Below are 136,367 nucleotides of genomic sequence, written 5' to 3' on the forward strand. Positions count from 1 at the left end.
ACAATTAAAAGTAGAACACCAATTTTCCATACAAAAAAGGTACATCACCAAATTTGCTAATTGTATGAAAATAGTGCATTTTCAATGTTCAGATTAGAAAATTGTCCCAACTGCCTTCTATCTTCTAATAATTTTTGTAATATGGATTGGATGCCTTATGAGTTATGATTCTTTACTGCTAAAACGGGTAACTATATTCGTGCCGACATGTGGAATTCTTAAATTCCTTTTATAAAGTCTTGTTTCTTGGTAAAATGACAAGTTTTATTTTATTTTTTGTAATGTTTTCAAATGACAAATAAATAAGTATGCTATGGATTTTTTTTTTGAACGAGCAGCAGAATATAACTGATTGGTTGAGACTTGAGAGTAGAGAAAAACTCAAAAAAGAGATAAAGAAACGGATACGTTTAGGGAAGTCTAGTACGCATGGTATAAACTATATTAGGTGTTTTCGTGCACTATGTACAGTGATAAATTTTTTAAAATTATATTATATTTAAAATAAAATTTATTAATATTATATATTTTATTATTATTGACTAATATTTAATATAAAGTTGATTATTTAAGCATAAAATTAAGAAATTTTTTGTTACATTTAATAATATATATGTAATATATTTAAAATTCGAATCTTAGATAAAATTTTTATCTATTTATTTTGGTTAAATGTAATAAATAAATTTGTATAAAATTACTAAAAAATCATATAAAAATTGTATAGCTATTAAAAATTATAACTAAATAATATTTATAAAATTTGTAGATATCTAAAAGAAACTAATGAAATTACGATTAACAATTTATTAATATTTTTTAAAAAATGTAAAAAATTGTGAAAATATTAGTAATAAAAATTGTATAATTATAAAAATACAATTAACTAATGTATTTCGAAATTTATAATGCATATTTTAATATATTTATTTTAGTGATGATTTATGAATTATTACCATATTTTAATAAGTTTACCAAAAATATAAATCAACATTAAATGTAATGTTTTAGTTATTGTCATATTCTATAAAGTTTACCAAAAATATATGTCAGTAATAAATGTGGTTGTCCATGTCATATTAATTATAAGTCATGTCATCAATCTTGTTAGTCGTGTCATCATTGTTTTTGTAAAAATGATTGTAAATAGAACATGTGGCAAAATCACTTCGCAAATATAGTATAAGAGATATGTTTCATATTAAGTGTCATTTTAACATTTTTTTGTTACAAAAAAGCGTCATTTAGAATTTTAATGCAATTTTCAACTTAAAATTAACATTGATTTTATAAATAATTTCATTTATCTCAAATACTATTGATTGAATATGTATAATGAATAAGTACTTTAATGCATTTCAGTAATTTTTTTAATCCGTGAAAAATATCAAACTGATATTCTTTATGAAAGGAAGTATAAACTAGTGCGCATTCGCAAATAAACAAGCGAATAAGACGAAGGCGTTGTATAAAAAAAAAGACGAAGGCGCATTAGGTCACCAGTTTAATTAATTGAAATATACTTCCAATGGTGAGTATAATTGAGAAATATCCCAAGAATCGAGAAGGCTTAAGGTATATTTTGCATCGGGGAAACTCAAATATTCTCTTTAACAATTTATAATATGTAGAGAATAAAATGCAAGTTTATTTTTATATTTGGGAGAACCTTACTTGGATAGATAAACATAAACCAAAGTTTTCACCCCATACAGTATGACAAACTGCAATTTTGTTTATTATATTTAGAGAAAATGGCTAGATTAATACAAAAAAGTGAGGTAATGACTAGACTAATACAAATCTTTTGAAAATGACTAGAGTGTTTTTAGAACCCTAGTAAATTACTGTTTAAGCCCTTTATTATTTTTTTTTAGTTGTGATTAATTTTAATTTGAAAATCCACATCAGAAGTAATTATACCACGTCACTTAACATGAAGGAAAATCAAACGACGATCATTAACTTCTCCGAGACTGTTCTCACACTAAACCCTAACTGTTTTCAAAATCGTGTTCACTACAACTCTTCTCGGCAAAACGGCTTCTCTGAAATAATCTCCGTAATATTCTTCTCTAGTCTCCGTTTCTCTGAAATCGTGTGTCCGTAAGCTTCTTCTTCAGATTGGTTGTCTCTTCAAATCTCCGTAATCGTATTCTCTGGTATATTTCGAGGTTTTGCTCTGAGTTTTTTCGAGTATTTGAGTAAGTATAATTAATGCTGTGAGTTAGATATATGTTTTGTCTGAGTTTGAGTTAGTATTCGTTACGGCTGATTTAGGATCCTTAACGTCTGATTTATAGAAGGTAATTGTGACTGATTTAGTATTCTTTGAGACTGATTTATTTATGTAATGATGGCTGAGTTATGTTTTGTGGCTTGTTTATTTTATGTCTTTCTTCTGATTTATCATTGATATGTTATATATGTCTTTTTTGATCAGATGGATGTTTCCGAAGATCTAGCAAGGGATTACCCTCCAAGACTTTACCATGAAGGGGCTTCTATTTTTGAAAACAAAAGCATTAATACGAATAGTCATTTTTCTGAGATCCCTCGACTTAGACAAGCAATTGGAATACATGTGTGGGATAATCTGAAGACGTATCCTGTTGGATTGATTGCTAAACTGGCTGAGAGCAAATTGGTGTGGTCTGGTAAGACCGTACATTATCTACTTGTAGACAGCTGCGAGTCTATAAGAAGGAGATTTGGTCTCTCGTTGTTGATCAACCTCTCAGGTTTAGCTTAATAGAATTTGGTGAGATCACGGGTTTAAACACAAATCCACTGCCAGAAGAAAGTTTTGAACCTGATCCAGAGAATTACAAAGCGTTGTGAGAGTTGTTGAAAGTGACGCTTGGGTGCGGACCCAAGTTTGATGAGCTTATAGAAGCTTTAACGGAGTGTCCATTCTGGAGTGCTGATCAGCGGAAATGGTATAGGCTGTTGTTTCTTATAGCCATTGGACTTTATGGCTTGCATCATAATTGTAGAATACCCTTTGAAAGTGCAAAAAGAGTATTCGATGATGACGCCCTGATGACTTATCCTTGGGGTCGGACTGCCTATGAATTTCTTGTTGATTCTATCAAGTTGTTGCATCCACAAGGAGGGTCGTACACCCTTAGCGGCTTCAAGGACGTGTTATTGGTTTGGGCGTATGAATCTGTCACAGTGTTCGGAGAGCTTTATGGCAGAAAAGTGAATCCAGACGAAATTCCGCTTTTGCAATGGGGTGGAAGTCGTACTCGTGCAAGTCTTGCTACTACAATAGCTAAGGAGATGAATGATCATGGAACGGTAAGGTTTAAATCAGACATATGAATCCTGTAATGTAATGTCTGAGTTATTGGATTATTTTATGGTTGAGTTGTTAATTTTAATGAGTGATTTATGTTTTTGTGTTGTAGGTGCGTGTGAGGAAAATGGTGATGAAGGAGGGTCTAGAAGAGCTGTTTCCTCAGTGGAAGGATGAAGCAGATGACCTACAACTTGATAACCTAATTAAAGATATACATGCAGATAGGTTTGTTAGAGATTTTTATGTGCAATCGAATGTGAAGAACAAAAAAAACGAAGGCTGGAGTTTCGTCAGAGGCTGAGCCACCCTCAAAGAAGCAGAAGAAAGGTAAGAAACAGAATGAGGTGAAAATCAATGAGGGTGAAACTGCTGTTGTAGAGGAGAAGGAGAGTGCAAAAGAGAAGGGTCGTAGCGAAGCGGTTCTGCTGAACATAGTTGCTCATCTCGAGAAGTTGGACCAAAAATTTGACTCGAGATTAACAGAATACGACACCAAGTTTGGAGATTTTTCCCAAGGTCTTTTGGATACCATTGGAGATACAGTGAAAACTACAGTTAAAGAGCGTCTGAGAGTTTTGGGGGTGTCCAATAGTAGTTAACCTGAAGGTCAACACGTGATGGTCTCAGAAGACAACCAACAGCCGGAGTCCAATAGTGGTCAACCTGATGGTCAAAACGTGATGGTCTCAGAAGACAACCGACAGCCGGACTCTAATAGTGGTCAACCTGCATCTAAGACCCCTATTGATAAACAGTTCGAAGACAACCAACCGCAAAAGACCCCTGATAAAGGCCAATCTGAGAAGAATCTGGCAGATGATATTGCTAAAGCTGATGCGAAAGGTATGGGAGCAAAGTTGAATTCGAAGGTTGTCAGGGATAAGGCTGCTGGGGTGAAAAAGAACTTGGATTCGGCGTTTGGTAATGCCGATGCAACAAATGCTGATTTGGTCTCTGATTCTCCTGGTAAGGAACCACCATTCAGACGCTATTGCAGGGGCTTAGGGAAAAGAAATAACTTAGCGGCTGATTTGGAGAGGAATGAAGCTGAGTTAAAGAAGAAGTAGAAGCAAGAAGAAGCTGAGTTGAAGAGGAAGAAGAAGCAAGAAGAGGCTGAGTTAAAGAAGAAGCAGAAGAAAGAAGAGGCTGAGTTAAAGAAGAAAAAGAAGCAAGAAGAGGCTGATTTAAAGAAGAAGAAGAAGCAAGAAGAGGCTGACTCAAAGAAAGATATTCCTGCTTCAAAAAGGACTCGCAGTGGTACAATAAGAATACCCATTCCGACTAAGCAAATTAAGAACACCAAGTATTCAGACGAACTGTGGCCGGAATCTGATGTGGAGGAAGATGAAAGGAAAAGGTGTGGAAGAATAAAGGAGTATCGGCTGAAAGCTGTTCAATTATCTCCAGATGGGTCTCAAATGAGTGCGGAATTTGGTCCTTCTGTACCATTTCCCCACATCGGAGACAATGTAATGACGTGCATGAGAAAAGGTTTTGAACCTTCACCTACAATATATGATTCCCTAGGACCTGTTGATCCGGTTAAAAAGGATAATCTTTTGCAACACCGAAAGCCACACGAGTAAAGACTTTTGCACCATTTCGTTGATTTTAGCTAATAAAAAGATTTTGCAGAGACTAAGTTGTGTTAAATTATCAGGAAAATTCCACATGGAAAAGCTCACGAGGATATTGAGTTCTACAGAATCCTCATCACTCCAAGACCTTGGCCCATCAAAGAATATGGATGGCTGGTTCAAAATGTAAGTATGCAGCTGAGTTATATTTACTTTACGGCTAAGTTATAAGTATGGTACAGCTGAGTTATATATTATCTGTGCAGCATATTGCTTCGTATATTATCTGTGCGATGAATGAAGATGAGTTTTGTATGACTTATGCCTAGATATTTTGTACTTGACTTAAAGTTATGATTTGTTTATCGTAACTCAGCCACCTTGTTTAAATTACGCAGCCGTTACGTTAGATATAGCTCAGCCAAACCTCAAACCATACCCTAAAATAGGGAAATATTTAATAAGTCAGCCGATTCGTCTTCATAAAACAGCCGTTTAGGTAGATATAGCTTAGCCAAACCTCAAACCATACCCTAAGATAGGAAAATATTTAATAAGTCAGCCGATTCGTCTTCATAAAGCAGCCGTTAAGGTAGATAAAAGTCAGCCATACCTCAAACCATACCCTGAATTAAAATAATTGATATGTTTATACTTAAAAAATGTTATAACATTCCCTAATAAGTGAATATATAATCAACCGAACGTCTCTTATTTATTGAATTAACGAGTTTAGAATCGATCATGATCTTGAGATATATGTTGTCTTGCAGTTACTTAAAACCTTACTTCTAATGGAATACCATGAAAATATTTCACTTCACCCTCAAAGATTACTTGAGTCATTGCGTGTGTATACACAACACGCTCATATCCAGCATCTGCTGCACGCTTCATGAGAGAAAGCCCTTCTTCATGAAGGTCCAAGGAGTAGAAAAACTGTACACCTTTTATATAAAGCGTGCTTGGATTTCCCTCATTGTAGCAAGCTTTCAACAACTCAGAAGGCATATTGAGTTCCCAGGGAACGGATAAAACATCGAGGAATTGGTAAACCCCACGCCGCTCTGCTAACGCCTTCATCGACCTCGACGATGCTTTGAGGCCAAAGAGATCTTGGATGGAGTTACGGGCCGCACGTTCAACCACTACCGCCTGAATTTCTTCAGGCAATTCAAGAAGAGGGAAAAATTTCATTTACTCTCTCAGGGGTGAAATTGATTTAGATAGACAGAGAAAATGTGTAAAAATAAAGAGTTGAAAGTCTTATTTATTGGCAGTGTGAAATCAGTCGTCTGACGACCTTTCCTTTTTTTGGCGGGAATTTTTAAAGAATAAACATGAAAATCAACAAATCCGCCGTAGTACAAAAACATTAAAACCATGAAAATTCCTACAACACTTGCTTACATCGGACAAGTTTTTGCATAATGATATAAGAAAAATAGGATCAAATCATCCTATTTCATACTACTAATTCAAAATAACTCAGCTGTTAAAAGGTAACTCAGCCTTAGTAAACAAAAACTCAGCCCATGTTAACACTAACCCAGCCGTTACGCATATCAGAGTCGTTGAGATGCTTTCCATAGGACATGAAAAATAACAGCCCGACCATAAGTATTAACTATTAAAATCAACAACCCAGATGTAAGAAAAACATGAAAATCAACAAATCAGCCGTAATACAAAAACATTGAAACCATAAACTAAGCCGTAATACAAAAACATGAAAATCCCTACAACAACCCAGACGTAATAAAAACATGAAAATCAACAAATCAGCCGTATTACAAAAACATTAAAACCATAAACTAAGCCGTAATACAAAAACATGAAAATCCCTACAACACTTGCTTACATCGGACAAGTTTTCGCATTATGACCACTATGTCTACATCGAGAACATGTGTGCTCTTTCCTAGGACGTTTGTTTGATAGTGCAACTTCTAAAGCAGATTTCATCTTATTTTTCTTCGGTCTGCCTGGTGGTTAACGTACAGTCGGGGGCAAGCAGCGTTGGTTAGCCACGAGTTCTGGAACAGGTTGCGCTGAATCAACCGGCATGACCGATTCAGCGTATGCGCTAACCAAATAATTGCTGGTATAGTAAGGACTGCATAGGGATATACGAGAAACATTCCTGTACTCCGCCGCTGCGATTGCGTGTACACATGGTAATTTCTCGAGTTCGAAACAGCGACATGTGCACTTTCGCTCTACCAAATTAACAACATGCAAAGACTCGCCGGAAGATCCATATTTAACTTCAGTGTGATGATCATCAATCCTCTGTACCGTCAAATCTCTGGCGGCAGTTACACGACCCTATTAAAAAATATATAATTAATGTGAAACGACTGACTTAGTACATCTTAAGGGCTGACTTAAGAGCTGTAAAGACTGACTTATGAATTTAAAGGCTGACTAATTTTTTTAAAGGCTTACTTACATGTAGTAGTTTCTCCACACCACGAGTAAGAGTGGTTCGCTGCGATCTGGCATCTTCTCTTCGTTCAGCAAACCATCTGGTCATCATAACCCGTATCGATTCTAATATCCGAACAATGTTAAGACCTCTAGCATTCGACAATGCTCTGTTCATTGATTCCGCTATGTTCGTAGTCATCAAATTGTACCTCTCGCCTGGGAAATGAACACGCGTCCACAGTCGGACATCAGCCCTTTGGAGGTAGCCGTGGAGTGCTGGATTAATCGCTTCAATCTCCTCGAAAATCTGAGTAAAGTCAGACATCCTAAAACATCTCGCCGCTTTCTTCACCAGACGAAATGCATCTTTTCCTTTGTACCGTCCCAGTATATTCTTATATAGATGGTACGTGCAAATTCCACGAGAAGCAAGCGGATACACATTTATAATTGCTTTCCCAATCGAGTTATGCCTATCCGAGATTATCGCAAGACCCTCGTCGTCAGGAATCAAAACTTTTAGTTGCGTAAAAAACCAATGCCAGGAATCATCATTTTCAGTGTCAACCACTGCGAAGGCTATTGGAAAAATCTGAAAGTTACCATCCTGAGCTAGTGCTGTGAGAAGCGTCCCTTTGTATCTACCATTAAGAAACGTACCGTCGATAACCACAACTTTGCGCATGAAAGGAAACCCATTTACGCTCGCACCAAACGCAAGAAACACATACATGAATTTTCCATTCTCATCGATTTGAAGACGCGCAACTGTACTCGGATTTTCCCTTATTATCATGTATAAGTAAGAAGCCAAGCGTTCAAACCCACTCTCAGGTGTTCCCTGAACGATTTCCCTTGCAAATTTCAGCGTCCGGTAAGATTTCCAATATTTCATCTGTTCACATGAAAAACGATACACATAACTCAGCCACATCATACAATTAAGTCAGTCACAACTTAAAACTAATTCAACACTATTTTAATATAACCCGGCCGCATTGTGTAAATATATCAGCCGCTACGAAACACATATTACTCAGCTGTTTCGTAAACATAACTCAGTTACACCAAAGTAATTACCTTTACACCAAACTGCTTAGTGATAGCTATTCCAACACTCGTAGGGCGAACGGCCGGACCAACGTCGCCGAGAAAGTTCTTGTACAACTCTTCTAAAATATCTGGTGTTGCATTTCGACATCGATTAGAACGCTCAGTTGTAGAACATGTATGATTCGATTCGTAAATACAAACATAGAACGCCGGGGATTCCCCTTTGGTAGAAGCACGAACCCTCCAGATACATCCATCAACCCAATACTTAACAATGAATAATGTTCGGGTTGATATGTCTACATCATAATCAAATCGATCCTTCACTATAAGAAGTTTCAGTCGTCTCTCCAAATCGGCTTTACTCTCGTATCGTTGCCCTACCGCAAGATTTAACGACGACATCTCCAACCTTGGAAGAACCTCCTCACTCTCTTTAGACCCGCTCATCGAGAAGTTCTGATATATCTTCTTGGGAGGTATCGTTGGTGACTCTTCGTCTTCTAAAGGAGACTCACCGTATGAGCTGAAGTTATCATCTTCAGATGACGCACCGTCCGAGTCGTCGAACATATCAAATCGGCTATCAAATTCATCGTCTTCTTCGTTTTCTCTGCCTGTTTCATCTTCTCCGCCTACGTTCTGATTTTCTCTTTCCACAATACTAGAGCAATCAATCTCATTGTTCTCTTCTTCCTTCTCCGAACTGCAACCATCGTAACTCCCACTGTAATTATCGTCTCTGGACTCAACTTCTGACGCTTCTACTTCTGACGCTTCTACTTCTGACGCTTCTACTTCTGAGCTAAAACTGAAGTTTGTTTTAGTCTTCTCTCTTGCTCTGTCGTCCTTGTTCTCCGTAATCTCAACACAAAGACGTAGTTGTTCGATTTTCTTTAGGGCTACAAAACCTTGCAACTGCCGAGTATTGGACACGTACACTGGTGGAGTGTCGTGCGCCATTGTTTTCAATGATTTATTCGAGAACATGTAGCTTAGCAGAATATGATCACTCATTTCATTCAATCCGTAATCATCGAGAACAGACTTTGCGAAAGCTTCATGTGTAGAGTTCTCATCTAAATGGAGAACTCTACACCCTCTACTATCAGCGTTGAATACATATTTGTTTTTCTTAATCCAGTTACCGGAAACAATAATAACCAGATCCATAACCAACTGAGATAGATGAAGAAGAGAAATAACGGGTATGAAAGGGGAGGAGAGGAATATGAACAGGCTGATTAAAACCTAGTTTTGAAATTCTTTCGTTATTGATGACATGGCAAATCCGAATTGATGACATGGCAGCTGACATGGAAATTCGGTTTTTCAGCCACCAAAATAATATATAACTCAGACACCCTAAGTCAGTCCACATGTAGTAAGTAAGTCTGCCGAAACGTGGATACTAGTTTAGTAATTAATCTTTTTCAATAACCCAGCTGTAATTATGATGAAATACAATAAGCCAACCATATCGTTTAACAATTCAGCCGTAAAACAATATTATTCTAGTAATTAATCTTTCGCTAATAACTCAACCACAATATAGCTGAGTTTCATGTTAAACCATCCAGTTTCGGCTGATTTAAGATAACCCAGCCGTCAAACATCCCATAACCCAGCCATTCGGTGTTCATTAACTCAGCCGTGGGTATATAACTGAGTCGTGTCTTTACTACGACTCAACCAAATTTTCCAGAAATCAATCCATCGATGATTAAGTCAGCCGTAACGTCAGTACGTAAGTCAGCCGTTGTCCAATAACTCAACTAGATTCATATAACTCAACCCTTACGCGTGGTTTACTTATTGTCTTAAATCAGCCTTTTTTACTAAGTCAACCATTTTATTATAAGTCAGCCAACACTTATACATATACCAGCCGTAACGAAAGACGTATTCTTATACGGCTGACTTAATGAAAACACGGAAGCGTATTCCTACGTGTCGCCAGATTTTTGCTTACGTGGCGTTAAAAAGTAATGGCATTCTCGTAAATACGTTTTTTCTCATAACGTGGATAAAAGACAAAAATGCCAGTAATAAAAAAATGATTTGTATGATTCTGGTCATAAGTCCTAAAATATATAATATCTGAGTCAACTTCTCTTATATTTATTTCCATTCAATTTAATCCCATCACGGAAATGACTCTGAACTTGTGATTGTGATAAACTGATCATAATAGAGGTGGAACTCCAAGTTAATTAGTACATAATTCAAAAATGCAGTATGCAAGAAACTAAAAAGAGTTACTTGCTTAGGCTTTTAGGGGTTCCGAGCCCCATTTAGAATTTTCTTTTGATGAAATATTTAATGTATTGTTCAACTTTGAAAAAAATATATGTACAAAGTGTGTTATTGGATTTTTAAATTACAGCCATATTGAGTATGGATTCAGCCAGGATAAATAATATAAAATTTGAGAGACTATTATAGAGTAATATCCTACAATAGCACAACTTGTTTTTTTTTTAAAGTAACAAATCAAGAAAAATTCACAAAATAGCATTAGTTAAAACTATTTTTTTTGTTTAGTGATTATGATTTAAGATTTAGTATTTATAAATTAAGATTAAGATAATTGTTTAATTTTTTTTGATGATCTGGTTCTCGATGCTTTCGAAAGAGACCCGACTAGCGCCTAAAGACTGTCTACCGGAGCTGAACCGGGGAGTCCATAAAAGTATTCAGCAGGAACCATCTTTTTCATCCCATTTTAGTCGACAGTGGCTGGAATTCAAACCTAGGTGGCAGAATTCACAGTCGTGAGCTCTTTACCACTAGACCACAAGCGGCCGGTTATGTTGTTTAAAGTTTAAAGTAATTCAGTTTTTTGACCTTTTAATTAAAGGTTAATTTGTGAAATGTACATATTGAGATAAGAAATGAAAAGAATAACCATGTAATAATCACACGGTGGAACATGATAATTATTTTTTTAAATGATATTTTGACCTTCTTCGCGAGTACCGTGATAAAGTTTGCACATACTTTTAAATAATTTCAGCATAGACTTTTTATATAGAAAACATATAGTATAAGATTTAAAATAATTTTGATTACATTCATATTTTTGAGAATATATATCCGTTTTAAAAAACAAGTTATAATATGTGAAAATGTATACATATCTTTAATAAAATTGTTTACTTACAAAAATTATGTTAAAGAGATTGAAGGTAAATAAATAGAGATAGGGTGAATTTTTATCTAATTAATTAAATCAGGAGTACAAAACTGAATTGACCCTAGCTTTTCCTAAATATTTACATTTTCTCATGCCACTGCAATATTAAATAAATAGAAAAGTTCTATAGGATAGCTTTTTTAAGTTTTTGTCACAAAATACTTCAGCAGCTTCGTTCTTTGCTACTCCCACTGTCAAAACTTCTTTTTCTGATTGGCATTCAAGTCTTGGTCATCCCATCACTCAAATTCTAGAATCTATCTTATCTAAGTTCTCTTTACCTATTTCAGACTCTGTTTCCCATAATTTTTCTTGTTTTGATTGCTTATCTAATAAAAGTCATAAGCTTTCTTTTGCTCAAACCTCTATCTCCTCCATTCGTCCACTAGAATACCTCTATACTGATCTATGGACTTCTCCAGTGGTCTCTGTTGACAAATACAAACATTATCTTCTAATTGTTGACCATTTTACTCGCTATTCATGGCTCTACCCTCTACAACTAAAATCCCATGTCAAAGAAACTTTTATTCGTTTTAAAGCCCTTACAGAAAACAAATTTCAAACCAAAATTGATACTCTCTTCTCTGATAATGGAGGAGAGTTTATTGCTTTACGCTCCTTTCTCTCTGAAACTGGTATCTCTCATCGCACCACACTTCCTCACACACCAGAACGTAACGGATTGTCTGAAAGACGACACCGTCATATTGTTGAAACTGGTCTTTTTCTTCTTCATAAAGCTAATCTTTCAAACACATTTTGGTCTTATGCTTTTTCTATTGCTGTGTATCTAACAAATCGCATGCCTACCCCAGTTCTATCTCTAAACTCTCCCTACTCTCTACTCTTTAAAGCTCAGCCTAATTACTTAAAGCTAAAGATTTTTGGTTGTCTTTGCTTTCCCTGGTTACGTCCCTATCAAAATCATAAACTTCAAAATCGTTCAACAAAATGTGTTTTTCTTGGCTATTCATTAACACAGAGTGCTTACCTATGCTATGACACGATCTCATCTCGCTTGTATGTCTCACGCCATGTACGGTTTGTTGAAGACACATTCCCCTTTCCGTCTCTCACCAAAAATTCTTCTCTTCCTACTGCTGAAGTAAATGACTGGACTTTTTCCGTCTCTGTCACTTCCACGACGTCGGTGCCGCCAGAGACAGCTCCTCCTCAACCGCCACCGAGTGCAGATCGATAACCGCTATCGCCATCTCCTCCCCCAATGCCATCCTCTCCAATAACTGAAAGTGATCCTCTCAACTCACCCGAGCCTGCCCAACCGACCCTAAATCCGAATGACAATACCCAAGCCCATTCAACACCAAACACCAAAGCCCACCTAAATCTCAATCTCCCTAACGAAGCCCAATCAGAAACCAGAAACCCCACCGCCCAACCACTTTTACCTGAGGCCCAACCAAATATCTCAAGCCCAGTAAACAATAATCTCTCATCCTCTTCCCAACCAAATCGCGTAAATCCTCCGCATCAACCCGTCGTTGAACCACCGCCAAATCAACACCCGATGACAACCCGTGCCAAGAAAGGCATCTCCAAACCCAATTCCAAATATGCCTATGCCACCAACCTCAGTCAATCCCAACCCTTCATCCCTACCACTATTGCTCAAGCCCTAGCAGATCAAAATTGGAGACAAGCCGTCATTGATAAGTTCAACTCGATTGTTGCGAATCACACTTTCTCTCTGGTCCTTCCGTCACCACATCAGAATCCGGTTAGCTGTCGACGGATCTTCACCATAAAATACAACCCCGATGGCTCTGTTTGCAGGTACAAGGCTCGCTTAGTCGCAAGGGGCTACACTCAGCTTCCTGGCATTGACTACACCGAGACGTTTAGTCCCGTGATAAAATCAACGATAATTCGTCTGGTCCTGAACATTGCGGTGAGTCCCTCCTGGCCAATCAAGCAACTAGACGTGAATAACGCTTTTCTTCAGGGCACGTTAACTGAAGAAGTCTATACAATTCAACCTCCCGGCTTTGTGGATGATGATCTTCTGAATCATGTTTGTCGATTGCACAAAGCTCTCTATGGTTTGAAACAGGCGCCGAGGGCTTGGTACAAAGATCTAAGCAACTTTCTTCTTCAGTCTGGTTTCGTCAACTCTGTCGCTGATACATCATTGTTCATCTTACGCCGAGGCTCCAGTCTTCTCTACATGTTGATATATGTCGACGACATTATTGTTACTGGTAATGACACATCTCTTCTCCAGACGTTCTTGGATTCTCTCGCAACTCGTTTCTCAGTGAAGGAACCAGAGGATCTTAATTACTTCCTTGGTATAGAAGCTATCAGAACTCCTTCGGGCTTACACCTAACACAGCGAAGGTATATTCTGGATCTTCTCTCTCGGTTTAAGCTCATGAATGCACATCCTGTGTCAACACCCATGGCCACGCATCCAAAGCTTACAATCAACATGGGCGCTCCTCTGTCGGATCCTAAATAATATCGCTCAGCCGTAGGAAGCCTTCAATATCTTGCGTTTACGCGGTCTGATATCTCTTACGCTGTCAACAAGTTATCTCAATACATGCATGCTCCGACTTTGAATCATTGGCAGGCGGTCAAACGAGTCATGCGTTACCTTGCTGGAACGGCTTCACATGGTCTTTTCTTCAGTCACAACAACATCTCCTCTCTTCATGCTTACTCGGATGTTGATTGGGCTGGTGATACTGATGATTTTGTTTCCACAAATGCCTACATTGTTTATCTTGGTAAGCATCCCATCTCTTGGTCATCAAAGAAACAGAATGGAATAGTTAGATCCTCCACTGAAGATGAATATCGATCAGTCGCAAATACTTCTGCGGAACTTCGTTGGGTCTGTTCACTCTTGGTTGAGCTTGGGATAAATATTAAGGGTCCTCCGGTTATCTACTGTGACAATGTTGGTGCCACACATCTATGTGCAAACCCTGTTTTTAATTCTAGGATGAAGCATCTAGCGCTTGATTACCACTTCATCAGAAATCAAGTAACTGCTGGAGCACTCCGTGTAGCACATGTCTCCTCCAAAGATCAGCTAGCTGATGCCTTGACAAAGCCACTCTCTCGTGCTCCTTTTATCTACTTCTCTTTCAAGATTGGTGTTGCTAAAGCACCTCCATCTTGAAGGGGCGTATTAAGGAAAGAAGATACTATCATAAACCATCGTATATTCTTTGTGATACTTGTGTATCAATCATCTTGATTTCCTCCTATAATCACTCTTGTACAATGTATAAATATGTGTATACTCTGATCAATAGAAAACATCCTTTACATCTTATAGTTTCTTGGAGAATAGAGGAGAAGAAGTCTCAAACAGAGATCTCTTTTCGCCGCAAACAATCACATACATGATATATGTTATTTGCTTCCCTTCTTCTTCCATTCAATGAATCAAAGAAGAGTGTCACTAGCTTAGCTACGCTTACGTTGCGCCAAGAAGGTGCAAACAAGAACGAATCAAGGTGAAATCATGTTAAATTGAGGGATTTAGAGTTTATGGGTTACGACTTACGGGGCTGGGAAGTGAACTTTTAAGAAAAAAAATTTTCTACTCCAAGTGTTTTAAATTAAATAAAAAATTTATTTAATTTTTTTTGTTTAATTCAGTTATTGGATTGGAGTATTTTAGACTTTTGCTGGTATTTTTTCTTTCTTCCTTTTTGTGTGTTATTCTAGTCATCATTACACAAGAAATGTAACGTTATTGTAGATAATTTCTCTTATAATATAAGTTGTTGTTTTTTTCATGCCTTCTGTATTTAGAATGAAAAAAAAAAACATGAGAGCTCAGTAACAAGGCCTATATCAACCGGTAATCAGAAGAATGCAGAGGACCCAACCTTTGCTTTGCACAAATCCTCATAGCTCTCAATGCACCAGCCGGGAATCGAACCCGGGTCTGTACCGTGGCAGGGTACTATTCTACCACTAGACCACTGGTGCTACTTGTAATCTTTTGATTCAATTCAGAATGTATTTGGAAATATATCCCAGCAACAGAAAAGGGTGGGTAATTCTTTTGAATCTCTCTCCTTTTATACAAAACAAGTATGGTTTTGTGATCTTGATTAAAATTACAGACTCGGGAGAGGACCGGGATTATCAGGTCTACAAGTCTGGTTATGTCGGTCTGAACATATCCCCCTATATATTAAAAGAGAAGTCACTTTAGTGATTTCTGGTGACGTGTCGTTCATAGGTGAAGTTTCAAGAAAATTGTTATAATTTGATTGGTAGATGATTTTAATTTTTATTTATTTAATTTTGATCTAAAATTTAAGGTAAGTCTAAAATCATTTAACATCACTTGCCATATAATCTACAGAATAACAATTTATGGAAACTGATTCTCGAAATTATAGAGAGATTAATAATGTTTTATTTATTACTTTTAATATTTATAAACTATAAAATATAATGAACGAAATTTTATATAAGATAATTATAATTGTTTTATACTCTACTTGATGAATTGTATTCGAATATAATTATATAATAATTATTTTAAATATTAAAAAATTCAAACATGTTTATTAATATTATTTATCGTTGTTTAAAGAATAAATTTATCATAATTTTAAAATAATTTACAGAATGTTATAAATTATTAATTAAATTAAATTTACTTTATATTGAATATTTGTTTATTGTTAAATATTTTTTAGAATTTCTTTTTGATTTATTTTTTCCATCGACACTACTAAAAAGGAAAGCCCTCTAAATACTTACCTTATTTTGTAATTTCGATATATCATTTAATTCATCGATCTCACTATAATAGGAAAGTACCATTGAATACTAATTGCAAGGGAAAACATAATTTAATGACCAATTAACATCACTTTCCAAATGACTTACATAATATTATTAATAACTATTTATGGTAACTAATTGTCGAAAGTATGGTATATAAATCCATTTTATTAATTCAAATAAATATTTTGGATTCCAAATGACTTACATTATATTATTAATAACTATTTATGGTAACTAATTGTCGAAAGTATGGTATATAAAGTCATTTTATCAATTCAAGTAAATATTTTGGTTTATTATTTTATGTAGTCTATAGATATATTAGAATATAAAGTCATTTTATCAAATCAAATAATTTATTTTAATTCATCGATCCCCTATAAAAGGAAAGTAACATTGAATACTGATTGAAAAGGAAAAAATAATTTAATCCCTCTATTAACATTAACTGCGCAACAATATTAGTTAATACATGTAATAATTAGTTTCCTTATTACAAATGGAAAGAATTCTCTTGATTTTGTTGATTGATTTTTTAGAATTTCTTTTTCGATTTATTTTAATCATCGACACTACTAAAAATGAAATCACTTTAATACTTAACTTTTGTGTTTTCTCGATTCAAAGAACATCTTTTTGCGATCATTTCTCTGTTTAATTCATTAAATACTCACTAAATATTTTAGATGTTAGAGAAACGAAATTAATTGACAAAATATTTTCTCTCATAAAATCATGCATTTAAAACTTAATATTTATGGTGAGACTTGTCAACCAAAATTCTGGTGCAATCTATTCACGAGATGTTCTTATTTAGCTTTATTAACAAGATATTCCAAAAATAATATTACCTTATAAGTATAAGATTTATTGAGAATTTATTAAAGAATATTCTACTTCTTAGCTTATCATGCAAGCTAAATCAATGAGAAACGTCTACCAATTTACTATAAATAAGACATTCACGGTAGAAGAAACGAAATAATTGAACTTTGTATTCTGAACTTTTAATGTTAATAATGTTCTGAACTTTTTTTTCTTCTTATTTTAGAACATTAAGCTTTTATATTTCATGAGAGCTGATTTTTCTTTTGGTTTATATGCAGATACCCTATTATGACGATTTCTCCACTGAAGCTATATATGATTTGATTGTACACCTCTTTGATATGTCATTTCGATAACATCTTTGTTCTTCAATCTGGTAAAAAATTTTTACTCAATTTGATAACATCTCTCAGCTAAATCATTTCAATAGCATCTTTTTGTGCTGCGAATATTTTTTTTTTTATTTGTAGATTTATATTATTGTTTAGAATTATAAGCTTATATATACACATATTTGTTTTTTGGTTTGCTGATTGTGATTTTGTTTTATATTTTTTCAGAGATGATTTGAGAGAAGTGGTCATATTTCAGACCTCTAAGAGTTCACCATTCCGATCATGCAAAAGATATGCACTTAGAATGGTATTTTCTTTACTGTACATCAAAATTGGATAATCAATTATATTTTTAAAATATCTATAGTAGGATGGTATTTTCTCTACTGAAATAATATCTTATTTCCTAATCTCATGCTTTAATATTTAAACTTTAAGGACAAGATTTGTTAATTAAATCATTAGTGTAAACTACTCCCGAGATATTCTGTTTTTTATATTTAAAATGTAATTTTAGTAACAATATATTCCATAAATAATCCTAACTTATAGGTAGATACATTTTTAAAATTAATTTGAGAACATTCTATTACATAGCTTATTGTGAAAGCTAAATATTTTGGTAAAGTCTAGCATTTTACTTATCTTTTGTGTTTTCTCGATTCAAATAACATCTTTTTGAGATCATTTCTCTGTTTAATTCATTAAATACTCACTAAATATTTTAGATGTCAGAGAAACGAAATTAATTGACAAGATATTTTCTCTCTTAAAATCATGCATTTAAAACTTAATATTTATGGTGAGACTTGTCAACCAAAATTCTGGTGCAATCTATTCACGAGATTTTCTCATTTAGCTTTATTAACAAGATATTCCAAAAATAATATTACCTTATAAGTATAAGATTTATTGAGAATTTATTAAAGAATATTCTACTTTTTAGCTTATCATGTTTTTATCAAAAAAAAAACGTCAGTAGATCAAATTAATTTTTACATGTTCTTTCAGGCTTGAGTTTATCAGAAGATCAAATTAAGACTTTATCTTTGGCGGAGATTGAATCAATCATGCGTTTGAACGGAAGCTCATTTACATTGTTTAAGTTTTGAAACGTGTTATCAATAGTATACTCTTCTATTGGTTAAGATGTGGCTTTTGTTAGATTTTCTATTAATTAATTTTTTTTGTTTTACTTTTGTGGAATTCGCGATATTGTAATGTTGTAAATCAATAATAAAGAAATTTTTCTCACTATTAATAGGTGAGAGAGAGAGGGAGGGAGAGAGAGGGAGAGGGAGGGAGAGGGAGGAGGGAGGAGGAGAGGGGAGAGAGAGTGGGAGAGAGGGAGAGAGAGGAGAGAGGGAGAGAGAGGGAGAGAGGGAGAGAGAGAGAGATTAGTGTTTACGGTATATCCAAAAGTTTTGAGTTTATTGTTTATGATTTATCCGGTAAAGCCAAAGGGTTAGAGTATACTTAAGGATTTAAGGTTTACCAAGAGTTTAGAGTTTAAAAATTAATGAATGTAATTTGTATATATTACAATAAAAAATAAAAACTAACAGCAAAGTAGATTTCATTATATCTTGAATTAAATAATGTTAAGAAGATTTATAGTTTTCAACCACAAATAATGAATCATAACTATGTGATTATTATACATATAATATATATTATGCATATACATGTCATTGTATGTAAAAATTAACTAACCATGTAAAATTAAACTAATCATAATATTAATATCTGCATATGCGATAAAATATCCGCATATGCGATACAATATCCGCAGTCACTCCATAGAGAGCTGGATATTTAATCGCCGAGTTAATAGTTTTGATAAGCTGACAGAGTCTGATTCGAAAATCACCGACTGCAATTCGTATCTTCTCTCTGCTCAATCCATTTCTAACATTATTTATTCCATATTTATTACATATTTTGAACTTTTTATTCCATATTTTGAATTTTTTATGTCCTTAATTACATTCTGAAATGGTAAAAGAGGGTTTCAATGGGAATGTAGTGATAATATAAAATATGTTACCTCTGAAACTATACACTATTTATTCCAGATTTTGAAAATAAAATATCTTCTTAAACATACAAATTATTTTGGAACGTTGCAATTATACGTACACACAATAAATACCCCTTGATACTGAAGTTACTTTGTTCCATCTCGTCCATGTAAAATATTGAGTACCAACATTTTTTTGTACCTGATGCTTTCTCCCAAGGACGGTGGTATTATGATATAAAATTCGTTACTTATAAAACTATGTACTACTTAGTTAATAATTTGAATATGTTTATGTCTGCACCCTGTGCAGGCCGGCCACCTAGTATCTAATTACACAAAGAATCAAGGTTATACGAAGGGATGACATCTAAGGAATCTAAAGAAGTAACTAAACGTATGTAGAAACAAAACAAGTGATATAGACTGAATAAATTATACACTGAGTCTGAGAGGCATCGATCCTTTGGAAGAGTAAAGTTAACATTATATTCTGCCTAACGAAACATAAATAAGCAAAATCCAAATTATAGATAGGTATGATGTATCAATGGCAAAGCCTACCACTACCATATGAAGTCGTAATACAATAATGTAGAATGTCCACATGAATACATTCCAGGTTAACAGAAGTACATTATTGTTTTTCACATTATTCAAACTTTTGTTTTCAATATAGCACACAACGAAATCAAATTTACAACACTCTTATTTAATACACTTGGGAATGATATCCCTTATATATTAATTGAGGAACATTTCAAAAGATATAACCTCAATTTTGTATTAATTAAAAGAGGCCCCAATGCATAGGTGGCACTCAATTAGGTAGTCAATTACATTCAATTGAAAAATAAGTAGGTCCACATTCGATTTTTATATGTTGTTAGATATATAAGTTGGTCAAACTATATGATATAAAGATATGATATGATATTTTCTTTCCTTAAATAAAACCTACGGAATTACCATAAATGACTAATATATATATGACAATTAATGAGTTTAATAATAAAGATTTGATAACAATGTATATCTCCTCCATCATTTTTTGTTTAATTTTATATTATTAAAATAAATTAAACAATCAAATTAGCTATAAAAATAAAATTTAGATTTTTTCGTATATGTTATATTTTGAATTTTTAAAAACGACAATAAATGACTAAAACTATTAAAATTATTATGTTAAAAATTAATGATCAATGGTTTAACATTTTTATTATAAGAAGATACACATGATTTTAAAACCATATGAGTAAAAAATATCATTTAATAATAAAATAAATAAATAAATATATATATATATATATTAAACACTATATACCATAAGATTACATAAATATTTTAATATTAAAACTTTCAATGAATTTTCAAGAACATTTATAAATTATAAACTTATTAAAGATTTCAGATTAAAAATTGAAAATTTTGTTATCGATGATTTAAATATTTTGTTATAAAACGATATGAACGATCATAGAACCGTATGATTATAAATTCTTATTTAATAAATAACTATACAAAATATACTATTCCTAGAAAATAGGTTGGTCTATCTTAACTTATATTACACTTTTTATTAAACTAACTATCGAATTGATAAATAACGTACCAAAAAATATTTTGCACTTTCCTTAAATAAAAGCTACGAAATTACCTAATATGATTAACATATATGTGAAAATTAATTATAATGAATAATAAATATTTGATAACAATTTTTGTATCTTAGTTCTTTTTTAATTTTATATTATTAAAATATATTTAAAAATCATATTAAATATATAATAAAAACATTTATAATTTTTCTTATATGTTATATTTTGAATTTTTCAAAACGTCTATAAATTATTAGAAATTTGAAGATCTCCACTCTGAAAATTTTGTGATCAATAGATTTTTTTTTTGTCATAATAAGTTACAAATGATCATAAAATTGTATTAATATGAACTTTTATTTAATATTATAAGAAGATACACATTATTTTAAAACCATATGAGTAAAAAATATCATTTAATAATAAAACATATATATTTATATATATATATATATAGATTATACTATATACCATAAGATTACATAAATATTTTAATATTAAAACTTTCAATGAATTTTTAAAAACATTTATAAATTATAAACTTATTAAAGATTTCACATTGAAAATTTTGTTATCGATGATTTAAATATTCAGTTATAAAATGATATGAATGATCATAGAACTGTATGATTATAAATTCTCATTTAATAAATGACTATATAAAATATACTATTCTTAGAAAAATAGGTTGGTCCATCTTGACTTACATTATATTTTTTATTAAACTAACTATCGAATTGATAAATAATCTACCAAAATTGTTTTTGCACTTTCCTTAATTAGAATCTACGAAATTACCTAATATGATTAAAGTATATATGAAAATTAATTATTATGAATAATAAGTATTTGATAACAATTTTGGTATCTTAGTTCTTTTTTTTTTAATTTTATATTATTGAAAGATATTAAAAAATCACATTAAATATATAATAAAAACATTTATATTTTTTCTTATATGTTATATTTGAATTTTTCAAAACGTCTATATATTATTAGAAATTTGAATATTCCACTATGAAAATTTTGTGATCAATAGATTATTTTTTTGTTATAATAAGTTACAAATGATCATAAAATATAACGCATATGAATTTTTATTTAATAAATATTCAAACTAAATAATATATATATATATATATATATAAACACTAATGATTTAAAGCAACAAGATTGGCTGATTAATTTAGTCGTCCAGTTGAAATCTTTTGTGAAGGACTAAAGTCAAAGTAAATATGAATTTAGTATAGTAGTTATATTTTACTAACCAAATACCGAAAAAACCGAACCGAACCAAAACCAACCCGATATCCGGATTGAACACCCGTAATCCAAATGATGCCAAACTATTGTTTCATTCTCCAAAATATAATAAAAATAATAACTTAATTCCGCGCAAGGCGCGGATCTTATCCTAGTATACAGAAAAAGGCTTACTTGACTCTTTGAGCAGCAAGATTGAGCAGTGTGCGAAAGAATTGAGGAGGGTACATTGGCGGCTGCTCTGCTAATGCCTGGATTTGTTTCCAATCCCATTAAAAAAAGAGAAAAGAATGTGTTTATCAGTTCAATGTCTCGTGAGCGTTTCACACGTTTTTCAATTTTGTAGATATATTTTCTAAAACAAATAGAAACCGAACTGACTGTAGGATGGATAACAAAAAGTGTCACCTGTTGGATTAAAACAGTGGAAGGAGTCATTCCGGGAACTGTATTCACCTCTATTGCCATAACCTGCATAACGTCCTTGTTAGTGCCCTGTCAAAAAGATGAAGGTTACAATTTATGTAGAATAATGCAAAAGTAGTTCGCCGGGTCGGATCATACGTCTCCTGTTTCAACGTGCACGAAAGCATCAATACGTGAAAACCCTTCTAACCCGAGAGTTTTCGCAATCAGCTCAATTCCTCGTTTGCATCTCTCTAATGCTTCCTTACTGAAATCACATATATATAAACCATGTATCATTTTTCTATACAGTAAAATGCTATCTTCAATGTTCATATGTTTTCTCAATCTACTCCATGTCTTAATAAGATCACAAAAGAATTTCTAGACAAAACCGGAGTGTGTAGACAAACCTCATGATCGTTGTTGGAGGTGGAGTGAGATTTATGCCAGTGCCGCCTATTATAAAGACTAGTTAACACTCTCATGATTTTTATAGAGAAGAAGAGAAAAAATAAGTGGGAGTACATACCTTGGAACTTCTCCTCTAGTGACAATATATCGCCACTTTCCTTGACAGTAAGACTAGGACTAAGCGAACGCATTGACCCATGCTTACCTATTACGCCCACGGTTATCTCTACCCACCGCCTACTACCTTTCCATGATAGCTTCTCACTGGATTTAGATGAAACTATGACTTCATCTGTCTCAATAAATGGTTCAAAAATCAAGAGCTCTGGGGTAGGATTTGGCATCTCAATCATTCCATGTGTCTACACACAAGTAAAGATAGGGAACTGCATTAGTCCTACTTTGTTCAGTGCAAGTCTCAAAGTTATACTAATAGAATGACTATTTGTATATTCTTACCTTAGAAAAGGAGTTTGCTTGAATCCTTGGTAGACAGTCTCTTAAAGCTTGTACATATACCGCAAGGTCTTCAGAGGAACTACAGAACAAAAAAAAACTAAAGGTATAAAGACAAAAAAAAAAAAAAAGTTTACGCATGGTTAAAGACTTTTAAATACTAGTTTTACCACTTTTAAATACTAGTTTTACCATAATCTTGCAACACCAGTGGAGCAACCATCCCTTGCCGGTTTAACACATAGTGTCAGACACTTAAACTTGGTGATCAATTCATCCCAAATGGCAGGGATGCTCTCATGGATTATATCATCCGTTCTCTTCACTTCATTGCTTATTGTTTGAACTCCAAACTCTGAAAGCTATTTATTACATGAAAAAACACACACATACAACAAAATAAAATCATTTGTTACTATATTAGTCACATTTTTTCAATATAGAAAGAATATATCGGATGGTTAGCATACATGACTAAGAGCCTTAGATGCCATAGCCTTGTCCATGCAAATCCTTGAAGCATGTACTCCTGAACCTTTTATATTAGAACGGGAAAAGTAAATCAATATATAGGGTGAACATATGACATGTGAAGAATCAAAGACTGCATCATAAGTTGCAACGAACCTGTGTAAGGCACTTCTTCATCCTCCAATAAAGCCTGCATCGTACCATCTTCTCCAATTCCTCCATGCGCTAGGATTCCAAAATAAATAAAACCACAAAAACACTTCATATAACGACTAAGTGCGAGTTGCATAGAGATAGGAAAACATAGCTCCCTCGGTTATAAGACCGACCTGAAAGGAACACGATCGCTTCAGATTCCTTGGCAAGCTTGACCCAATCTTTCAACGAGAATCTCATGGGCACTTCGTCTGTTATATCAAACCCTGCAAACCAGCTTTGATTCTTCAAAGCATCCATAATTTCCTCCTTCACTTGCTGCTGCAGAAGAGACGTAAAACGAGCCCGATCAGGGTCAATAGCTTCCATGCAAGCTGCAAGAACTTCCTCAACAGTGTGCCTTAGCACAACGGAGTAGCTGACAAGAAAGAAAACCACTTATAACTTTAAACTGAAAAAAAAAACTAAAATACTTGTATACATGCATGTGAAATGCCATGTTTTTTTTCTTCCAGTACAAGCTTGGTCTTGTTGGGCATCCATACTGCTTTTGTAAATCTTATTTGTACATGGATTAGTTGATACCAAAATATATACTTACGGTAATAACCAAACTTCTCTATTGTCCAAATCTGATTCTGTTTTGTCCGGAAATGGGCCCATTGAGTTGCTAAGTGATGAAGATAGCAAGCAAGGAGTTACCTTGAGCTGCAAACAACAAGATTACTTGAGTCATGGTAATGATGTTGCACATTAAACGACATAATGCTCATTTTATTTTCAGCTTACATCTCCAAATCTTTGCAAATTCATCCATATATTTGTTCCGCTGATGACTGAGACCTGCCGCTCTGAAGTGTCTCCTCCAAATAAGACAAACACTTTCTGGACGTCCCCGGGGGTTTCCATGGTTGTTGAACCTTGGCTAGACTCATCATAATTATACCAAGAAAGCTTGGGATACCTTGAGCTAGCACGGTAGATTATTGTTCGTAAAATGTTTGAATGAGAAAATCCAACCTGAACGTAAAGAGTAACAAGACAGGAACGTTCATGTAATTTTGCATCAACGCAACTTTACTTTAGGAGGGAACAAAGTACAAGAACGACAAGTTTAACGGAGTAGAGGCAGCAAGAATCACTAAAACATAACACATGAAATGTTACAATATATATATATATTTGATTACCTTAGAAGCCTGCTGGAAGAACAAGCTAGTTTGTTCCATGCCACTTATCTGTTAAAGCAGTTGAGAAATCCATCCGAGTGTTACTTCTAAGAACAACATGGCAGCTCCTGTTATATTCTCAAGGCAAAAAAAAAAAAATTTGCAATATGCTGACCAGGTTGATGTCTGTGAATATAATATCCCCTGATCTTGTAAGCGTTTGACTTGCATATGATGCTAAATTTGAAGTGGGAGTCAAATACCATCCATCAAAGCGAGCAAAATCGCGTAGACTTAGCTTTTTGAATAGAAGAGATGCCTCTTCACGTATGCTTTTGATAACATGGATAGGAAACCGGGGAGGAGTATGATAGGTGACCTGTTTTTTTAAAAAAATAAAGACATTGTAAGGGTGCACCAAGCTGCTAACATTTGAAAGTCATGACAAATAACGGCTAATAAAATGAAAGGCCCAGCATTTAGCTTTTTTTATATTTCTGATAAAAATTGCAAGAATCATGTTACTTTGATTACCTGTTGTGTCGGCAGATACTTCCTCCGGTAGTCGAAGATGGCGTTTTCTTTCGTATCACCACTGCCGTGGAACTTAAGTTCTACCTGATCCACATAGGCATTTCGATTAGTAAGAGTTGATAGTAATATAGAGCCATCCTATTCACTGAGCCCCCAAGTTTTAGACACAAGAAGTGAGAATGTGTGATAATACCTCAGAAGGTAACAGCACAACAGGATGGCAATCAGAGGCAGAACAGACATCCAAGACGATGGCAGTAAACTCATATGCATTTTCAATAAACGCCTCAACAACTACCCTTTTGTCAATTCCCTGAGACAACAAAGGGAAAACAAACAAACCATTGCCTGTAAGGAAATATTTTTTTTTCTATTTTCGGAAAGAGAGTTTTCTTTGTTCCTACTCGAATTGTCCAAGCTTCAAAAGAAAGGATACCTCTAGAATAAGTTCAGTAGCCTTCTTAATTGAATCTTTTACGCCAAAAGCAACCTTGACACCAATGCTAGATCCTGAGTTAGCTGGTTTTACCTGTAACAAAATGAAGTGATCAAAAAGAGACATTAAAAAAAAAGAAGGAAAATGAACATTTTCTACAAGCCGGCCGAAAAAATTGCCGGATGCTTACCACGACTTTTCCAACCTCGAGGTCCAGCTGATTATCCGTAAACCATTGCGCTATTTCACTTTCGTCTACTTCAGTTCCCTGAGTGAACTTCTTATGTTAATACTTAATATGAGAAGGATATCACCACGTACGCATAGAATTTTCCAAAGTAGAACCTGATAGACGTGTTTTGAAGCCAATATATTACCTGAACCAAGTAGTTCGGTACTGACATGAACCCATGCTCCTTGAGCGCCAAAGAGGCTTCATACTGTAATTAGTTCACACAATTTAATCACAACATTAAAGAACAAGGCTAAGTAATTTAAATATACAATTTAATCTGAAACTCGTTCATCAATACACTCATATTCTTTACCTTGTCAAAGGCTCGGCGACAGTCTACGGATCCGGTACCGACAAATGGAATGTTATGACTCTCCAACAGCTCCTGCTTAGCCATTGATCAAAATGTTATCTAAGGTTCTAATATAGAAAATAAAATTTATGAGGACCCCCAAAACAAAACAACAAACCTGAATGCCACCATCTTCACCGAACCGACCATGAATTACTGGGAAGACAATGTCAACAGCTGAAACAAGATGCTCGGCCAATTCTGATAACGAAGCAAATGCTTGTGCAAGACTACAACCATGAAAATAAAAAAAAACAACAACAAAGTCACTTCACGAACGAGTTTGTAATATTATTACGTATGCCTTCACCTCTCAAGCTTGAAATCAAAATCTGCCGGAGTATTTGAGTACACCTGCAAGTTTTCAGCAAACAAAATCATTCCCATGAAGTGCTTATGGAAAATACTAAATTACAACGTAACTCAAGCAAAACCTGAGCAGAGGATATTGCATAAGCGTTGAGATTAGGATCTATGTAATAGCAGCTGACGCTTATACCATTACCCTGATGAAACAAAACCATCCAACACAAAAATGAAAAAAAAAACAAATATCAAATAAATGATGAGGACAAAAAAAAAAGAGAATAATTAAATGATTTCAAGAACCTGAATATGATCAAGAACTGATCTAACAGAGTTTAAAGAAATCCCACGCTCTGCCGACGGACCTCCGCAAATGAGTCCAACTCTCATATTCCTACTAGTCCTCTTCTCCTCTCCGTCGTCCACCTCTGCTTTAGTGATTGCTACGGTACCATGGAATCTTTTCTTCATCCTCAAAAACCTGCCTGCGACTACTCTCCGGGTCTGATTCAGCTTCAAAGTCGTCGGTGAGGCCGTCACTAGTACTCTTTCAACATCGAGTTCTCCTCCTCCTCCTCTTCTTATGCGGCTACTCACTGACAAGCTGACACCGATGGCCGTGGATGACATCTCGAAAGAGATTTTCTCAAAAAGTTTAATTCTTCCTATACGCTTTTTGTTTAGGTGATTGCTACTCGTGCTGTGATCTGAAAAGACAGTGAACAGTTTTTTGAAAGGAAAGCCCGTCGTTGCATGCGGGAGGCTTGCACGTGCCAGTTAAAAAGTATACTAGTTGCTCATCTTTCAATTATCACTAAACCACTAACCATTATCCACCACTATGCGCTATGCATTCACCATTTATTTATTAATAATAAGAATCCAAAGAATATTTGCGGATGTATAATTAGATATTAGCTACATAGAGCTTACCCACCATTAGTGCCTTCGATTTTGAATCACAACACCGGGGATGCAATAAAGAATCGATCGTCTTTGTCACTCATCTAGAACCGCCGTGCGGGTGATTTTTTAAACGAGTGTTAAATTATTATATTGATAAAAAAATGTTTTACATTAAGTGCATCTGAGACTATGGGTCTGACTGGTTCAAACGCAGCGGTTGCGGTTGCGGACGTTTGCGGTTGCGGGTGGTTGCGGTTTCTAGCGGTTTTAAGAGATTTGTACGACTGGTTCTGCGGTTAGAAATTGGTGCGTTTGCGGGATACTTATGACTGGTTAACTACCAAATACAGCAGCGGTTAAATAATAAATTAACAATATTTATATTTTATATAATTATAAAAATATCAAAAATCATAATATTATAATAAATATGTAAATTATATTTTCAAAGTTATAGTTTTAAAATTTTAAAATTATAGAAAATATTTTTATTTTAAAATTTTATAATATTAATTAAAATATAATAGATATATTTTAGTATTTTCATAATTTTATTTTAAAAAATTTATTTTTATTTTTATTTTTGTATTTATATGGTTTTAAAAAAAAAATTATCCTCCCGCAACCGCCCGCAACCGCAAACGCTAGCTGGAACCAGCTTTTGATTTTAAGAGGTTCGGAGCGGTTTGAAGCGATTTGTAGCGGTTTGTACGATTGTTTCGAAACGCTGTCAACCGCTACCAACCGCAAAAGCTGCGTTTGCGGGTGGTAGCGGAAAAACCAATCAAGCTCTATGTGCAATGGTTTCAAGGTTTAATACATTCCACTTCAGTTTTTATTATTTCATCTCATCTTTTTTTCCACCTCATCTTCTCTTTCTTCCAATAAGAGGATATGAAATAAAATATTTAATTTATAATATGAATATTAGTTGTAAATAACTAAAAGGATATGAAAAAAATCAATTTTTTTTAAAAAGTAACATGTGTGGTCAGTCGGTGGACTCCATTTTATTCTTATTTAACATGTTGAATATTTTCGTTACCCAAATAATACACATCGTCAAATTTTATTTTTCAACACCCTCATTGTAGCGATTTAACAGTTGAATATTTTATTAAACACCCCCATTATAGATGGTCTTAGACCATTGCCATTGTTGAGGTGGAGCCCAAAGAAGTTTTGATTTATAGAATTCCACCAGCTTCAATATGAGTTTCGACATATTTCTCTCAAAGTCTTCTTGTGAGAAAACAAAATCGGCTAGTTTGTCCAAACGTAAATGAGAAAAAAATAGGAAAGTTTGTAAAATAGTGTTTTCGAGCTGGATGATAATTATGTTAGCGGACATTTTCTTTTTTACTTGACATTAATTTTAGCAAATTTCAATTTTCTATTGATGTTTGGTGTACATGATTTGTTAGCTGCTACAAACATGTTGCTGCTAATTGATAGATGGTTAGTACGATAGTAAAAATAATTGTTATTAACTCATAGATGGTTTATTTACTTTGGTAGAAAACATGTCTACCAAAACAGTTATGAAATTCCTAAAATGTAATAAATTCAGTTAGTAAATCTTATCTCTAAATGATATCTAAATTTGATGACATCACCAAAAAAATTCCTCCAAAATACTTTGTTCTTCCATTGATGTTTTCTTCTTCTCAAGGACAAAATATGAACTAAATCAGTATATAAATTCTTTGTTCTTAGTATGCTGCATGTATTTGTAAGTTGAGGTGAATGGACATTGGGCACCAATAATAGATGGAGCTTTGCTGTCGATGAAGAAAAATGTGGAAAACTCATGGCATTGGAACCAAATACTGATATATATTGATGAACTCAAAACAATGATAATATTTATGAAATCAGTGACAAAAATTGCAGTGTGGTGTTAAGCTTTTTGTCTGGCAAGATGATAAAAATGAGTTCCCCTGTTTTTTTTCTTCTGATATACCCTATCGGCAGATCCGGTCAGCTTCGGAGAAACATATTTAATACTATAGAGTGGACTGACTACCACACTGCCTAACCCGAGTTTGAAATACCTTATGACTAATGCCAGGGAATTGACTAATCATCTATTAAAGCCCATCATGTTAAACACTCCGAAGCCCGAGCCTAGATTGCCAAGCAGTGATAATTTATTTCTCAGGAGAAATCAAACCCATTACTGATGTGGATACACACCAATCCCAAAAAAATATTACTAGACTACTACTCCTTAGTTAATTTCCCTTGTTATTAAGTCTTGTAGCTAAGCAAATATGATTGACAAAAAATAATCCTTTTTGTAATGCTTACGGTTTCTAGTAAGCTTGATAGAAGTGACATGCCTTGCAATGTACCAATGCCACGCTACGTCCATATGGACAATATCAATGAATTTGTTTGTTTACATCCCTTATATATTAAAGGAGAAACATTGTAACAAATGTGTTCACATAATAATAGATCCTTGGCATTCTTACATTGATTTGAGAATGAGCAAGCGGACATGTCATGTGTACAGAGCTTTTCAGCCAATTTCTACATAAATGTGTTAACACTATGTACTTTACGTTTTGTTTTTAAATATAAAACCCATATGTAAGGTTCCAATAAAACTCACACTATCCAGATTTTTCGATTCGAATCAAAAATGGATAACGAATCGAAAGTCCCATTATACATATATCATTTTTATTATTTACGGATAGGTTGGGCAAGCTATTCGTAAAGTTTTTATCGATTTGGTATCCGTTTTTATTCGAACCAAAAAAAAAATTTGGATATTCGTAACCCTACGAAGCAAATCAAATACTAAAATACAATATCTGTAAAAATGAAACAAATCACAAATACTAATATTTTTAGGAACGGATATCCTATTCAGTCCGTTATATGCATATATATACATATATTTAAAGAATTATATATATATATATATATAAGTTATATATATATATATTATTTTTATATGATTTTACAATGTTTTTCTGTATTAAATTTATTATATTAGGTATTAGAATTTAAAAAGTTAAGTAATAATTTGTAATGAAATATTATTATTTTATATTATTTTTAGATTTTTCATTTTTTAAAATATTTTATTTACGGATCAAATCAGATATCTGTGAAAATTCTAAAATTTTCCGGATATCTGAGACACCGAATATCCGGGTGGCTATGGATCAGACACTAATACCTTCAAATACCCGGATATTCGATCCGTGTCCACCCCAATTTACGAATACAATTTGATTTTCTTTATATAAAAGAAAGTTCTCTAATGTCAAGGTTTATTTTATTTTTAACTAATTTTATTTTATTTTTTTTATCTTTCTTGTGTTATTTTGAATAAAAATGTCTTATAATATTGATTAACTGTATGTTTATATATTTACCAACCATTTTTATATACTTTACTTAGACATACATGTGGACATTGACGTGAGCACCTATATAACTAAATATTCACCACAATTGAAGTATATAATTTTCTTGGAATTTGTTTCAAATACTTATTTCACTATCGACCAAATTGTAGTGAAATGATTTGTCTTAATAATTTTATTTTCCTTTTCTTTAGCTTTTATATGTTTATAAACTATAATATGAAACCATTGGTTCGACATCATGGCTATATAAAATTCATATAACCTGAAATTAAACAAATAATAATAATTTTTGGGGTATCACCGGAAAAACCAAAATATCAACAATCTGAACTGAACAAACCAAAATAAATATTGATTTAGAATCATAGCTATATTTTAGGAGATTTAAAACAAAAAACAACCTAAAACCGAACCGATATCTAGATTAAACAGATTTAATGTCTCCTTATTAAAAAATAACAAAGCTAATAATCACATCTCCCGCAAGGCGCGGTTTATTACCTAATAATTAAATTATAAAATTTGCAAAGGAAATTGTTTTGTAAGTCCCCAGCCACTAAAGTTTGTAAAGTAATTTTTTATTTTCCAAACAATCCTTACAATGGGTTGAAATTATTCAACACCTTAATCTACACTTTTAACACTCCATATCATCTTTCACCTATTAATTCAATATTCATTTAGTTTTTACACGTTAAATAATTTCATTTAACAAAATTTAACACTCTACTCACCATTTTTATCTCATATTTTTCTTCTTTTATAATTGTATTTTATGAGCAAAAAAAATGAAAACATATCTAAAAACCATAATAACTAAAAAGTAAATAAATTTTAAATATCTTTTTAACATAAAATATTTTTGATCAACTTGAAATAATCTTTTTTATTAAAAAATATTGAAAATATTGTAGGAAATAACTGATTTTTCCTATATCCAAATCGAATGAACCAAATCTTTGTTTGTAGACCACAAAAATTTATAAATTCTGATATAATTTTTTTTAAGAAATATTATTTGATACAAGATAATTGATCTAAAAGATTTTTTTTAACAACATTTCATCACTGAAAAATCCCCAACAGACCAAGAACATAAAAGCAAAGCATATAACAAGATAACAAACCAAAAAGATAAGAAAAGACTGACAATGTTTCAAAGAGGATGAGAGTCGAGGAAGCAAAATATCAAAGACTAATGATAAGCAAATGAGGGGCATCAAGACGTTAATACACATAAGTTTACGTCAAGAATCTTATATAAACTAATACCATACGACAGTAAGATATCATTCATACAGGACATAGAAGACACAACTTCTCAAAAAATGCCAACAACATAATTTAACCAAATAAGAAAAATCAATCACATACAAACAATACGATCGACAAAACCAAATTTTACTGTAATATAGTTTCCTACAATTTATACCAAAAAAAAACTCAACGTTCACTGCATGTGATAGTATGATTTTCTAATCAAACTTTCATAACTCAAACATGGCTACTCTAAAAAGAAAAATATATCGAGTCATATTCATATGAACAAAATTAAATATTGATATTGGCGAGTTATATGACTACTGTTTTTCCATAAAGAATCACATGCGTAAGAAACATGTCTAGCAAGAAAAAAAATCATTTGGACTTATGAATCAAGTATAAATGGTATCAACACAAACACATGAAAAAGATAGGTATATAAGATTAAAGAAAAATACATGGTATGGAGTAACAGGAATAACAACATCTAAGTATGGCTGAATGGCAACTAACCTCGAGTCACTTAAAAACAATACTTCCTACTTTCACCAACTCAGATCTGCAAACAAAAAATGTAGTATAGCAAGTAAAACTTAAACATAGCAATCAAACCAACAAATGATACAACTAGAAGCATATGAAACATAGACATATTGTACAACATATGCCAACAAAAACAATTAATCCTGTAAAAAGTACCTGATTATGCATTATAAACACAATATCTAAGAGTATCACCCAAGAGCCATGAAATATATTAAAAACTTAAGCTGAAACATGTTGACTTAGGTTAGAATTTTCATACCTTTATATACAATATAACAATATACTAAAACACTTCAAAAGAAAAAAGTTAGAATTTTCATACCTTTATATACAATATAAGAATTACAAAGTGATGCAGTGCAACGGTCATCATAGCTTTTATAAGCACTCAACAATAAATTTTCTTATGAGATACAATTATGTACCAAAGAAGAGTACGAAGTTCAAGAGATCGATTCAACATAGAGAAACAAACACTAAGGTAGAATCTAAATAAAGATTTGGGAAAAACAGAGATGCATAAACTTACTTTAAAGGTACTTAACATTAACTCAAGCAACATGGATATCAAGTTTTTGCAAATTGATTAACACATTAGTAATACATACGTAGTTTCTTATGAAACTGAAGGCAAAAGACATATGCACATCTATTGAAGACCAATTACGATTCCAGAAATAGAACTCAGAGAAGAAGAAAGAACAAACCCAAAATATTAAAAAGTGGAAAGAAAATAACCTGAAACTCTTGGCGTGATCTTTGAAACCCGGAGGAGAACTACATGCAAAGAAAGATAGAAAGGTGGAGTTAGACGACATCGTAAGCTTGTTCAATTGAAAAAAGAACGTGAAATTCTTGTGTTGAGTTCGTTCACTGCCTCTCGATAGTGAGTAAACATAATGAAACTGTACTACTGAGGTAAACCTACACAAACAAAAACAGATTAAGCTTAAGAATCAAATGTATCTCTAAACTTGATCAACAAATACAACATCATGTACAGACAATTAGAAACACACATACCTGAAACAGACGAAGGAAAAATAGTTACCTCATCTCTTTAATACACTTGGAAGCGGGGGAAGATTGTGTTGATGACAAGGAACAAAGGCAACCCAGCCTCATTTCATTCTAGAAACTCGGTCGTTCTTTTTGTTTGAGCATTTTCATTAGATTTGGACTGAGGCATTTGTGTTCAACTTAAGTGACCAAACACCCGAGTAGCCCAAAGAGGTGAGACAACCTCATCATCTGCATCCTTTAATCTCTTGGCTTTCATTTAGCTTGAGTGGCTAGGAGCTCAAGCAATAATTTTCAGAGGCATTTGTGTTTAACTCAGGCATTCTAGCATCAAGGAACTTTCGTCTGGCTTTAAATTTCACTTGAGTGACTCTCAAGCAATTCAGGAGGCCTTTTACTCAGGTAACTCTGAAGGATACTAAGTAGCCAAAAGGGACAGCCTCATTTGCAGTGACACAGAGGTAATTAAGATTAACTCATTACGAGGCATTTGGTTAGAGCTCGGGTGACTAGGTTATGCAGGGACATTCTAACGCATGACAAGACTACTTGTGTTCTGTCTTGTCATCAGGGACATTTTTAGAGAGGTAATTAACATTACCTCGTTACCATGCAGATTCTCGATTCTACCGCAGGACAAGCTCACGTATGTTTTGTGATCAGAGACATCTCGTAGAGGTAATTAAGATTACCTCGTTACCATGCATTTGTTTAATAGCTCTGGTGACTATGAAACCGAGTTATGCAGGGACATTCTCGACTTTACCACAGGCCAAGCTCACTTATGTTCTGTTATCAGGAACATTTCAGAAAGGTAATTAAGATTACCTTGTTACCGAGGCATTTGTTAATAGCTCGGGTGACTTGGAAAACCGACTTATTCAGTGACAAGCCCGTTTGTGGTATAGCAGCATCAGGGACATTCTTGATTCTATTGTGGCTAAGAAACCACGGGACAAGCTCTTTGTTAAATCGCTGAGGATGTTTCAGAAAGGTAATTAAGATTACCTTGTTTCTAAGCATTTTGATTATAGTTTTGAGACTAGTAAACGAGCTATATGAACAGGCGGGACAACCTCATTTTCGTTTTGGCATCATCAACATTAAATAGAAGAGGTAATTAAGATTACCTCCCTACGAGGCATTTGTTTATGGGACAAGCTAAGCTCTTTTGTGGTATAACAGCATCAGGGACATTCACGATTGTACTGTGACTAGGAAACAGCAGGACAAGCTCTGTGTTCTATCATCATGAACATTTCAGAAAGGTAATTAAGATTACGTTGTTTCATAGCATTTGGCTCTGAGACTATGAAACGATCTATATAAACATGCATGGCAACCTTATCTGTGTTTCTGGTATCAGGGACATTATAGAGAGGTAATTAAGATTACCTCGTCACAAGGCATTTGTTAATAGCTCGGTCGCTCGTTTCTTTTAATAGCATCAGGGACATTCTCGTTTCTACTGTGACCAGGGACATTCTCGTTTGTATTCTACCATCAGAGACTTTCGTTTGGCTTTAATGAGATGGGACATCCTCATTTGTATTCTACCATCAGAGACTTCTGTTTTTGGCTTTACATTTCACTTGAGTGACTAGGATCTCAAGCAACTCCAAAAGCATTTAACTCAGGTAACCCACAAGGATAGAGCCTCATTCGCAATCTAGCATTAGTGACATCGTAGGGACGTTTCACAAAAGGTAATTACAATTACCTTGTTTCATAGCTTTTTGATTCTACGACTATGAAACGAGTTTTATAAACATATGGGACAACCTCATCTGTGTTCTGGCATCAGGGATAGTTTAGAGAGGTAACTGAAATTTTTCGCTACCAAGCATTTTTTAATAGCTCGGTTGACTAGAAAATGCATTTTTTCATAGGACCGTGTGACACTTCAAAGATGTAATTAAAATTACCTACAGTACGAGGCATTTGTTACTAGGAGACAAGCTCTGTGTTCTATCATCAGGGACATTTTAGAATGGTAATTAAGATTACCTTGTTTCAGAGCATTTTGATTATAGCTTTGAGACTAGTAAACCGTGGACAAGGAACAGAGGCAACCCAGCCTCATTTCATTCTATAAACTCGGTCGTTCTTTACGCTTTTCTTTTAGTTTGAGCCTTTTCATTAGATTTGGGCAGAGGCATTTATGTTCAACTTAGAGTGACCAGACACCCGAGTAGTCCAAAGAGGTGAGACAACCTCATCATTTGTATCCTCTAATCTCTTGGCTTTCATTTAGCTTGAGTGGCTAAGATCGCAAGCAACAATTTCCAGAGGCATTTGTGTGTTTAATGAGGTGTGGCGGCCTTATTAGCAGCATTCTAGCATCAAGGGACTTTCGTCTGGCTTTAAATTTCACTTGAGTGACTAGGATCTCAAGCAATTCTGAAGGCCTTTTACTCAGGTAACTCTGAAGGATACTAAGTAGCCAAAAGGGACAGCCTCATTTGCAATTTAGCATCAGTGACATAGTAGGGACATTTATCTTTACGAGGCATTTGGTTAGAGCTCGGGTGACTAGGAAACCGAGTTATGCAGGGACATTCTCGACTCCACCACATGCCAAGCTCACTTATGTTCTATCATCAGGAACATTTCAAAGATTACCTCGTTACGAGGCATTTGTTAACATCTCGGTGGTGACTAGGAAAACCGACTTCTTCAGGGACAAGCTCGTGTTTGTGTTACAGAGTATCAGGGACATTCTCGATTCTACTGTGACTAAAAAACCGCGGGACAAGCTCGCTCTTTGTTTTATCATCAGGGACATTTCGGAAAGGTAATTAAGATTACCTTGTTTCAGAGCATTTTTAACAAGCGGGGCAAACTCATCTGCTTTATGGCATCAGGGACATTTTAGAGAGAGGTAATTAAGATTACCTCATTTGTTTATAGCTCGGGTGACTAGAAAAACCGACTTTATTCAGGGACAAGCTCTTAGTGTTTTTAGCATTAGGGACACTCACGATTCTACTGTGAGTAAGAAACCGCTTATGACAAGCTCTTAGTGTTCTATCATCAGGGACATTTCAGAAAGGTAATTAAGATTACCTCTTAATGTGACATTTGTTTTATATCCCACTTATCCAGGGACAATCTCATTAGTGTTTACATTCTCCATTCTACTATGACTTGGAAACTGCGGGACAAACTCTGTGTTCTGCTGTCATCAGAGACACTTTAAAGAGGTAATTAATATTACCTGTAATACGAGGCATTTGTTTACAGGTAAACTGTGTTCTATATCATCAGGGACTAGAAACCGTGGGACTAGCTCTGTGTTATATATCATCAGGGACATTTTAGAAAGGTAATTAAGATTACCTTGGTTCATAGCATTTTCATTACAGCTCTGAGACTATGAAACAAGTAGCAGGACAACTTCATCTGTTTTGTGGCATCAGGGACATTTTAGAGAGGTAATTAAGATTACCTCGTTATGAGTCATTTTGTTATATAGCTCGGGCAACTAGGAAACCATGGGACAATCTCACTCACATAATGGCATCAGGGACACTCTAGAGAGGTAATTAAGATTACCTCGTTTATAGTATAGATCGGATAAAGGAAAACTACATGCTAAAGAAAACAAAGAAAAAAAGAAACGAGTAAAGACTAGAGTTAATAAAGATAAAGGAAAGACATATAACGAATACAGCTTAACTATTAACAGGTGAATAACTAGAAAGACAAAAGCTATAATATGAACTACTTGTTTTCAGGCATTACTACTTATAATAAACCGGTTATTATTGTTTTTTTAAGGTCAAAGAAAGAGGAAGTACCTGGGAAAAAAAGTGCCGTCAATGAATGGTTTGATACAACAGAAACTGACAAAGCAAAAGCCCTGTAATGATCACCAATCAACCTCACATAAGCGTTATTTCATATAAAACAACAGAATGTCCTCAACTAGTAATAGAACAAAGGGCTAAAAGGTGATAGATCCAAGCTTTTACGACTATACAATGAAAATATGTATTGTACACAACCCATGAATCCTTAGAATAAAACAAACAAAGCAATAAAAGATAAAATTCAAAAAAATCAAGAATCAAACCCTTGAAGAAGATCCGTCGGATTGGATATGCGGATTTCTCACTTCTTCTGCGTTTGCTCTTGAAGAAGACGAACCCTAAACACGACTCTGCACGAAAAAAACATTCAAATTAAGGATCGCGATTTCTGTGGATTCAACAACCCTAAATAGACACTGAAAGTTGAAATCAAAAACCCTGAATAGGCACCAAGATTGTGAGTGCGACCTTGAAGAAGATCCTTCGGATAAGATATGTGGGTTTCTCACCAAGATTGTGAGTGCGATACATGCGGATTCAAAACCCTAAATAGGCCCCAAAATTTTGAAATTAAAAACTCTGAAATAAGAAAAGGCGAATGAAAAAAAAAAGGTATGATCGTATAAGCAAACCTAACAGAGTTAAGAATGATTTCGTGATCGTCTCTGGAAAAAAAAAGAGAGTTGAGGGTGAATAATATTTTGATCTATAAGACGAAGAATTTTTTTAAATAAAGAATTTGGTTAGGCGGCGTTTAAACGACGTTATTAACTTAACTCTAATGGTCAATAACTTGTACAGCTGTACATACATCCGGTTTAATTGTCGCAACTAGAGTGTATTACAACGGCTATTTTTTTTTTTTCTTTAGAATTTCTCAAAGTACATTACTGTATATTGAAAGTTTTTTTTTTTTTTTACGACAAAAGGCTAAGAAACTAAGAAGATTCCTGATCCGAGAGGCACCTCGGAGGAACTGAGTCAACATAAACCATAGCAGATGGCGAAGTTCTAGCACCTCGTGCCAGCTTGTCCGCCAGAGTATTTTGCGCCCTTGGTATATGCTGGATAGTAAAGTTGAGAAAGAATTCCTTACATCGCAGAAACTCCTCCATGTGTGTAGTGAACGCCGGCCATTCTGTTGGTGTAGACACCATCTTCACCAATTGAGAACAGTCTGTTGCAAACACCACCTCTGAGATTTGTAGGGTCTTCATGCACTCCATCGCCCATATCAACGCTTCACATTCAGCATGTAAAGGTGATAGACTCCTGCGAATAGACATTGCACCCATCATAGTATCATTTGATCCATCTTTTCTGTAGACCCATCCCTGCCCTGTATAAAGATCATGTTCCTTCCATGCTCCATCTATATAACACTTGTTAACTCCATGTGGAAAATGGGTCTCTGCAATATGTAGAGATTCACGGTTTATAGGTTCCTTTGTCTGGGCTTCAGCCCACAAAACACCTTCTATTTTCGCCATTCGAAGAATATCAAAAGGGGTTTTTATCTGATTCTTAAAAACTTTAGCGTTTCTATTCTTCCAAATATACCACAATATCCATGGAAAATAATTCAAATCTGGTTCCTTAGGTAACCGCCAGAAAAGATAGTCCATATTTGTGAAAAGTGACGGGGTGGGAAAGACACCTGGGCATGAAGGAATATTAGATAAAACCCACGTTTGTAGTGCTAATGGACACTCAAACAGAACATGATTAATAGATTCTTCCTCTGCACCACATATTTGACATTTCACATCACATTTTATCCCTCGTGAATGAAGATTCTTGGTTACCGGTAGACTACCCGAAAGTATCTGCCAAACAAAATGTTTCAGCTTTGATGAACATTGAAGCTTCCAAGAGTGAGCCAACAGTGGCTTAATATCTGGTCCCAAAACTCTATCATGAGATCCCATATCCGGAAATAATTTATCCGTACGATAACCTGATTTAACCGTATATCGACCATGGTCCGTAAAATGCCATCCATATGAATCTGGTTTTGGGTTACGACTAATAGCTAAACTCCGTATAATATCCACATCGTCCTGGTGAATATATACTTTGAGCAAATCCAGATTCCAAGAGAGATCGACTGGATTAATTAAATCCTCCACCTTAAGTAATGGATTCAAATATTGATTCGAACATTTTGGTATTGCTGACCTCGGGCGAGGAGCAGGGATCCAAGGATCATTCCAGACTGAAATGCTTGAACCAGTTCCCACTCTTTTGATTAGCCCTTTATTAACCAGAGATCTAGCTGATGTAATACTTCTCCACCCATATGAGGGAGAATATGATCTGATTGGATCCAAAGGATCAGATTTTCTATAGTATCTTCCTTTAAAAACTCTTGCAAAAAGAGAATCAGGTTTATCGATTAACCTCCATAGTTGTTTTGCTAATAATGCCGTATTAAAATTTTGAATATCTCTAAAACCAATACCACCGTCCGGTTTATCTTTGCACATTTTATCCCATGCAAACCAATGCATACCTTTTTTATTACCACTACCACCCCACCAAAAATGAGCAACCGTGCTGGTAATTTTTTTCGTAACCGTTTTTGGTAACCGAAAGCAGGACATAACATGAGTTGGCATAGGGGATGCTACTGCTTTAATTAAAACTTCCTTTCCTCCTTTCGTAATGAATCGAATAGTCCAATTATTAACCTTATTATTGACCCTTTCATTAAGATAACCAAATACTTGTGTTTTAGAGCCACCAAGACTTTCGGGAATCCCCAAGTATGTTCCCATACCACCAATTGTAGTAATGCCCAAAACCTGTTGCACCTCTAAACGTGCTACATCCGGTACCTTATGACCAAACTGAATGGAAGACTTCTGAAAGTTAATTTGTTGCCCCGATGCTCTCTCATAGTCTTTCAAAATCTGTATGATAGTCTCACATTCTTGCCTATTAGCTTTGCAAAAAAAGAGACTATCATCCGCAAATAATAAGTGTGTGATTGCCGGACTACCACGCGCGATTTTTAACCCCGTCAATAATTTATTTTCTTCCTTTTTCCGTATATTTGCTATTAATGCCTCAGTACACAAAATAAACAAATAAGGTGATAACGGATCACCTTGACGAAGTCTTCGGTTTGGTATAATATGTCCTTTTGGTTGACCATTAATCACAATTTTATATTTTACCGACGTAATACAAGACATTATCCGAGATACCCACCTTTGTGCGAAACCCAACTTTAATAGCATCGCCTCAATAAAAGGCCATTCAAGCCTATCATATGCTTTGCTCATATCTGTTTTTATAGCCAAAAATTTCTCCTTACATGAATTATTCGTTCTTAATCCATGAAACATCTCCTGAGCAATTAATATATTATCGGAGATCAGTCTCCCAGAAACAAAAGCGGATTGTGTTTCTGATACCAATTGTGGTAGTAGCCTCTTCAGCCGTTGGCAAAGCACCTTCGAAATAATCTTATAACCCACATTACATAAACTAATTGGCCTCAATTCCGTCATTCTACTTGGTCGCACTGTCTTTGGGATGAGGCAAATATTGGTCATATTCATCCTCTCCTCCAAATATCCAGTCCTAAAAAATTCGTTAACCATATTTGTGATATCTGATCTAATAATCGACCAGGATTGTTGGAAAAATAAAGCCGTCATTCCATCCGGTCCTGGAGTTTTTTCAGGATGCATCATGAATAAAGCTGATTTCACTTCCTCCTCTGATGCCCAAGAGGTCAAAGACCTGTTTTGATCCTCTGTAATCAAAGTAGGCACCTCACTTAGAAAATCTTCATAGCCCGAAGGTGATGTCGTTGTGAACAAGTCATTAAAGTAATCTATCGCAACACCTTCTACCTCAGATTCTGATGTTACCCAATTACCACCACTATTGTGCAAACCCACAATTTTATTTTGTATTCGTCTCTGCTTAGTTAGGGCGTGATAGAATTTTGTATTTCTATCCCCTTTTGCATGCCAAGTCGTTCGACTTTTTGTTCCCAGTATAATTCTTCATCCCTATAAGCTTCTTTTAACTTCCTAGAAACTTCTAGCACCTCCTCATATGTCTTGGTATTATCACACTGAATGTCCTCCAAAGCCTTCTGAAGAGAATTAATCTTTTCCTTCCCATATGGTGGATTATTTTTCCTCCAAACCGAAATTTCATGTCTACAGTTGATAATTCTATCTACCACTCCCGAATTATGACTTGGCCTTCCTGTAGACCAACCTCTCGAAATGGAATCCATAAGACCATCCATACCAATCCATCTCTTATCAAACCGAAATTGCCTTCTCGTTCTTACTTGTTTCTCATCTAAATTCGTCACAATAGGCCTATGATCCGAGCCTACCATTCCCAAATACTCGACAAATGCGGACGGGAATAGGGTGTGCCATTCCACGTTCCCTAAAGCCCGATCTAATCTACATTTTACCGTTTGTTTGTTCCTCCTCCCACTCCATGACATAGTATTTCCCACAGCAGGAAATTCCAAAAAACCACAATTGTCAATCATATTATTAAAATCGACAAAAGTGGACGTGTGTCGTAACACCCCCCCTTCCTTCTCATGATTACCTCTTATTTCATTTAGATCCCCAATAATAAACCATGGGTCCACTCTATTTATCCCAATTCGAGTAAGACGTTCCCAAACGTGGTCTCGAAGACCCTGAACGGGGTCCCCATATACAAAAGAAATAAAAATTGTTTTTCCTTTATATGTGGTTTCAATATCTATTATTCTATTACTTGAATAAATAATAGACACCGGTGAATCGTGATCATAATAAAGAGCCAGTCCTCCACTTCTCCCAATAGGATCCACCGTATGTAGGTGTTTATACCCAAAATGAAATTGAAAATTCTGAACAAAATCAAACTGTTGTTTTGTTTCTGATAAGAAAAGAAACGCCGGTTTATGTTTATGCCATATATCCCTCAGATAACTAATTGTATAATTGCTCCCCATTCCTCTACAATTCCAACTCAATATTTTCATATCCAAGTCCTTATATTATTTTTTAATAAATTTTTAAAAACCTTACTCACGATAACTGTATCCATTACAAGAAATCGTGTCCATGTACGATGATCTTTCATAACTAAATCCCACGTACATCCCCCTTTTTCCTTTTGTGTAATCATTTGATGAATTTTGTGTTTAAAAAACAAGAAAATAAAGCCTTTGTAGATCCATAATACACGTCCCTTCCAAACCAATTAATTAAAGGATAAGTCATACAACCAGTTTCATCAGCCACTTGCTTTATTAACAATTGTGATCCACGAAAATCTAAATCCAAAACTCCAGCTCCACCAGTCTCCCAGTCCCTCAAAAACAAAGAATTGATAAACTCACCGAAACCATTAAAAGAATAGAACTTATATTCATGAAAATAAAAACCTGTCCAAAAGATTAACACATTATCATCAATAAGCAAAAGATTTGTATCATCGCCTTGACTTATACAACTGAACCAGAGAGATAAACTGATCTCAACACTGAAGCTCCTATTTACTTCAACCCGATACTTACTACCTGCATGTTCGTGACGTCCGCAACACAGCCAGTAACGGTCCCCAGCATGACAACGTGACCAAATCATATACATTTTCCAACTGGAAAACCAAACATTAAAGCCACTCTTCCAACTTCTTTCCTTACACAACTTTGCATACAAATTGTACCGCTTTGAGCCCAAGTCACAAGCCACAACCTGACTGTCCATTCCTGTAATAGCATCCAACAAACTTATAACTGGACTAGACCAGTAACCATTCCAGAACAGCATCCACATCGTTAACCATTTCCACAAACCATAAAAACAACTATACGAACACCTATAGACCAGTTCCAAGCTACTCCGATACCCTATTGACCTCATAACCACAGTAAAAATACATACTTCCAAATGAAACTTTATACTCCAACATAGACGAAGAAAATTAAAACGGGAACCAACTCCTTTATTCCAACTCCCTGACTTTATCAGAGACAACTTAAACCAAGAGAACAAAATATAATAAACCAGAAACTTCATATCAAAAGCCCTACACTTATTCATAACTTAATTGAAAAAAAAACAAGGAAATTAATCCTGGTCTGGTTTCGGCTTAATCAAAGCCTTCCTGGTGGGGACTTGACCCTTGTCTCCCGCCTTACTGCCTTGTTTTGCCATTGCCTTCTTCCGTGGAGACACGAGACTCTGAACCAATCTTTTCTTCGCGTTTCCTCCCATGGCAGCAGCAGTGATCTTCCCATTCTTCTTCTTTGGGACCTGATGCTCTTTCTCTCCTACTAAGTCTTCACTTTCAGCAACCGGAGAAGCTTCCACAACATCCATGGAGTTTAAATCACCAGACGCCTCTCGCTCAGAACTCACATCGTCCACACCATCCTCCATCATCTCATACTCCAAATGCCCATCTTCCTCATCCAGGCCTGCTACCATCTCCGACGACACCACCTCTTCCTTGTTTCCCATCTCCAGCACCTGCATTCCTTCCTGCTCCGCATTTGAACACTCCACAAAATTATTTCCCTCCATACCTTCCGTCTCTGCCGTAGCCACCTCCTTAGAGAATCCCGACTTCTCCATAACTTCTTCCCTCCTCTGAACCGTTTCTACAGGATCCCCACCTGATGTTACAGCAAGTCCCTCCTCATGACCTTCGCTCTCAAACAGTAAAGCTTTACGGGCCTTAGACTCTGAAACCTCCCCCTTTGCCCCACTCTTGAATGCCTCAAGCATTAATTTTTGTTGAGTATCCAGATGGCCTCCCACCTCCTGATTCCTCAACCCATTGATACCACTCGTTGCCATAACATAGCTATCATTCAGCTCGTGAGGTGGAAGATATCCAGCCTGTCTAACATACCTCGCCGTTGGTCTCCCATTTTCTCTATACCTTCTCCCTGGCCCCGATTTGGCTACCCCCCCTTGTCTTCCTCCCTCATAAGCAATGCCTTTCCCTTTCACATCCTGCTTTCCCGCCCCCTGCTGGTTTTGCCTCCTACTCTCTCCACCAGAAGTGTTCTCCGTATGTTGAGACTCCACTGCCCCCTTATAGCTTAACGCTTTCCCTCCTTGATCCGGCTTGTCAGATGGACCAACATCACCATCCTCCGTTGCGCCTTTCGTGGTAGGACACCTTGATTGGTCGTGTCTCAAGCTCGAGCACGTCCTGCAGAAGCCATGAAGACGATCGTAGCGCAACGCAATCACTGTCTCCTCCCCACTATGAAACTCCACAGTGATAGAAAATACCAGCGGCTTAAACGCATCCAAAATCACCCGAATCTTCCCATCATTAATATCAATCGCATCATCTCCACGAACCTCCCCCAACGCATCACCAATACTCTTGAAAGTCGGTTCCGCCCAAAAGTGTAAAGGAACTCCAATAGCCCTCACCCAAAAAGTAATCTTCGAAGGATAATTATCCTCCACCACAGGTTCCCATCTCACCACAGACAACATCCAGTTATCAAAATGAAAAGGCCCCTTCTTAAGCACTTCAATGATATCCTCCTCTTCCTGAAAATCAAACTGGAATCTTCCAAGACCCAAGTCTGCGCCCACCACCCTCTCTTCAACATTCCAGATTTGTGGGAGATGATACAGCAATCCATTCATCTCCTGCTTCGGCGGATTCATGCACCGGCCAATCAGAGTCTTTGAATACCCCGTAATAAGCGTGGAGTTGTCAAACTTCGGGATCGAAATCTTCAAACCCCCACTTGGCGCCTGCTTCTTCTGGCCCCCAGACTTCACAAGCCATTGTCCTTGAGACATGATTCTCCTCACACAACCAGAGAAAAAACAAGAGTATAAAGATATATAAGTCAAGAGTGAACAGAGAATATGACTTAACAAAAGCTCGTAAGGTGTTCTATATATACACAACCAGCAAGCAATATTTCTATCAATCATAAACTGTAAATGCCCCAAAATATCATTTGCAATCCATTTTGATATCAAAAAATCAATCTTCAGCCAAATTGAGCATCTATTAAAACCGAAGAGATCCACCGAAATTATTTTGTATCCATAATCCACCCTAACACTCAATCGAAAAGATTGATCAGTAACTTTGGAAATTCCACCAAATCCATAGAAATCACGATCTTCTAAGATACTCCCAAATCTCCCTTTTACATACATCCACATCCCGTATTTCCTATTACCAAACTCATATGAGAAAGGAATTATATTAATTCGCTGAAAGTCTACCCAAAAATAATTGTACAGAAACCACAAAATTACCATAACGACGAGATCCCCGAATTCCTTTTTTCCTGCCAGCAGATCCCAATAAGATAGAAGTTTTTCGCTAGCCAGCCTAAAATCATTCAAATTCCAAATTGGAATTTCCTTACGATCCCCATATCTCCAGATTATTTGAAAACCCCAAGATTCCCCCAGATTCAAATCGCCATATACCGTCGCATTGAGAATCAAACCGATCCCCCTCTCCTGATGATAACCCTTCCTCCGATCTTCCAAAATCAAAAGAAAAAATTGAAACTGACACAGATTCATCTTCTATTGGCAATCGCCATTTTTGTCGCCGTTTCTCTCAAAATGATTCTTGTTTTATTGAAAGTTAAATTACCTTTACAAGAGAATTAGCTTCTTCGGATTTAAGATTGATTATCAGGTAGATAGTTTTTCTTCTATTTTTTATATTTTTAAAAAGTTATACCAAAACCCAATGAACAAGTAACTTCGTTATAAAAAAAAAACACTATCATAGTCATAGCCTCTTGTTTTTTTGCCAATAACATATAAAAATTGTCCTGTATAATAATATGTATAACTTAAAACCGAACCGATATTCAGATTAAACAAATTTAATTATCTCTTTACTAAAAAATAACAACGGTAATAATCACATCTCCTGCAAGACGCATGTTATTACCTATTAATTAAACTATAAAGTTTGCAAAGGAAATTGTTTTGTAAGTCTACAGCCACTAAAGTTTGTAAAGTAATTTTTTTTTTTGCAAACAATCCTTACAATGGGTTGAAATTATTTAACACCTTAATCAACACTTTTAACACTCCATATCATCTTCCACCTATTAATTCAATATTCATTTAATTTTTACACCTTAAATAATTTCATTTAACAAAATTTAACACTCTACTCACCATTTTTGTCTCATATTTTTCTTCTTTTATAATTGTATTTTATAGCAAAAAAATGAAAACATATCTAAAAACCATAATAAACTAAAAACCATAATAAACTAAAAACTAAATAAATTTTAAATATCTTTTTAACACAAAATATTTTTGATCAACTTGAAATAATCTTTTCTTCAAAAATATTGAAAATATTGTAGGAAATAACTGATTTTTCCTATATCCAAATCAAATGAACAAAATCTTTTTTTTTTGTAGACCACAAAAATTTATAAATTTTGATATAATTTTTTTATAAGAAATCTTATTTGATACAAGATAATTGATCTAAAGTAATTAGGGTATAACAAAAAATTATAAAACTCCATCAACCGGTGATATTGTTTGGCATGTGCGGATACAATTTTTTTCTCTTTTTTTTTTAAATAAAAAGAAAAATTGTCACTTTCTATCATATTTTTTTTATGTGTGTGGTTTAAAGTAGAGAAAATCAACACGGTGGATCCCTCATTATACACTTTCAACATGTTCAATAAATTCAACAAGAACTAATCTAACATCAGATTTTTTTTGGATTTTAAACAAGCTCATTATAAAAGTTCAACTGTTGAAATTTTTATTCAGCAGCTAGTCTCATTGTATATGGTCTTACTGATTTTTTATAATTATTTAACTTCTAAATATTAATATAATATTTTTAAAATAAAATAATATGGGCTAAAAATTATTAATTCAATATACAATTGTGTTAGAACATTCTTTTGAAAATAAAAGATTACTAGGTGGACGGCTCCGCACGTTTGTGCGGACTTAAATATAATCAGTAGATTTGTGTTTACATTTATCTATGATTTATGACTAGTAGCTGTATTCTCTTATATCAATTTTTCATTTAAAATACACATTGGTAATTAAAAAAAAATCGATGGGCATGAAGGAGTCGATGATAATGCTCAGGTCTGTATAATAGGTGGACATTTCAAAATAACTTGATTAACAGATTCATCAGCTTCCCTACATCGAAGACAATGATTATCACATCGTATACAATGACGTGTCAGATTCCTCTTAACCGTGAAATATCGTGTTATAATCTACCATATGAGATAACATATTTCCTATGGAACATTGATTCTCTATACAAAAGCTTTGTGATACTAGTTTCAGTTACCATACCTTAGGTTCACGACAGAAAATATTCGTTGTCATCCAATAGCTTAATTTCACTATATATTCTTTACATTTTGTGTTAACTCCTAAAAAACATGTCATCTCTGCTTGATTGGCTGACACAGCCAACTCTAAATGAGGGGTTATGGATAAAGATTATTGAGGGTATCTCTTTTCAGTCATTTCGTTCCTTGAATAAAAATCTCTAGTGTATTGCATAACGATTATGCACGAGTTGGTCCATAGGAAGTTTGGTTGATGTAACTGATAGGCCCATTAGTCAAACGCAGCCCATGTTTTGTGATTCGACCAACTTACGCCCATACACGGTTGGTGTAGGCCCTCTTATACGTAAGGAAGCAATTTACGATAATATCCTTGACCTTCTTCCTCTTCGTAATAATGTCATTCTCGATAAATCGCTTCTAGGGTTTTCTTCACAATCACAAAGGGGGAAGATGAATTACGAAGGTAACGGAGATAGTGTCACTCTCGCCACCGATGACAATAACGACAAGGAGAACTACATAGCTAGGAAGAGCTCGCCATTCAAGTCTCGAGTATGTACACTTGATCTTTGTTCGATTCATTGGCTTCTTCCTGTTGTCATTTAGTAGCAGTTATGTGTTTGATAGTTTAAGCTATATAAAGAGTTAGGTTTGGGTGTATTATGCTATTGTAGAAGCCTCTGCCATTAGATGGTCTGCATTTATTCATTTGTTTCGCTTTGCAGGATTCTCATGATCTGGATAAGGATTCTTCAAGAAGCAGGGACAAGGACAAGGACAAGGAAAAGGGGCCTGATAAAGACAGGGACAGAGATAGGGAACGCGACCGCCATCGTAGAGATCGTCATAGGGACCGTAGCAGAGAACGTAGTGAGAAAAGGGAACGTGAGAGAGATGATCTCGATGATGATGATGATGACGATGATCATTACAGAAGTCGACACCGTCACAGGTACTTAATAGTCTGTTACTATTCTTTTTCTTTAAGTTGACGGTGTCATCACTTATCCACAGAAGCTCTCGCGATCGAGATAGAGAGGAGAGACACAGGCGACGGTCACGCTCTCGCTCCAGGAGCCGCTCTGAACGTAGGTCAAGATCCGAGCATAGGCGTAGGTCTCAACATAGATCACGTTCACGCTCACGCTCACGGTCTAAGAGGTACCTGCTTTCTCTGTTATTGCAATGTGTTGTGATGTCAAGTCAAAGAAACCCCTTATTTTTAGTTTTTGATGTCTCTATTATCTTCAAACATGATATAAATATATATATATGTGTACGCATCTTGAGGTTTATAGGCAGTTGATACTATCATATTTGTGAATGCATGAACAACCAAGATGTAGTATTATTTGGATGTTTATTTGTGTGTTACTTAGGTTTAGTGCAGCCATTTCTATTTCCTAGCTGTTTGTACTGATGTCTGACCTCTTGATAATTGCCCTTTCAGCAAGAGGGTAAGTGGATTCGATATGGCGCCCCCTGCTTCTGCAATGTTAGCTGCTACTGCTGTTGCTGCCGCAGGTATATGCTTCTTCATCTACCCAACATTATTTTGTTCCTTAACTGCTTGTTGTTTTTGATTTTACGTAGTTTGGAAAGATCATTATCAATTACACGGTGTAACTTTGGTAAGCTGCATTTTAATTGCAGAGGGCTTTTAAATCCTTGCTCTCTTCATAGGATGTTTTACTATTTTTGTTCCCTGGTGAAGTGGTTCTGGAACTGAGAGAGTTTTGTTTTTGTCTTTTTTTGGTGGTGTTTGTTTGTTTTTGTGTCTTATCTTTGTAGTAAGAACTAAGAAGGCTATGTACAAGGAGGAATCAGTGCAACGGTTGTCATTGGTATTCTTTATCTTCGACTGGCAACTATATGCCTGTTTTCTAGCCTTAACAAGTTTTGCCAATTTTGAAACAGATATTACATTTTCATATTTTAATATTCATAAGACGCTGATTTACTCTGTACTGGCGGATTTACTTGGTAGGAAGGTGTTGTAGCTTTGTACTTGTTGGCTGGTCTCTGCTTATCCGGAAAATAATAATTTCTGACTAACACTCTATGATGTCTACTACTTGTTATAGCAGGCCAGGTTCCTAGTGTGCCAGCTACTGCTGGTATTCCAGGGATGTTCCCTAACATGCTTGCAATGGTCCCTGGTCAGGTATTATCTATGTTTTACCTTTTTTCTCCTGCTTTTTTTTTTGGCAAACATGCTGATAACTTCTCTTTTTTTTTCTCACCTAGCAAATGGGCGCGCTTCCTTTACTGCCAATGCAGGCAATGACTCAGCAGGTAAGATTAACCAGTCTTCTTTATTTTCTTGTTGTCTATCATTTGTCAAGATTCTCATACAATACTGTGTTATGGTCACAGGCAACTAGGCATGCTCGACGAGTCTATGTTGGTGGCCTTCCACCTACTGCAAATGAACAGGTTTTTTTATACTTTTTGTCTATAATAGCTTTTAAAACCACAAATTTTGGCGATGTCATTTATGACTACTGAGAATGGATTTTCATGTTTTAGTCGGTTGCAACTTTCTTTAGCCAAGTGATGTCGGCGATTGGGGGAAACACTGCTGGGCCAGGTGATGATAGTTTCTTTGCTTTTTGTTTTTAGATTTTGGACAGGTCTAGACAATTACTCACTCTCTCTTTGATTTTCATTCATAGGTGATGCGGTGGTCAATGTTTACATAAACCATGAAAAGAAGTTCGCTTTTGTGGAGATGAGATCCGTTGAGGAGGCTAGTAATGCAATGGCATTAGACGGAATTATATTAGAGGTGATTATAATCTTCTTTCTCAGTTTAGATGTTCAGTTTTATCATCTTTATGAATTAAAATATGTACTTTTCACATCTCCAGGGGGTTCCTGTAAAGGTGAGAAGGCCAACTGACTATAACCCGTCGCTTGCTGCAGCTCTTGGCCCGAGCCAGCCTAATCCCAGTCTCAATTTGGCGGCTGTTGGATTGTCTTCGGGGTCTACTGGTGGGCTTGAGGGTCCGGACCGCATTTTTGTTGGTGGGCTTCCTTATTACTTCACAGAGGAACAGATCAGGGAGCTCTTGGAGTCTTTTGGGCCCCTGAGAGGTTTTAACTTGGTTAAAGACAGGGAAACTGGAAACTCCAAGGGATATGCGTTTTGTGTTTTCCAAGATCCTTCAGTGACAGATATTGCTTGTGCCGCTCTAAACGGGATTAAGATGGGTGATAAGACACTTACAGTGAGGCGTGCAGTCCAGGGTGTGATTCAACCTAAACCTGAGCAAGAAGAAGTATTACTTCATGCTCAACAGCAGATTGCTTTGCAGGTGAGTGATTTGCTTCATGCTTTGTCTCTATAAATCGTCTGCCCTTTACTACTGTATATCTGAAGATCACTCATTAAGTATTGAACTTGGTGTAACAGAGGCTTATGCTACAACCGGGAGGCACGCCCACCAAGATTGTATGTTTGACTCAAGTGGTTACAGCTGATGATCTTGGAGATGATGAAGAATATGAAGACATAATGGAGGACATGAGACAAGAAGGTGGAAAATTCGGTAAGCAATGTTACTGCCATTTGCTAACAGTTACACTGTCCAAACTCTTGGTAATCCAAATCCATTGTTGTGTGCAGGTAACTTGGTGAATGTTGTGATTCCGAGGCCCAATCCTGATCATGATCCAACACCAGGAGTTGGAAAGGTCCGTTTTCTACTCTGAGAAACAGTGTTCCTTTTTACTAAGTTCATGATCACGAATCCCTCTGAATGATATTTATATTAATGCAGGTTTTCTTAGAGTATGCGGATGTAGATGGCGCAGCAAAGGCCAGATCGGGAATGAATGGAAGAAAATTTGGAGGAAACCAAGTGGTTGCTGTGTATTACCCCGAGAACAAGTTTGCACAAGGCGACTACGAAGGCTGATCTTTGTTTACTTTGGCTCTTAGCAAAAAAGATCTTTTGTTTGGGTTAATCTTATGTCTCTCTGCTTAATGGATATACTTGTTTGTCTAGAATAGTACTACATTATTATCAATTTAGTACCTGTCAAGAAGACATAAATAACCAAGGTGTATTGGATAATTATAACCTCTGTCCTAAAGCGGGCGTTATTAGTCCGATTAAACCCAGCTCGGAAGGTTGCCATGGTAGAAAGGAGTTGATTGGTATGTGCCCGTTTTAACTGGAGAAATAAAGAAATTGGCGTTTAGTTTTGTAAAACCAATTCGCCCATATCCAACTAATGGAATGATGGAAATTATGAAATAAAATAAATAGAATCAATAATTGCAGACCAAATCATGTGTGTGGAAACAAGATTTGCATAGGATCAAGACTTTGCATAAATCGTGGCAAAGCGAAAGGGCTACAAACCCAAATCATTAACACTATATCAGAAACAAGATTTGGTCTTTCAAATGATCACTCATTACATTTTAGAATAACACTGAAATAGGAAAAAACTTGTCATGCAAGTAAACTGGGAATACAAACCGGTCAGATATCATGTTCTAGCAAACCGGTTCCCTTGAATCTCTCTTCCATTAATCCGTCGATTCGAGCTGCCATTTCCGGAGTCAAGTAGTTGCTCCAGTCTCCAACCTTTCCCTTTCTGAAATATGCGCTTTTTGGATAAAAATTAGAAGGAATGTCTTCTCTATTGTCTCAGGGTTTTGCAAGATCACACAAAGGAACTCGTATAAGAAGTACAAATTCTTATTAATCAATCAAAGGATAAAAGTCACTCAAAACCTTCAATCACAATCACTCATAAACTCACAGGATTAACCACACACATCGGTATCCTTATATAGAACTTAGGAAACTTCTAATCCTATAAGATAAACACAAATCATATATTTCCTAATCACTTTAGTAAATCATATCCTTATGTGATTAGGATAGCTTGAAACTCAAGCTAACTTCAAGTTTATCCCAACATTCCCCCCCCTTAAGCTTGAAGTTCTCTTCACTCACCATTTGGACACCGATCATCTTCCTCATCTCAGCAAACTTGATTCTTCCAAGAGACTTTGTCAAAATGTCTGCTCGTTGTTCACTACCTGGAACATGCTCCACCTCAACTTGCTCTTTCTCAACACACTCTCTAATAAAGTGAAACCTTCTATGTATATGCTTACTGCGACCATGAAATACTGGATTTTTCGTAAGAGCAATTGCAGACTTGTTGTCAACCTTTATGACTACCTTCTTACTAGACTGGCCGACAACTTCTCCCAATAGTTCCTGAAGCCATATTCCTTGTTTAGCTACTTCTGTTGCCGCCATAAACTCAGCCTCATATGAAGATAGAGCTACAATCTCTTGCTTACAAGAGCACCATGTTATCGGACTTGTATTCAAATAAAACACATGCCCTGTAGTACTTTTACCGTCGTCATTGTCAACATTATGAGATGCATCACTAAAGCCTATCAGTTCTAACCCCGTAGACCGCTCAAACATGAGGCCAAGCGAGACAGTCCCGCGTAGATAACGCATTACTTGTTTCAGGGCAGCACCGTGTGATTCCTTGGGATCATGCATATACCTACTTAGTACTCCAACGGAGAAGGATAGGTCTGGACGTGTGTGAAGTAAGTAACGCAGACACCCAATGCTTCTTCTGTAGTCTCTCTCATTAATACTCTTCTCCTCAACTGATTTTGATAGCTTTACATTAAAATCCATGGGTATAGAAACAGAGTTGCAAGTATCCATTCCACATTCTTCAAGAATTTTCCGAGCATAACGATCTTGTTTCAACGTAATGCCTTCTTGGCCCTGACACACTTCAATTCCCAAGTAATATGTTAGCCTTCCAAGATCACTCATCTCAAATCTTGACGCCATCTCCCTTTTAAACTGCAGAATCGAACTCGCTGAAGATCCTGTTACAAGCAGATCATCCACATAGACAACAACGACAAGCGTTCCACTCTTTTCTTCTTTCCTATATAGTGATGGCTCCTTTGAGCACCTCTGCAGTTTGAACTCACGCAAGATCTTGTTAAGTTTGATGTTCCAAGCCCGGGGGGCTTGTTTTAAACTGTAAAGAGCTTTCTTAAGCTTGTAAACTTTATTCTCCTTGCCTACAACTTCAAAGCCCTCTGGTTGAGTGACAAACACTTCTTCTCTTAGTTCTCCATGAAGAAACGCAGTTTTGACGTCAAGATGATGTATTTCCCATCCCTTTGACGCTGCGAGAGCTATCACTAATCGAATGGTTTCAATACGAGCCACTGGCGCGAAAACCTCATCGTAATCAATTCCTTGCTTTTGAACGTAGCCTTTAGCAACCAGTCGTGCCTTGTACTTAATGATAGTACCATCAGCGCTCCTCTTAATCTTGAACACCCATTTGAGACCAATAGGTTTTACTCCTAAAGGCAGATCAACAAGCTCCCACGTATGATTCTTCTCAATGCTGTAAATCTCATCTTCACAGGCGTCAATCCATACTTTTAGTTCCTTGGCTTCATTGAAGTCCCAAGGTTCATCATTCACTATTGTTAAGAGACGCTCACACTCTGCTTCGGCTAGCAAGACATAATCTTCAAGATAAGTAGGTTTGTTGCTTGTTCTTGTGGAACGTCTTAGGCGCGGTTGCTCATCTTGATCATCATCACTATTATCACCATTCTCTTCTTCATCCTCTCTTTCATCTGCCTCTGCAGTCTCTAACTCACGATTTGGTTGAGTTATTTCATCATTCTCTTTGTTCTCCGCTGTTTCCTCCACTTCAAACGTGAAAGTTCCATCACTGTTATCTGGAGATGTCTTGTCGTTAATCCAGTTCCACCCTTTACCTTCATCAAATACAACATCTCGACTAACTACTATCTTCTTATTAGTAGGATCAAGCAGTCGAAAGGCTTTAGAGCCTGGTTCTGTTCCCAAGTGAACAAGGATCCTGGTCCTATCATCGAGCTTATTTCGTCCTACCGTATTGGTACTAGCAAAGCAGACGCAACCAAACACCTTGAGGTGTGAAATATTAGGTGGTTTACTTCTCAGAGCTTCATATGGTGTCTTGCCATTTAGTGTCTTTGTTGAGAGACGATTGATCAGATATGTTGAATGTCTAACAGCCTCGCCCCAGAGATGATTTGGTACCTTCATGTGTTTTAGTATACTCCTTGTCATCTCTAGGAGAGTTCTGTTTCGTCTCTCTACAACTCCATTCTGCTGAGGCGTATATGGTCCCGTCAAGTGTCTGTTAACGCCATTCCTTTCACAGTACGTAACAAAATCATGTGAACAGAACTCTCCACCTCTATCTGTCCGAAACGTTCCCAACTTAGTTTTTGTTTCAAGTTTGCTAGTACTTTGAACTTCTTGAACTTCTCGAGTGCTTCGCTTTTCTCCTGTAGCAACATAGTCCACATGTACCAAGAGTAGTCATCGATTAATACAAACACGTATCTCTTGTGAGCTGGAGTTGGAGGTGTGATGGGGCCGCAGAGATCGCCGTGGACCAGCTCAAGTGGTCGAGTAGCTCGATATGCAGTCGTTTTTGGAAACGACTTTCTCGTTTGCTTTCCAAGAAGACAGGACGTACATGTTTCTGTTTCAACTTTGATTGCTGGTATGCCAATCACCCGCTCTGTATTGATCATTGCCTTCATTGTATTGGTATTGATGTGTCCAAGGCGTGCGTGCCACCTTGATGACTCGCCTTTTGCTGTGATCTGAAGGCAGTCAAGGCTATCTACTTCAAGTATGACTTTGTATAGCCGGTTCTTCGTTCGAGTTATCTTTACCATCATCTTTCCGTATCGATCAAGCAAGATAAGTTGATCGTTTTTCATCTGAACTTTACACCCTGCTTCGGTGGCTTGACCCAAGCTAACTATGTTACTTTTTTAGTCCTGGAATGTAGTATACATTACCCAAGACTTTCTTCTCACCTCCTCTAAACACAAACTGAATTGATCCTTTTCCCTTAATGTCGATGCGAGAGTCATCTCCAAATCTCACCTTTCCGGTGATTGTTTCATCAAGTGTAGAAAAGAAAATTCTGTTACCACTCATATGGTTGCTTGCTCCATTATCCAAATACCACACGTCTCTTGCATCAAGGTTAGTATCAAACACGCTTGGGCTGACTCTCTGCTCGTTCAAATATACAAGCTCATGCATCATTAATTCATCAGCCTCTTGTGTTTCATCGGATTTCGTTTCCACTATCTCTTGAAGTTTAAGTCCTTGCTTGTCTGGACATTCAGATGCATAATGCCCTTGTTTATCGCAGTTGAAACAAGTAATACGAGAAAGATCACGTCCTTGTCCTGATTTATATGTGTCTCTTTGACTGTGAAAGTTCCCATATCTGCCACGACCTCTTCCTCTCCAAGCAGAGTGTCCTCCTCGTCCTCTGCCTCTAGCTCCACTAGAGCTACCAAATTGTTGTTGTTCAGAACTTGCATACATCAGCTTGCCTTGCTCGTCTGACTGATCATCATCATCTTCACTAATTCTTTCTTCATAGGCTTTCAATCTCCCAATGATATCTTCAAACGTTGTGGTGTTTAGGTCGAGAACTTGTTCAAGAGAAGCCACAATGTGAATGTACTTCTTCCTTGGTAAGCTCTTTAGAAATTTTTTCACCAGTTTAGGTTCTTCTATCATCTCCCCTAATGAAGCAGACTTTGATGAGATCTCTGATAGTTTCCCGACAAAAGTATCAATTGTATCTTCATCTTTCATCTTGAGCCTATCAAATTCCGCCATTAGAGTTTGTAGCCTAGCTTCCTTTACTCTCTCAGCCCCAACATATCTCGTTTTTATTGCTTCCCACACACCTTTAGCCGTGTCTATGTCGCCTACTTGGAGGATCAATGCTTCAGGTATAGATTGAAACAGAAACGCGATTGCCATATTGTTTTTTTCTTCATCTTTGTTTCCAGGATCGATTGTCTCCCACACTTTGCATACCTTAAGCGCTATCTTCATTCTCATGGACCATACTGTGTAATTTGAGGAAGTTAGCATTGGAAACTTAACAGAGGAAGGTCTAGCATCTTTGCCTACTACGGACTCTTCCTTTACATCGCTCATGATTGCTGCAACTTCAAAACTTCACTGTAAGGCTCTGATACCAAATATTGTCTCAGGGTTTTGCAAGATCACACACAGGAACTCGTATAAGAAGTATCAAATTCTTATTAATCAATCAAAGGATAAAAGTCACTCAAAACCTTCAATCACAATCACTCATAAACTCACAGGATTAACCACACACATCGGTATCCTTATATAGAACTTAGGAAACTCCTAATCCTATAAGATAAACACAAATCATATATTTCCTAATCACTTTAGTAAATCATATCCTTATGTGATTAGGATAGCTTGAAACTCAAGCTAACTTCAAGTTTATCCCAACATTCTCTTCCTTCGGTACCCTCTCTATCTTTCTCTCCTTTGTTGGCTTCAAGATTTTTCAACGTCTCAAAGCTGCAAAGATTCACTACCTCCTCAACAACCCCTTTCTTCTCTTCTTCAGCTGTGAATCCATAACCCATAAACTCAGCCAATCTCTTCACGTAAGGCAAAGTATCAGCTCTGATTGTCTCATACTTGAGGAACAAAATCTGATCAGGATTCTCTTGGTAAGCGTTCCAATACGACATGACATGATCTAGATAAGGACCGTACAAAGAAAGACCTTGACATAACTTGTCGAAAGACTCTTCTAGGGTATTGAGAGGGCCATTGTCTGACCTTTCCTTTTGGAAAAAATTCCACATGGACACAAATGTGTCCTTTGGGTCTCTCCAGATGTAAACCATCTTACAACCCGACTTCAAAATTGATTCGGGTAACAATCCATACGGGATATGAGTCGAGAAAAGAGTGTTCCCATTGTCATTGGCAACATCATCAACTTGAGGGACTAAAGAGAGTTCGCCCTCAATGAAATGAACAAGATCATGAGGGTTGCTTTTTAAGAGAGGGTTTGAGGAATGGTCAGAGCAAGATCGATTGGCGATAGCGAAAGCTAGAGCTTTGAGCCAAGTGGTGCCTGACTTTGGGTAGCTACAAACGAAAAAGTCAATGGGTCGTGCCTGGAAAAAGTCTTGTGCATGAAGCCAACCTTCAAGGAGAGGCTGTACTATCCAGTGACCACCGTACTGGATCAGCGTAGCTTTTGGCCTCCAGCCATTGGCGTGAGGAAACGAGGCGATTAGGTCTTGGTAACGTTTCTGATTCTTCTCGAACTCGCTTGACTCTCTCTCGGTCTCATCTTGGTGGTTCACTAGGGTCGCATCAGTAAGGGCTTTTGATGCCATTGGAAATAAAGAAAGAGAATGTGCGGAGTGGTCTTATATATGTTCTGTGGAGAGATGAGTTATGTAGTCTGTGTACGGATAATGGTTTAGTCATGCATGAAGCTATTTATACACGTGTTATATGATAATCTTCAAACAGTGTCCAAAAGAATAGAAGTTCTTGTAATCCTAGCACTTTCCAATTAAATGAGTTTTTAATAAAGAAAAAAACTTTGGCAAATAGAAAACAAATAAAATATGTGACATATATAAAGAATAAAATATAAATTGGATTGGGTTTAGTATGCATGAATGGTATTTGTAAATGTAAAGAAAAATATGTATAATATGTGGCATATGTATATAGAAGTAGAACTTTAAATAAAAGAAAACTTTGCCAAATGGCAAAAAACAAACATATTATCTGATAAGCATGGAACAAAAAATCCCAAAAGAACAGGAACTAGTAATTGTAAGTTGCCGTTTGTATTTTGTGACACGTTTTAAATAAACGAGCTTTTAAATGAAAACGTTGCCAAATGTCAAAAAAATGTACTAGTGTAATATATGAGCATTTATAAAGAAAATTGTCATTCCCCATATCGGATACTTATGGAAAAATCTAATCAATAAAATACAGCATGATCTTCTAAGATTAGATATATACACTATTTTGATATAAATTAACAACTCAAATATTATAAAATTATTTCAACAAGTATGGAAACTCATAATATATTATACTCCGGTCCTAGTATATGTATACTAGGGCCGGTCAGCCCTACGGACGGGAAGTTATAATAAAAGTGATTTTATAATAATTTATGAAGTAATTTAAAATTATGATAGATTAAAAAATATAATAAACGAACAAATAATGAAAGACTTATGGAATCATTATAATTATTTTTTTTGTTTTGAATTATAATGACTGTAAATTTTACTATTCTCTGATAAATAACATTATATTTTTAATATTTATTTTAATTCAAAATTTTTGTTTTATAATATTTTTAATTAAACTAACTTATTTAAGGTGTTTTTTTTGCGAATAAGACTCAAAACTTGAAGTCATTCCTAAAATTATTCATGTTTTTTTTTGTGATGTAATTGTACATTCCCTTTGTATATATATTTTATAAAATTTTGTTAAGAGAAGCATATAATAAGATTTATGAGTTTTGAAAATTTTAGGGTGTCGAATGATTATTTATGTTAAGATTAGTTATATTTGAGTTAAAATGTTTTAACAAGGGGGTTCATTGAATGATTTAATGTGATAGTCAATGAGGAAGCATGAATCCAACCGACTTCCAAAACGGTTCCAAAATTCAACCAAAGGTAGAAGAAGTGGAATCAAACAGCCAAATACGACGCCTTCCAACTGACCTTGATCGGAATTCAGCGTAGCCGGTGCAGCAAATCTTCATTGGCCGTAGGTTTGAACCGGAGTTGTTAAAACGCAGCAGATCTTTCTTTCGTTCGTCGACATTATTTTTGGAGAGGAAGCCGTCTCATGTGGGACCCCCTCATGTGTTACCTTACAGCCTAGAAACCCAATTATGTTAAGTCCAAAACACTGATCTGAAATATTTATTAACAAAAAGAGAAAAAGCCCATTAATAATTGTGATTAAGTGAAACGGTGAGTATCATCCAACCCGGACACGTGTCGGCCTGTCAAGAACCGACTTTATGAAGTGGCAAAGCAGGAGTGAGACGAACATATTTATATATATATATATATATATGTTTATATATTATATTTTAGTCAATACAATTTTAATTCTAATAAACTACAAACTAAAGTCTAGAGCCGAGATAGAAATTAAATTAGTATAAAGTTAGATTGACTTAGAAACATAATGAAAAGAGGACATGTATATAAAGAAAGGATCAAAGCCGAGATGGACATCCACAAACATACACATTCGGTAAAAGAAATAGGGTTTACATTATTCTCTTTCTTCATCTTTTCACACAAACTCGATCAAATCTCCTTGTAATCATTTGTTGATCTAATTCAATAAACTTCTTTCAAATAGCTCACCATCAAATTCGTTCATACTTCCATTACGCGCAAAATTCGATTAAACAATTGGTATTGTCTGTGGAGAATTAGAAAGCAGCGCCAAGAAAAGATCAGAAAGACCATCAACAATATCTGTCACATATACAAATCCGCAAGCTGCAAACGTCACACCCATGATGCAAATAATGAAAAACATAATAGATCCTATCACTCGACAAAACGAGGCTAACAAAATAACCAATAAGGGTCTCGCTGAAATAACTGCCATCATCACGATACTAGCCGCCGATGACAAGCATCCCACAACAGCAAGAAGGCATATCTTTTGTACTGAAAACATACGGCTTAAGGAGCTGATCAAGAAACAACCCCATAAGTAGCCGATCGAGAAACAACCCCAAAATTCGTCGACCTGCAGAGTTGGATGCATGATATCAACTCAAAGATCCATAAAGTAACGAGTTCGACTCCTGAGATCAAACACGTTCACAAAGATGATTACCAACATCAAATTTCATCAGACAGAAAAGCTACATGTCTCATCTTTCTCAGGCGAATACAATCTTACGGATCACATAACCGCTTTCAATAGTCATGGACGAGCACACTTTAACGATGAAGAGAAGGATACCGAATATTGGCAGATGTTTGTGGAAAACCTCAATGGACATGCCCTAACCTGGTTCTCTAGACTAACAATAGATTTCATTGATAGTTTATGTGATCTTTTCTACACGGTTCTTGAACCATTACATAAAGTTTACTCTGAAAAGAGCGTCAGTATCAAATCTTTGGAAGATGTCTCAAGGTCCTAGAGAAGGACTCAGAGAATTCATAGAAATATTCAAGGGATTGACCTCCAGAGTGCACGTTCTAGACGACACATCAGTGGTAATCTCTAGGGGACACACTCAAGATAATTTTTTTTTTTGAGATGACCTTTATGTGAAAAAAACATAACCCTTCAAGACATCCTCCATCGTGCTAACAGTTTCATCACGATGGAAGAGGATAGGAAGGCCCTACTACTCAAACACAACGCGATGAAACAACTTGCGAAAAAAAATCGGTGGACACTTACCAAGAACCGAGGCAACATCTTACTCCAAACTCGATAATAACAAAAATGTAGTCTATTCTATGGTCGAAAATGAGAAAATTGATTTAGCCACTATAGCACCGAACATACCATGGAATGTTTGGAAGAATGAGATAGAAAAATCAGCTCCTCAAGCATTCAACATTCCTCATGGAAAGATTTTCTAAAGGTAAGATCCTCAAACATTCAGCATTTTCCATGGTGCAACTTTGCAAGGATTTTCTTCTCACGCGTTTGATGGTGTAAGTTCTAATCTTACCTCAAAGCAAAGGAATACGACACCAAATAATGCAAACAGCTTCAATAAGCACTGATGGTAGCATTCTCCAATGGACAAGTAAATCTTGAATTTCTAAAGGAAAAACATGCCAAGAATAAAAAAACTGGAGCGAAAACAAAGATAAAAAACTACAAAAATCTGAAGAACAAGAGGAATTGCTTGTAGAAGACGAACAAGTCGCACCACAGCATGGTAATGGTCCAGATATCTATGGGGAAGAAATGCCACACATTAACATATATATCATCGCAATCATAGCAAGACCGTCTTCTTCGCCGAAGTTAGTTTACAGACCCAAGATATGCATGACACGCTCAAGAAAAAGCCAAATCAGATTCACAGTAGCTCAGCAACATCTACCAATCAACGAACTGAAAACATCAAATTAAAACGATTAGATGATGCTAATGTTTGCCAAAAACTTGGCACGAACGATCAGAATACAACAATTTTTCAACCCAGCACGTTCGATCTTTGCCGGAAGATTGGCGCAAAGATTCAAGGCGATGATCTGTCTCACCTTAATACAACTGAGTTTCGCCAGAAATTGGCAAGAATGATCAGTCGAAGTCAAGGGATTTGAAACAACGACTCGATCAACGCAATGACCAGCTGGACCCCATGCCGTATAAATGTCATTATTGGAGGATCATCGCCATGCAAAGACTATGTTTGGTATGTGAAAGAGTTCCAAAAATTGACAAGAGCAAAATTGGGGCCCGCCAAACCGGAGAATGACGTTCATCTTACTTTCTCGGAGGAGGACGTCGTTGATGTTGCTGCACCTCATAATGACCCTCTGCTAGCAGAACTTACTATCGGCAACAACAAAGTCACAAAGTCCTCATCGACATAGGAAGTTGAGTCGACCTTATTTTCAAGGAAACTTTGGGAAAAGTGGGAATCGGTTCTCGAGAGATGAAACCTTCAACCCGGTCTCTCACTGGGTTAAACGTATCTTTCGAGTAAATGCTCATAACAATCCGATTCAGCGTATTCGTCGGTGAGATAACCAAGATCGTCAAATTCTCGTCATTTTTACACCAACTCCCTACAATGCGACCCTGAACACGCTATGGATCCACTCAATGTGAGCCGTTCTCAAACTACTATAGATGCTTTAAGTTCCCAAAAGCAAACAAAATAATATTCTCCCTCAAAGGAGACCAGAAAGTTGCTAGAAACTTCCTGATTTCCAAGTTGAAGTTACGGAAAGCAGCTTTCGTTGTCAAAAAACTTGTTATCCAGTCGAGATAGTTTATCCACAAAAGAAAGAACTCATGGAGATCAGCATCGACAAAGACAATCCATATTGAGTTGTCAAAGTTGGCACACACTTTGCCAAAGATATTAAGGAGAAGTTCATAAAAATTCAAAGACAACGTCTCAACCTTCGCTTGGTCTACTGCCAAGATAAAAGGAACCAATCCTTCAATTATAACTCATGAAATGAATGCTGACTTAACTTTCAAGCCAACCAAAAAGAAAAAAAAGTTGGGATCATATAGAGCAAAGGCAGTCAAAAAAAGTTGGGATCATAGACATACTACTGGTAACATAATCGATAATGGAAGCCAGATGTCATGACTGATTAGCCAGTCCGGTCGTCGTAAAAAATAAGAACGTCAAATGGAAAATTTGCATCACTTAACATCAACAAGCATGTATTAAAGATAGATTTCTCCCACACATCGATCGAATGGTCAAATCAACATCATGCAACAAACTGTTGACGTTTATGGACATTTCATGATACATCCCAATGATAGAGAAAATATTGCATTCATCACCAATTACGGACCTATTGATATAAGGTCATGCCTTTTGGACTGAAGAATGCAAGAATAACTTACCAAAGATTAGTCAACAAGATATTTGTTGATAAACTCGGCATCACAATGGAAGTATATTGATGAAATGCTTGTGAAATCATTGATCACTGCCGATCACATCACTCTCCTGAAAGCGTGCTTCCACATTCTGAAAGATTACAGCATGAAGCTTAGCCCGACGAAATGTGATTTTGGAGTCATCTTCAGGGAATTCTTAAGGTACATTGTCACGCAAAGAGATATTAGCGCAAATACAAAACATATATCAGAAATCCTCGACCTTCCAAACCCAAAGACCAACCATGAAGTACAATGTTTGATGAGACGAGTAGCAACCCTTAACCAATTCATCTCGCATTCCATGGATAAATGCCTACCTTTCTACAACCCCTTCGAGAAAACAAGAAGTTTATATAGGACGAGAAATGTGAGAAAGCATTATGACAGCTCGAGCAGTATCTGACAACTCTATCACTATCAGTGCTAGCCGAACTCGATGAAAGGGATACACTCTCTCTACATCGCGGTTTCCTCTCTTGTAGTCAGCAGTATACTAATCAAGGAAGACCAAGGGGAGTAAAAACCCCCATTTATTACATCTGTAAACAATTGATTGATACCAAAACACACTATTCGACGATCAAAAAATGGCTCTATTTGTCGTTACCTCGGAGAAGAAACTCAGGCCGTATTTCCAATCTCACTCTAATGTCATTATTACTTATCAACATCTTCATACTGTAATTCAGAATACTAACCAGTCCGGCAAATTGGCGAAACTCGGCGAACATGATATTAGCTACAAAATCCTGTCAGTAGAAAATTTGCAAGTCCTTGTCGACTTCATTATCGAATTGGCTCTTGAACTCAAAAAGGACATGATCTTTCCTAGCGAGCACTGGATCCTACATGTCGACGGGTCTTCATCCAATAAAGCGTCCGAAGTTGGAGTTCATCTTCAATACCCTACATGCAAACTTATTCAATAGTGCTTCCGTTTGGGGTTTGCAGCATCCAATAATGAGGCAGAATATGAATCTCTTATCGCCGGACTTCGATTAGCAAAGGTGGTAAAGGAAAAACACATCCAAACCTATTGTGATTTATAACTCCTTGTAACCAGTATATTGGACATTATGCTAAAAATAAATGGACGAATGTTTACCTCAAAGGCCTCCAAGAATTTGCAAAGGATTTTCAAATTCTTCGAACTCACAAAGGTTCCTCGGGAAAAATATGTATGATCCAAAATATCGAGAAACCAAGCATTGTATTAGCTTTTGAGAAAGCAGAAATCATCGCTCCTGTCACGGTCGAAACTGTTGATATGGATATTGACATTCTTGAGGACGACACTGAACCCGCTATCACATATTGACACTTTTGATTATATAATAACTCTCAGATGGTTTGCTTATCTCAATTTTTCCAGGATGAGCTTAGTAAACAAATGACTAATTACCTTTGTTTTGATTTAGTCGTATTATTATTAATTATCTAAATATAGCTTTTTTAAATATGATTTTCGCAGGGATATATAATTTTATAGTTTTGGCAGAATAATTTTTTTTTGCGGTTTTGGTGACAAAATGTGATTTTGCGGTTTTGACGAGAAAACATAATTTTGTGGTTTTGGTATATCGGAATTATTTTTTTGTATAAACTTGTACCTAAATATATATTAAAATCTGAATAAACGTGTCATTTGTTATTTTGGGCAAGTTCATCTGTTCATGTGCATCCAAATGCACTGATTAAACTTAATGAGTCATTTGGATGAGTCATTTTATTCTAAATTTTTAAAAATCATTTGGATAAATCATGGGTGAATTTGTGAGATAACCATAATAAAAAAAAGAATTAAGAATATAGCCATCTCTTGGTAATTGTGTCAATTGATTACATAAGTAGACATTTTTCTCCTTTCCAGCGCGTGAACATGAACACAACATACCGGATAAAAAAAACTATTGTATTTTTTTTTTTGTCAAATGATTAATCAAAGGGTACAAACCACCAGCGTTAGACCAAAACGGTCAAGGAAATTTAAAAAACAACAATAAAAAAGGCAAGCACCAGTAGGTGAGCTAAAAAAAAAAACCCCAGAAACAGTGGACAAAGCATTCGAAGGGATTTGAAACTCCGGAGAGTCATTCCACAGTAAGCGAAGACGAAAGCAACAGAGGCTTAGTCAGTAGCTGAGGACAGGCCATTTGCTGCAGCCTCCAAATTGATAAGTGCCATAAGCCAGCAGGGGCCACCAGACGCCACATAGGATTGAAGACGAAGATCGCGTGTTACACTAGCTGCTATTTCAGAGGCAACTCTGTTCAGTGAATGATGAACATACGTGATGTGATAATTACCTGCAGTGTGCAGGAGGGCACGTAAGTTATTGAGAACCAAGCAATCGCGAGGACCTCTCAGTGATTTAGTGATCAGCTCATAAACTTCTTTAGAGGACACCTCAAAAATCACACAATTCAAGCGTAGATTTTTCACCGCTTCCACTGCCCAGGACATTGCCAAAAGCTCAGCCTTTAGAAAGGATCGAACTCCTGAGTACGAACGCCTACTGTGAGACAAGACCTGGCCTTGGGCATTACGATTAATCCATGCAGCTCCACTAATCCTAGAATCTCCATCCCAAGAGGCACCTACATTGATCTTTATCATGTTCCAGGGAGGAGGTCTCCATCTTTCCACCGATATCAGACCTTGTCGCAGGCCAGTCTGATCTTCTGACTGTTCTGTCTGAGCGTGGAACCAGCTAGTCGAGTCTTCTTCAGCTTTACCGACAATCGACTCTGCCGTCGTGCTCGTACGCTCAAAGCAAAATGCATTTCTAGCTTTCCATATTTGCCATAAGATCCACGGAAATCTTCTTTTAGTATCGTTAGAAACGTTCTGCTTTCGACTTTCTGCAATCAAATGATGAAAGTTAAGGAAAACAGAATCATGGGAGAAACCCGCAGAGGGGAGTGGAAATCCAGATCTTTGCCAAGTCTCTCGCGCCGGTTTACAATGGAAAAGGACGTGGCAAATACTCTCCTCCTGCAAACCACATCTCGTGCACGTCTTATCCAAAGCGATACCTCGGGTGCTAAGTCGTTGACGGACAGCTAATGCTCCAGATAACGCTCTCCACATAAAGTGCTTGAGCTTTGGGGGAGCTTTAGTTTTCCAAAGACTATTCCACAGTTGCCTTTCCAGAGGAGGTATCTGAGTGTTCTGATTAGATTGTCTATCTTGGAGAGTTTCCAGCAATTTGTAGCCACTCCGGGTATTGTAACTTCCATTAGCTGAGAAGCTCCAGACCATAACGTCCTCTCTGGAAAAAGAGAGCTTCGTTTGTAGCACCATCTCAACATCATCTTCATGAATAAACTGACGAACACGGTCTCTATTCCAGGACTGAGAAGGTATATCTATTATGATGTGTATATAGAATAGATAAACAATGTTCACACAAAGTGTAGTGTAGTGGAGGGAGGGAGGGAGAGAGGAAAGGAGAGAGATGGAGAGGGGAGAGGGAGAGAGAGAGAGAGAGAGTCAGAGAGAGGGAGAGGGAGACGGAGAGAGAGAGAGATATAGAGAGAGATAGATGAATCTATACTATATGTTTATGATAGTATAGAATTAAAACCGCATTAATGAAATATCTTATAAAATTTATAAAATATAAATCTGTTTTGAAAGTTTCAAAACATTTTATGTGAAAAAACTATGTTTTTAATATAAAAAATACAAAGTTTAATAAGTGTTATATCAGAAGTTGAAATCAATTAAAAAAGAGAAGGGATAAACATATTTGTAAGAAGAAGAAAAATCAAAAAAAAAAAATGTTCAAGTAAATGTGGTAAAGGGTAATATGACAGTTATTACACAAATATCATAGCTTAAGAGTTGTTATGTGTAGAAAATTAATTTTGTTGTTGGTTATGTATATGTGTGCCAATTTCCCATAAATCATTTGAATGGTGCCCATTTTAGCACAAAACAAATGTCAATTCTCATAGTTCATCCAGATATGGCACATTTAGATTGACAAACGAACAAGGGCATACTTGATTATAAGTCACCTTTGCTATCGCAAGTGGTGATCGTTGGAGTTTATTGTTTCTTCTGTTGCAACCTATTTCATAAACTCTATGGACGATTACGCCACCCAAATCTCCAGTTTAACGTATCCCCTTTCTGTATAAACAGAGGAACAAAGAGACTATATTGTATATAAGGTCACAATGCCCAAACATAACTCATCACCAAACTGTCTCTTCTACTGCAGATTTTACAGGACTTCCAAATGCAAAAACCAGAAGAGAAACCTTCAAATTTAAGAACCAAACAAAAAAAACACCAAAGATAAATTTGACAGACCAACGAAAAAACCTTTTCTTTTCCTTTTACAAAAACAAAACAACCAATCTTTTTTTTCTTTAACTGATTCGGATTTCTCCACTAGCATGCACCTGCTTCACCGTCTTATCATACTCATCTTCTTCGTCTTCTTCTACAACTTCCTCAGATACTTCCTCTGCGTCTTCTTCTCCTCCCCAACCAAATGCTCCTATAGATCGAGAAACAGGAGGAGGTGTTTTTGCCTCTTCCACAATCTTCATGATCTCTTCAACGCTCTGTAGAGAAAACGTCGGATTCTCTTTCCTGTAGTAAGCAGCTTGAGCTATCTCAGTAAGCTCCCGTGGCAGGTTCTTTAGGAACCATGGATGTTTCTTGATTTCAGCTATTGTAATCCTCTGCAAAGAACAACAAGTTATAATCTCACAAAGGATGGATTAAGCATTTTCGAGAGAGATATGATACCTTGAGTGGATTAGCGACAAATATACGGGAGAGGATATGTTTGCAATCTTGTGAGATATGGACATAGTCAGGGATCTTGTACTGAACAGCCAATATTCTCTGAAACAATGTAGTGCAACAGCTAGTGGGTCACATTGTTTCTTAAAGGAAAGGCTGTAAATAAAAAAGATAAACTTACTTGCATTGTTTTTCTAAAGTTTTTGGGATCCTCTGGGTCTTCAAATGGGTATGCTCCAACAAGCATGACATAAAGAGTCACGCCACATGACCATACATCAGCCATCTGAGTAGAAAAATATAAGAAAAAAACCGTTGATGATTCTGTGAAGATGATCAAAAAAACACATCATAACAAAATTTCATAGATCCTTTGCATAGGTCAAGGTAAATATTTGGGATCCATTTTTTTATGCATGGTTCAAAGTAAGAAAGCTTACAACTATCAATAACAAACAAGAGTCAGAAAGTGCAAGCAAAAGGTGATGGCAGATGGATTAGATGATAAGCATGGGAAAACATATGGTCCTGGATAATTATAAAAACAAGTCTCTCTCGATCCCTTATCAAATGATTGCCCAAATCTACCATAACATGCACGGGTCACAATGTATCAGTATATAATGCATGAGCAAAACTGAAAGACGTACAAAACTACAAAGGAAGATGTTCAGACTGTTTTGTCTCTATTAAGGGGCTAAGCACACTTGAATACATAAGATTACCTTGCCATCATATTCTCTACGAGAAAGAACCTCGGGTGCAATGTATGCTGGAGTTCCAACAGTTGATTTGGGCCTAGAATGCAGAAGTGAGGACTACAAAAGAAGAAAACCACATCACATGAAAATGACAAGACCCTAGCAAATGGAAGGTAAATAACAAAAATGAGCTTGTTATGACACAAGAACCACTAGCGCAGATATATGACATACCTTGGAATAACCAAAATCACAGATTTTCAGACGTGGTGCAGGACTTCCATCCAAGAGAGTATTTTCGAGCTTCAGATCTCTGTGGCATATTTGCTGTGGCAATAAGGAAAAATAATATGACTACAGGATTGATAAAGAACAATTTCTGAAAGTTGAAAAGAAAAAAACTTCATTACCATAGCATGGCAGTAGCTGACTCCTGATATAAGCTGCTGGAAAAAGTATCTTGCCTGAGAAAAAAAAAAGATGGGCACAAACAGCTCGAATGTCATAATCAAAGAAGCTACAAGAAATGATCTTTAAAACAGATCACATTAGTTTCCCATGCTCAACGTACATAGTACAGACAGAACATCTACATATTTTCCCATTTCTTCCTGGTCCATCTATTTTAAGACAATACAGAACTCTCAAATTGATCTCTTACAAAATGGACTTTTTTAATTTTTAAATCTCTAAAATGGCAAGCTCACCTCATCTTCACTGAATCTTCCAGCGCTGCATATACGCTCAAATAGCTCGCCTCCAGCAGCATATTCCATGACAATAGCTATATGCGTTGGAGTCAAAACCACCTGTAAAAACCCAAAAGGTTTTTAACCCACCACATAGTGCACTTGCGAGAGATGTGAAGATACACACTTCAGTTAGCTGAGACTTTTCAATTTTCAACATAGCTTTAAACATGCCACCAAGTGTAGGAAATGCACATACCTCCTTAAACCGGATTATATTGGGATGGCGAAGTGATCTGTGGTTAATAATCTCCCTTGCCACGTTCTCATCGATCTACGTACCAAAAAAAAAAAAAAACAGAAAAAGATTCAATATTTGAACTTGGAAGACAAAACACATATAACAATTCTGAACTAAGCAGATACAAAAGTTAGAATATTCAAAATTGCTATTTTGCCCATCTCTGAAATCACAGCTCAGAAACAAAAAAAAAAACAAAAAGGAGAAACCTTAGGGCCACGTTCGATGTACTTCATGGCAACAAGTTCCTTGGAGTCTTTGACCCTCATCAGCCTCGCCACTCCAAAGTTCCCTGAACCTATGTCTTTAACCAGCTCGTACTTCTCCATGTTCTCCCTCCCCCCAACCAAGATTCAACAATACACGAAACCCGATTCGGAGATTTTCGCAGAAAAGTGGTGAGTGAGAGAGAAATGGATTTGAAAAGCGAAGCGGCGAATGGTCGTCAAGTTCTGTTCCGCGAAGAATTTTCAAAAGAAGATATGATTAATGATTGATAATCATCGTCGCTCCTCGCGGTGGCCTTTTCTTATTTTATTTGATTTTTTTTTTACTTCAAATATAATCTATAATAATTCAAAATGTAGGACCTACATATTTCTTTTCAGTCAGTTCAATGTTCCCTTTGCTGTGAGACGTCGCTATATGGGGAAATGATTCCTTTTTATTTTCTTGAAGCACTAGGAAGAACGAAAAAAGTGTCAATTTCAACCCCTACGATTTCAGTCATCCCAAATTACAATTTTAGCTCAATTATAATTAAATACAAAATAGAGAAAATTGCCAAAATAGAAAAAAAAACAGATTGTTGTCTTTTTGGTATAAACTAATTTTGTCCATTTTTTCTCCTTTTTACTCTTTGTATTTCTGAAAACTAATAAAATAAATAATTTTGAGAATCAAAAAAATTACTAAAAATATAAACAATTAATAAAACATCTATATACACAAGCTTGTAATTTTCTTTTGTTCAAAAACTTGGTAAATAAGATTTTTAAAATACGTTCTACTAAAAGTAAAATGCATCTTCAACGAAAAATTGTATAGTAGTAAACAATTACTAAAATAAACACGTTCATTTACTTCTTTTAGAACGCCCATTTTACTATTTACTAAATTTCTAAAAAAGAGGAATGCGCATTCTACTAGTCGTAAAGGTATCCACTTTCCTTCCGAATGCATCTTCTACGTTTATAAAGTACTCTAAATTTCGGGAAATGTGTTTTCTATAATATACTGTTACGTCTACTCAAAGTAGAAAGTGTATTCAGAACTTTTATCATTCTTCTAAACTTTTAGAAGTCATCTTCTATGGATAAGAATACCTGATTTTTTGCGAAAATTAATGAAATTTCAGTTAAGGAAATATTCTAAAAATCTCCTAAAAATATTCTAACTTCCTAAAACGTGTTATAGTCGATTTTACTTGAAACAATTAAAGAAAAAACGATTATACCTTCTCTTCTTCATCAATCTATGGTTTTTCCATAGTTTTTCTTTTGATTCTTCTCACGAACTCTTGTTCTCTATGATGCATATCTATACCCTTTTTCTTTTTTTGTTTTCGATTGCCTTTCAATTTTTTTTCCTTTTTTCCATTACCTTTTTTTTTTAAATTCAAATTAACTTTTAAATTGTGTTTAATTAGATTAAATATATGGATAGTTTTGGGATTATGAGAAAAAATATACTATTGAGACAACTTCATGTTGGTTTTATACCAAGGGGACAACAACCTTGTTTTTTTTGTTCTCTTTTAGCAATTTGAAAAAATAATAAAAATAAAATAAAAATAAATAAAATAAAATAAAAAAATTTATGTTTTCGAATTATACTTTTTCAAATTCGAAATTTTTAAAAAAAAAATTTTGAAATTTTTTTTTATTTTTTTTCAAATTTATTTTTGAAAAACGAAAATTATGTTTGAAACTATTTTTTAAAATTTTTATATATTTTTAAGTATTTACTTACATATTTATATATATATATATATATTTATTAGAATCTAAATTTCAAATTCCAAAAACCCTACCCCACCCTCAACTATAAAACCTAAGTCTAGATTAGTTAACCCTAAGGGTATAATTGTATTTTACTCTTAATTAAAAATGAGGGTAAAAGTGGTTAGTGTAAACATGAAAAGTGGTACTATGAATGTGCTATTTGTGGCAATTTTCCATAAAATAATGTCGTTTTTTTAAAAAAATAAATTCTTTCCGTAACTTGAACCCATATCTCGTGGCACACTAACCACTAAACTAAAATAATTTTTTGAAATATTATTACAAATTGAAAATTATATAAACAACCATGCTTCTTCATCTTATCCAATTAAAATTTTATTAATGATGGTTTCTGATTTATATAAATACTAGTATAACCTCCCGTGCTAAGCACGGATCAATTTCATTGTCTTCCAAATTATACAATCACAAAATTGCAATGATTTATAGGGAAATTTTATGTTCATCACATTCAAGATACCACTTTTCATTTTTACCATCACTAAAGGGACATTTTCAAAAACACCTTATTCATTAAGTGACAAAAGACTCTAATGTCTTTGTTTTTTATGTATATAATAAATAAATATTTAAATAAATAAAAAATCTAAAAAAAATAAAAAATAATTTTAAACCCTAAACCATCGAACCCTATTTCGAAATTCAAACCCTAAACCCTAAAACTCAACTCTAAACCCTAAACCATCAATCATAAACCCTTTTTTGTTTATGAAATACGAACCCTAAACCCTAAACCATGAATCCTAAACCCTATATTTCTTTTAAATACGAACCCTAAACCCTGAAACATCAACTCTAAACCCTAAACTCCGAAACATCAACTCTAAACCCTAAACCTTCAACTCTAAACCCTAAAACATCAATTCTAAACCCTAAACCCTAAACTTCAACTCTAAACCCTAAACCCTAAACTTCAACTCTAAACCCTAAATCATCAACACTAAACCATAAACTATCAACACTAAACCCTAAACCCTAAAAAGTAAACTCTAAACCCTAAACCCTAAAACATCAACTCTAAACCCTAAACCTTCAACTCTAAACTCTAAACCCTAAACCCTGAACCCTAAAACCCTAGAGTTGATGTTTTAGGGTTTAGATTTGAAAGTTTAGGGTTTTAGGGTTTAGAATTGTGTTTTAGGATTTAGATTTGAAGGTTAAGGGTTTTAGGGTTTAGGGTTCGAATTTCAAAAAAAATATAGGGTTTAGGGTTTAGAGGTTATGATTTAGGGTTTAGAGTTAATGTTTTAAGTTTAGATTTAGGGTTTAGGGTTTAGGGTTTATATTTGATGTTTTAGGGTTTTAATTTGAAGGTTTAGGGTTTAGAATTGATGTTTCGGGGTTTAGGGTTTATAATTGATGTTTCGGGGTTTAGGGTTTAGTGTTGATGATTTAGGGTTTAGAGTTGATTTTTTAAGTTTAGATTAGTTAACCTTATTTTTTTGTCTAAGTTAATTCAAAGGTTATAAATGTCTTTTACCCTTGATTAAAGATGAGTGTAAAGTTGGTTAGTGTAAACATGAAAAGTGTTACTTTGAAAATGGTATTTATGGCAATTTCCCATGACTTATCAGTAACAAATTATTATAGTTATATATCTTCCAAACCTACCGAACACATTGTTATATAAACTTAGAAATAACTGCCTTTAAACAAAGCGACTTGAGTTGCCAAAACAGTTTTATTTTTCAATTTTTTATAAGAAATATTACATAACATATTGAATCATATTGTGTTCTTTTATTGAAAAACTAAGAAAGAATTTGAATACAATATTATATTCTTATTATAAAAAGTTATGAAAGAATTTATTTGCAAAATCAAGCCAAAGAAGATGAACTGTGGTCAGTGGCGGAGGCATGAAATAATTTTGTTGGGGCATGAATACTAAGATACAATATTTAGAATGGGTACATATAACTTAGGCTTTAATAAATTACACTAAATTTTCAAATGTTGTTGGGTTCAATGGCTCCCGTCTCGTTACATGTGGCTCCGCCACTGACTGTGGTAAGAAAACAGAAAAATGCAGAAAAGTTTTTTTTTTTTAGAATAAAAATGCAGAAAAATTGATTAACCTAATTTTCTAAAAAGTTGCTTGAGATTTATATAGCGTATGAAACTGTTTGACATATCTGGAAGTTACACAACTTCGTGAACGTGTGATGATGCTAGATTGAAAAAATAGCTTTCGTCGGCAGTTAAAATATTTATGAACAAATAAACTTTCTGTAATTTGTTTTTTTTTTTAAATTTTGTAAACACTTGCGATATGTTAAATTTTGGTTGGTAGAGTGACTTGTGCTTTAGTATATAAGAGATACATTAACACTTTTTAGTTTTACTTATCATATTTTTAATAAACTTATATTTAATCTAGAAATAAAAAATATTTAAACAAATACAAAATTAAATATACTCAAAACTTTGAAACTCTTTATAAAAAATTATATAATTTAAAAAAAAAATTAAACCTTGAATGGTAATATTTTTTCTTCAAAATTAATATAATATACTATAGATTTTAGTTATTGTTTAATATGTCTAATACTTCAAAAAAATCCACTTAAGGTTGAAAATTAAAAATAATGTATATAAGAAAGGTTTAACAGCTTCAAAGTTTTAAGTATACTTAATTTCATATATTTATAAATATTTTATCATTTATATTTTAGTAAGGTACACGTTTATTAAAGATATGATAAGTAAAAAAAATGTTAATGTATTTATATAAATCAGAAACAATCATCACCAAAGTTTTAATGGAATAAGATGAAGTAGTATAGTAGTTTATATAATTTCCTATTTGTAATAATATTTTAAAAAATTACTTTATTCTAGTGGTTAGTGTGCCCTTTTAAAGGGTATCGAAAAATAGGTTTGAATCCCAGAATGAACATATTTTAAAAAAATAAATTAAATCAAAACGACATCGTTTTTTCTTGTTAATGGTTAACTAACTTCTATTAGAGGTCAATGTTGATTTAGACACATTTTAAAAAATTCAGGTAGTTTTTTTAATTATAATTGAGTTGAGGTCGTATTTGGTACTGACTATTTGTTCGAGTTGTATTTGACAATACTGAAATTGTTGGGGTTGAAATAACACTTTTTCCAGGAGAAAGAATTCTTGTTATGTGGGTTATGTCATATTATTACGTCTATACTTTCTTTTTCTCTTTATCCTTTTTTCAGAGACAGATTCTTATATTTTCTTCCCTGTAATCATATGTAAACAACTTGTGACAAAAGTTATACGGACAGCAATAGAAAAATGGCATATACAGATTAATCTTTATCTGGGTTGTCTGATTAAAGTGAAGACAAGTTTTTTTTGGACATAAAAAAAATCCGATCAATTGTATACTTACCTAACGATTGAAGTTAGATTAAGGCTTCCATTGGTAACACCGGATTGAACGGTGTGAGATAAGCGGATTGGATATTTTGGTGTGGTTTAACTACGATATAAAAGAAAAACATACTGTACAACAACCGTGATACATCTAAAATAATCATTTCAATAAAAAATGTGAATGGTGACATGTTTCATGAACACTGTAACTGCATGATGCATATAATATATTTATATCTTACACACTAAAAACTAGTAATACTAATATAATTTATTTTAAATATATATTTTTTAAAAATATTTTATACATCTAAAATATGAAATTTTATATGTCAATAACAAGATTTTATAGTTAATATCTTATTACATATAAAACTATAATTTTGATAGCTGTCTTTATAAATAATAATTTAAGTTTGTTATCTAAAAATAAAAATTTTAAAATTCAGATCAAAATTTCACTACTTAGTCTTTATTATGTAATTTTATAAATAATATAAAAGTAGATAATTTTATTGAAATCACCAAAATAAATAAGGGGAAATTGCCAAAAATGACTCAAAACTTGATTTTGAATACAAAAATGTACCCCAAATTCAATCAAATGCAAAAGTAATCCAAAAGGCTAGTGAAATTGCAAAATGTACCCCAAAACAAAAAACATGTTGTAAACTTATTTTTGAATTTGAAAAATTCTTGAAAATGCAAGAGAAGACTTCTCGAGAAGTCTTCTCGGATAAACAAGTTAGTTTTGTAATTGACTGAAATTTGTCAGAAACTTGACTTCTTATAGAAGACTTCTCGGAGAAGACTTCTATATCTGAAAGTCTTCTCAATGTCGCAAAAAGTCTAAGTGGAATACTTTTGCAATTGACTATATCTGATTTTTTCAGAGAAGACTTCTATAAAAGTCTTCTCTTGTAAACAAAGTTTGACCAAAACCCGGAATAAAATTTGAGAAGACTTCTAAAGATATAGTCAATTGAGAAGTCTTCTATAAAAAGTCAAATTTCTGACAAACTTTGGTCAATTGCAAAACTAACCTATTTATCCGAGAAGACTTCTCGAGAAGTCTTCTCGGGGATTTTTGATTTTTTTTTCTTAATAAAGGAAAGTTAGAATACTTGTAGGGAAGTCTTCTTGATGGAGAACACATCTAGCGAAGTCTTCTGAAAGCCTTCCCGAAGTCTTCTGAAAGTCTTCGCGAACAAATATGAGAAGAAAATATGAATTCATATCTTGAGCCTGTGAGATTAATTGTTTTGCTTCTCCAAGTACCCAGAACTTCAATACAAAAGCTACCAAATCGTTAATGACCACAAATTATGAGCTTGAATGTCTCTATGAACCTTACAATGCTTGCAATCAAAATCTTAGTTTTTTGGATGAATTTGAAGAGAGTGTGAAAAGGATGTGATTTGTGTGCATAAGTAATGAGATATGAAGAATAAAAATCGAAACTTTGGTGCATTACGAGCTTCCAATTGGTTGTTCATTGTGGTTAGTGTATTGATGGCAATGACAATATTGTAAATACTTGGTGAAGATGAGGATGATAAGGTAAAAGAATAATTTGCAAAAAAAGAAAGAAAAAAAAAATGTAATGGCATTTTCGTGAATAACTCAAACTTCTAGAGTGAATATGAAAAAAAAAATTTCAAAAAAGCATGGGTTATTTTTGTGTTTGACTAGAAATTTTAGATAACTTTTGAAAAAAATCCAATAAATAAAGATTTTAGGTAATCTTAAGAGGCTTTTTTAAAAAAAAAATATGAATAGTAACGTATATAGCAAACAATACATAGAAATCGTTTGAATGATGGCACGTATAGTAAATAATGTATAATATATAAAATATATTTATATATTATAATTTAATAATAAGTGTTATTAATATTATTTTAAAGATATTCTATTTATTAAAAAAAAAAATATATATATATATATATATATTTTAAAACTCCTGCAAATCATATTCACATGTTCCCACATTCAACATCTCGTGTTTTTGTTAATGTGAAAACAATCAAAATTGCACCGGATATTGTTTGGGAAAAATTAAATAAGTTATAATATTTCATATAATTTTAAAAGTATAATTTATACCTTTCTTCAATTTCAGATTGTCTTTTGTAAGTTTTGATATCAAAAAGAAATTCTGATGGATCCATATTTAAAAAAAATTCTGATGAAACCATTGTGGTATTGGTACATCAATGAAAGAATGAGTCCATATTTAAAAAAAATATGGACCCTATGGATTCAGAGGTTGGAAGATAATATTTTTACATTGAAAAACAAAGTTGCGGGCACTTGACTGCATTATTAAAACATGTTGAGTAGTTGGAAGATAAGATTCAGCCATTTACAGCTGAAGTTGACGGATAACATTGATGAAAAAATCACAGACACTTGATAGCATTATTAAATCATGTTGAGTGGTTGCAAGATAAGATTCTCTCATTAAAAATCTAAAATCACGGATAACATTGACGGAAAAGTCGCGGAGCACAATGAAGAATAAGTCACGTGTACTTGATAATATTATTAAATTATTTTGAGTGGTTGGAAGATAAGTTTTTTTATTATTAAAGCATAACGTGACAATATATTATTAAAGCATCAACTGACAACAACATTATTAAATGTGAAAGTGACAAGCAAATGCTATGAAAGCATTAAGTGACATGATACAAACAAACATGGAGTGGTATGATGCAGACAACCACTTGTGACTACAATTAATTTCCAAATAATTTGTGACTCAACGGTTCGAACACATCTTTGCTCTGGTCATTGAGATGTTCTTTTTCACTTAGCTTCAGCCACATCTTCATCTTTTTAGCCCAATTTTTTTCTTTCATCAATTGGTATGTCTCCTCTTGCAACATAGCTAATTTTTCGAAGCGTTCGAACTCCTCAACCTTGATTTGTCTGAATTAATTAAAAAAATTCGTTGACCACTTTCAAAGTTGTGCCTTTACCTTTCTTTTCAGTTTTTTTTTTTGATGCATCCCTCCCCATTGGATCTTACAGAGTTGGAGTCATTAGCCTCACTCTCGTGGGCTCTCTTAGAACCACTGCTTCCAGAGCCACTATTACATGTTATCTGAATAACATAATGTGGTTGATCACGGACAATGATCCATTCTTTCATTAAATTGAAATTTCTGGTACCACCACCTGAACAAATTTCATGCGCTTTCCCAATATCTTGCACCGACAACCTACTTTGTTGCATACACTTAGCATTATCATAGGCACCAATCCATTTTTCCAATTTTTGGTTCATGTAGTTATAATGATTCATGTACGAAACTCTACCATGTGGAGGAAATGAGAAATAATCATTACAATGGTCCCATATTTGATCCACCCATTCAGTAGCACCAAATTTTTCTCTATGGTCCATTTGACGCTTTTTCGGATAGTTGGAGTTGAATTGTCTGCACCAGGAATGACTTCATTAAAACAACTTATACCACAGAGAGTCATTAGTGTAGAAAATTCAGGATATCCAGTTGCTTCAACATCTGGAGCAATTTCATTACATGTCATAGTAGAAGAATAAGCAGGTAGTTGAGATGAATATGACATCGCCGAACTGTAATATGGATGATAGTTTGGAATAGCTGACGGCATGAAGAAACTTAGTGGAAAACCGCAAGTTAGTATGTTTTGGGGTTGGTTGGAAGATTGATTTTGAAATGGATAGTTGTTATGATTTGAATGGTTAAAAGGGTAGTTAGAAGAATTTTGTGTATTATCAGAAGGCTTTTTGTTGGGATATATTTTCTCAATGAAGACTTGAAAATATAAAAACGAAAGTTTATGAGAGGTTAAAGATGATTTAGTTTTCTGTGTCCAAATCCAATGAAACAAGTCTCTATTTATAGAGTATAAAAAAAGATAAATTTGATATAATTTTATTTTAAAAATACATAATTTAATATACAATAATTGAATCAAATAATGTAATAAAAATAAACTCAGCACAATTAATCAAATAACCGTCATCACCCACCATTTTTCCTCAACCAAGCCATATGGACAACCTCTCTTCTCTCCACTGAAATTCAATTCGTTTAATTTCTTCAACATGTTGAATGCCAACTCATTCTCAACCAATAATTCAACATCCCGTCACAAATAGTCAATTATTGAAAATACAAATTCAACACTCCATTATATGTAGTTTTAGTGGTGACATAGTTGGGACACGTCCTCTACTTCTTACAAACCATTCACAACACTTAAGCCCTATGTTATGAAAAAATCAATAAATTAAATTTATTTTCTGATTTTAATTTATTTTCTTTATATAAATATGTAAAATATATTCATAATATAAAGTAGAATATTATTTCATAATTTTCTGCACTGTTTAGTTTACAATCACCATTCAAACATTTTTCCGCACTATCTATTATTTTTGTCACCATTCACATGTTGTTTTCAACCGCTTCTTTTAAAAAAACTGCAATTGTTCCGCAATATGCGTTTTAAACATAAACCGCACTTAAACAGTACCATATTAACCAATCTACTTGTCATGCACCACCAGATCTGCTGTTACCATTCAGAGCTGTGTGACATATGTAAAACCGCACATCTACAATGTATAACACACCATAATGGAAATCTTATAAAAATTAAGTGTGGTATTATGTTAGAAGAACGAAGAAAAATCTTTTTATTTTTTTTGACTTTAATAGGTGCGTTAGTTTTTACGTTAACCATATTCTCTTGAATTGTAACATTTTTCATATTTCATCTACAATATTAAAGATACGCACCGCATTGATGTTTCCATTCACAACCTAAGTTACGTGTGGTCTATTCTTAGGCTTTGAATGTTTGTATCCGCACCACACCCATACCGCATTTATTAGTAACAAAAATCTCGACATATACCTATGTATCTATATATTTTGTTACTATTTAGATCGCACCACAGTTGTTCTGCAGTTATCTCGCATGTTTTCATTCAGATCTTGAATATGACTTTTTTAGTGGATAATCCATATATATATTATAGACATAAAATAATTGTAAGCAACTAGGTCCTAGCATTTTATATGTTATTCGTTTTGATTAAATCCAAAAAAATCCTGATATCCAGACGTCTTCGGAACAAAAAAATACTAAAAATCAATATCCATTAAAAACAAAGTAATCACAAATACTAAAAAAATTAGAGATGGATATCTACTATGCTCCATTATGACTTTAGTACATATAAATGTATATCTACAATTTAGTATAGAGTTTTAAATATATAATCGTATATTATTATAATTTGAACATATAGTTTTATTAATTTAATTATAAAATTACTTATGAAAATATTAAATTAAGAAAAGAGTATAAAATCTTATAGAAACCACAATTTTTCTTTTAGAAAATTAATTTATAAGAAACATTTATTAATTTTTACAATTAATGAAACAAAAAAATCATTATTTTTTTTATTTTATTTGATGCAAAATATAATTTTTAAAAACAAATTTATATACTTTTTCTAGATTTACTTATACTGAACAAAGTGGATGAGGCATTCATAAATATCCATAAACATTTGAAAAGATTCACAAATACTCATAAATTTTCTAGTTATTCAGAAAACCGGATATCCATATTTTTTGAAGAAAAGCAAATAAAAAAATCAGATTTTCATTAAGTATAAAGCAAATAACAAATACTGAAAATTATGGTTATGTTCGCTCTGTGTCCACCCTTACTCTCAGGGCTCTCGAATGGTGTGAAAAACACTCATTTTTTACTCAAGTAATTCAACACAAATTTATTTATATACCCCTAATCTATTTTTTGGTGTGTTCACTAAATACTTCTATTGATACACCCAATTTTGTTTATATACCCCTAATCTAATTTGTGTGTGAAATAAATACTTTTATTGATCTGTCCCTGAGTGAAGCATTGACTTGTTGTTATTAGAAGAATAGTTGGATGGTTAGTTTTGAGTTTCAAGTAATATGCTTTCCAGATGTGTTCTTAATCAATCTCCAATGCAAAGGCAAAAAACACCATTTTAGTGTAATTTTTACACTAGAATTTTTCCAACCAAACTTTAATAACCATATCATTTTAGTGTAGAAGCTACGGTACCGCACCAAATTTGGTATTCACAACACTAAGCACAATTACTTACTTTTAATAATAAACTATTAGTTGAATAAATATTAGTGTAACATAAATACATAGAAATAGAAAATAAATATATAGAATAAATCTATTACACATATATTGAAATATTTAATTTAATTTTATTTTATTAGTATTATTATATGTTAAAATAGTAAATATTTACTTAAAAACAAATATATTAGTGTAATATATTTTTCTGCAATCTAATTACATAAGAAATTTTATTTAAATATAGATTTGATAGTAAAAATCTAAGTTAATAATACAAAAATAAAAAATATAGTTTTTGTGTAAAATTTGGTGTTGTGGTTGGAAAATGAAATTTTCTTAGTGTTAAAACTACACTGAAATGATGTGGATTTCACACGAAAATTGTGTTATGGGTTGGAGATGCAGATAATTATCCTTTGTCTAGCTGCCTAAAATAAATAATCGTTTATGTATACTAGGTGGTTTATCCGCGAGTTTACAGATATAAATATTGTATGTAATATATATATCATACATATAATACTTTAAATTTGGAATAATAATTAGAAAAAAAATTCATATTGTATTTTTGGAAAGTGAGATTTATTGATAATTAAATTATATTAATATAAGTTGCTAAAAATATTTATTTTACATGATCTTGATTAAATGGTTTACAAATTCATGATTAGGTGAACCAAAAAAAAAACTATTTTAAAACATTTTATAATCATGGCATTATCTTATATATCACTTCTTTTAACTTTGATGCAAAGTAATTATCAATTGAAAGTTTTCATAAGTTTGATAAACTAACTGATAAATATTTAGTTATAAAAAATAATGGTAGAATTACATATGTAATTATCACATTAACTTCTCCAACATAGAGTATACATCTTCTTTGTACTTTTCTTTTTCATTCTCTTCTTATTTCTCACATTATCATTTATTTCTTTTGCCAAACATCTCTATATACTGCTCCAATTAATAAAAAACAATACAATCAAAATTAAAAATCATCGACCAATCAAAATATAATAATTTCATAATTTTTCACCAGTGATCGACAGATAAGCAAAAATCACTTAAGTAACTTCTCATTTAATATATATAAAGATAATTTTTTTTAATATTTATTTATAAAGCATGTGTAGACTTTATAATATTTTATAGTTATTATATAATTGTATCAGAGTAAAGTTTGTTATTTAAAATATAAAATTATTATATTTGGTTTAATATAAAAAGTTTCGTTCATTATATTTAATAGTTTATAAATATTAAAATAATTGATAAAACATTATTAGTCTTTCTATAGTTTTGAGATTTAGTTACCATAAGTTATTATTATCTATCTATCTATATATATAAAATAAGATTGTCTTCCTCCTAGTGAAGACATCTAGGATGCCATGTCATAAAGTCGGTTCTTGTGAACGTGACATGTGCCTAGGCCAATGAAACTCTAAGTTTCATTTGATCTGCACCGTGATGGGTTTGGTTGGGTATTTACGTGTTTGGGCTATAAATCAGATTTTCCTCTCTTAAGTATACACGTCATCAAATCCCACAACAAACTTTGGCACCGTTGCAGAGGTTGATGACTAGGGCTGGGCAAATAAACCGAACCCGAAAATACGAACCGAACCCGATCCGATAAAAATGAATCCGAACCGATCCGAATCCGACATAAATACCGAATGGATCCTGTTTTTTGGTATTTTGGGTTATGAGTATTATCCGAACCGAACCCGGACCTAAATGGATATTCGATAGAACCCGAAACATTTAAACTCACAAAAAGAAATTCTACCAAATATGATCTTAATTCTTAATATGTATCCAAAATACTTTAAGATATTATTGAACTTTTAAAATAATTATATGTTACATGAAAGTTGATGGTGGAATGTGGCGGTTGATGCCTGAAGTTTTTAGATTTTGGTTTTGTTTTTATTGAATAATGAACTTATTTTTTGTTTTATGATTTCATTTATATGGTTTTCTTTATATCACTAACTATGTTTATCTTTCGCTTGATTTTGAATGATCACGTTTGATATTTTTTCTTATTTTTGAATCGATTTTACTTATGTTTTAGCTATTAAAATATGTACAAATCATGTATTTTAAATCCGAAGAACTGATTTCATTTATGTTTTAGTTACAAAATAGATACAAATCAGATATTTTTAAACCGAAGAACCGATTGGGACCCGAACCCAAAAGTACAATGGGTTATACCGGTTCTTTGAAGATTTACTAACTCCGACCCGAACCCGATAAAACCTGAACCGGTCCCGAACCGAACTTTTATATAACCCGAATGAGGTTCATTTTGATAAACCCCAAAATCAAAACCCGAATGGATAAAACCGAAACTCGATTGGGACCCCGAATGCCCATGCCTAGAACTAACCATAAAAATCATCCAAGTACATAATAGTAGCCACGTCACAAGACACTCTTATTAAACAAAACGATATCCAATCTCTTAGTGTTGTCACGAGCGAAGAGAACCTGCCACCACCATCATATCTGTCCCGGGGAGATTGGCTCCTTTGTGAACAAGAAAAAGAAATAGTGAGGGAAAGAAGGAGAGATACAGTTTTACAATGGGCAAATCTCCAAAATAGCATATTTCTAAGTTTATATCACAAAAATAGTACTCAAAAACTAAAATGACCAAAATAGCATTTTATCTTTTGAAAAATTTAAATTTTTTTATTTTTCAAAATTTGAAATCTTATCCTCAAAACCTCACTTCTCAACTCTAAACCCTAAAACATAAACTCTAAACCCTAAACCCTAAACCCTAAATTTTAAACCCTAAACCCCATCTCTTGAGTGTTATTTTTGTGACTTTTGGCCTTGAATGCTAGTTTGGGAACAAAAACTTGATTTAGTGCTATTTTGGTCTTTTTCTCTTTTACAATTCAGAAAAAAACAGAGCGGATATAAACCTTGTTGACCGACGGCCTTGGACGTTTTGTCTTCCTCATCTCTTCGTCACGTTTTATCTTCTTCATTGACACAACTTTCCTACTAGCACCCGATATCTCAAAGCTAAACACGAACAGCTCGGCGTAGCTCATACCGTCAAGCTCCTTACCAAGCATTCTCCTGCAATGAGCACTTTCCAACAATGAAAAAGACAGAAGCAGGAACAAAAAAAAAAAAAAAATTTAAAGAAAATTCTCACATACTGGTTGAAAAGACGTAGTCTCTCTTTCTCCATCTCCAGAGAGTCGATGTCCATCTTCTACAAGAACAAGACAAAACGCAATTAATGTGAGGCGAGGGACATTGAGGTGAGAATATGGGGGCATATAAACTCACCAATCTTTCAGGGTCATCGCTACGCCAAGGTTGGGTTTCTGGAGGGCTGAATCCAGAAGAAGCAATATGTATAAGAAGAGGTGAACATGGAGGCATCATAAAAACAACTAGCCTCTTTTTTTTTTTTTTTATCATTTACCTGAGGCGGAATTCTCTAGCCTTGTTCCTCAAAGCTACTCTTCTCCCCGCTAGAAGGGATTGGTAGGCCAAATCTTCTTTCTCTATTCTTTGAGTCCAGTCCGGTCCCCCCATAAGATCGTACTCAAAAATCTGAAATGGAGGGTGTCAAAATCGATATATTACACACAAAAAGGGTTAAAACTTTGAACTCAAGATGATTATCTTTACCTGCTTGGTTGTTATTTCCTCGTGTGCCTGAAACAAAAAGGAAGGAAGGAAGGGTTATTATTAAACAAGAGTACGTAGTCAAACCAAGATGAATTGGAGAAAACAAAAAAAAACCCCAACATTGTCTAGTTGTTCGTCCACAATGCGGAAGCCCTCATCCAACATACTTCCAAGTGAAGCCAGCTCGGTGAAGCTCATATCGTCGAGACCGACAGCATTCAGTTTCCTGAAATAATAATAAATGTTTCTATAAGTTCAAGAAAAAAAAATGTGGGAAAAAAGTAGGAGTCGTACTCGTTTGAAATCTGTAACAACTTGATCTCCTCTTGCTGCAAGAATGACACAGGAAATACTGTAAGAATAATAATTTAAAAAATTCTTTTCTCAAAATGAACATCGAGTCAGGTGTTACCAAATTTTGGATGTCTTGTAGACACTGGAGCCTTCGTTGTTCCGCGCCGCGTGTAGTTCTGTACATGAACCAAAATCAACAACAACAAAACCAAACCCTAAGCTAGTCAGATTCTAGGATCCAGACCCTAAGTTAGTCAGACAACTAATTGAAATTCAATAGCTCTACCTGACAATCAAATCAACAACAACAACGAAACCAAAACCAAACGTAACTAGACATCTCTCGCGTCTTGCCAATCGCACGCGTTACGAGCGTAATTTTGAATTTTGAACCAAATCAACAACAACGAAACCAAACCCAAGCTAGAGAATCATCTGAGATATTACCTAGGCATCTTGCTCTCTGGCCTCGCGCTTGTTTTGTCTTCACGATCCCCTTTCAGCCTTTCACTTTCAGGTAACTCTCTCAAACGGTTTGAGTCAAACCCTATATTTATTTTGCTCCATTTCTCCGTCAAGAAACTTCTCCGTCAAGAAACGGAAAAGAAGAAAAGAAAAGCCCATTACGGGAAAGTTACAGATGAAAGCCCAATAGTTGGAGGATTTGGATATCTCTCTCGCCTTGTTTGTCTTAGGCCTTAGGCTTCCTTTTCCCGATCAATACAGTCAGGGGATTATTGGAAGATGAATTTGTATAGAATTTATAAATTTTAAGAGTTGATAAATTTTAAAAAGTCAATTTTGTAAATTTATATATATTAACTTATGAAATTTGATCATATTTTTTTAGATTGGTATAGATTTTCATGAATTTGTATTACTTCTTTTCTATCATTCTTTTTGTAAAGTAAATATATAATTTATTTTTTATAAATAATATTGCATGATTATTTTTTTATTTTATTTCCAGTTAAAAATAATAATAGTGATACATACAAAATTGAGCAATTCTCTTAAGTAGTTGTTTTTTAGTTTTTGTTACAAAAAAATCACTCAAAGAACAAAATGACCAAATGAAGTTTCACTAAAAACAAAAGATTATTTTACCCATTGCTTTATAGATATATAAATAATAAAATAATAAAAACAATAAACAATAAATGTTTTAAATTTTTTTGAATAATATGTTTTTAAATTCGAACTTTTAAATAATTTTTAAATATAATTTTTTTTTGAATAATATGTTTTTAAATTTGAACTATGCATTAAAAATGTTTGGATTATAATATTCTATTTATTAATACAATTATTGATTAATTTAGATTTCTATATTTTAAAATAAACTTATGTAAAATAAAAATAATAGTTTCTTTTATGGTTTCTATATTTAATTAAATTTTATGATTTTAGTTTTTATATTTTATTAGATTATCTTGTATATAAGAAATATCCGTCATAGAATGTGTTCTTAAATGAAAATTGATACAATAATATCAAAATGTTTGAAGTGTTAATAAAATTTAGAGATAAACTTCATTCCGATGAAAAGATAATAATATAGTTTTAAAACAATCTAAATTCTATTTTCTTATTATCTTACTTAATTATGTAACTTATAAAAGTCATTACATTTAATCAAATTATTATTTTTTATCCAAGTCATTATCCATGTTTTGGTAAAAGGTGGAGTGTCAAAAAAAAATGACCAATATAAAATTTAGTATGACTAGATAATTAACTTTTAAAATTCATTATTTTTTTTATAAACCATGACACTAGCCGTAAGTGTTTCCACACAATGAATATTTTGAGAAAAAAAAAGCTGTTGAAATTTCAAAAAAATTCAATGTTGAGATCACCATTATATGCTATCTTGCATTGAAGATCTTGGTTAGAACATTTATTCTCTTAATCAAACATTGGCGACAATTAATTTGAACGATTTGTCTCATAATGAGTTTAGATGATTAAGATGAATGGCTGATGTGTGTAGCTAATATTGAAAATAATATATCTTATTAGATGACTAAGATAAGTGATTGTTGTTTATAGATGAAATATAGGGGTAATATTTAATTATTTCAAATGTTTGATCTACAATTGTATTATCTTAAAGTTGTCATTATAATTATGAGAATTTCATCTTCAGAAATTGAAAGTAATTCTTCTAGTTTAATTATTTTGTTAAATCTACTATATCACACGTAGTAAGTAAATGTCATACATATTATGATTTACAAAAGATATCATGCTTCTCTTAGTGGAAAAAAATCGTCATAGAACATTTGCATACATTTTGCTTATATTTTGCTTACATTTTACTTTTTTTTTTGTCAAAGCTTACATTTTACTCACATTATGTGTCGGAGAACTAAAGAGAAATTAAAACCATTATCATTTTGCACTATAATCTGACAACAAGCTTTAATGAAATTTTTTCATATCATGATTACTATAGATTAAAAAATGAACATTTAATTATTCCATATTATGTTTTTGACTCTAACATCATTATATCCTAACGGTAAAGTATCAAATCTCTTAAGTATGTAATGTCGAGTTCTTCGTTGTGTGCTTTTCTACTGACAATGTTTTTCCTCTTTTAGGTTTTAAATATGATATTTGTTTTAGAGTTATAACCCTAGCTTTATAAATTTCTCAGTCTACATCACGTGCTAGATAGATTCAATGTTCATGACCAAGGTCAGGACATTGATTCTCTCAATCAAGCTTTGGGAGGAATCGACATCAATGATTCATTTGATAGTGAGTTGAGAGGTATGCGCAACCGCTTGCTTGCATACCATAAAAACTTTCTCAACATCAAGCTTAGAGAGTGGCTGAGGTTTGGATAATTTAAAATAATGTGTCTTATCTAGATGATTAAGATTAGTGGTTGTAATATTACTGTTGTTTGTAATTGTAGTATTAAGCAGTGGCGGAGTCAACCACTAAACTTAAGAGGGCTAACAAAATTAAATTATTGGTTTAAGATAATTTCAGGAAATTTTACCGGCGTCACTACACTAATTTTACAACATTTCACTAATTTTTTAATCCGAAATACATGCAAAATTTTCTTGTAACAAAAATTCATAGGGGTCAAGTGGGCCCCTCACTATATGCTGCATCCACCACTGGTATTAAGGAAAGCATATCTAGATGACTAAGTGTTTGTAGCTGAATTATTACTATATCAATATTGATTTTTAGTTAAGTGTATGAATCTGAAAGATTTACTTTTACTTTGTTTTGATATATTCCTCTAAATAAGCTATAGAGATTTACTAAATTGGTACAATCACTTGAGACAATAATTAAGATCCCATGAATACATAAATGTTGGTTGTTGAAATAATAAAAAGGTCAATAAATGTATTAAACATTTGGATATAATGGTCTGAATCATGAATATATAAATGAATACAGTAAGTTGCTTAAGCTTTTTATATATCTGATCACAACCACTCGAGACAATTATTTTTTATGCATGTTAAAATGTACAGTTGCTTTTGCAGTTTATATCTTAATTAAATTTTACAAAATTTGGTTTTCATAGTGTTAATATTTGGATTATTCAGTGTATGAAAAATATGTATTATAGATTGTGAATGTGTTCTTAGATGTAAACCGATAAAATAATATCCATATATTTTAAGTGGTAAGAATATTATTGATAAATATCATTGTGAATAACAACAAACCAAACAATATTTTGACATGATATAAAATTTATTTATTTTATTTCCTTATCAAATTTTGTCATATTTTGAATCATTTTAATACGAGCAATGAAATTTATTAGTCTAATGGGTTTATTAATTTATATGTTTCTCAAATTTATTTTCTTATTTTTTTTATCGAATTATGTTCAGATTTTGAATCAGCTTAATTCGAAATCAACGATTTTTATTAGTTTAATATGTTTACTAAATTATTAAGTATTAATTTATAAAAAAAATTACTGTATATGTATATCAAATTGTTAATATATGAATAAAGTGAAGTGAACAAGAACTGTACAGAAAACACACTAGTGTGAATAGATAACTAAATTATTAAAATCAATATCTATTATACACTCCATCACTAGATTCAAGATTTATAGTTTCCTCTTTTGGAAAAGAAACAAAAGGCAAATTCTTTTTCCGTCTCCTCATAAAATCAGTATATAAGATTTTTTTTTATTTTTAAGTAAAAGTATTAATTCTGAATAGAACTCAATAAATTAAAATTTTGCTCTGGCCTTAACAAAGCATGGGCTCAAGTGGTATTCAGAATATGTTTAAATATTTCATTAACAGTCCATATATTTTTTTCCGTCTCCTCATCAATCCAGAACCATGAACAATATATCTTTTAAACAACACACCCGTAACCTTAGGAATAAAGTGTAGCATTTGGCGGATCACTTGGGTGCATAAGTGGCGGTCATCTGCTACCGCAAGGATGAGTTGCTTTTTACACACAGTTTCCCAAAGTAACATCATCTAACTTTCAATTTGTTATCAAAGTTTCGATTTTCTCTACGAGTGATGGAACTCATTGATGCTATTAAGGCCATATTTGCCGATTGAGGTTCCTGTTTTCTAATAATGTCATGACTTTGGGAACTTGTTTACGAACAAACATAAATTAAGATTTTTGGGTATATACATGTTAATCTAGTTTATAAATCTAAACAAAATTATTTGTAACGGTTCAGTGAATAAGAAATCATTTTACTGGTTTATGGATTTTTATAGATTATAAAAAAATAAATATAACTATGTGCCAAATATCAGTAATTTTTTTATGTTAAATAATTTTTAGTTACTTATAATTAAAATGTCAAAAAGCCCTTATAAATAACTACTATAGTATTTAATAATAAACTGTGTGTAAATCAAAGTGTTGCTTCACAGCTTTCGTCGTCTTCTTCTCCATCTTCCTCCTCGCCGATTCATTTCGAGGTTCGTGTGATCTCCATTTCCTTCTCATTTCTTCATTCTTTAGCGTTTTTCGTTTTAAGATTGTTTGATTAGTAGAGCTGTTATTGTGCCCTGACTAAGATGAGTGTCAGCTTTTAGCTTCCCCGAGGTTCCCGTTAGAAAGGGAGTTGAGGTTTTATGCAATTATTGATTTGATCCGATTTGGGTGAATTGAAATGGAATGGTCATCTGTGAGTAAACCTTGTGAGGATGTTAGTCCTGAATCTGGAAGCGCACTGAAAAGGCTTGTTATACAATCTAATGATAGAAATTTCTTTATCTTTTTATCAAATTGCTTTGTGCACGGGCCAATGTTAATGAAGCGCTTAGGGGACTGTGGCTCCAAAAAGAGTTGTTAAGACGTCAGCTTCTACATCAACCTCTGCTGGAGGGACCAAGAGGACAAGATATGTCAAGCGTTGAAAATGTATTTACACCCTAATCTATCTCTTCCATAGTGTGTGTTTTTTAAATTATTATTATCGGTTGTGCTTCTGTGAATCCAGGACTAATCAGCAAAGCAGCCCAAGGATACATTTCTGAGATCTTAAGAGTCAGTGGACAAGAAACGGTAGGTATCCCTGGGTTAGCTTGTTATATTTAGCTAGAAGACCATTCTCTGATTAGTTCTGTGCAATGTTTCTCAGAATATCAAAGATATCCAAGGCCCAGCATTAGCGCTTGTGGTTGCAAAAGTAAGACCAGGATTTGTTCAAGGTAACTTGTCAAAGAAGACCTATTGTCAAATCAACATGTTTTCTCCTCTTCGTTCCTGTTTCTGCTCATGCTAACCATGCTGTTTTCGGAATCATTCTGTTCAAGCTAACCATGTTGTTTTCAGAATCGTTTGAATCATCAAAAGCTATGGCGGGGGCAGTGTCAAAAGGTGTAAAAAGCGACTTCTAATGGGTCCTTGAAGCAAGTAAACAGATCTGTAAGTTTCTGTCTCTCAACATATTTTTTTCTGTATTTCAGTTGTAATGTCTGACTAGTTTTTTTGTTTCTGAAGAGAGCCTTACAAACAAAGGGCTCAAGGCCGGATCAAATCCCGTTTGTCCATGTTATAGCTATCCAGTCACAGTCTTTGCTCAATACTAAGGACTCCAAAAGGTGGAATGAGTTTGTCAACGGTTTATGATATTTCCACAGGTACTATTTTTAGGATGATAAAAGATTGATTTTTGTGTGTTTAATCTGCAGACAGGGAGAGGATGGTGGTTCATAGAATTAAATTTGAGGAGCTACGGCCAGGACAGATTCATGATCTTGAGGTTTGTTTTCTGGAGGATTTAATTGACTTCTGCCTTATGATAATATTAAGCCATTCTGGTCGGCTTTTTCGTACTCATCTAAAAGTGGAGGCTACAAACATATTCATATAAAATGCTAAGCCTAATGATGCATTTAGGAGTCACATAAGTATTTCAATGTTTTGATTTTAGTAGTTATGAACAAAAAGGATTTCACGAAGTGTTTAGTGTCTGGTATAATTTATGACTTTCTGTTTGTTTCCAGACCTGAAGATGGCAGAACAAAGTGGTGACGTTTCTCAAATAGTCCCTGGTCCTTTGTTTCCAAGGTAATTCTCTCAACTGGTCTCTGAAAGTTCTATCTAACATATATAGGTTTCTGTTGTTCGTATACCTGTAATTAACACATCTCCCCAGTCCATAGCAGGACCCGTATTCTCACTTTGTTTTCTTAATATTCCATTGTATATAAACTAATTTATAAGAAACTGTTGGTCTTTTGAACGTTCTCAACTCTATATTTTTCACTTTTGGTATGTATGACAAAGTTTTCATTCGATGTTTATACAATGATCGATACTCAGATACACCAAGTACATGTGTCATTAATGGTTTATTTCTAATATTGATGATGATGCAACTTATGTTGAACACCGTTTATACATAGAAAACTGAAAAAAAAATACTGAGAATCACATATTGTGTTCTTTTTTTTTTTATCTCAAATTTCAACAAAGCTAAAGATCTCAATAAAAAAAAAAGAACACAATCTTTTTTTTTCTTGGGATCGTTAGCTTTGTTGAAATTTGAGATCAATATGTTAGCAACTATAGAGAATTTTTTATTTTCGCACATGACAAGCTACTAAGAACAAAAGTATATTCATAATAACAATATATATTATATAAAATATGAATATGGGTTAACTCTCTCTGCTCATGTGAACCTCATCAAAATAAGTTGTCTAAAAATTTGACACTATAATTTTTAAAAATGTATTAAACACTATATTCCTTATCATATTATTCTATTAACTAAAATTATAAATAAAATGTTTAATAACCAAAAATTTCTTTTAAATCAGTAGTTTAATTACAATGTAACAAAAAAATCCATCAATGTAAAATTATTTTAGCACGCAATATATAATATCATCTAAGGTACATACACTTCAGAAGAAGAATAAAAATGATTTTTTAGTGATATTGTGTCTTAAAGTTTTATCAAATGCAAATAAAAAGCGTAAAGCTTATGAAATGATTCCACCATTTTATCACGAAGCTAAAGATTAGAAAATTAAAAAATAAAGAAAAAATGTAACCAAATATTAATACATAATAGATTAAAAAAACGTTTCTACGAAAATAACACCACAATAAAATATTAATAGATAATCAAAAGTCAAAAATAATTGTTAGGACAAATAGAATAAAATACAAAAATAAAAAAAATAATATAAAAAATGAATAATTTTTTAAATAAAAGAGATATGTTAAGTTATTCTAACTAAATAAATGTAGAATGTTTTTTAAATATTTATGTCAAGAATTCTAAAAAAAAAACTATAAGCATAAATCCACAACTGTGTAAAATACAAATATATTGTTGTATAGTCGAATAAGAGATACACGATATAAAATAATGTAAGAGAATGAATAAACTAGAAACAAATAAATCAACAATTCTACACCATTAAAATAAAAACATAATAAAATTTCAAAGAAACAATCTTATTAATCGTAAGGAAAAATTTATTTAATTGCAATTAGAATGAAACTGAATAAAGAATAACAATCAATAAAATAATGATTCATACTAATGTAGAACAAAACATTTTAAAATAAAAAGAAATATTAAACAAAAATCAAAAATATTACTCTTAACTATTTAAATTATTTTCGAATTATCATCCCGCCGGTAGGGTGGGCCGGCCCTAGTTTGTAATATTCTTTTGATTATTTGGTAAATGATATCAATTGGTTCTAGACTTACCTTTAATTTTTAGATAAAATTTAAATAAATCAAAATTAAAAATCATCGACCAATCAAATTATAAAAATTTCTTAACACTTCACCAATGATCGACACATAAACAAAATTTACTTAAATGACTTCTCATTTAATATATAGGAGGATCTTTGAGGGATCTAGACGCAGCCAATACAACACTACTTTAGATATTCAATTCTAAAACATTAGTTCGATCTGACAACCCTAGCATATATCCAATATATATAAGAAAATGTATATTTATTCGTACATATTGGTTCAATCTTACAACCATAGCATCTATCCAAGATGTACATATATGGTTTCTATTAGTTATTTTCTATGCTTTTTTTGTTGGCCCAGGAGCAAGCCGAGACCCAACTGACTAATCTTTGGAGACTTGTCCATGGGCACCAAATAGAATCGGTTGCACGAAAGGGGAGTTAGACATCTATGTCGCATGTCACCACATATGAGTAATCTGAGTGTGAGGTTTCGAATCCAGATCCTTTAAGGACGTTCCGATCCGCCTTCGCCACCCGGTCACATCCGCGTAGTATGTTACTTCAATGTTTGGTAAGAATATTATGTGGATGTTTGATTTTTTTCTATCTCAACACCTTTCAGTCCATGCAGTTGTGCTAATTCTTGTTGCAGTTTATGTAGCTCTTGATTGTGCTAGCTAGCATATAAGACACAAATTCAAAATATTTAGTTTATTCTGTCTTCTCAAACCCCATTCATTTAAATCACTAGACGAAAACAACACCACAACTAGATCCAATATTATATCAAGCAAAGGCTCTTCAATACTAAAAAATCATTCATAACTAAAATGTTCCTATATATTTTTCAGATCATGACAAGTTAATTAAAAATATATGTTCAAAATTTCGCTAGGCGCAACGCATGCGGTTGACCTGGACCTAGCGCCGAATCAATTAAGGGGGGATTAAACGGGGATTAATCGGCGCCTAGTTTTAACACTATTATACATTTAATGTTATCTATTATTGAAGCGTGTGGTGTGGTGGTTGTGAACGTTTTGTAACACCGAGAAGTCACTGGTTCGGAGTACATGTAACGCATTTGTCATTTTTTTACACTTTGCTTTATTAAATGATAATTACATTATTGCCACTGTCTCTTTCCCCAATCTTTCTGCAACCCTAGCCGTGTTTCTTCTCGAAATACAGATTGTCCTTCATTTTTTTTTGAGTTTTTTTTATGTTTACAGCATAAATTAGTCAATTAATTTCGATTTTTGGAGATCTGGGGTCAATATTATTAGATTCAAACAGTTTGGAATAGAGATTTTGTGCGCTGGTTTCTTCAGTTCTACGTTGAACTCGGAGAAACGTCGGGTCACCGCCTGGTCACCCCGATCCGACCCTTTTCGCTTCGGTGGCAACACGAGCAGCGCCTGTCCGGCTGAGAACTCGGTTAATGCGACGCGTTTTCGAACACGGATTAAAACAGAGCCAAAAACGATTCATAAAAACATGGAAAATAAACATGTCTTACAAACAAATTTACCATATATACGTACTCCCAACTTATCCATTAAAAATGACATTTTAATGTTTTTCCTGAGAATCCTTCCAATATTTATCCTACACTTTTTATTTATTATGATCTACTTCATTTGTTTGTCTAGAACTTATGCTCCGAATAGAGAAAAACGGATTAGACGATGCTTATCTAGTGAATTAAGCAGATCAAGTGAAATAAGTATCGATCGAACGGATCCAGTCATACAAGAGTGGATCAAGTGGATTTAATCGTTTAAAATATATGTATGAATAGTAAAATTGTATAAAATGCGGTTCAAAACACTGTACCAACTTAGAATAATTTATATAAAGATTTAAGTTAGGAGTATTTTGTATTAGCTTTTCATAAAATAAATTAACTAATAAAAAATATGTATATAAACAGCATATTAAAATTACACATTCAAATACAACTGAATTTTTAATTAGTTTTTTTAAAATAACTTAATTGTATAAATAATACTTCAGTTTTTATTTTTGAAAATATATAAACCGTGTTATTATAATATATAGTAACTAAACAATACATTTTGTATTAGAACATCTAAAACTTAGCTATACATGTACCAATCATATTACATGTATGTAATAAGCTAAGTAAAAGAAATGTTTTTAAATTATACAAACAAAAAAGTAAAATTTTAATTTATAACATTATTTTAATTTATAACATTATTTTAATTTAAAACTTAAGTTGTGGCGTTTCAGAGATATCATCTATGGTTTTCCCAATGCTGTTCCGGCCGTTTCTCTCTCATTTGTTTATCCCTCTTATGGCTCTTCGCTTCAATTTGCCGATGAGGCTTTGTCGACTGGTGTCGTCAGTGTATGCTTTATGTTTCTCAGTTTTCAAGTTGGTCTGTTTTCACCGGTCCAACAGATAGACGTCATATAATTGTTCATTTCTTTGGTTCTTAAAACGGCGTTTGGTGAGGTGTGTGCGGTTTCAGTTTGACATATGTCTTCAATAGCCCTACGTGACTCCAAACGGCGAAGCAGCATTTCCATGTGCCGTGAGCGTCACTTGATACTCATGGTAACGTTTGTAGCGGTTGCTGTCTCAAACCCGGTTTTCTGCATCCCGTCATTAGTGTTTTTTGTCATTGTTAATTTTGTTAATATGCAGATTTTTGGCGGTAAAGTAGACTTTATACAACATGCTTTGGATGTTTCTTTTGGGTAAACATCTTCATCCTTATCTACTCTATTTTCGCATGGAGCTTAAGTAATAATGGAAGTTACAATTCTTGATAAGTCCGTCGGAAGCCAACTACTCTGGTGACAACATGAAAAAATCCCAGCATCTGAATAAACAAGAAGAATCTCTCTTTTTCGTGGTTCTCGTTGAAAATTGAGAATAGTAATTGATTTTCAAATTTGGTTTACTAGAATGCGTCAAAGACATGAGTCGAGCGAAATTAGATTATAAAATTTATGGATTTGAGTGCTTTTGTTCGAGTCAAGGCTTGTAATTGAAACTTTATTCCCGATTTCGGATTGGGTTTAAAATGTTTGCTTAATTTTTTTGTAGGAAAGATCATGTGTTTAATCTCTACTAATAAAAGGGACCTTTTGAGGCTCCATAGAGCGTCCACATCAGCAAAAAAAACTTCTCTCGAAAGATGACACGTGGCATAAAATATAGTTTTACATTTTAATACCTTTTGAGGCTCCATAGAGCGTCCACATCAGCAAAAAAAACTTCTCTCGAAAGATGACACGTGGCATAAAATATAGTTTTACATTTTAATATTACAAATATTACAAATTTTTGAAAATTATAAATAATATGTAAACATACAACACAAAAAATAGAAAAACTACACTAAACATATGTAAGATTACCATTTTTCACTTAAAAAAAAGACGGCTTATCTCCATAATGTAACATTACCGTTTTATAAAAAAAAACAAAAAACATTATATATAATTTCAAAAATAATAAATATATGTAAACATACAACATAAAAAAAGAAATACTACATTAAACATATGTAAGATTACTATTTTACATTTTTATTTAAAAATAATAATATGTAAACATACAACATAAAAAAATGGAAAAACTACATTAATTAAACATATGTAAGATTGCCATTTTTCACTAAAAAAAGACGGCTTATCTCCATAATGTAATATTACTATTTTGTAAAAAAAATATTATATATAATTTTGAAAATAATAAATAATATGTAAACATACAACATAAAAAATGGAAATACTACATTAAACATATGTAAGATTACCATTTTACATTTAAAAATAACAATAATATGTAAACACACAACATAAAAAAAATAGAAAAATTACATTAAACATATGTAAGATTACAATTTTCACTAAAAAAACGGCTTATCTCCATAATGTAACATTACCATTATATAAAAAAAAGAAAAAAAACATAAATATAACTATTTGACTATTTGTCCAAGTTCTTCTATTAAACATTGCCGCTTTACACTAAAAATGGAAAAATACATTAAGATTTAAACATCTATCTTAAAATATAAAATATATAAATTAACTAAATATAAAGTATAAGAAAGAGAAATACTCAATATATAGAAAAATAAATAATAAGTAAATATTATAAATATACAAATTATATATACAATAATAAGTAAATGCACAATTTATAAAAAATGGAAAGAGTATATTAAATATTAAACATCTATCTTAAAATGTAAAATATAGATATTAAGTAAATAGAAAGTATAAGAAAAAAAATACACAACTTAAAAACAATGGAAAAAGTATATTAAGATTTAAGCATCCATCTTAAAATGTAAAATATAGATATTACGCAAATAGAAAGTATAAGAAAAGGAAATACACAATTTAAAAAATGGACAAAGTACATTAGTATTTAAACATCTATCTTAAAATGTAAATCTATCTTAAAATATAAAATTATTAGTAAATAGAAAGTATAAGAAATAGAAATACACAATATAAAAAAATAAGTAAATATATAATATAAGTAAATACCCAATTTAAAAAATGGAAAATTACAAAGTTTTAAAAATATATCTTAAAATTTAAAATATAGATATTACATAAATAGAAAGTATAACAAATGAAAATATACAATTTTTAAAAAATGAAAAATGTACATTAAGATTTAAACATCTATATTAAAATGTAAAATAGAGATATTAAGTAAATAAAAAGTACAAGAAATAGAAATACATATACAGGAAAATAAATAATAAGTAAATAATAAGTAAATAATGTAAATATATAATATATGAATTATATATATAATAATAAGTAAATACACAACAACATTTAAAAAATGGAAAAGTTCATTAAGCATTAATCATCTATCTTAAAATGTAAAATATATAATATAAGGAAATACACAATTTAAAAAAATGGAAAATGTACATTAAGATTTAAATATCTATTTTAAAATATAAAATATAGATATTACGTAAAAAAAATAAGAAATGGAAATAAACATTTTAAAAAATGGAAAAAATATATTAAGATTTAAACATCTATCTTAAAATGGTAATAAATTATATAAAAATGGAAATACCACATTAAAAAAAAAGTATAGTTTTACATCAAGAAAGTCCCTATAAAACTCATTATACCATCAACATCAACCTCACACTATCAAGGAAAGCTTCAAAACACTCGAGCAAAAAAATGGTTCCACCATTAACCCTTGCCGTCCCAAAAACTTTTAATAACCTTGAAAGAGATTTTTTATAAGAACGAACTTTTTATTAGGTGGATTCATTGTTGGAAACCCCGCAATTTCCAAAGGGCAAACTTATTCAGGGAATTGAATTGTTTTTCATAGACTCAAAGGTATTCTTACAAATTTAAATTAATCTAATCCATAATTTTATTGTTAATATTCATACTAACTCTTTCATGATCAAACCATTACAGTTAATATCCATTCAAGCGTTTATCCCAGAACACTTCCTTCCTCGCCGAATCCGGTATTAGTTCATGTTGGTTTAGTATTGTTTTTGGTTTATTAACCGGTTTAGGATAGTCCTATTGTAAATATAATTTAAGTTGATTTAGCATATATTATGCTTAAAATAACTTAAATTAAATAATAGTAATTATGCTTAAAATATAATTGTAGAGAGTTTTCAAATATAGTTTACAGAATATTATAGGTGATGAATTTACTTTATTAAATTCATTTATTACTTCAAACTAAGTTTTTTTTTAAGCATACTGAGTTATAAATATCAATGATGGATTGATGAGTATAACATGAAGACAAAAATATAATTATTTGATTTTCAAGATAAGAAATTCAGCTTTTATTCAGTTACTCAATATATAACATCTTAAATTATTTTTTAAAACATACACATAATTTATATATATAGATTAATCTTACAAACTTAAACTATTATATTATATATGAATAATGTTTTTAAATAAAAATAATTTCTGATTTAAAAAAAATAAAAACAACAAATGGTTATTTTCAAATAATGGATGTAATTTACATTATACTATCATTTAACAAGTATTAGATACGTTTTGATATATCATTATTTTCTATTTCCAGAAAACAATAAATTGTTAAACATCAATATCATCTAGGTTAAGTATACGAATAAAACAAATTCAAACATCACAAAAAAATATTTACATAAACATTATAATACAATAATTTAATCAAAAAATACAATTCAAAAAGAGAATATTCAAAAGAATAGTTATATACTTAATATTTGAAAATCAAAGATATTTTTGCTAAAATTGTACTTACCTGGCCAAGGAGATCGACCATCTTTTTACGAATCGATCGATTGTTGAGCATGTGATCGATCCGAAAATACTCTGCAGTTTAATTAAATATCTAAAACATTTATTCCAACACTCAACAGATAATTTTGCTAAATATGATAATTAGATAGCCAACAAAATTACAAAAAAATATTTAAATAGTAAAAATATGTTAATTGAACGTGTTAAAATTTAAAATAAATTTTAATTATGACATGCATCTTAAGATTTATAAAAATATATATATCATAACCTATATATAAATAATTTAACAACTTAAATTAGAAAAAAAAATAAAAATCCCGGGCGTAGCCCGGGTTAATCCCTAGTAGTGTAGAAAACAAAGAACCGGGTATTTTGCACTCTGGTAAAAGATATGCGTTGCAGCAGAAATACCAAAAATAAATGTCCAGACCAATTTCTCAAATGGTAGATTGATATTCTGGTACTGGGCTTCGTGGTTGTGAAGGCCCAAATAAATATGGTAAAAATAGTGCATAGCATATCTCTACGACATGTTATGGATCTCTCTCTAGTCGCGCTTTCGACCGTCCGCAGCCGAGAAAATTAATAGATAAGTGAGAATTGTATATTATTATATACATATATACACAACCTGAATCGTATCTACGAGAAGTCATTGGTCTCCGTCACCGTCTTCTCTCTGTCTCCCCCTCAGATCTGATCATCCGCCGGATTCCGAGATGCCGTCTTCCCGCGCCGTTAAATATATCTTCTCAGTTTACACAGCCGTCGGATGCATCTTCCTTCTTCTCTCTCCGGCGTTGGCCTCCGAGTCAGATCACAAGGTTAGATTTTGAATCTTCTCTTTCGTAACTGTAGCTCGATTCGAGAGTTATTTGCTGGTAGAGATCTCGTTGTTGCATGTTGGCTCCTATCTGTTCAAAAACTTGTCGTTTTCCCTCACTGCATTATGGATTATTAGGTTGATTGAGTGTACAAAAGTCCAGATGGCACAAAACGCCTTCATCACTACTCTTGTTTGTTTGTTTTTGTGACTGATCGATGTTAGTGGATGTTGTTTAATTTGCAGACATTTAGTAGAGAAGAGTGCTCCTTCGATTCTTTGCTATGTCTAGCTTCTTCTGATTATGTATAGTGTGTATGCTACTCTAGATCTGGGAGAAATTAATTTGAATTTTGATTGCCTGATGATGATACTCGAAGATTATTATGCACAGTTTCTTGCTATGATCACAGTAGCAATCTTGTAGTCTAAACAGAGAAAATTAGTAACAGTCCTCCTCCTACATATTCTGAGTGTTGCAATGACAAAGATTTGGAGTGCTTTCCCTTTTTCTCTCCCAAAAGATGATGTCTTCCTTGTTTTGTATCTTACATTTTTATCCCTAGTGTTTTGCCCAACATACACAATATTGCACTACCGATGCTCCAATATAAGCTAGGCTTGATATTTGACTCGGTGATCCTTTCTGCTTTTTGGTTTATTTCTCTTGTTTGCTCCCTTAAGTGTTTCCATTAGTTCTCATTTATCCCGAGAGTCATGAAATTTGGTCTTCTGTTTTTTTTCTTTTTTCCCAGTATCAAGCTGATGAGCAGGTTACTCTGTGGGTGAACAAAGTTGGCCCATATAATAATCCACAAGAAACATATAACTATTATAGCCTCCCTTTTTGCCGCAAAACTGAAACCAGCATTCACAAATGGGGTGGTCTTGGCGAGGTCCTTGGTGGAAATGAACTCATCGACAGCCAGATCGACATTAAGTTCTTGAGTATGTTATTTTATTATGCTAGTTTTTCTTTTAAAAAGTGTTATCTTGATTGCACAACAGTTATATTGTCTTCTTTTGTTTTACTCCCAGAAAATGTTGACAGAAGCGTGATCTGTCAATTGGAACTTGATGAAGCAAAGGTCAAGCATTTCAAAGATGCCATTGAAAATAGTTACTGGTTTGAATTATTTATGGGTATGTATCACATTTAACTTATACAATATTACTTATAAAATTTTAAGCATCCTTCGGTTGCTAATCTTTTGTCTTGCTTCTTTTTGGCAAATCATGTTTATGGCGTACGTGGATGCAAGTTCAGATGATCTGCCTTTGTGGGGTATGATATTTCTTATATTCACATTGAATTTTAAAGTTCAGTTCTTGACATAAATTTTGACTATTCTCATTGATGTTTATAGGCTTTGTGGGAGAGATGCCTCCTGGAAAAAATAGTGAAAACGGCAAGCATGCTCTTTACACTCATAAGAGTATTAATGTCAAATACAACAAAGACCAGGTCTGTTGTTTCTTTGCCATTAAGCAGTATTAAGGATCTCATATTTACCTTTTATGTAATCTGATTTTTTTTCTTATTTGCCTAGATTATTCATGTGAATCTCACACAAGATAACCTAAGACCGTTAGAAGCAGGGAGAACGGTCGACATGACTTATTCTGTTAATTGGATCCCAACCGAGATCACATTTGCTCGTCGTTTTGATGTTTATCTAGACTATCCTTTCTTCGAACACCAGGTAAATCATATTTTGTTATGTTTTACCGTTTTCATCTTTCTTCTATTACACTGAATGCCATTTCACCTGCTTGTTGATCGAACTGCTAAAACCTCGACTCAAGAAATTTTTTTGGAAGCCTTTTTTTTTTTTTTGTAAACGTTTTTAATGGATTCGTTCATCATGCAGATCCATTGGTTCTCCATCTTTAACTCGTTCATGATGGTTATCTTCCTTACTGGTTTGGTCTCAATGATCTTAATGAGGACTCTCAGAAATGATTATGCTAAGTATGCTCGGGAAGACGACGACCTGGAGAGCTTGGTAATGTCTCATCAACCCCTTCTTATCTAGAATAGCTTAATAAGTTCTTTTATATTACTATTATTATGCTGTCAACTTGTCAATTTTATTTTCCTTGTAAGTGCAAGAGTGTGGAGCAACTTCTGACGGTTTGTATTATTGAGCACAGGAACGGGATGTAAATGAAGAATCTGGATGGAAACTTGTGCACGGAGATGTGTTCCGACCGCCAAGTAGTCTGGTTCTTCTCTCAGCTGTAGTTGGTACAGGTGCACAGTTGGCTTTGCTTGTTCTTCTTGTCATATTAATGGCAATCATTGGGACACTTTATGTTGGGTATGTAATACACCCTTACTTACAGTAACTTCTCATGGAATAAGTGTTGGGCTTTTGTCTGAATATCATTGTTGCAATGAAAATTTCTTATGTATTCTGGTTTAACCTTATTCAGGAGAGGAGCGATAGTCACAACTTTTATAGTTTGCTACGCTCTGACGTCATTTATCTCTGGTTATGTGAGCGGTGGAATGTACTCAAGAAGTGGGGGTATGTTGTATCCTTATCTGTTGAAAGCAAGCAAGCTCTCCAATAATTTACCTCCAGTTAGTTAACTAATTCTCAAATTTCTCTGATGCTGGTTTGTTCAGGTAAACACTGGATCAAGTGCATGATCCTCACGGCTTCTCTCTTCCCATTCTTGTGCTTTGGGATCGGATTCCTCCTAAACACAATCGCCATATTCTACGGATCTCTTGCGGCTATTCCCTTCGGAACAATGGTGGTTGTCTTCGTAATTTGGGGTTTCATTTCGTTCCCTCTTGCCCTCCTCGGGACAGTGGTCGGTAGAAACTGGAGTGGTGCCCCAAACAATCCATGCCGAGTGAAGACAATCCCACGTCCAATCCCTGAGAAAAAGTGGTACTTGACTCCAACAGTAGTCTCTCTTATGGGAGGTCTCTTACCCTTTGGCAGCATCTTCATTGAAATGTACTTCGTCTTCACATCCTTCTGGAATTACAAGGTAAAAAAATCTCTTACAACTTAAGAAATATCAACACTTGCTCTACATTTCTTGATGCGCTTTTTGTTGTTGTTGTCTCATGACAGGTATACTATGTGTACGGGTTCATGCTGCTTGTCTTTTTGATTCTTGTTGTGGTGACCGTCTGTGTGACGATCGTGGGAACATACTTCTTGCTGAATGCCGAAAACTATCACTGGCAATGGACATCGTTCTTCTCAGCTGCTTCGACCGCAGTTTACGTCTACTTATACTCAATCTATTACTACTACGTAAAGACAAAGATGTTTGGGTTTTTCCAGACCAGCTTCTACTTCGGATACACCTTGATGTTCTGTCTTGGCCTCGGAATCCTTTGCGGTTAGTTTTTCTTCCATTCTCTACTCTCAATTCAAATCTGATTGATGTGCACTGGTTTTTGTTTGACGATTGTTTGGTAATTTGGTAACAATTTGCAGGAGCGGTTGGGTTCTTAGGATCAAATCTGTTTGTTAGAAGGATCTATAGAAACATCAAGTGCGACTAGAGACATAAGGAACGAAGAAAGTAACAAAAAATGGGGGTAAAGATGGATCGTGGAATGTTATTGGTGGCAGTTAAAGTCTGTTAGAAAGAATTCTTACAGGTTTGGATTATTATACTCAAGGGAAAGTGGGAATCAATGGAGGAGGAAGAGTTTGTATGGTAATTGAATATATTACATTTTTATTTGTCTTTTTTTTTTGCTTATTGAATCTGCTCTATTTTATCTAGGATTCAGAAATACTTTTTGGTTCCATCGTCTCTGTAAAGAGGTAGACAGAAAACTAAATTTCTAAATTGATTTAAAAATTAAAACCCCAAGAATTAAACACAACGTAGTTTTTTCTGCTGGTTTGTCTATGCGGATATCTTCTTTTTCTTGGGCATTAAGTTTTATAAACTCAAAAATTAACCATTAAATCCCAAATTTGCTTAAAGCCTGAATAAAATGTCAGTCACACAAAAAATATTAATAATTAATAAAGCATATGAAGAGTTATTCCTTTTAGACACAAACATGTCAGACATAGTTAGTGAGCTGTCCCAAAGTGAGACCACGTATAACTCACCTCAACAAGATAGGTGAGAGCGCAAAGTGTGTCGAACACAATCACTCACACAAAAAGGAAACAAATCACTATTCTCCAAATAAAAGACGATAATCCAACGATCCACACGATAAACGCCACGTGGAAGATAGATCCACAGCAATCCCACCTTTTAATCTTCTCGCCTCTCCTTCACAGTCTCCACGCCATTTCCACAAGCCACAACACAAATCCTCTCAAGCACACAAAAATGGCCTCAACAGCTCTCTCAAGCGCCATCGTCGGAACATCCTTCCTCCGCCGCCAAACAACTCCCATCAGCCTCCGTTCCCTCCCCTCAGCCAACACTCAATCCCTCTTCGGTCTCAAATCAGGCACCGCACGCGGCGGACGCGTCACCGCCATGGCTACATACAAGGTCAAGTTCATCACTCCAGAAGGTGAGCAAGAGGTTGAGTGCGACGACGACGTCTACGTCCTCGACGCTGCGGAGGAAGCCGGGATCGACTTGCCTTACTCTTGCCGTGCTGGTTCGTGCTCAAGCTGTGCCGGCAAAGTTGTGTCTGGATTTGTTGACCAGTCTGACCAGAGTTTCCTCGATGATGACCAGATTGCTGCAGGGTTTGTTCTCACTTGCGCGGCTTATCCTACCTCTGATGTTACCATTGAGACCCACAGAGAAGATGACATTGTTTAAAACAAAAGCTCGATAATATGCTTTTGATGGTTTCATAATCATTGTCTTTACATTTTGGGTTGAGTTTGTTGCTACTTAGTAAAATCTATTGTTGTCTGTTGTAATTTTTCTTGCGTTGGACCACCTTTTGGTAAGATCAATGGATAACATGTGTAAACTATGATCATGCAAATTCTGGAAAACTTTTGATGAGAATCAAACATTATCTTTAAACATTTGAAAATACAGTTTCTTTGAAGACTGTCTTTTGTGGTGCACCTTTGATGAAGTTTTAACCTTATCTTTATTTTATTTAGTTACTGGTTAAAAGAAAAATATATTATTTTTAACACCTTATTTGTAAATTATTACTATAAGACAACTATCTAGAGTAGTTTTGTCAATTTATCTTTCACATAGAACACAGTTATCTTATTGAAGTAGTCTTTCAGTGTAGTGATTAATCTACTATATTAAAATAGAGTCATTAGTGTAGTAATTAATCTTCTTTATTAAATAGAGTCATTTTAAAAATCTACTGTACAAAGTTATTATAGTTGGATTAATTGGTAACAAATAAAACTAAATATATATCTACATATATATATATATATTTGATATTTTTCTTCTCTAGCTCATTGTTTATTGTTCTGAGTTTGTGGTCTATTAATAATTGTATATACCAACACTTTTAAAATGTTGATACTGATTATACTATCAACATGTTGTAATAGTTTTCTTTCGGTAAATTCATATCGATAAATGTCATTACTTTAATCAGTCAACCCGGTTCCTCTTTAAAACAAATACGTAGTTATGTCAAATGTTTATACCAATCCTTGATAATTTTTCATAGGTTAATGCACATATGTATGTATATCTTCTACATAACATGTTTGTATATCTCTCGATTGGTTATTTTAAACCGGTTTCCGTTATTATCTTAGTCAAACCAACTGGTTCAACTATTTTGGTTTTATATTCATAGTTAGAAAAGATAATTTATAGTCTGTGAGGATCATCCCGATATATTTTCATTTTATGTTTTACTATTTTCGATTCTAGTTTGGATAACACCGGTTCAATATATTTTTTTTTTTTGCGTAGTATATAACCTTGAAGAATAGTTATGATTGGTTAAAAATCGCAATGAATAGTATTTTCCTAAACTATACTAACAAACCTGGCATTGAGTTCTTTTAGACATATATAATGTTAGCTAATCTATGTCATCCCATGTAAATAATTGTCAAATACAATTTTTTAAAGAGAATTCGGCCAAAAAAAACACAAACTTTTCACGAATTGCCAAAGAAAACCTGTACTCGAGCCTGGCCAAAAAAATCATTTACTTTTGTTGACTTTTTTAGTTTATTAATAAACTTAGGATTGACTTGCCAATTTAGCACGCCGTGAACTCTCAGTTAACACAGTGTTAACTAGACGTTAAATGTTGACGTTAAGTGAAACGACGTCGTTTCATCTCATTTGAAAACGACGTCGTTTTACAGGATTTGAAATTAAAAATAAGTAGACCCCTGGATTCGAACCCAGGTTGGATGGTCAAATGGCAAGGTCTTTTACCACTGGGCTACTCACACTTTCAATGTACTTACTAACATGTTTACTTTTATTTGGTACATATTAAATGTAAAAAATTCTCTAAAAACTTAATAAGATCTTTAAAATTCCAAAAAAATTAAAAAAATAAAGAAGATTTTTATAAAATTAATTTAGAAATTAAAATTAAAAATAAAATTTTATTTTTCTTTTTAAAAAATAAAAACTCTTCCAAAATTTTCTAAAAACTTAAAAAGATCTTTAAAATTTTATTGAAATTAAAAAATAAAAACTTTATCTTTAATTTTGAAATTAAAATTGAAATTAAAAAATCAAAAAATTTCCAAATTTTTCATTTTAAAAAAAAATCCAATTTTTTTAAAAATTGTAATAAAATGCAAAAAATTAAAGTTACAATTATCAACTTTTTATGTGTGTATAATTAATTTCAACTTTTAGCAAATGTATTAAAAAAAATTGAAAAGTTTGGAAGATTTTTTATTTTTTGAAAAGAAAAAATAAATTTATTTTCTATTTTAATTTCAAAATTAATTTTATAAAAAAATTCTTTATTTTTTCAATTTTTTGGAATTTTAAAGATCTTTTTAAGTTTTTAGAAAATTTTGGAAGAGTTTTTATTTTTTAAAAAGAAAAAGAAAATTTTATTTTTAATTTTAATTTCTAAATTAATTTTATAAAAATGTTCTTTATTTTTTTTAATTTTTTTGGAATTTTAAAGATCTTTTAAGTTTTTAGAAAATTTTGGAAGAGTTTTTATTTTTTAAAAAGAAAAAGAAAGTTTTATTTTTAATTTTAATTTCTAAATTAATTTTATAAAAATCTTCTTTATTTTTTAATTTTTTTGGAATTTTAAAGATCTTATTAAGTTTTTAGAGAATTTTTTATATTTAACATGTATCAAATAAAAATAAACATGTTAGTAAGTACATTGAAAGTGCCAGTAGCCCAGTGGTAAAATACCTTGTCATTTGACCAACCAACCTGGGTTCGATTCTAGGGGTTTACATATTTTTAATTTCAAATCATGTAAAACGACGTCGTTTCATCTCATTTGCAAACGACGTCGTTTTACTTAACGCCAACAATAAACGACGTTAAATATTTCTGTTAAATTTGTTGACGGCGTGCTAAATTGGCAATTCAACGAAAACATTGTTAATTAATTCTAAAGTCAATGAAAGTTTGGTGTTTTTTTGGTCAGCCCAAAAGTTCATGTTTTTTTTGACAATTCGTGCAAAGTTTAGGTTTTTTTTGGCCGAATTCTCATTTTTTAAAACTACTATAATCTACAAAATAATTTATCACACTATATAAATATATTTTCAGCAAAATAACCCACACAAAACATGTACAGCTATAGGATATCTTCAACTAAACTCAGTCTCCACCCAATATCTATTTTTTTATTTCACACGTATTTTGATGTTTAATGTTTTCAAAATTTTAAATTTAGATGATTTTTTTAATTTGTTATTTTTAAGAGCCACGAAAATCAAAAACCACTTCACTTTCTCTCGTCTCTTTTATCTTATGTCAAGGTGTGCCACTGTGTGTAAATTGGAACGAAAAAAAATTCGGAAGAACAAAAAAAGTCTAGAATAAGTGAAAGTGAACTAGGAGATTGCGACCTAGATGGTTGCTACAATTTTTTCAGCCACTGATGTAACCAGATAGAGAGTTGGCTGAAAATATTGGCATACTGTGACGTATTGTATTGTATATACCCAAACAGCGAATGCACATAGCATGGTTCTTTGTTTGATAGCTCATCACATTTCTTGGAATGTGCTTTACACATCTCGCTTGTTATAACCATGCATATAACAAGCAGGTTATGAAATTCACATTCCGAATAATATGAATAATATGATGATCAGACAGAGAGTTATGCATGTGCATCTACTGCTTTGGTATAAATATTACACCACATTTTTGCAAAAAATCTCATCCAGCTATCAATTTGACTTCATGAATGGCTGAAAAAAATATCAATCACCCATAGGTCGCATCCAATTGCTAAGATTAAAAAGCAATTAAATCAAAAATCTTAAATTTGAATTTTGAAAAACACTAAACCTCGACACACACATGCAAAAAGAGAGAATATAAGCCAGGGTTGATGTTGAGTGTATACGAGGACATATTGTCAATTATACTCCAAAAACTACCTTAATATCAAAAATATGCTCCATGTGAAAGATAAGTTAGAAAATGCTATAATATGAACAAACACAGTACCTAATGCACCACACATAGCAAACAATGCGTTGATAGACATTAATGTTTGCTCAAACAATGCCCTTCACATTATATTTTCCTCAAACTCATATATATATATATATATATATATAATGTCAGTACGTCCCTTTTTTTGCATTCCCACAACTCAAGTGTGGTACATAAGGGCCTCTAAGTACCTCCTCCAATACCCACACAAGGCGTTAATGATGCAAACATCTATGTAAACATCCATGTACCCCTGCAATCTCTACATAAGGTGTCGGTCGATACATAAGTCTATCCTTGTATTTGGCTGACAAATATCATACCATATGTATACATATATAACAATATGTTTATCATCAATCAATCAATCAACGGAATCTTCTAAAATTATATATTTGATTTAAACAAAGAATAAAAAAATAAAAAAGATATAGACTCTAATTTTAAACTTAGTTGAAAAAAATTACAAGAAAAGCCCTTACTGGTTAAAATGATCAATCAAAAGATGGGATCAACTACAACATAAATATTAAAAATTTAAATTTAATGTCTTTGAAAATAAAGTTTTCAAAAATGGAATTTTTTTTAAAATATAATCTGTTAAAATGAAAACATTCTTGAACAAAAAACTTAAAAATATAATTAGAAGGCTAAAAACTTACTGGAACACTCAACGAAAAAACTCATAGAAGCTTGTCGAAACTAGGGCTGGAAAAAATATCCGGAACCGAAGAACCGATCCGAAACTGACCCAAAATTCAGGGTCCCGAACCCGGACCATAGTAAATAACCGAATGGGTTCTAAATTGATGATTCGAAGAATCGGTACCCAACTCGATCCGAACCGATAACCGAACGAATATTCGAAGAGATCCGAAATGTAAATTTATATTTACAAATATTATTTATAATTATATGTATAATTGTTTTAATAATTAAAATTAAAATTATAAATTAAATATATTAGTTATTTTCAATACTTTTGTGTATTTTTGAATAAAATATGATAGTTTGGATATAAATACTCAAACAAAACCGTATCTAATAAGTATTTTTGGTTATTTTTTGGTACATTTGGGTAGTTTGGATACAAAATATCTGAATCAAATCGAATAATATGGTTACTTTGGGTTCTATTATCCGAATTCGTTTCAGATACATTGATTATTCTGTTATTTTCAGGTTTATTTACATCAGAACCAAACCCACTCGGACCCAGGAGGACCCGACTCGAACCCAACCCAAAATTTTGTAGTACCCGAATAAGGTCTAATTTCCAAACCCAAAAAATATGATACCCAAAAAAACCGATCCGTACCAAAACAGGTATCCGAATGCCCATGCATGCCTAGTCGAAACCCCGCCTAGAAACTTGTCGGTGGCAGTTTATTAGATAATTTAACAATAACTAGTCCATGATTAACTACTGCTTTGACTTGATAGGTAAAAGAGAAGAGGTGAAGGCGTGAAGCTATCTATATAAGAAAAGGAAAGAGATGTGAGTTTTGTAAGGTTTCGACGTGGGACGAAGTCACATTTAAGCTTTTTTCATTAACTGGGCAGAAATGAGCTACCATTTCCTACCCTCAACTGCGATTGCCAAGCATTCCGAGTTCGAAGAATCAAGAAAATACATTCAAGATTAATTATTCTAGAAATATACATATTATCTGAGGCTAGCAGCTATAACGGAAGAAATAATCTCAACAATCTAAGCCCAAATAGCAAGAGAAGACATGAGTCCAGCTCCTAGGAACAACATCATATAAGAAACAATCTGAAGCCTAAAGTTACAACTCATCCTCTTACTCAAGAAATCAGCAGCTATGAGATCCACTAAAGCCATGTACACAAGTATCCCTGCAGACAGAGAATCCAAGATACCTTCTGTGACCAACGCTCCAACGCTGTGAGAGTTAAAAGACGACGCCACTGCAGTTCCAATACCGATCCCTATCGGTGTTGTGAGGGCGAAAAAGCAAGCCATAATGGTCGCTGACTTGTTCCTGAACTGCGCTTGGGAGATGCATCCACCGAGCGCAAACCCTTCAAAGAATTGGTGGAACGATAGTGCTGCGATTAGAGGCCGGATTGTGCATGGAGATTGAGATACTCCAAGTGATATGCCGATGATAATGGAGTGTGACACGATTCCAAGCTCCAAAACCTAACAATGTATAAGTTAAATGAGACTAACTATACAAGAATCAAGAATCAAGAATCAAGAATCAAGAATCAAGAAACAGAGATTTGTACCTGAGAAACAACTACATGCCTTGCTCCACTTCCGAGCTCCAAACCTCCGTGCGCGTGTCCGTGTCCGTGTCCGTGTCCATGACCATGACCAATGTCAATTTTCTGGTGCCCATCACAAGAACCGTGACCTTGAGGGTGACTATGTGTATGGTGAGCAGCATGAGCGTGAATGCCAACAATGTGAATCCCGCCGCTATCTTCTTCTCCAAACACTTTATCATCATCGTCCACTCCTTCCGCAACCACGGGAACGACGATACCAGGAGACTGTTCAAGACCAAGCTGTTCATCAGACGGATCAGCACCTTCCCTCTCTTGCTTCCTCTCATAGTACTGAGTCCCCATGAAATCAACAAGCAGAGTGATCAAAGCAGCAACCATCGCAAAGAACCCCGGGAAAGGAAACTTAGACCAAGGGAACTCCGGTAAGCACGGGTTGTTCAGAGCCTCAGTGCCACCAGCCAACATGTGAACAAACCCAGTGGCGAGGATCACACCGGCTGCAAAGGCTTTAGCAGTTACAAAGAGACTACTGTCTGTTTGAAGGAACCGGCGGTTTCTCCCAATGAGTGGTATAGCTACACCAGCAGCACCAGCTAAGAGAATGGAAGCTATGGCTACTAATTTAAGCAGAAACGCAGCGGAATCGTCACGACAAAGATCTGACTCGCTGGCATTGCAAAGAATGGTGGATGAAGAAGCAGCCATTGTCTCAGGAACTACCTGCAAGATGGACTCTGTTTCTGTAAACAGAGGACCCATTGCAACAAAAATTAAACATATCAGAACAAAATTTTTGAATCTTTTAATCTCTAAACAGAGGATATACATTGTAACATCTCTACTTAACTTTCTGTTAAACAAAACTTCAAAACACATGCAAAGATTTTGAATAGAAAAGGAAAATAGTATCAATCTTTTGCAATTTTTTTATAGCAAAGTATGAATGTTTGTTTCAAAGGAGCTCGTTGACGTTACGTTCGATGAAGTATACCTGAGAGAGAATCTCTTGCTGATCTGAAAATGTATAGAGGAAACAAACTCCAAAGAACCTAAACCAACAAACACAGAATCAGTTTCAGGAAGTTATAAATAAAATAATTGAAAATAGTAATCTGATATTGACGAACATCGATGAAGAACATTGAGTGACTAAGAAGATCTCGTTGGGATCATGAAAAAAGTTAGCGTTAAAAAGAACTATTCTCGTTAAGTCCAAAGACTTGAATGAATGAGAGTTATTAAATACGAGAATAAAGATAGGATGAATAGAGAAGAAAACAAGTTGGAGGAAGAAACAAGTTAGTGTCGACAGAGGACAGAAAAAAAAAAAATTTAACATTTTACCAAAAAAAAAAAAGTTAGTGTCGACATCGTGATGGAGTTTGCAGTTGGGCAACAGGTTTAGACTTGAGAGAAGAGAAGACATTTGCTTAAGTTCTCCAGAATATTGTATACACACGCCAAATATGTCGACATTTTGAAGTAATTTCTATTATATATTTTGTTGATTTTTAAATTTCTTTCTTAAAATAATGTAGACAATGATGTACCCTCCTTATAATCAATTTATTGCACCCGAGAAAAAAACGAAACCGGTTTATTGGATGAAAAGAAAAGAATCATAAAGTTTTTATTTATTGTCAACAACTACTAGTAGCCCTACCGAAACAATTTAGATCACTAACGATAATACAATTTCATTAATTATATCGTCATCTTAACTCATTATCATCTGTAATAGGTAGTTGCTCTAAATTAAAGAAGAACATGAATTAGGTAATGGGCAGGAAATATACATGCCAACTAGGACCGAAGCCCGTAACCCGAGCCCACCCATCCCTAAAAATTATCGGATTTGAACTTAGTTTTATAAGCCCAAGAAAAATTAGACTTTTCGGGCTAAGCTCATTTGGGCTTTGGATATTTTGGATCTAAGTCCGTTTGGGCTAAACCCGACCCGAAAACCCCTAAATTTTATATTGTAGTTTAAATATGATCGTTATTACAATCCAAACGATTATTAGTATTGACATATTATTTTGATATTGTTATCCAAACTCTAATTAAAAAATATAAAAGTTGTTAATGATTTTATTTTTTAATCATTATAAGTGTCGCATTTTAAATTTTGCAAATATACCTTCTTTTTTCATATACAACACGTTTTTTTTTTCAATATACAAAGTGTGTTTTTAAAGCATACGAAAAGGTAAAACATTTTTGATAAAATAAAAGTTTAAAACTCATTTTATATTTTAAAATGAAACTATTTTTTAATGAAAATTCACATGTATTAAAACCATGGAAGTGACAATGACAAATTAGTTTTCGAAAAGCCAAAAAAAACCCAAAAACCCCTATAACCTTATAAACGTCGGGCTGGGCCAGCCCGAATTGACACCCTTAGAGCAAGACTTGGTATAAAATAGTAATTACTGATGAAATACTTATATGAAAAAAATCAAATTTTCAGAAAAATATGGGAGGAAAATAATTGGTTTTTTATTTTTTTAATTACTTTAATTATTTATTATATTTTAATATTGAACAGTTATTTTGTTAATTGTAATTTTAAATTTATAATTGAACTTGAGGACAATATTTCCATTTTAAAAATAATTAGCCTAATGAAACATAAAGTATATAAGATTAGTCTGATGGGACATAGTTACCATTTTTTTGTTTAAAAAACAATTTTTTCCTATATCTAATATGGTAGGTTTCAATACCAAAGTGATTATTACCCTTTTTTTGTTATTTCTTTGGATCAGTTTGGTTAGGTTGCAACTTAAGTTAATTGCAATCATATAACTTAAAATCAACGTAGAATTAAAATTTATTTGGATTCCGTTTGGATTGAATATTTTATTAAAACAATCTGAAGTATTTTAAAAATAAAATTTAGCTCAAGTTTTTGAAAATGTATAAGTTAACAATTGTAACTAAAATTATTAGAATAATTTTATTATTTGGATGGTTTATTTATTTTAAATTTAAATATAACTAATATCTTCAGATATTTAATAATAGCTTAAAATATTTTGATTATTTTAGATATTATAGTTATTTTGAATTTAAATATAACGAATATCTTTAAGATTTTAATAGTAGTTTAGAGTGTTTCAATTAATTTAAACATAAATAAAAACTGGTATTTACGCATATAATTATATTTTTTTTGTAATTCAAAATTCATTCAGTTTATTTTTATATTATATTTTTTTTTAAAAATTATTGTTTCGGTGATTATGAATATCTAATTTAAATCAATTATGTTTGATGACCTAATCAGCATATGAATTGCTATAAAATTTAAAGAACATTTTTTTTATGTTTTAACCTAACTCGTTGTGAAAATGAGTGAACCAGCACATAAATAGTTTGACACTATCTGTAAATCTCTCCCAAATAACTTTGCACCTTTCAAGCATCCCAACTAGGGGTGGATGTTTGGGTACCCGTTCGGATTCGGGTCAGGTATTTCGAATTTTCGGGTAATTCGGTATAGAGGTGTAGAACCCGTTCGGGTATTTCTGTACTTCGGATCGGGTTCAGGTATTTTTATTTCGGATTCGGTTATTTCGGATCGGGTTCGGATATTTAGATTTTGAAAAAAAAATTAAAATTTTCATTTCTCAAGTTTATTGTATTTAAAAATATAACTTTCAGTTAACTAATTTTTTATTTTTAATAGATTGAGTTAATAGAGTTGGACATAACATTTTAAAACTAAAAAGACATTAATTTAGTTATTTTTTAAAACAAATTTGGTTGTAAATTTTTGTTAATTTTTGAAATAAAAAACTTGACATGCATTTTAAGTGAGTAGCAAATCATTTTTTCCGTAATTGTATGTATATCATATGAACTTAAAGTATGTGTAGTATCAATATAAATATTTTATATAAAATGAGAGATGTAAACTAGAAATATAAGGTTAATTATACATATGTTCGGTTATCTTCGGATATCCATTCGGGTTCGGGTATTATCCGTTCGGGTTCGGATATCCAATCTCTTCTTATTCAATACCCGTTCGGGTATTTTGCTACTTCGGTTCAGATTTCAGGTTTTTCGGATCAAGTTCCGGTGTCACTTCGGATATCGGGTAAAGTGCCCATCCCTAATCCCAACAACCTGTGAACCACGAGAGCCAAGCACAAAGTCGTAATTCATTTTTATATTTAGAGTCGGAATGATAACAGTGAATTCAGTAATAAAAATAGTACAAAATGAAAATGTGATATAGCGCAATTGCTGTTCATGCGTGATAATCATGACTTTAACTAGGAAATGATGCAAAATACTGTTTAATTGGTAATAATATATATTTATGATATTTAATTATTGTTTAATTGATAAAATAATAGTAGTTTGTAATATATAATATAAGTAAATAATATAAATATTTTATGAATATAATAAATATAATTAAAAATTAAAAAACTGTCTAAAATATAAATACTTACAGAAAATGAAATTATAAAAATATATTAAAACATGAAGTAACAAAAAACTAAACACAAGAAATAGAAAATACTATCGATTATTTTGATTGTCCATAACAAATTTGTAATATTGTCTATTATTTGTGTCATTTGTTCTCCATATACTACCTCAAATGTATCTAAGTCACCATCATATTCAAGATTTCTGATGTTTAGTCATGTGTCTGTCAATACATTTACAAAATCTGTATTTGAGAAGTTGGTGATTTTGATAAAACTTATTTAACAAATTATTGCCATTACCATTATCTTTTGTACGTGTATATCTAGAAAATTTTGAAAGAATCTTCCATTTTTTTCCAAACTTCAAAAGTCTTGAACTGCATCATAAAATATCTCACAAATCTATTTCGTGATGATCTATAAAGAACTAAAAATTTTTGCATGTTTGGATAGCCATAATTTTTTCAATGGTTTTTCTATTTGAATGCAAATAAGTTTTAGAATGAAACTATGATTGACCGAAAACTAAATATGTAAATGGAAAAAAGAAAAGATTTTTCTTTTAGTTTAGATGGTTGTTGGGCTCCAAATTTTAAAGGAATTCCTGCCAAGATGATGGATCCTGCCTTAGGGTGCCTCTACATGAGTTTCGGGTAACCAAAATGAACTGGTACCCTAGGCACTTTAACGGCGAAAGAGGGAAAAGAAGCAATCCATAGAAAGATTTGGCGCTGCTCACTAAATTATGTGGTTAATGATACTTATTTTGTTTTCTAGCATTTTAAACAAATAAAAACAAAGAACACAAAAAAAATTCAAAAATTGCTTTTAGGGTGTTTCAAGAATGAAAAAAAACAAAAGAATGAACAAGAATAAATATAGAGAAACCTTGATATGAGCCTTTTGGTTCGGATACTATATGATGCAGGCACAGAGTGGTCAGATAGTCAGTGGTCAAAAATATGGTTTGTGGTCGGTAAGATGGTTGATGGTCGAGGCGATGGTCGAAGGCCGATGAGCTATTTATGATGGTTGGAAGAGGAAAATGGAATCAAGTTTGCTGGCTGTGTAACTCTCTCGGCCTGATCAGAAGATGGTTAAGTGGATGGTCATGGAGGCAGAGCCGGCCCTGGCCCAAAGCGAGTGAAGCATGGGCATCTGGCCGCCATTTTAATAAGGGTTAAACCGGCCACATTTTTAAAATCTTGTCTGTGGTCTAGCGGCTTATGTTGCACCTACACTCATTAGGGAGCTGGGTTCGAATCCTGTTAGTTGCATAATTTTATTTTCGGCCTCTTTTTGTTGTTTGGGCTTGTGGCCTTAAAAAGGCTAGGACCGGCACTGCATGGAGGTAAGGTTGTTGGTTATGCAACTCTCTTAAATTGTAGTAGGTGGAAGTGATGGATTTGATGCATAGGTATTGACTCGCTCAATCAGTAGCACAAACAAATATGTTGATTTTCTCAATATGTTAGTGGGTTTCAGTAGTATCAAGTGAATCACACACCTAATACTAAAGAAATGACAACAAAAATAGTTTCACAAAAAAAAAACAGAAATAATACACAACTTTGTGAAATAAATCTAGAGGATAGAAAAAGGGGAAGGAAGAGATTGGATCACTATTATTCTATTCTCTTTTTAAGAAATAAATGAATTATGTTCAACAATTTAGACATTTAGTGGTACATTTGAAATTTCACATTTCATTAAATATGTAAATAAAATAGGTTTATGCTCAATTTTCCTCACAAACCGATATTATATTTTTTTTCACCTAGAGGGGATTCTATTATATTATACAAAGTCTTTCATATAGGAAATTGAAAGAAATTTAAAGTAATATATAAGAAATATGAATCAATCAATTTATTACCAATTGATTTGAAGTTGAAAGCTTATTTAACTTAACATGATATCAAAACTCGAACCATACATTTTAACCAGATCTTCATCGATCCAGTCCAAATTTGGTTCAATACGTGCCTGGACATTATAAGATTGAAACTTAAAAATCATCATCTCGAAGTATTAAAAACAAAGTCGCATGCATCAAAAATTGGAAAAAAATCATAAGTAATATGTAACAGAGATCTTAATATCTTATACGTTACAAGTAAATAGACAAGAGTCTAAAAATCAAATGATGAACTGAGTAGGACAAAAAATTACATAACGTATAACGTGGCTTGTGGGAGGGACATGTGACTTGGGACATGGAGATATTGTGGACTCGGCTCAGAACTTTTCTTTTTGTTTAGAACCTCTTGGTAATCCTTAGTATATTAATTATTAATTGAGAAACGTTACGATTGATTTTTTTGTACACACGTGTCATTAATAGAATGATTCATAAAATTATTAGAAAATAGATTGGTCCATCTAATTATATAATAATTTTTTTAGTAAACTAATCATAAATTCATTATTAATGTTCTTTATTGTTTTCTTAAATAAAAGTTACGGAATTGCCTAACTAAGTATATATGACAATTAATAATTTTAAATAATAAAATTTGATAAAAAATATTGTATCTTCTATCATATTTGTTTAATTTTAAACTATTAAAATAAATTAAACAACCACATTAACCATATAATAAAAATTAGCACTCTTTACTATGCATCCGGTCACTGAGTGGGAAGTCAAATTAGCACTCTTTGCTATGCATCCGAAGAAGGCTCCTGAGCAAGACGGGATGACAGATCTCTTTTATCAGAAATTATGGGATATTGTCAAGGAAAATTTAACTCATGTGGTTAATCAATTCCTATTTGATGGATCGGTGGCGAGTAGACTGAACGATACAAATATCTGCCTTATCCCAAAGACAACTAAGCCTAGTGAGATGTCTCAGTTCCGGCCCATCAGTCTGTGCAACGTCAGTTACAAGATAATCTCTAAGGTCTTATGCCAGAGATTAAAGAAAGTCTAACCAGACAAAATTTCAGAAACCCGGTCAGCCTTTGTTGCTGGAAGACAAATCTCGGACAATGTAATGATTGCTCAAGATATGTTCCATGCCCTGAGAACTAAACCAAGCAGACACAATAAAAGGATGGCCATTAAGACGGATATGAGCAAAGAGTACGACATGATGGAGTGGTCGTTTATTGAAGCAGTTATGCAAAAGATAATATTTTCAGAAATCTGGATTAACTGGATAATGCGGTGTATCGTTACGGTCAAATACAAGGTGCTTATGATGGGCAACCAAGGAGAAATATTGTTTCAGAGGGAGGTCTACGTCAAGGAAATCATTTGTCTCTTTCATCTTTATTTTATGCACGGAAGCACTCGTTAGCCTTCTTAATCACGCAGAGAACCAAGGGAAGATAACAAGGATGCGCGTTACACGCGTGTCCCTCAGTATCCCACCTTCTCTTTGCTGATGATAGCCTTTTCTTCTGTACGGCGGAGTCCCGTGAATATAGAGAAGTGATGAAAGTAGCCAGGAAGTATGGACAAGCATCCGGACAATGTATTAACTTTGAGAAATCTTCTTTACTCTTTGGTAAGAGGATTGACGCGAATGTTAGACAGCAGATTAAAGATACACTTGGAATCCAAAATGAAGGATGAAATGGAACATACCTAGGAATACCAGAAGATATTAGTGGGTCCAAATGCAAGCTCTTCGTTTTTCTTAAGGACAAATTACTGCATAGAGTGAATGGATGAACATGTAGATGACTCTTTAAAGGAGGAAACAAAGTTTTGATTAAATATATTTTTCTAGCTCTTCCGACATATGTTATGTCTACTTTTCTGCTCCCGCTGGAGATATATGAAAACACTGCGAGTGTCATTGTACAGTTCTGATGGAGTTCAAATCCACCAAAGAGAAGAATTCACTGGGTAAAATGGGAAAAGCTCTACTTACCACTGGAGGAAGGCGACATTGATTTCCGTATAATCCATGAGTTTAACCTGGCTTTACTATCAAAACAATTATGGAGGCTAGTACGATACCCTGACTCGTTAGTGGCTCGAGTATTGTGTGGAAGATACTACATAATGAGTTCGCCTTTGCGAGTAATTCCTATAAGCAATCCATCATATGTGTGGACCAGTATTTCAGCGGCACGAAAGCTATTGCTATTGGAAATCAGACATAAGATACATTCTGGATATGAAGTCAAAGTGTGGAGGATCCTTGGATCCCTACAACACGAGCTAGGCCGGCTCGACCTGTAGCCCCAATTCTCCATCCGAACATGAGAGTCAGCGACCTTATTAATCAGGAAACGAAAGAATGGAATGTTGGGATACTAGAGGATTATGTTGTCCGTGCCGATATACCTTTCATAAGAAGTTTGACCATCAGCTCAACTCATTGTCGTGACACATACTGCTGGAGCTACACCAAGAATAGCCAGTACACGGTTAAGTCATGATATTGGGTAGTTCAGAACATATTGAAGGCTGAGAGGGAGAAAAAAGTACTGAAACCAAGTATTACTAAGCTTCAAGCCTTTGCTTGGACGATAAAGGCACCGCAGAAGATATGTCATCTTATATGGCAACTGATAACAGATCATGTGGCAGTAACGAGGAATTTGGTGCAGCATAACATGAGATGCGATAACTATTGCCCACGATGTGGTGAGCCTGAAGAATCTGTTACCCATGCCAATTTTGAGTACCCACCAGCTCTACAAGCTGGTCCTTGTCATCGAATCCAACAAGTCCAGATATCTTCCAGGCCTGAGTATATATGTTAATATGGATTATTTTTTCTGGAGAAAGAACAACATTGTCGAGCCAGAACTAGACAGAGATCCTTATCCCTGGATAATTTGGTACATTTGAAAGGCCCGAAATGACAAACGTTTTAGGGGAATTAATAGAGCTCTGTTGGAGTTAGTGCGCTATGCAGAGTAAGTGTCAAGTATGGTTCGATGCAAGCGAGATGGTGACTCCAACTCCACAAGGCCATAATATTGGACCATAATATTGAGGAACTTCAAGTCTTAAGCTTGGATAATGTATGCATGATAGATGGGTCATGGACATCCACATCACAATTCAGCGGGTGTGGATGAGTTTGGATAGATAGCTTGGGGAAGGTTCAACTTATGGGGACACGAAATTATATACGTCAAGAGTCTGCTCTTCATTCGGAGGTAGGAGCATTGCGATGGGCGATGGAGAACATGCTTTAATATTCGACATGTCAAAGCTTTAGAACGGACTGCAAAGATTTGATCGCCATGATAAAGGAGTCTCATGCTTAGCCAAACTTTGTAACATAATTAAAGAGGATAGCGACTCCGAAGATATGCTTTCCAGACTTCAAAATCACTCATATTCCACAAGCGCAAAATCAGATTTCAGATTCTTTAGCTAGGACTGCGAGGTCATTTCATAGATAACTTTATTTCGTTGGTTGATCTATTCCGGTCTGGTTACCTAGACCACCTCAAGCTTGAGTAATAGAATAGACGTTCCTTAAAAAAAAACATATAATAAAAATTTAAATTTTTCTGTATATGTTATATTTTGAAATTTTTAAAACGATCATAAATTACTAAAAGTGTTAAAAGTCTCACAGTCAAATTTTGTGATCCATAGTTTAAATTTTTTCTTATGACAAGATACAAATGATTACAAAGCCATATAAGTAAAAAGTCTAATTTAGTTAATTATTAAGATTAAAAGAGATATATATATATATATATATATTATTTTAAATTAAACAATATATCGTATAAAATACATAAATATTTTAATTTTGAAATTTACTTTGAACAATTTTTGTTTGATGAAAACCCTTGAACAAACATTGACAACTCAATTTAATAGACATTAATATTATAAAATATATTATATATATTAGCATCATTTAAATTCAATTATATATTCTATCAAATAAAATAAATTATTGTTTGGATTAATAATTGATTTTTATATTATTGCACTAATTTAATTATATATGTAATAGTTACAAACTTTTTAATTATTCGATATATATTTATTATTTCATAATATATAAAAATATATAATACATAAAATAATATTTCTATATAATGTTTAAGGCGCGGATATTAAACATAAGCAATTCAGATATCCACAAATGTCCCAAAAGAAAATACACTAAATACTCATTATTTAATTACTACTTGCTTTTTCTTCTGCGGTCAACTAATCACATGATTAATTAACAAATAGTAACTTCTTACTACTGATTCTCCAAATTTTGTCCACTTTGAGCTTGTTGAATCAAGGAATCCAGAAAGTAGTTCTAGACGTCACTCTGTCCCGGTTTCTCTTCAGTGTTAACCGGATCTTGAACATGTTACAGATGTAATCGATAAAAACCAAAAAATAATTTAAAAACCGAGTAAATCAGAGGAGATGGACAACTATGGCAGAAAAGCAAAGTTTCATTTCTACGCTTTCAATTGAATAGGTGAACATGTCCCCACAGAAATGGTTCTTCCATTCTTTACAGTTTCTCTTATAGACCAAAGAAGAAAAATACAAAATATGTTACAAAAGAAATGAAAAGAGAACCAAATAGAAGTTTTATGAACTACCATCATATAAGCCATGTATGTGGTTTACAAAACTACCATCGCCTCCACCGGCTCTGCCAAATGATAAGAAAACAACTGCAAACGGATATAAAAGAACAATTTTTTTTTGTATTTCTCTATGTCTTTTGGTTTAACTCACCACTTTCAGCTTCTTCCATATTGATCCGACCTGAAAATAATATAGAAACTGTCACTAAAGCAAACACATACTGGCTGTGGCGGTTTACTATATTTTGTTACGTACCTAACAATGATATCAATGACGGGGCGTCCCCTGATCCATTTGGTTTCATGTCCGTACCTACATTCAATATCAGGGATTAAACTTAGATGTATATCAACTTTTCGACCTTCTCTCAATAGAAAACTCTTAGCTTAAAGACCAAGTTATAAGGAAATCACATTGATCAATAAAGAAAGAAAGAAGAGGCACCTGTATTTTCCATTGATCTTGTGATGTCTGACTTCTTAAACGTAAATCCTATGAAGTTATTGTCCTTGGACGTCAACATCTGCTCAACCAATCAACAAGTTAGCACCAAAAGCTACTATGTAAACCATTTCAGAAAAAAAAACCTGCTAGCTTTATCATGTCCTGAGACATTCCAAAACATCAATTTGCAACACAGATTATACTACAGGAATTAAGTGGAGTGCGTTACCTTTCTCCAAGGACCAACTTGTGGTGCTTCAGATGCCGATCCTTCAACCTACAAGATTTTATATAAAAACAAAAAAAAAACTTGATGAGGATACCAGACGTCTCTTTAAGTTTGTTTTAGGAGCTTTAAAACAAGTTTATGGTTCACCAACTAATCAAAGCCAGAAAATTTCATATCAAGTACTTACTTCAGGGAATTTCTCAAAATTTTGTGTGTCTAGTTCTCCATCAACAGTTGGTCTGTAAGCTGCCTCCATTTCATACAGTTTGTCCCATTGGGTGCCATTGAACCACGGATGAGTCTGAAACAATAACAAAACCAAATTTCGACGATCTCAAGGCTGAAAAGCAAGCAAAACGAAGTGCATATTTACATATCCTTTTCACAAGTCTCACCTTTATCTCCTCGGCACCTCTGGTTCCCAACCTTGACTCAACATCACACAGCAAGCGACAAATCAAGTCCCTGGCTTCATCGGATATTTTCGGTTCTTCAGGGAATTTCAAGCATACCCTCCAATTAATTATCTGAGGAAGTACAAATCTTTATAAGTAAGCAAAAATATTTTTATTCTAGATAATAAAAATGTATGACTAAGCAGACATATATATACACCTACCTTGCGGCATGTTATACGGGGGTCATCAGAACAGAATGGGGGATACCCAACTAACATCTCATACAGAATTGCTCCGAGCGACCACCAGTCACATTCCATTCCATATCCTTTCTTTAGTAGTACTTCTGGAGCCATGTAATCAAGAGTTCCAACGGTTGAATAAGCCTGAAAGAAATTAATAATTTATCTTTACATTTACAGTCTAGCAAAAAATGAGTAAACCTATGTGATCCAATTAGAGAAGAAGCATATGTACCAATGCACGGCGATTGCGCTTCCATTGCAGCAACTGCTCTTTAGGCATTTGCCAGGGTGCTTTGTCAGAGTCTGATTTTCCTGACTGGCTCTCTGCTTCCTGAGAAAGCATTTCTTCGTCTTCTAATAGCAGTGAAGAATACTTCTCGTCTAGTGGCTTACATAGACCAAAATCTGAAAGCTTTAAATGCCCACTCTTGTCCAGTATCAAATTATCAGGTTTAATGTCCCTACATGCAAGAGGAAACAAACACAAATTAAAAACCATCTATAATTCGCAGAGATTCTCCCCCAGCACACAAAATCACTTGGCATAAAGAAGACCCGACGTCAAGGGTTATGATTATACCTGTGAACATAGTTGTGATGATGGATTGAATGGATAGCAAGGATGCTCTCAGCAATATAAAAGCGAGCAACATCTTCGGCGAGAATGTCTTCTCTCATGAGTAAAGTCATGATGTCACCTCCAGGCAAATACTCCATGATAAGATACAAACATTCAGAATCTTGAAAAGAGTAGAAAAGCTTCACAATGTAACGGCTGTCAACCTCCGCAAGTAAGTTCCTCTCAGACCTTACATGCTCAACCTATAGAGAAAAGCAAAGAGAACAGCAAAACCAGTAAAATATAAGGAAAAAAAAAACTCGCAAAACAGAAACTGAAGCAATCCAATGATACGGTGACTATTCTCAAGCTCTTGTCTTGCATCAAAACTATTATTCTTTAAAATGACAAAAAGGTTTCGGATCCGAAGGCCCTCAAACCATCTAATCCCTTAGATCTGAGTTTTAGTCAGAAGGTTAAACTCTGTTTGCAGCAATTGTCCACTTACTACTACTCTAACACATGTTACGGTTCCTCATAGAACAAAAAAACAACAAAGTAGGTACCTGTCCACGGCTAAGCATATCAGTTTTTTTCAACTTCTTCATGGCATAAACCTCGCCTGTAGATCTCAAACGGCATAATCTAACCTGCGATTAAACACAATCCTTAAGTAAAACATGTCAATGTGTAGAGAAATCACACAGATCTCTCTGTTACCTCACCAAAGGCACCTTTGCCAATGACAGTCAAGAGCTCGAAGTCATCAATCCCAATCTTACGTCTCTGAAGCCTCATGTACTCAGTCTCCCGACGAGCCAGATTCCGCATCATCTCGTCCTGTTCCTCAACAGGTAGCTGAGCTTCCTGCACTTTCCTCTGAAACTCTCTGCGTCTGTGGAAACAAAACATTAACAGAATCAAATCCTCTCAAGTCAAACAAAAGTCAAGTCAACCCTCAGAAACTGGTGCTACGAACCTCTCCATACGCTCGTGCAAGCCTTGCAGGTAATTCTTGTAATGGTTCTCGATGAATTGCTTCGCGGCGGCTGCTTTCTGACGCGTCACCGGGGAGGAAACCGCGGAATCGGACTCCAATTCGAGTCCGCGACCAGGCTTGGAGTTCAGACCACCGACGCGGACGGTTCCATCGGCACCTCCTTCCATTTCGAAGCAGATCGGCGTGGAGAGAGAAGGGGAAGAAGACGAGATTGGTGATTGTGGAGAAAGAGGAGGAGAAGAAGAGTGAGAGGATAATAATAATGAAGAAGAAAGAGGAATCAATCGAGGAGAGATCTAAAATGAGCTGTTCAAAGATGGAAAGGAGGAAGAACGTGGACTATTTACGAAGACCAGAGCTGTCTCCTGCTCTGTTTCTTTTTTTAATTATTATTAGTTATTATTATTATTATTATAATAAACTAGTATTACATAAATAATTAATAGAATTTTTTTTTTAAAAATTAGAGAGTTTATTATATATGGAATAATTTGAAGCAAAACTTTAATCATCGTTCTTCTGACTCTGTGTCAGCGGAAGGTTTGGATCTCCCTGTGGGAACATTTCAATATTTGTTTCTTTTAATTTTCGTATATATACTTCAATAATAATAAGTAGATGTTTATCGAAGTGTACTCTAATATCCTCTCTGTATTGTTTGCTGATGTTAGATAAAAAATGGTTTAATAGTTTGACAATAGTTGTACATCCATAAATTCCACTCGACTATGCTTCTTTTTTGTTTGTTGTGTTTTCACCGGTTGAGTAGCAGTATTATTCTAACGTTTATGTACCAGTTCAATATTAAAAAAACCATCCAAATAGGAATCCAAGAAAAGCTACCTCTTAGGTACACTTTTCATACTTTGGTTTTGTTCAATAAACAAAATTATTTCTTGAATTTTGGGTCTTGATGTTTTGAAATGTAATTGGATCATGTGTTATGTTTTAATGTTCTTTTTTTTTGTCAACATTTTGATCTTATTTAGTGTTGGTAACAGAGTCCAAGGAGGCATAGACTCCAGAATATTACATAACTTTGATTACTTATCCTGACTTTATTTGCAAGATTGTGAGTACAAGCACGAGGGACATAAGAAAATTTGAAGTTATTATTTTTAGCTAGGTTCCATATATCATGAATGATGGACATTGCATCATTGATGTCCAATACTCGTCTCTTATAGTCACTCTATTGTTGTACCTGTCTCAATCTTCTCAGTAGTGCCTGACAATCAGTAATCAACATGACCTTCTTGTAATATAGCCTGATCATTTGCTGAACTACTAACAGCATGGCTCAAGCTTCTGCTACCAACGGGGAGATCGTAGGTTGTATTGCAGCACTTTCCTGGATTTGTAGAGTGCCTTGCCTGCTGTGTAAGGACCACCCAATGCCAGCTTTGTCAGCTGACGATTTCCAGGAAGCATCTGTCATACAATAATGTTCAGTATCTTGGTGAAGAACATGCTGAACTGAGCTTATGCATGAAGCGCTTCTTGGTGAAGTGTTATTGTTGCTTTGAGATACAGTCTCTATTCAAGATTATACTCCAAACTCGCTGCATTTATAACATTAATGATGTGATCTCTCTTGTTTTCAAAAAGAAGTTTGTTACGCATCTTCCATATTCTCCGGCCAAGAAAACATGGCCAATTATTATGAGGTTCACTCTGGCCAATGTAAAAGAAATCAAGCATAGTACGTAGAATTGTATGCTCTTGATTTTTTCCACTAGCAATATTAACTCCCGCCACAGACCATATTTCTTTGTCCACCCGACACTCAAAAATCATGTGTGATAAGGTTTCAGTTTCTTCTCCACAGACTTGACAGTCTTTAGGAATTTGGATCCCTCTTTTCCTTATGTTCTCAGCAACAAGTAATCTATTGTTAAGGATTTTCCACCAAAAAAAGTAAAGCTTAGGAGGAATGTTAGTTCTCCAAATTTTGGCAGGGATTTTATTTTTAAAGACAAGAGTGGGAGAAGCAGGAACTTGAGAGATTTGATTTTGATTAGAATTTAGGATGCGCTGACTGTGATATCCTGTTTTGACTGAATATACTCCATTTGAGCTGTAAGTCCAATGAAGTATATCATGTCCATTGGTGATGCTCGGTCTAATACTGAGGATATCATTCACGTCATCCTCCTCCAGAAGACTTCGTAGCATCCCATTCTCTAGTTCCTGAAATGAAAAATTCTTTGACTAGTGAATTTTGTTCAGGTATACTCTCTGAGTTCAATGGGTTTGGAAGTCTTCCACATGGGAGCCAGCTATCCTTCCAGAATTTAACTTTTTTTGCCATTCCCTATTATCCATATTAGGCCTTGCTTGAGCAGCGGTTTTACTTAAATTATGCTCCTTCATGCATAACTAGACGATGAGTAACTTTCAGCTTCCATGAGATCCACCTTCTTGAAGTATTTAGATTTATAAACTCTAGCTGATAGAGATGACGGACATTATATCATTCTCCATGCTTGCTTTGCCAACAAGGCCTTAGTAAAAGCGAGTATGTCACGAAATCTCAATCCACCATCTCTTTTGGAAGAAGTGATCCTATTCCAAGAAATCCCAAGGAATCTTGAATTTTTCCTTTGTTGCTGACCACCAGAACTGGAGTTTTAGGCAACAGGAAACATGACATTGTATATGCAGGAAGAGCAGTAATAACAGCTTTCAATAGAACCTCTTTCCCTATTGGAGACATAAACCTGGTGTACCAACTGTCTAGCTTATTTTGAATTCTTTGAATGATATACTGGAAGACTTCCTTTCAATTTCTACCTAGATATTCTAGAAGTCCTAGGTATTTTCCAAATCTTCCTAATTTAGTTATACCTAAATCATCGGTGTTTGTTGTTACAGAAGAGGTGTACCTTTGTCAAAGGTAACAGTCGATTTGGAGAAGTTAACCTCTTGACCTGATGCTTGCTTATAGAGCTGGAGAATGTGAGCAAGATTTCGGGCTTCTGCGTGCGTTGCTTTGCAAAACACCAAGGAATCATCTGCAAAAAACAGATGGGAATCGCAAGGTCCACTTCTAGATGTTCAGAATCCATGGATTTTGTTTGATTGAATGTAAGATTTTATCAATCTTGACAGTCCCTCCGTACATATTTTATATAAATATGGTGATATGGGACCACCTTGACGAAAAAAATCGTTTTGGAATGATATCTCTTGATTGCTCCCCATTGACAAGCACAGAGTAGGTGAATGTGCTGATACACATCTTTATCCATGTTCTCCATTGCAAACAGAACCCCATCTGCATCATTACTGTATCAAAAAAATGCCACTCAACTTTGTCAAAAGCCTTGGCTATGTCTAACTTGAGAGTCATATACTTATTTTTCAATTTTTTTGTATGTAGAGAGTGCATCAACTCATGTGCTACTAACACATTATCCGTGATGAGCCTATCCTGAATGAAAGCGGATTGATTCTCAGATAGAATGCCATGTAACCATGGTTTAAGCCTCTCAGCCAATATCTTCGAAATCAATTTATAGGAGACATTTGCCAAGCTAATAGGCATAAAGTCCTTAATGGTAACATGGTTCTCTATTTTAGTGATCAAGCATATGTGGGTGTGATTGATGTTTCAAAATAAATAGGATTGATCAAAAGCAGAGTTTAACATGGGAGATCACACCTTCTTTGATGGTCTCCCAGTGTTGTTAATAGAACCCTGCAGTCATTCCATCAGGACCTGGAGACTTTTCCAGATTCATTGTAAAAATTGCCTTTATGATCTCCTCTTCCGTAACTGGCCTTGTAAGATCTCCATTGATTTCCTATGTAACTGTCTTGGGGATTCCATCAAGAAGTTTTGACTGATGTTAGCACCATCGCTTTCATATAATGACTGGAAATAGCTAATTATATGAGACTGGATATCCTTTTCTTTAGCCAATATCTTCCCTTGATCGTTTTGAATTTTGATGATCATGTTGAATCCGCTTATTTGTTGGTTTTCGCATGAAAATATTTGGTATTTCTATCATCTGCTTTGAGCCAGAGGACTCGACTTTTGTTTCTCCAATATTCTTCTTCCAGCATGTATTGAAATTGAAGCTCTGTTTTTTAAATCTCTAGACGGCTACATGGCTCATCATAGGCTTTCTGAATTTCTTCCTTCAATTGTTGGATGAGTTTACCTGAGTTGACATTCTGTTTGCTTCTCTACCGAAATATGGCTTTGCGACATTTGATGATGATCTGATGGAGCTCACTTGAATATAGGTCCGAGCAATCTTGATTGCAGGCCTGGCTGACAACTTGCTTCAATTCAGGATACATTCTCCAACGACTGTCATAACGAAAAAAATTAGTTTTTTTTTTGCTTTTCCCACCATCAGTATTTATGAGAACTGGTCTATGATCTGAACCGATCCATGGGAGAAGGTTAACATGTGCATTAGGAAACATCTCCATCCAGTCACAATTTGCTACATATCTATCAAGCTTGGAAATGATTGTATATTTTGATCGTTTACCCATCCAAGTGTATCTACTTCCAAAAGTCTTTAGATCTTGTAAACCTAGAGCTGCTAGGATTCTGGTAAATAAACTTAAGGAAGTGACCGACCTTCTAATGCCACCTTGCTTTTCCGAATTACACTTGATGTCACTGAAATCTCCCACCATTAGTCTCGGCTTGTTGTGAAGAAAGCCTGCAAACTCTGATTCAATCATTTTAAGCCATTGAGAATCTCTGTACTTTTTTACTGGATTTCCATATATATATATATATATATATATATGATAACCATATATTGGTGCTTCTTCAATAGATATATTGGTACAATATAAAATATGGTTATCCAAGAAACTGATCTTAACCCTATCATTCCAGAAAAAACTGCATTGCTGCTACTACCATAAGTTGGAACTATTTTAGAGTTTTGATAACCTAATTCCTTCGCTAGATTTTTAACTTGGCTATTTACATTCTTAGTTTCTACTAGAAGCATTATATCAGGAGCATGGTTCTTCCTGACATCTTTTATATGAGGAATTGTTAAAAGACTTCTCAAACCTTGACAATTCCAATGTAAAAGCTTCATGGATCCTGATTCTGCTCCTCTGATTGTATGTGGAAGAATTAGTTTTAATAATGATCGAAATTTCGATTGAGTAAAATCTCTGAGAGAAATCTGGAAATCTCCAAGAGAATTCTGGAAATCACCTTTCGCGGAGAGTTCATTTTTGTTTTTGATACACTATGTTTTAATGTTCTATTACTTTATTTCAATATTTTATTACTTTATTTGTGATAATTTAAAATCAGAAAACTATTAGGACATAAACCACTGTAAAATACTTGAAATTATAAGAAAAACAAATACAGAAAAAATATTTGAAGAAATAGAAACTCTTAAATTTTTGGATTTTGTTTTTAGGACATCTTTAATCCAACACTAAGTTTAGTTTTCACACAAATCTTTTTCTAACTAATACTATAAGTAAATTTATTTTAGTGTAAAGCTGTACTATATTACACAAAACTTGGTGTGACATTATTTACAATATAAATACTATTAAATTTTTATTGATAAAATATTAATCTAAATAAAAATATAAATAAGTATTTATAATAAAATTAATTTTTATTAAAATTTATTGAAATTGTAAAGTTTTTAAAAAAAATATTGTAATTTTTCTTAGTAATGTAGTTACATTATAATAAATGTTTATGTTGTAAATATCAAATAATTATTGTTATTATATTATAATATTAAATAATAACAAAATTTCTAATATTATAATATTATAATGCAATTTTACATTATACATGTTCTTACAATATAAATGTCAATGTGGTTAAAAACATGCTTTTAGTTTTGAAATTACACTAAAATAATGTAATTTTGACATCAAAATAAGGAAAAATGGATAAAGAAACGCTGACCTCTACATAAAACATAAAACAAACCCTGACTTTTTTGTGGGTTTTAAAACCCTGACCTTATAAAAAACATGTAAATGGTATCTAACGTTACAGACCACAATGATGTCAAGTTTTAGTAAAATTAGGAAATCAACAAACATACGGTTTTGTGTCTATATATATGCTACATAATTTTTAAAATAATATATGCCATTTTATTCCAAATATATTTTGGTTAGTGAAAACCTTATTATCAATTTATGTTGTGAGAAAAAAAATTATGAAAAATTATTCGAAAGAATCTTTTGGTTCTTCAATGAGATATTTACCTGAATCGTTATTTATCTTTTACATCTATCTTGTTAAAGTATAAGTACCTTAAGCTTTTGTTTGGAAACATGGATAATAATAAAAAATAAATATAATGTTGTTTGGAAACATAGATAGCATTAAGTTAGAAAAAAAAGTAATAGGCTTATGCTATTAAAAAATTTGGAAGTTCATTACATTATATTAAAAAGTAATGAAGTTATGTTACTTGATATACATATTCAAATCAAAATAATAATTTAAAATTTATTTATATCAAAAATTCATTCAAAAATATACTTATATTCAAAAATTGATTTTTACTAACATATTTTCCAATAACCATTATAAAAATGTTTTCAATATATATAATAAAAATACAATACAAAGTCCAATTTCAAACACCAACTTAAATTATGGTTCTTATATTTCACATTGAAATATAAAATAGATATATGTGATTATTTATATGATTGTACGTATAAAATATTATTAATTATAAGATTATTTATTTGATGGTACGTATAAAATACGAAAAATTATATGATAACACATATTTTTGTAACCTATGATGACACATCTATACTATACTAAAAGACAAATATAAGCCATGGAGAGGGTGTCCACGTAGGATAGAAAAATCAACCAATCAGAGAGCCCGAAATTGCCACGTCATTTCATTTATTTTTTCGTAAAAAATAAAAAACAATGCGAAGGAAAGGATCGAACCCGGGTTATTATGACATTAATATAGGACAGTTACCACTAAGCCATTGAAACTTTCTTGAACACATATACAAGAATCACTAAGTATGTAATCACAAATTCTTATGTACCATTACAATAATATATACTATACTAAAAGACAAATATAAGCCATGGAGAGGGTGTCCACGTAGGATAGAAAAATCAACCAATCAGAAAGCCCGAAATTGCCACGTCATTTCATTTATTTTTTCGTAAAAAATAAAAAACAATGCGAAGGAAAGGATCGAACCCGGGTTATTATGACATTAATATAGGACAGTTACCACTAAGCCATTGAAACTTTCTTGAACACATATACAAGAATCACTAAGTATGTAATCACAAATTCTTATGTACAATTACAATAATATGAATTCAACTTTCAAGACTCCGATACTTTGTTTTGTAAAAAAAAATAAGTAAGTGACTAAGCTAATATATTCTTTGAAAGTGTGAGAATATTGCCATGGAGAGGGTGTCCACGTAGGATAGAAAAATCAACCAATCAGAGAGCCCGAAATTGCCACGTCATTTCATTTATTTTTTCGTAAAAAATAAAAAACAATGCGAAGGAAAGGATCGAACCCGGGTTATTATGACATTAATATAGGATAGTTACCACTAAGCCATTGAAACTTTCTTGAACACATATACAAGAATCACTAAGTATGTAATCACAAATTCTTATGTACAATTACAATAATATGAATTCAACTTTCAAGACTCCGATACTTTGTTTTGTAAAAAAAAATAAGTAAGTGACTAAGCTAATATATTCTTTGAAAGTGTGAGAATATTGCCATGGAGAGGGTGTCCACGTAGGATAGAAAAATCAACCAATCAGAGAGCCCGAAATTGCCACGTCATTTCATTTATTTTTTCGTAAAAAATAAAAAACAATGCGAAGGAAAGGATCGAACCCGGGTTATTATGACATTAATATAGGACAGTTACCACTAAGCCATTGAAACTTTCTTGAACACATATACAAGAATCACTAAGTATGTAATCACAAATTCTTATGTACAATTACAATAATATGAATTCAACTTTCAAGACTCCGATACTTTGTTTTGTAAAAAAAATAAGTAAGTGACTAAGCTAATATATTCTTTGAAAGTGTGAGAATATTGCCATGGAGAGGGTGTCCACGTAGGATAGAAAAATCAACCAATCAGAGAGCCCGAAATTGCCACGTCATTTCATTTATTTTTTCGTAAAAAATAAAAAACAATGCGAAGGAAAGGATCGAACCCGGGTTATTATGACATTAATATAGGACAGTTACCACTAAGCCATTGAAACTTTCTTGAACACATATACAAGAATCACTAAGTATGTAATCACAAATTCTTATGTACAATTACAATAATATGAATTCAACTTTCAAGACTCCGATACTTTGTTTTGTAAAAAAAAATAAGTAAGTGACTAAGCTAATATATTCTTTGAAAGTGTGAGAATATTGAAAAATATGAAAAAGCATAGATTTTTGTTTTCGTGACAAAGTTAAGAATTTTGTAAAAGTAAATTTAACATATAAATTTCCATGACAAATATGAAAAAGCATAGATTTTTGTACAATTTTGACAAAACAACTCAAAACATAGTTCTCTAATGTCTTAATAAAATATTATTTAAGGGTGCAATAATTAAATATATCAATTCAATAAATTTTGTAATTTATAGACAAAACAATAACACAACAAATTTTGAAACATTTCAAATTTTGAAACATTTGTTTAACCTAACGATTTCTTTTCATGAGAATCCAACTGAACAAGATAAAAAAAAACAATTAGATTTACAAATATTTAATTACCATTTTATTCAATTTTGATTAATTTCAAATTGTAATAATGTATCTTTTTGAAATTACAAAAAATAATGTTCTTTCTTTATTACACTAGCATTATATATAGATTCTATATACACAAAAAAATATAATATAACAACATAAGATTGCTTTCTCCGATTCATATGAAAACTTTTTAAGTTATCCACCAAAGCAAATTAATTAAATCAATCAAATTGTTAGAATACAACAAATTAATATATAATTTTATTTTAAATTAAATTATTTAAAGGTGTATTTTCATTAAAAACAAAATAATAAAAGAAGCTTAATATGAAAAAAATCTTAAATACAAAAAACTCTAAAAATTGACAAAAAAACTAACAAAAATTAAACTATGATATCACTTGAAAGCTTCTTAGACAATATTAATAAAATATTTTAGCGATAATTAGACAAATTTGATTTTTTTTGCCAGCCAAAATTTTATTATTAATTAGCATCAATTATTTCAAGATGTTTAAGAATGGATGGACAAAAAAAACTAGGATGGACATAAATGATATATGAACTATGAATAGTACTTTGTAAAACTGGTTTAGATAACACATATGCACATCCATTTTCAGTCCTTTTTGATGCCTAAATTCAATTACTTTAGAGTAGTTATTCCACAAAGAGATCGTATAAGATATTGTTTTGATATTCAGATTTGTTTCTTGACTTTTAAGAAGATTGATAACTGTAAAATGTCTTCTTCGAATATAATATGTCTATAACCGAGTCCCCAACATGAGACAAGGTTGTTTAAAAAGTAAATAATTTTATTTTTCTTATATTAAAAATATAGTTATTCATCTATCACATATATCTATGCAAATATGCGAATCAAGTACAACAATCAAACAACATAATAATTTTCACAAAGAAAATTAAAAAAAATATTTATGTTATATAGTCTTATTTTATATTCTTTAAATAATGTAATACAATATTATACATTATTTTTTTAGAATTGAGAAATACATATAATATCTTATCCGCGCGTAGCGCGGTTAAAAACTCTAGTGATATATAATAATGATTAGGGGTGACCGTTCGGGTTCATTTTTTGGATCTTTTTAAGAATTCGTGTTCGGTTCAGATCTTTGAGGATTGGGATAACCAATTTAAATTATTTTAAAATTTTTAAAATTTCTTATATGCTTTAATTTTAAAAAAATCTATAAACAATATAATATATTACATATAAATTTGAATAACATATGCCAGGGTACCTAACTTAACATATAAATTGGTTTGGTTTAAATATTTGGATAGAGAATTAATAATTATTTAAATATTTTTGAGTTTTGAGTATATTTTAACTATTTTAGATATTTACGTTTGATTATTTGTATATATTTTCAAGTATTAAACGAACTTAAAAGTATCATCTATACTCTGGATGTTTTTCTATATATTAAATAAAAAAAATT

The 136,367-nt window shown here is 33.5% G+C and overlaps 12 protein-coding genes, 1 long non-coding RNA gene and 1 other non-coding gene across 22 annotated transcripts; 5 read left to right on the forward strand and 9 right to left on the reverse strand.

Moving 5' to 3' along the window:
• The first annotated feature begins 2,443 nt into the window (after positions 1-2,443).
• On the forward strand, positions 2,444-4,371 carry LOC106363237. The gene is made up of 5 exons (XM_013803013.2): positions 2,444-2,741; positions 2,855-3,303; positions 3,414-3,533; positions 3,583-3,820; positions 3,932-4,371. The coding sequence occupies exons 1-5, from the start codon at positions 2,444-2,446 to the stop codon at positions 4,369-4,371; spliced, it is 1,545 nt and encodes a 514-aa protein (XP_013658467.1).
• An 11,090-nt stretch (positions 4,372-15,461) lies between these two features.
• Positions 15,462-15,532, reverse strand: TRNAG-GCC. The gene has a single exon. It is a non-coding gene; the product is annotated as a tRNA-Gly (tRNA).
• A 6,880-nt stretch (positions 15,533-22,412) lies between these two features.
• Positions 22,413-28,097, reverse strand: LOC106451640. The gene is made up of 24 exons (XM_013893591.3): positions 27,630-28,097; positions 27,455-27,526; positions 27,331-27,374; positions 27,139-27,250; positions 26,982-27,053; positions 26,811-26,873; positions 26,624-26,701; positions 26,434-26,526; positions 26,191-26,310; positions 25,998-26,081; positions 25,639-25,842; positions 25,485-25,532; positions 25,084-25,314; positions 24,896-25,002; positions 24,468-24,712; positions 24,295-24,363; positions 24,138-24,202; positions 23,860-24,029; positions 23,671-23,749; positions 23,330-23,573; positions 23,211-23,256; positions 22,957-23,065; positions 22,801-22,863; positions 22,413-22,643 (listed from the first exon to the last, which is right to left on the reverse strand). The coding sequence occupies exons 1-24, from the start codon at positions 27,954-27,956 to the stop codon at positions 22,563-22,565; spliced, it is 2,826 nt and encodes a 941-aa protein (XP_013749045.2). The 5' UTR covers positions 27,957-28,097; the 3' UTR covers positions 22,413-22,562.
• An 11,099-nt stretch (positions 28,098-39,196) lies between these two features.
• Positions 39,197-44,072, reverse strand: LOC125576176. Its single transcript, XM_048735606.1, has 3 exons — positions 43,963-44,072; positions 43,814-43,893; positions 39,197-42,232 (listed from the first exon to the last, which is right to left on the reverse strand). Exons 1-3 carry the CDS (start codon positions 44,070-44,072, stop codon positions 39,198-39,200), a joined length of 3,225 nt encoding a protein of 1,074 aa, XP_048591563.1. The 3' UTR covers position 39,197.
• Positions 44,073-44,220: 148 nt separating this feature from the next.
• LOC111199242 lies at positions 44,221-48,139 on the reverse strand. Its single transcript, XM_022688805.2, has 2 exons — positions 46,542-48,139; positions 44,221-46,074 (listed from the first exon to the last, which is right to left on the reverse strand). The coding sequence occupies exon 2, from the start codon at positions 46,068-46,070 to the stop codon at positions 44,367-44,369; it is 1,704 nt and encodes a 567-aa protein (XP_022544526.2). The 5' UTR covers positions 46,071-46,074; positions 46,542-48,139; the 3' UTR covers positions 44,221-44,366.
• An 821-nt stretch (positions 48,140-48,960) lies between these two features.
• LOC106451648 (splicing factor U2af large subunit B) lies at positions 48,961-52,680 on the forward strand. Of its 8 annotated transcripts, none has more exons than XM_013893602.3 (13): positions 48,961-49,153; positions 49,327-49,553; positions 49,616-49,762; positions 50,052-50,125; positions 50,686-50,765; positions 50,849-50,896; positions 50,978-51,037; positions 51,131-51,191; positions 51,277-51,389; positions 51,472-51,918; positions 52,017-52,152; positions 52,230-52,297; positions 52,384-52,680. In XM_013893602.3, exons 1-13 carry the CDS (start codon positions 49,052-49,054, stop codon positions 52,519-52,521), a joined length of 1,701 nt encoding a protein of 566 aa, XP_013749056.2. In that variant the 5' UTR covers positions 48,961-49,051; the 3' UTR covers positions 52,522-52,680. The 8 variants fall into 8 exon arrangements, with proteins under 8 accessions (XP_013749056.2, XP_013749064.2, XP_022575492.2 ...); XM_013893610.3 differs by having other exon boundaries at positions 50,689-50,765; XM_048736110.1 differs by lacking the exons at positions 48,961-49,153; positions 49,327-49,553 and adding exons at positions 50,195-50,232; positions 50,393-50,445.
• Positions 52,681-57,941: 5,261 nt separating this feature from the next.
• Positions 57,942-58,892, reverse strand: LOC106363254 (cytosolic sulfotransferase 18-like). Its single transcript, XM_013803032.3, has one exon. It carries the CDS (start codon positions 58,890-58,892, stop codon positions 57,942-57,944), a length of 951 nt encoding a protein of 316 aa, XP_013658486.2.
• A 9,432-nt stretch (positions 58,893-68,324) lies between these two features.
• LOC106451683 (serine/threonine-protein kinase SRK2A) lies at positions 68,325-71,156 on the reverse strand. Its single transcript, XM_013893645.3, has 9 exons — positions 70,835-71,156; positions 70,584-70,658; positions 70,343-70,444; positions 70,046-70,099; positions 69,870-69,962; positions 69,660-69,752; positions 69,116-69,220; positions 68,938-69,036; positions 68,325-68,870 (listed from the first exon to the last, which is right to left on the reverse strand). The coding sequence occupies exons 1-9, from the start codon at positions 70,952-70,954 to the stop codon at positions 68,553-68,555; spliced, it is 1,059 nt and encodes a 352-aa protein (XP_013749099.1). The 5' UTR covers positions 70,955-71,156; the 3' UTR covers positions 68,325-68,552.
• A 13,206-nt stretch (positions 71,157-84,362) lies between these two features.
• Positions 84,363-86,794, reverse strand: LOC106364504. The gene is made up of 10 exons (XM_048736126.1): positions 86,574-86,794; positions 86,245-86,302; positions 86,127-86,161; positions 85,953-86,058; positions 85,833-85,859; positions 85,624-85,754; positions 85,485-85,530; positions 85,352-85,407; positions 85,109-85,268; positions 84,363-84,704 (listed from the first exon to the last, which is right to left on the reverse strand). Exons 1-10 carry the CDS (start codon positions 86,579-86,581, stop codon positions 84,678-84,680), a joined length of 654 nt encoding a protein of 217 aa, XP_048592083.1. The 5' UTR covers positions 86,582-86,794; the 3' UTR covers positions 84,363-84,677.
• A 4,212-nt stretch (positions 86,795-91,006) lies between these two features.
• LOC106451692 lies at positions 91,007-95,069 on the forward strand. 2 transcript variants are annotated; one of them, XR_001289622.3, is made up of 8 exons: positions 91,007-91,523; positions 91,603-91,667; positions 91,744-91,813; positions 91,938-92,030; positions 92,106-92,206; positions 92,297-92,367; positions 92,612-92,675; positions 94,699-95,069. It is a non-coding gene; the product is annotated as an uncharacterized LOC106451692 (long non-coding RNA). The 2 variants fall into 2 exon arrangements; XR_001289618.3 differs by lacking the exon at positions 94,699-95,069 and having other exon boundaries at positions 91,009-91,523; positions 92,612-92,844.
• A 6,141-nt stretch (positions 95,070-101,210) lies between these two features.
• Positions 101,211-105,016, forward strand: LOC106451702 (transmembrane 9 superfamily member 1). The gene is made up of 12 exons (XM_048736142.1): positions 101,211-101,464; positions 102,219-102,411; positions 102,502-102,606; positions 102,731-102,748; positions 102,831-102,928; positions 103,014-103,166; positions 103,335-103,469; positions 103,618-103,784; positions 103,900-103,994; positions 104,096-104,469; positions 104,556-104,829; positions 104,928-105,016. Exons 1-12 carry the CDS (start codon positions 101,360-101,362, stop codon positions 104,993-104,995), a joined length of 1,785 nt encoding a protein of 594 aa, XP_048592099.1. The 5' UTR covers positions 101,211-101,359; the 3' UTR covers positions 104,996-105,016.
• A 493-nt stretch (positions 105,017-105,509) lies between these two features.
• On the forward strand, positions 105,510-106,451 carry LOC106451718 (ferredoxin, leaf L-A-like). The gene has a single exon (XM_013893688.2). It carries the CDS (start codon positions 105,790-105,792, stop codon positions 106,234-106,236), a length of 447 nt encoding a protein of 148 aa, XP_013749142.2. The 5' UTR covers positions 105,510-105,789; the 3' UTR covers positions 106,237-106,451.
• Positions 106,452-111,635: 5,184 nt separating this feature from the next.
• On the reverse strand, positions 111,636-113,598 carry LOC106451724 (fe(2+) transport protein 3, chloroplastic-like). Its single transcript, XM_013893696.3, has 4 exons — positions 113,409-113,598; positions 113,273-113,330; positions 112,279-113,021; positions 111,636-112,189 (listed from the first exon to the last, which is right to left on the reverse strand). Exons 1-4 carry the CDS (start codon positions 113,421-113,423, stop codon positions 111,734-111,736), a joined length of 1,272 nt encoding a protein of 423 aa, XP_013749150.2. The 5' UTR covers positions 113,424-113,598; the 3' UTR covers positions 111,636-111,733.
• A 9,503-nt stretch (positions 113,599-123,101) lies between these two features.
• On the reverse strand, positions 123,102-126,492 carry LOC106451733 (serine/threonine-protein kinase tricornered). The gene is made up of 12 exons (XM_013893716.3): positions 126,116-126,492; positions 125,857-126,031; positions 125,703-125,786; positions 125,158-125,399; positions 124,810-125,038; positions 124,554-124,718; positions 124,330-124,461; positions 124,122-124,235; positions 123,935-123,982; positions 123,706-123,784; positions 123,517-123,573; positions 123,102-123,441 (listed from the first exon to the last, which is right to left on the reverse strand). Exons 1-12 carry the CDS (start codon positions 126,301-126,303, stop codon positions 123,389-123,391), a joined length of 1,566 nt encoding a protein of 521 aa, XP_013749170.1. The 5' UTR covers positions 126,304-126,492; the 3' UTR covers positions 123,102-123,388.
• Positions 126,493-136,367: the final 9,875 nt, after the last annotated feature.

The sequence above is a fragment of the Brassica napus genome, chromosome A1 (genome assembly GCF_020379485.1).
Source record: "Brassica napus cultivar Da-Ae chromosome A1, Da-Ae, whole genome shotgun sequence".
NCBI lineage: Eukaryota > Viridiplantae > Streptophyta > Magnoliopsida > Brassicales > Brassicaceae > Brassica > Brassica napus.

Excerpts from the sequence above, each read along its gene's own strand:
- LOC106451733 (XM_013893716.3), bottom strand. The coding sequence starts at position 126,303 with ATGGAAGGAGGTGCCGATGGAACCGTCCGCGTCGGTGGTCTGAACTCC. Across the intron at positions 124,236-124,329 it reads GAGGTGCCGAGGAGATAAAG|ACTCATCCGTGGTTCAATGG; the intron begins GTGAGACTTGTG and ends TTATTGTTTCAG. Across the intron at positions 123,574-123,705 it reads AAGATCAATGGAAAATACAG|GTACGGACATGAAACCAAAT; the intron begins GTGCCTCTTCTT and ends TATTGAATGTAG.
- LOC106451718 (XM_013893688.2), top strand. The coding sequence starts at position 105,790 with ATGGCCTCAACAGCTCTCTCAAGCGCCATCGTCGGAACATCCTTCCTC.
- LOC106363254 (XM_013803032.3), bottom strand. The coding sequence starts at position 58,892 with ATGGCATCAAAAGCCCTTACTGATGCGACCCTAGTGAACCACCAAGAT.
- LOC106364504 (XM_048736126.1), bottom strand. Across the intron at positions 86,162-86,244 it reads TACAAGACATCCAAAATTTG|CAAGAGGAGATCAAGTTGTT; the intron begins GTAACACCTGAC and ends TCATTCTTGCAG. Across the intron at positions 86,059-86,126 it reads TTGTTACAGATTTCAAACGA|GAAACTGAATGCTGTCGGTC; the intron begins GTACGACTCCTA and ends TTATTATTTCAG.
- LOC106451640 (XM_013893591.3), bottom strand. The coding sequence starts at position 27,956 with ATGTCATCCACGGCCATCGGTGTCAGCTTGTCAGTGAGTAGCCGCATA. Across the intron at positions 23,750-23,859 it reads ACTGGTGTTGCAAGATTATG|TTCCTCTGAAGACCTTGCGG; the intron begins GTAAAACTAGTA and ends TTTGTTCTGTAG. Across the intron at positions 22,644-22,800 it reads CCACTGTTTTAATCCAACAG|GCATTAGCAGAGCAGCCGCC; the intron begins GTGACACTTTTT and ends AAACAAATCCAG.
- LOC106451724 (XM_013893696.3), bottom strand. Across the intron at positions 113,022-113,272 it reads AGCAAGAGATTCTCTCTCAG|AAACAGAGTCCATCTTGCAG; the intron begins GTATACTTCATC and ends CTCTGTTTACAG. Across the intron at positions 112,190-112,278 it reads GGCATGTAGTTGTTTCTCAG|GTTTTGGAGCTTGGAATCGT; the intron begins GTACAAATCTCT and ends ATACATTGTTAG.
- LOC106451683 (XM_013893645.3), bottom strand. The coding sequence starts at position 70,954 with ATGGAGAAGTACGAGCTGGTTAAAGACATAGGTTCAGGGAACTTTGGA. Across the intron at positions 70,100-70,342 it reads GAAGATTCAGTGAAGATGAG|GCAAGATACTTTTTCCAGCA; the intron begins GTGAGCTTGCCA and ends TTTTTTTCTCAG. Across the intron at positions 69,963-70,045 it reads TCAGCTACTGCCATGCTATG|CAAATATGCCACAGAGATCT; the intron begins GTAATGAAGTTT and ends TTATTGCCACAG.
- LOC106363237 (XM_013803013.2), top strand. The coding sequence starts at position 2,444 with ATGGATGTTTCCGAAGATCTAGCAAGGGATTACCCTCCAAGACTTTAC. Across the intron at positions 3,304-3,413 it reads AGATGAATGATCATGGAACG|GTGCGTGTGAGGAAAATGGT; the intron begins GTAAGGTTTAAA and ends TTTGTGTTGTAG. Across the intron at positions 3,821-3,931 it reads GTTTGGAGATTTTTCCCAAG|AAGACAACCAACAGCCGGAG; the intron begins GTCTTTTGGATA and ends TGATGGTCTCAG.
- LOC125576176 (XM_048735606.1), bottom strand. The coding sequence starts at position 44,072 with ATGTGGATGCTGTTCTGGAATGGTTACTGGTCTAGTCCAGTTATAAGT. Across the intron at positions 43,894-43,962 it reads TGTGACTTGGGCTCAAAGCG|TTGGAAAATGTATATGATTT; the intron begins GTACAATTTGTA and ends TTGGTTTTCCAG. Across the intron at positions 42,233-43,813 it reads CGGACGTCACGAACATGCAG|GGGATAGAAATACAAAATTC; the intron begins GTAGTAAGTATC and ends GGCATGCAAAAG.
- LOC106451702 (XM_048736142.1), top strand. The coding sequence starts at position 101,360 with ATGCCGTCTTCCCGCGCCGTTAAATATATCTTCTCAGTTTACACAGCC. Across the intron at positions 101,465-102,218 it reads CCTCCGAGTCAGATCACAAG|TATCAAGCTGATGAGCAGGT; the intron begins GTTAGATTTTGA and ends CTTTTTTCCCAG. Across the intron at positions 103,785-103,899 it reads ATTGGGACACTTTATGTTGG|GAGAGGAGCGATAGTCACAA; the intron begins GTATGTAATACA and ends AACCTTATTCAG.
- LOC106451648 (XM_013893602.3), top strand. The coding sequence starts at position 49,052 with ATGAATTACGAAGGTAACGGAGATAGTGTCACTCTCGCCACCGATGAC. Across the intron at positions 51,192-51,276 it reads GGGAAACACTGCTGGGCCAG|GTGATGCGGTGGTCAATGTT; the intron begins GTGATGATAGTT and ends TTTCATTCATAG. Across the intron at positions 51,919-52,016 it reads AACAGCAGATTGCTTTGCAG|AGGCTTATGCTACAACCGGG; the intron begins GTGAGTGATTTG and ends TTGGTGTAACAG.
- LOC111199242 (XM_022688805.2), bottom strand. The coding sequence starts at position 46,070 with ATGTCTCAAGGACAATGGCTTGTGAAGTCTGGGGGCCAGAAGAAGCAG.